This window comes from Nelumbo lutea, chromosome 7 (genome assembly GCF_056320005.1).
Source record: "Nelumbo lutea isolate HS-2025 chromosome 7, American lotus-T2T, whole genome shotgun sequence".
Classification (NCBI taxonomy): domain Eukaryota; kingdom Viridiplantae; phylum Streptophyta; class Magnoliopsida; order Proteales; family Nelumbonaceae; genus Nelumbo; species Nelumbo lutea.
In genome coordinates, this window is record NC_142690.1 from 1360374 (window position 1) to 1504033 (window position 143660).

The following is a 143660-nucleotide window of genomic DNA, read 5'->3' on the forward strand; positions in this document are numbered from 1 at the left end:
ACCACACACATTTTAAGTATTCCAAAATCATCTGCTTTTGTGTGTATGATTATGACCAGACACATTTTAAGTATTCCAAAATCATCTTATGATTAATGGGTTATGAAAGCAAACCTGGATATCTAGTTGATCTACTACAACTTGATGGTAGTCTAATAATGGTACCTATAATTTTGTCTCCCCCGTTGACAACAGAAATTTATTATACTAAGGATAAAAATGACAATAACAGGAAATGGGAGGATAGAAAGGAAAGATACAATAAAGACTACATCAGGATAATGGCATCATGGTAAAAATTTAATTCTGAAAAGCCTTCATGCAACCATCTCATTGTCCAATAGGCTAAGTAGAACAAGATGTCCATATACAAGTCAGCTATCAGACTGTTGATAATGTAAGACATAGTCTAACATGATGGTTTTGGAGTACAGACGTTGTGTCACTCTACTCTTCTTTATGGAGAAGTAAACAATATACATAATCCAAGTGATAGTGTTAGGGAATGCATAAAGAACAACAGTTACGGAAACTTGACAATTTTGCCTACATATAATTAAAAAGGGGCTAGATTCAAATCTTCAAGGAGAAACCACCAACAAGGTTCTCTTTTTTGATAAACAATAGTCTATATGCTTCATAATTCCTTCAAAATCTAGCTTAAAACAGAATTCAACATAAGTATAAAAGTCAACATTCAACAACAACCAAATGCTGCATTTATATCATCCCAAATTCCGAAGGTTTGGAAACAAGATATCACCAGAGCCAAATAGCCTCAACATGTACAAACTCAACCGATACACTTTATTCTGATTCTCCATTTTCCAGGACACAGATCCCAAAACAGCATTAAAAACCCTAATTCGAGGAAAAAAAAAAAGATACCAACCCGAACTCATAAATCCCTGCCTTAAAAATCAATAGCCCGAAAGACGAAAAAATGCAATAATTGATACACCTCCAAAAAAAAACAAGAACTCAAAGAGAAAATAACAAATAAATAGAAAAAAGTGTGTTTCTGCAAGAAAAACATAATTTTTTTTAAGTTATAATTGAAATTCAAATTCTAAACAATCCCTAACAAATTAAAAAAAAAATGATAGATCCAAAAATTGTTTTCCTCCGTTGCATATGATATAAAAAAACATGCAGCCCAAATTCAACACTAAAACAAAGATTACCGACAAAGCCCAAAAGGCAAACAACGAAATCCAACCAAAATCCAAGTTTCGAACGTAATTCCTGACAAAGATCAACAATAACACCAAAAAACCGCAAAAACCATACCTCGATAGCTGGAGACGGGGAGATCTCGACAGGGCACTGATGCTGAATCCTGTTCAAAAAGAGATGAGACTGGGGAGGGCAAATAGACGAAGACGAGACCAAACGAAGCGCTGAAACGAAGGTGATGCAGAGAAATAGAAGCGAAGCCATGGATGCCACCCCAAAGGTAAGGGAAGAAGAGAAGAGAAGGGAATAGAAAGGAGAAAAGCGGGATGAGAAAAAAAAAAAAAAAACAAAGGAGAGAAAGAAGAAAATCAGCCTCTCTTTATTCTTTAAATAAATTTCTCTTGAATTCCCCCTTATTTTTATCTGTGTTCGGTGTTTCTGTTGCGGAAGACCTTCTCACCTTCCTTTTCTTTAAATAAATCTCTTTCTCCTATCTAACTCCCTTTCTTTCTCCTTCGCTCGCCGTTCCAATTCAATCTCTCTCTCTCTCTCTCCCCCCCACCGAGACCTGCTTCTTTTTTTTCGCAAATCGCAACTCACTCATACACATACATATCCCTCAAATCCTAATGACGTAAATTGACAAAATTAGCCCTCCCTTGTCACATTCCAAGTTCGGTACAAAGGGGTAAGTTTTAAGAAAACCCCTAGTGCGTTTTTGCAAACGAAAAACTCTCCTGCATTTGAGTCTTGATGTGAGAATAGCTTTACAGGTTTGGGTTTTCAACTTTCAAGGTAAAAATGAACACGTGTGGTGCATGTGGAAAAGCGGGAACAGACAACTTTTGTTGTTGTTTTTTAACCCTTTTCTTCTCCATTCCAGATTTCCAGTAATCCAGTTACCATGTTTAATGGTTTTCTGTTCTTTTTATTTGGGTTGCGGTTAAGGGTTTTAATATTTATTACTTAAATATTAAATCCTTACCCAAGCTTTTTTTTATAATAAAATATAATTAATTGAATGGCACCTGCAAGTGGAGAGAGAAAAATAAATAAAGTTTTCAATGTTTATCTTGAGATGTAGTCAAGGCAGGTATCAACCACCATAATCATTATATAATAAATTTTTTTATTTGATAATGTTAATAATTAATAATAATAATAATAATAATAATAATAATATAGGCCACCAATATGGGAATCCGGATGTGATCTCACAAACAGGTTGAGATGTGGCTATGGGAGATCCGAATTCTCTGTGAGGAATAGATCCGAATTCTCAATATGGGGTATTGGAATGGTGGAGTGGAGGATTTTGGGCCAATCACATTACACCACGTCATCTTAACATATGGGACTTGGGACCCATGTGTACACATGGAGCTGATACAGTGTATTGTGATTTGACCCAATATTACAAAAACTGAAAAGAATTTATATTAATACAGATCTAACCTTTGAAATGGAATGGTGAAATAGTACTGATGTAAATAACCCTATGTATTTGAGATAAAAACTTGGGATGAGGATGATGATGACTTTGATGAATTCCAAATGTTAAAATGTAATACTATTCAAATACTGTCATAGCTATCCAGAGTTCCAAATAATCTTAACAAACTCCACAGATTCCATGGTGAGAGCTCACCTAATCATGCTAAGAGGCATTATTTTGTATTAATTGGACCCATCGAGTGTCTAGTCTCACGTCTCGACCCTCCAAATCAATAACAGTATTATTTGGATATGCAAATATTGGTTTCACAAAGTATAATAATAAGACAATTTTATGATATTTGTCAAGATATGCTTAATAATTAAGATAAACATAAATACATAAAATTCCCATAAATGCTTAAATAACATTAAATTTAAGGCTTAAATGATATTATAAACAAGTACGAGCACATAAAACACACAAAAACACAAATTTAGGTTGTATTTGATATCGATACTCTCAATACTCATTATGTTTTTTATTGTTTTGTTGATGCTTTTGTGACTATTATATAAAACAAATCAAACCCATAAACTATTAGTATTTAGCATATCATAGGGTTGAAAATTTGACATATCAATCAATACGCACCAATGCATTTCAATTTTCAATATTTTGACCATTGCGATCGATCCAAAACATTTTAGGTAGAAACATCAATGGAGCCAATATATCAAGTGTGAACTATTATGATATACACTTGGGGAAATATTGGTATTAGGGCTGTTTATAAAAAAATTTAAACCAATCAATCTGGTTTGATCCAATTCGAGTTGGCCAGTTTTTCTTCATCATCAGTCGGTTTTGAGTTGCAAAGATGGGTAAATCGACGGTTTGATTCGATTTTGATTTTTACGCGTGTAAACCGAAACCAAATCAAACCAAACCGAGCTATCTAACTACTTATTACTTAACTAGGTTGTCTCTATCCTAGTTACTTAATTACTAACTTTGTTTTTTACTTCTTTGATTCTTTGTACTTACTTATTTATTCTTTCTAGTCTTCTCTTTAGGATTGGCATTAATGGCAAGCATTTCAAGGCAAAGAATCCCTAGTCCCTACACCTTTACTCCTTTAGAAATATTTTTTGGAAAAAATTAAAGAAATGATCCCTACTCTCTAAAGACATTTACACCAAATAGGCAATGACAAGTAAGTGTCATTTCTTTCCTAGATTACAAGTCTTCTTCCAATTTCCAAATTTCGTTATTCTTTATCTTTGACTCTTCTTTTCTTGGTCCGCCTCCCTATTCCTTAAGGCTCATAATTGCAGTTATGACCTTTACACCAAATAGGCAATGCCAATCATGCTTCCATTTTCAATGAGCAATTGCAAGGTTTTCAATATCATGAGTGTTAAAGCTTGGGACTGGTTGAAATTGATCCAAACTGACTCAAACCGATCGGTTCAATTTTGCTTAGTATAGGATTGATTTCAGTTTCATCTTTAAATAATACAACTGGGTCGAATCAGTTAAAAAAAATACTAGTAAATTGACCCAACCCCACCCATGAACAACCCTAATTGGTATAAGGACACATTTTTCTGCCACAAAATATATGCAAATACAAAAGTTGCAGTAAAAAAAAAAAAGTAGAGTCCACAACAAAGCATGTAGGATCTGTAAAAAATGCCTTGCACATAATATAATATGTGGTAAGATCGTAAAGGAAGAGGTAGTTGCGGTTTGCACAAGCTAAAGCTAACAAGTGGTTCCCACCATAGAATCTGATGTGTGTCCCCATTGAATCAACCTAGGCACTTGAGAAATTAACTGCCTTAAAGAATATTTTGAAATTTTTCATCCCATGCACGTATATGTCATCTTATTCTATAAATATAGGTACTTTTGGGTCGGAGGAGAACAGGTATTAATCTTTTTCAAAGATAGGTTGGGGGTATTTTAAGGGTGGACAAGTGCCAAAAAAATTTTTAAATGCTCATTTAACATGCTTGCAATTTTGTTTCTACCTGACCCGAACTGCATTTTGACACCCATTCACTCATTCGACCATTCATTCTTGCTCTCCAAACTTTCCTGACCGAACCCTAATCTACTATTTTCATCTCCTCCTCACCTTGAAACCCAAGAACACCACCACCACCACCACCTTGCAGTTAGAAAACGGAAGACTAATTAAGATATGCATCTATACATTAGAATCCAACATAAATTTGATTAATACTTAAAAAAAAATACCAAATTTAAAGTTCATAAAGTTTCAATGAAAGTTTAACATTTATGCATTAGCCTCAAAAGGGAGGTTAAACTTTAAATAATAAGCAAAAAACTTATTACCTAAAAAAATAAGTAAAAGGTTAGATTTTTGAAATCCAAAACTACCATTAACTACTATTAAGGGGGTGGACTTACCATCAAATATAATTCAGTTTTAGTCATTCCACTAGTGCCATGTTGTTACAGTCTGACACAGGCTCAGCTTTGCCTATGCTTGACAGGCTTACGTTAGGGACATCACCATCATTTTTGCCTGTAAGATTTTTGGGAGAATTGATGTTATCTTCAAACAGACCACCAAAAGCTTAATGCACTCTTTGAGGAGGGGTGGTCGACCTCCTTGGGTGCCTAACCTTGGCACTCATGTACCATCATCCCCTTGTGGGGTGGCCCTGGTTAACGACTAGCATGGCTACCAGGGTTCTTCATTGGGTGCACACTTGCTCATGGGGATAGTGTTGGACCGGCACTGCGCTACCGATACTCAAGGGAGGCTTGGCATACGGGCTTGGCTCAAGCATGACCCTTCACCACGTCAGCCCCTTGCCCAAGCTGAGTGAGCTACCTCGTTGCCTCTAGCGCGTGGGTGTGTTTCAGCCCAAGCGGTAGCCTATCAACATGGCACACAGGTGCCCATCATCATCGGCATACAGGAGACCCTTCACATCGATGCCTAGTCACATCTTCGGCCCATAGTCGCCTTGCATTATGGTTGTCTCCCTTTAGCACGTAAGCGACGCCTCCCATGGACCGGTCTGAGCCAGGAGAGTGCCCCAGCCATTGGACTTGAGGTCATGATCCAGTGCTACTAACTTTGGTGGAGCCATCCCATCGAACAACTCTTAGCCTCTAAGCGCATCAAGGCTTGTCCCGGCCTACCTTGGCCTGGACGCCGCACGGGCTTCTTCCGCTATAGAACTACCCCGTGACAATGTGTCAATCATGTTAGAAACTGATCAGTGTGCTAAGTTACATGGATGTACAACTCAAACTCAGAATAATCCCTGTATTTGGCAATCTTATAGTTGAAAGTATGCAATGGATTAGACTAATTAGATGACCTAAACCGCTTAATATTATGGATTTTATGAAAGTAATTCATGATTGAGATCAACCAGAGCGTATGTAATTTAATGAAAATCCTCAATTATTCTAATGTTGTTTATGATGACCAATAAACATTTTGATGTAGTTTGTTCAATCTGCAATACTACAACTATTGAACAATTTCATTCATGTTCCTTCTTATTTATTTTGATAAAAGAAAGGAGGAACTTCATTCATGTCTAAACCGATAGAAACCCAAATTTTATGATGACCAATAAACATTTTCATGTAGTTTGTTCAATCTGCAATACTACAACTATTGAACAAGTTCATGTTCTTTTTTATTTATTTTGATGAAACAAAGGAGGAACTTCATTCATGTCTAAACCAATAGAAACCCAAATTTGTCTTAGTAGAAGACAATTGATGGAAATATAGTTCCTTTATTCAAGAAGGTTTTTAAAACTAGATTGGACAGGGAACCGTTCTGGGTCTGGTTTCCGGGTTGAATGGTCCAATCATCCTGTCCGAATGGGCAGCCTATTCTGACAAAAATAAAATTTTTAAAAACCCTATAAACGGTCAAAAACCGTTCTCGGATCAAAGGGTTCAACAGTTCGACCGTCCGATTTAGCGGTTTGCTGACCAAATCAACGGTTCTTTGCCAAATAACGATTTTGGAATAAAATGAAAGCATTCAAGTGATTGGTTCCCAGTTTTCCCAGTTTTTTAGCTCACATCAAACCCATCCAATGAAATAAATTTTATTAAATTTAACAGAGTCTGACTTAACAACAGTCCGGACTCTAAAAAGCATTAAATTTTATTAAACCATTCAATTTTAATGAACTCCTCCTTTCTTCTTCCTCTTTACCGCCACTACAACCAATCGCCGCTCTCTTCTTCGGCCCTCCTTTTGCCTAAGGTGATTGTTGAGAAGAGATCCTAATTAAAACAAGCTGATGGAATCCTGATGAAATGTTTCTTCACTTCAAACACTCCTAGTCATGATGCTTCATTGTTGTTTTGCCCATATGGCTAAGGAATTGGGTTCTTTTGAATTCTATCTCTCTTTCTTTTTCTCTATAATCCTCTTATTACAAAAAATATGGGTGTCAATGATATTCGAAAACCCAATTTCGAATTCGATATTCGACATAATCGAATCGAATTCGGATAATTCGAATATCTAATCGGTCGAATTCGGATATCCTATTCTTACCGAATAGTTAATTGGATTCGAATTTGGATATGATCTTATTCAATTCGATAAATATCTGAATTCGACCGATTATTTAATTCTTATATATAATATATAAAATATTTTATATAATATATATAATAATTAAGTTATATAAATAATTTATATATTTATATACTTTATATCAATAACATATTTATTAATTATCTAAAATAATTAATTAATCGAATTCACTTCGAATTGAATATTTAAATATTTAATTGGATTTGAACTCGAATATTAATTTTCAATATCCATCGGATATCAAATCAAATTCGGATATCAGATTTTCTGATCGGATTCGAATTCGATCCGTTTACACCCCTAACCAAAAACAAAATAAAAAACACTCCTGTTAGGGTTCCCCACTCTTCTTTGATCCGTCTTAGGGCCGAGTGGCAGCCTCGACCCGAGCGGAAGTGCGATGTGTCTGGAAACTCGGGATCGTAAATGGATTCGGGTACCATTCTGATCGCTTCCGGCTTATCCAAAGAAGCCAGTTCCTTAGTCTCTTCCCTTTCTTCTGACTTACGAATGAGTGTGCGATTCCGGTCTTCTTTCGACGGCTGGCAACAGCTTAACATCGGCTCTGGCTTCTGTGCTTTGTCAGCGCGGGCGATCCGTGAATCCCGCCTATCTGAATCTATTGTAGAGGAGTCCCAGCCGCCAGACTCCTTGTGTGGAAATGCTTTTCATGATCTCCAGCTCGTTCTCCACCACGCATCTAGGCGAACCCGCCGGGTGAACTCAACGTAAAGAAAGTCGGTGAGTGCTTACTAATAGCGATGGCTAACATCTGACAATACCATACCATAATCAAAAGGTACAACGGCCCGACCGACCAGACTTAACATAAATGTAGCCACTGGAGCCATTCTAAAAAGGTAGAAATTAGCACGCTCTTTGGACTTTTCAAACTCAGAGAACTGAAACATCTGAGTAGCTAAAGGAAGGGAAATCAACGGAGACCTCGTTAGTAGCGGCGAGCGAGAGCGGATTGGGGGTTTGAAGAAAAACAAACACGAACGAAGAAATTTCGAACAAAAGGATCGGAACTCGCTGATAGGAAAGGAGAGAAAAACAAAGCAATGCCAACAGCGGAGTGAATCCGCTGTTCATAACTCTAACTAACATCCTTAATTTTTCTGGCAATATTCCACCCTTTAATCAACGCTTTAAGACTTGTAGCAAGAGGTAATGCCAAGTGAATGGTGGTGCCGTCCTTAGAGAGGGTGACTTGTCTTTGGCACCTGGTGCATCGATACAGCTCATCGCATCATTTGGATGGCCTCGTCGGCTTTGGGCTCGCACCAGATGAAACATTGACGACACGGGAAATGGAAAATGCATAACCGGAGACTGCAATGGACTAAAATGTATGGGCGGTGGCGCACCACCCGTTACACTCTTCGAATTCACCAGTGTCAGCGGCACTAACAATGATTTCTACGACGTAAGCTTCATGGACGGCTTCAGTGTAGGTACGGGAGTAAGGGCGTCGGGTGAGACAGGAGCTTGCCAGCACGCTGGTTGTGTTGCCGATCTCTTAACCATAGCTGTCTGGAAGAACTACTTATAACAGAGAAGAGGGAATGAGAAGAGAAGAGAAGCAGCGGCAGTTCCGATGGTGGTGGAGATTCGGGTTGTGTGGGGGGAGCGGTTCGGTTCTGTATAGGGACGGCCATTGGTTGTAGTGGCGGTGAAGAGGAAGAGTTCATTAAAATTGAATGGTTTAATAAAATTTAATGCTTTTTAGAGTCCGGACTGCTGTTAAGTTTGAGTTTCAAACAAATAGGTGTCGTGGCAGTATTTCATTGGACGGGATATAAAATTTTATGTCACTAGGGGACAGATGATGTCTCTTCATTTTCCAGGGATAGTTGGCAGTAAGTCTGGAATTTGGAGACAAGGATTGCCAATGCCGAAATTTCCAACACATGAGGGATTGATTGCTTGGAGCAGTAAATAAGCTTTAAACTTATTGATGTCCCATTGCCGTTGAGGGGTTATACATACATTCCTCTATCTTGATGCCTAAGTCAAAATGGAAATGTGATCCATTTCAAGCCAAATTGTTGATTTAGAGGTAAACTTCATTTTTGTTCTCTTCCATGCCGAGTTTGGATTTTCTCCTCACACTCACCTTATACCACATTGCAGCTGCACACATTGGCTGTAATTTATGTTTTCATTCATGGGGAGATGTTTCTAATGCATAATTGCAAGTAATGTGAGATGGGTGTGACGATCATTATGTGAGGAAGAAATCCGGATGCCTCCAAGCCCAGGGTATTCTAGGCTTTGGGGGTAGCCTGAATAATTTCCTCTTTGAAATCCAAAAGTTCCAGCCTCAGCTAGGGGTGGCAAATGGGTGGGTTGGGTTGGATTGGGTAAGGGTTGAATACCAATCCATCCATATTGATCCACCAATCCATCATCAATCTTTTTTTAAAAGGGTCATAACCCACCCATATTGACCCATTTGACTTATCCATATTGACCTTTAATCACCCTCACCCATACTAACTCACCTACCTTTACCTATAAATACAAAAATAAGTCGGGACGGCCCGTATCTCAAAATAATAACTTTTGAGAGAATAATCTCTCTCAAGACTGCCACGTAACAAAAACGAGTAAGGTCAACCCGTATACCTGAAAATGCAAAAAATGTATATATGTATGCATGCCACTTATATTGTAGATATACCCGAAAATGTTTTTCGTGTAAAAGTTCAAAAACAATTGATTAGTACTTTTCGTGTAAAAGTACTTTTGTAAAAGTTCTTTTATGCTTTCATAAAAGTACTTTCAAAAAAATGCTTTTGTATAAAAGTGTTTTCGTAAAAAACTTTTATAAAGTGTTTTCGTGTAAAAGTGATTTTGTAAAAGTACTTTTATAAAAATGCTTTCACAAAAGTGCTTTCATGTAAAAGTACTTTTATAAAAGTGATTTCGTATAAAAGTAATTTTGTAAAAGTGATTTCATAAAAATACTTTTATAAAATTGCTTTCACAAAAGTGCTTTCACAAAACATTTTCATAAAATTGTTTTTGTAGAAGTTTTTTTATGTAAAATTGCATATGAACACGAAAGTTAATAAAATCTATTTTATTTCACTTTTAATCACAAAATGAAATATGGCATGGTGGTTTGGAATTCTAATGAGATATAGACGTGTTAGGAGGTCTGAGTTTGAGTCATTTCAATTGCTACTTTTTTGAGATTTGACGAATATAGATAGAACTGACTTTGACCCAATCCATCCCGACCCGCGTGACCCAACCCATCCTGACCCTAATGAGTACTTCAACCCAACCCACCCTGACCTTTTTTCACTAATCCTAATGGGTTACTTAACCCATATTGACCCACAAATAGATTGGGTGAGTATGGGTCAATTGGATGGGCCAAATGGGTTGGGGTTAAGATTGCGAGCCTCAACCCTCAAGAGCAATATTTGTTGTATCTTAAAAAGGATGACATAATAACTCCATAACTAAGGCAATTATAGCAATTGAAATGGGGAGGCCAAAACTAGGACTCTTTATGTACAATACACATGTAGAAGTTACAACTAGCATTTCCTTCAATGGGTTCTAAGGTCGTGCTGATTTTATTTATTTATTTTTTAACAGCAAAAAGCGAAAGTAGATAAGAATCATAAGAAAAGTGATGGCGCTTATTTAAGTATACCCTCGTTATAAATTTATTTTCCCCTATTGGGTAAATTGAATTAAGTCTCAATTTGGAAGAAGTACAATACAAATAAATGCAAAATAATATAAAATACATGATTTTGCATTCTACACATTTACATTTGTACTCCTTCCAAACTGAACCTTCGATGAAAAATAAAAAAATAGTACAAACACGATGCAAATAATAATAATAATAATAAGTATCATGAACCTCTACACTCATCCCCTTTTTAATTATCTTGAGTATTTACACCCTGCACGTTCAAAACCGATATACATCGGTTGATACACACCGATGCGTTGCAATATTTTGACTTTGAAATTGAATAGAACTCATGTGAGACAAAAATAATAAGACAGAAAGAACCAAATCAGAAAGAAATTTTGGAAAGTTTGTTATGTCCCCACGCCACACAGCATGGACACACGCATTGTACGGTAAACACTTTTTTATTGTCTATTGTATTTGGCCGGGAGGTATGGACAAATTGCCATAAATATACTGAAAATTAAGGATATTTGTGATTTCTCCATAGTGGACGGTGGACCAAAGAGAGAGAGAGAAGTAAGGTTTTAGGTGAAAACTTTTGAAATTTCAGAAAAGCTATGTTTTTTACTAACCATGATAAAAGCAAGGAACATTACTGAGAAATTAAAGGCCGGCCGCAGAGTTGGCTTAGCCAATCAAAAGCCGATAAAAAATTCTCAATTGTTCTGGTGTGACATTTTCATGGGTCAGACTCAAAGGAAGTTGTAGGCTTCTTGAATTGATGCTCTTGTTATGATTCTCTCTATATGCAACATGCAATTTACCCTAAACGTGGACCAAGATGCCAGAAAACCAACTCAAAGGATGTTATCAAAAGCAAGAGATTAGATCCGGGGTTACATGACCCAATTCTAGGGCTCCATTACTTCTGCGTCCTACCATTGGTTGGCTTAAAAATCAGCTTAAATTAACCGTGGAACCCATGCAATGATGGGTCTTGATCTCCTTCGTATCTGCCTGTTGTAAGTTTATCTGTTTATGAGCTTCCAGGTATGTTCGAATGTGCTATTCATAATCATATATTGGAAATATCTCTCATATTTGTATGTTGTCATTCATGAGATCCAAACTCACAACAGACGGTATTGTGTCCCCCTCTCCCTACTTCAACTTACAATTTAAAATTATCGTCTAAGGTCCTCAGACCTCTGTTTTTCCATGTTTTTCTTCTTCACGAGCCAAACTACAGAATATGGGGCATCTCATCCTAATATCACAAAAGGTATAAGAGGTCAAACATGGGATTTTGTGTTGATTCTGTGTTTAATTTTCGTCCTTACGTGATTTTAGTGTTTTACTGTTAGATCTAACATTTTTGTTGTTAATGTTTTATCACATAGAAAATGGCAGAAAGCATAGATTGATTTTAGTGCTTATGCTGTTGAGAGCGTATTAGGTTGGATACGTTCACTAATTCACGCCCATGTCTATGTTCACGCAGGCTCCATGTCTTGATGGAATGGTTAATAGCGGTACAATGCTGACCACCTTTACATTCTTCTCTGGCTACAATTAATGGAAGCGTGAAGAATGAAGAATGAAGAATCTCATCCCTGACCAAGATTTATCTTTTCCATATCTGTCGTGACAATTTATGGCAAGCATGGCCGACAGAAACATCCCCACGTTCACTTTTCTGTGGTGATATCGCCTTTTGGATGGAGATGTGTCTCAGATGCAGATGGAATAATTAGAACCTGTCAAATCCATCGTTAAAAGTTTCTAACTTTCTATGCAAAGACTCGACAAACAACCAATTAGTGTGACTTTCGGCATCTGGCCCAATCAGGTGGCTAATTGATGGCACCAGCACTAGAAAGTTGAACAAGGATCCAGCTCAAAAAGGGGTCAAGCACTTATTTTTCAAATAAACACAACCAAATTCAGCCATGAGTGAAAAGAACATCACAAACATCTAACTTCCAGCATTCAATGTAATCACATGATACATATAAATACAATACAAGCAATACGCCAAGATTGTATAGATATTTTCCAAACATAGATCAAATACAACATGCATGGCTGCATGGGCGACTTCACAGCCGTAGCATCTTATCTCCCTTTTTGCTGCTAATATTAACTTGCAACAATTCCATCCTTTCCAATTACATAAATAGAAATCCAAGCAACCTGAAACCCCCAAATCGCTGGGTATCTGAGGTCTTTTAGCTTCTTTTCATTCTCTACTTCTAAGCTATCAAAGCAGCTCTCAAAATATAAAAAATCAGTTCCTCTACATGGAACTCCCTTGTAGCTCGAAGATTAATTACATATCACCACCTCAATATAGAGTTATAAACAATGGATACAGTCGAGAAATTATTACGTCAAAAGGGTCAACGAACTGCTCAAGCTTAAAGTTGGTGTTAATGCTTCTGATACTAATCTTCCAATGCATTGTGCCAATTACCAAGCTCCTGTTGGAGATGAGCTGATATTCAAGATACTCTAGAGAAAATGCAAGCCATGCTTTTCCCTCTTCTCTCTTTTTCTTCTAAGAATTGAAACTCTGCGACAAAGACATATGGATAACCAACGTTTGATATTATAAAAAAACAAAGTTTGAATGAATGAAATCAACAGATGTGCCTGCTGCGACAAAGACATATGGATAACCAACGTTTGATATTATAAAAAAACAAAGTTTGAATGAATGAAATCAACAGATGTGCCTGCAATGACATGGTTGACATTCCTTTGGAAGTATTTATTAATTTGTGCGAGTCCAAAATCAACATCCCACATCAGAATCATACTCTACAATAGCGAAAGTTTGAACATTGACTATGGGTTGGAAAGATCTTCACCAAGAAAAGCAGATCGTAGTAGAGATGAAAAAGAAATCCAGACTTACAACAGCACTAGTCTTCCTTCGTTCCTTATTATTGAATTAAGACTATCAATGGGTTGGGTCTACTCAACGGACTTGAACAGACCAAACCAATCACAATAGTTCTGGTTCAATGATTTTGTCTGAATTAATAAGTAGGTCAATTCCTATTCTCACCTGTTTCAAACTGATTCAGACCCAAATCCGATTATTTTATTAGTTACATATAATATTTTCTTAGTTTTCTTATAATTTTTATCGTATTATATGTTTAAAATGGCAAACATGATAGATAATATCAGTTAAAAGTGTTCAATTTTTTAGCACATAAAAACAACTTAGTTTTTTTATCAATTTTATTAAGGTTATAATATCAAATTTTTAATTTTAAGTTACTATTTGAATTAAAACACAGCTTTCAATATAATCAGTTCGGTTATTGACATTAATTCTAATTTAAACTTAAAATTTAAGTTAACCAGGACGGTTCTGGGTCCATGATTTTGTCCTAATTATTAATCGGTTTGGAATTGTTTCTACCAAGACTCAACCTAAACCCTACCCATAGATAGCCCTATGCGGAATGACTAACTTCTAGTCGAACCAATTTTAGCCACAGGAGAGAATGTCTCCATATAGTCTACACCATATAACTGAGAATAGCCCTTAGTCACCAATCGTGCTTTTAATCGTTCCACACTGCCATCAGGAAGATGCTTCACTGTATAGACCCATTTACACCCAACAGTGTGCTTACCAGGAGGAAGGGTGGTGAGTTCCCACATGTGATTATGTTGTAGAGCAGAGAGTTCTTCTTCCATGGCTTGCCTCCACCCTGGGGAGGTAAGGGCTTCCTGTACAGTCTTGGGAATGGGAACCGATGAGAGTAATGATATAAACTTGCAATGAGAAGCAGAAAGGTGAGCAGTGGAAACATAGTCTGAAATGGGATGAGAAGTACAAGTACGTTTACCTTTCCGCAAAGCAATAGGAATATCAAGATTTGAGGGAGAAGGAGCAGTAGCAGGATCTGTCGACAGGTGCTGAAGTGGAGGAGGGGCCGAAGCACTTCTACAGGTATACACTCGAGTAATTGGTGGCCTCTCTGTAGTAACAAGCATATGATGTGCATCTGCAGTAGGAATGGGAGCTACGGGAAGAGGGTCCATAACCGGTACAGGAAGAGGAACCACAGAGGGAGAAGAAGAGACCCCGACATCTGAGAAAAATGGAACTGATTCAAAGAATGTGATATCAGAGCACACAAACTATTTATGAAATTTTGGGTTATAACACTTACACATTTTCTGAGTCATCGAGTAGCCAAGAAAAATACACTTCGTAGCTCGAGCATCTAACTTGTCTACTCCAGGCCCCAAGTGTTGAACAAAACAAACACAACCAAAGACTCTTGGGGTGAGAGGAAAGGGAGACAAAGTGGGAAACAACACGGAGAAAGGGGGATTGACTTCCAAGGATTGACATGGGCATCCGATTTATCAAAAAAACAGGATGTAAGAACATCACTCCAAAAATGCTTTGGGACATGCATATTGATCATCAAGGACCGAGCAGTTTCAAGAAAATGTCTATTTTTCCGTTCAGCTACACCATTTTGTTGCAGGGTGTAGGCACAAGAAGTTTGATGAATTATTCCATGATGATCTAGGTATTGCTGAAATGGTGAGGAGATGTATTCTTTGGCATTATCGGAGCAAAGTATTTTCAAATGAACACCAAATTGAGTGCGTATTTCAGCATGAAATTTCTGAAAAATAGAGAACAATTCACTACGGTCTTTCATAAGATAGATCTATGTCATCCTTGAAAAGTCATCAACAAAGATTACAAATTACTTAAACCCATTGTATCACACAACTTTAACTAGACCCCATACATCAGAATGAACTAAAGCAAAGGGACTAGAGACACGACTATCAATTCTTGGACTAAATGAGACTCGATGATGTTTTCCCAACTAACATGGCTCACAATCTAACGATAAAAGATGACTCAACGAAGGGACTAGTAGCTTCAAAGACTTGAGAGAGGGATGACTGAGTTTGCAGTGCCATTGGAGAGGAGTAAGAGACAACTGAAAAGCCACTGGGGGGCCACCACCATCAAGGTAATACAAACCACCTGCTTCATGCCCTCCACCAGTCTTCTTCCCTGTCTTGAGATCCTGAAACACACAAGAAGAATGATAGAATGTTACAGAACAATCAAGAGACTTGGTTAATCTGCTAACAAACATAAGATTAAACGGAAACTTAGGAACATATAAAACAGATGATAAAGACATGGAGGAGAAATCAACATCACCAACACCACAAATAGGAGATGTAGAACCATTAGCAAGTGTAACTGTCTGAGATGCGGAGGAGCGAGAAAGGGAAGAAAATACATCAAGAGTCCCAGAAATATGGTCCGAGGCTCCGGAATCAATGATCCAGGGTGAGGCTTTGGAAGCCAAGCAAGCCATACCTGAATGGGCAAGTGTAGTTGTGTTTTGCTGAGATGTTTGAAGGAACTGCTCATACACTGCCCGTGGTACACTCACCATTTCCTGCCCGGAAGCACAAGCGGGTGTGGAGGGGGTTGGGACAGTTTGCTGGCTTTCAGTAATGGTGCTACTACTCTTAGATGTAGCATGGTTAGCCCAAGTGTTGAGTGGACCACGCAAATCATAACAGAAATTAACTGCGTGCCCCTCTAAGCCACAATGTGCACATTTTCTCTGAGCATTACTCCTTCCTTTTCCACGGCCTCCCCCTGACTCTCGGCCTCCAGTACGGCCACTAGCCCGGTTAAACATGTATCCACCACGGTTGCTTGGAGGGCCACTGCTGCCACCACCACTTCTACTTCCACGACCACTCCCTTTAGTCACTACCAAACCAAATCTATCAGAGAAGGAAGAATGTTCCACCGGCTCAATGGATGTCCTCTTAAGACGGGCAAAACTTCTTCAAGTGAGGGGAGAGTTGATCCCCCCAATATCTGTGCTTTGACAGGCTCATACTCAACCTTCAAGCCCACAAGAAACCTAGTCACATCAAGTTGTTCACGTTGCTGTTGTTGGATCTGGACATTTGATGTTAGAGGGTGATACACATTTAGCTCATTGCGGATGTTCCTCAAACTTGCATAGTACTCCTCTAAGCTTTGACTTCCTTGCTTCAAATTGAAGTACTCTTGGTATAACTGATATACCTTAGTTGTGTTGTCTTGTCCAAAGTACAACTTTTTAGCATGATCCCAGATCTCTTTGGTTGTATCTAGGAACATGAATTTTACATTAATCTTTGGTTACATGCTGTTCCAAAGCCATGTCATTATCTGTGCATCATCTTGTTCCCAATCACTGAACCCGAGGGAATCAAAAGGAGGTTTCTCCTACCTCACATGTTTTACTTTCCTCTTGGCCTTCAAGAACACCTCCACAGATTTTGCCCACAGTACATAGTTCTCACCATTCAACTTGATGGATGTCATTTGAACACTTAGATAATCTGGAATAAGCATGATGTTGGTTTTGTTGTCATTCCCATTTACAAATGAAGCCATCTCAATTATTTCACCTTTGAATATACACCACAATCTCACACTCCACACTCTAAAGCTGAAATCATTCAATCAACACATCAAACACTTGGACTGTACACCGCATAACCATTTACCATCAACACACCACGGTTGAAATTACTCAGTCATTTCATCGAACACTTGTTCTTCATACTGCAGAACTGATTACACACAAGGTCTAGGGGTTTACTTTTAAGCATTTAGAATCATAGATATGTCAGCCAACACAACACAATCATCACCACACCACTGCAGTCGTGGACATCAGTAGTCTACTACTCTTCTTTCAGCACACATGCAAGCAAGAAAACAAAGGAGCATGACTGATATGTGTATCAGTTTCACCCAGCATCACAACAACTAACTTTTGAAGCACAAAAATTAGCATTCACAGTCCATTTCTGAACACACGACAACAGTGTCCATACCTGTATACGTCCAGCCCTCTTCGTACACTAAATAGAGGGTCTAGTATACCACAGCACCGGCCAGAGGCATTCTCACCTCTAGGCCCTCAAAACGGCAACTCCTTTTTAGCCCTTTATCGAGTCTTCAATCAGGTCAATTGTAGGATGATGAAACCTACTGTGAAGCTGGCGGCTAACCCAGGAAGAAGACAGCAGCAAGAAAACACGAGACCTTAATGCTCTGATACCATGTGAATAAACCCTAGTTGATTCTAGGTCAAAGTAGAGAAGAAGAAAGAAGAAAGAAAAGAGAAAGAAGGAGAGAAAAAGTGTTCGGCCAGACTAGAAGAGAGAATGTGAAAAATCCCTCTCCTAGCCGACCCACTTGAATTTTATTCATAAAACTTAGAGTTACAAGAAAGACAATTTTGCCCCTCATAGAAAATGGGACACATAACTTAAACTCAGATAGAATAGACCTTTCACTTTCAAGAAGATACACTAGAATGACCAAAATACCCCTGACTCGAGCATTCTAACATACTTAAACAATCTCCCCGTGCATGGTTTGGGAGATTTAGTGAAGTGGTGAAAAAATTTGGAATGAAACAGTGTTAGGTTGATCATTCTGTATTCAGCTATGAATCAAATGATAGGAAGATTCTCTTGGTGGTATATGTAGATGACATTGTTATCATAGGCAGTGACAGACCAGGAATTGACAGGTTGAAGACTTATTTGCATGATCACTTCCAGACAAAGGATCTTGGCAAATTAAGATACTTCCTACAGATAGAGGTTGCAAGGTCCAAGAATGGTATTAATCTGTGCTAGAGGAAATATGTTCTTGATTTGCTAGAGGAAACAGGGTTGTTGGGTGTCAGACCAGTTGAAACACCTATGGAACTGGATGCTAGATTGGGTAGTGATATAGGTGAGGAGTTTGAGGATCCGAAAAGGTATAGAAGGCTGGTGGGTAAGCTTAATTACCTAACCACCACTCGACCTGATATCTCATTTGCAGTCAATGTAGTGAGTTAATTTAGGCAGAATCCGAGAATCCCACATTAGGAGGCAGTCCTAAGGATTGTGAGGTATTTGAAGGGTGTTCCAGGTCATGGTTTGTTGTATAAGAGTGGAGGAAGTCTTGAGATAGAGGGATACACGGATGCTGATTGGGCTGGGTCCATATTTGACAGAAGGTCCACTATAGGGTATGCACTTTTCTTGGTGGGAACTTAGTGACATGGAAGAGTAAGAAGCAGACAATGGTAGCAAGAAGCAGTGCAAAGGTTGAATATAGGGCTATGGCTCACACAACATGCAAACTGGTGTGGTTGAAGCATCTACTAGAGGAGATGGGATACTCGATTGACACTCCTATGAAGCTATACTGTGATAACCAAGTTGCAGTTCATATCTCCTCTAATCCAGTGTTTCACGAAAGGACAAAGCACATAGAAGTAGATTGCCACTTTGTACGGAGAAGGTGCTTAGTGGAGTGGTAAGTACAGTGCATGTGAACACAGGAAATCAATGGGTAGATCTATTTACCAAAGGGTTGAATCGGGGAAGAGTGGACTACATATGTAACAAGCTGGGACTATATGACATATACTCACCAGCTTGAGGGGGAGTGTTAGAGTCATTTGTACAAGGGTAGTACAGTCCTTTTATGTTTAGTTATATATGTATTGCTCTGCTGATGTGGCCCTCACTTAAGTGAGGGCACAATAGTAATCATTGTACATCTTAGAAGAGTATAAATAAAAGAAGGGCCAACTAGAGGTTTTGAGATTTTTCTCTCTAGTTCGGCTATGACTTTTCTCCTTCTTTTTCTTCTCTTTCTCCTTCTCCTTCTCTCTCTCTCTCTCTCTCTTTTCCTTCTCTTTCTTCTGATCTGGACATATACGAACATCTAATCTGAGTTTTATCAAGTGGTAAACCAAGAAATGATAAAATAAAAACAAAAAAAACGCATCCCATGGATCAGGAATAAAAATGGCAAGATGCTAACTTGTTGTAATGGTGAGAACACTTGAAGACAAATTATTTAATGGAAGATGTGGCTCACAATGGAAGGGAATAGAATAGGAATTCTGCAGCCTAGTCTGATGGATGAACATACTATATTTGGTTGCCACTTGTCACCCTGAGATTGGTCAAACTTGTCACAATTGAAATAAACTTAATGTTTTACCAAATACCTGTGCAACTAACAAAATCCAGTGTCTGACTCCATCCTGAATTTGTCCCCACAAGCCTGCTCGTACCGACAGCACCACATTGAACCCCCCTCCCCAATGTTGGTAGTCACGGGAGTCGAATTCACGTCTCTGTTGGGACAAACCAGCTAATGTACCGAGTGACCCTCAATTGGCAACCTAGGAAAAGTTTGATAAACCTTACCTGACTTCTCACATTGGGGAACTGAGCTCGTCATGAACCCAATGCAAGTCAAAACCAAATAATTTTGTCCCTTCTTTGTTGTTTCTTTTCTTTTTTTTTTTCATTCTGTTATTTCTGTGACCTGTCAGGTAAAACAAATTGACGTTCTGCTGACCAACCAAAGAAAAATTAAAGGGCACTCCGTCACTAAATGGGAGTGGTGCCAGTAGGGGTGGCTACGAGCCAAGCCTTTCATGAGCTATTCGAGCTCAACTCGTGAAAAGCTCGGCTCGACTCAGTTTAAACCGAGCTTCAAGCCCGATATATAGGCTAGTTTGCTAATCGAGCCGATAAATATATACATAATATTTTTTTTATATACATACATACATGTAGAGATTGTGAAATCTAGCCACAGGGCTATTTTTGTACTTTTACTTTTCTGTGTTGCATAACTATTCTTTGTAATCTTTCTTTTGTACATTAAGGGCAGATTTGTCCTTTTACCTTTTAAAATAAATATATCTTTTAGGGTGTCGACTGACACGAAGTGTCACACCCACCAATCTACTATGTTCTCTCCTCTCTCTCTCTCTCTCTAACCTTCGATCTGACTTTGGCATGGTATCAGAGCATGTCAAGATCTGATCTGCAAGTAACTTCTTCATAACCCCTTTCTTCTATGCTACCTAGAGTACTCCCTAACAGTATTTGGGAGGCTCTCAAGTGCTCTTGAATCCCTTCTCTGAGGCTACATTCGATCAGAACTCTGCACACTCTTCCTGGACTGTTGCGCCATCAGATTTCTCTTTTTTGTTGGATCTCCCTCTAGAGGCATTGGATCAAGCTGAAACTTTGCATCTAGTGTCACCCAGAGCAGATCTACTTATTCTAATTGGTTTTGTTTGAATCGGATTTGATTTAGAAGGGTTTTGAGCCACTTCTGAGTTTGGCATACCTTTACAGTTTCCTTTTTTGGACATCTTCTCATTTTGAGCATGCAACAGTTCCTTTTCATTTAATACATAGTGATGTCTAGTCGTCTCCAATTGTCTCACGGCTGGGATATAAGTACTTTGTAACCTTTATTGATGACTGCACTCGTTTCACTTGGGCTTATTTTCTTTGAAAGAAATCTGAAGTGTACATTGTATTTAAACACGTTCATACCTATGTTACTATCCAATTTAATGCTCGAATCTGTGTGTTATGATCGGATTTAGGGGGAGAGTATATTGATGGGGATTTTCAAAATTATTTAAAACAACATGGAATTCAACCCCAAAAGTCCTATCCAGGCACCCCACAACAAAACGGGGTAGCAAAAAGAAAGAATGGGCATATCTTGAGTGTAGTCAAAACACTTCTACAGGATTCCCACGTACCCTCTTGGTTTTGGTTGGAGGCGGTCAGCAATGCTGTGTATCTCATAAATCGTCTTTCGTCGTCTGTTTTGAATAACTCCTCTCTATTTCAATCTCTCTTTCACAAACACCAGATCTATCCATGCTCAGGGTTTTTGGTTGTGCTTGTTTTGTCCACCTTCTACCTCATGAACGCACAAAGTTAACTACACAAGCAACTTTGTGTGCCTTTATGGGGTACAGTTCTGAACATAAAGGGTTCCTTTGCTATGATCCTTTGGTTCGTCGCCTTAGAATCTCTCGTAATGTAGTTTTTCTTGAAAATGGATCCTTTTTTGAACATATTGTGAAATTCCCAACTCATTCTATTTCCTTGTTGTACAATTTTGATTCTACAGGTACCTCAGATATTCCATTATCACCTCTGCAACAACTTCAGACCTACTTCAGAAAGCAACAACTTTCTTCAGCCTCCATTCCCCCCTCTACTCTGCCTCCAGTTGCTGATCCGATCACTCCAGTTGCCTCAATAAGTGTTCATGACCTTCCTTTTGAACCCACTGCTCCCACTTTACACCATTCCTCTAGAATTTCTCGTCCACCTATCCGTTATGGTTTTCACCAGACCATAGCTCCTTTTTTGTTGCTTTATCTACCACAAACATTCCCAGATTTTACCAGCAGGCTGTAGTAGAACCACATTGGAAAGATGCCATAGATTTTGAGATTCGAGTCCTTCTTGAAAATGACACATGGGACCTGGTCAAAGCTCCACCTGAGGCATCTCTCATAGGAAGTTGATGGGTTTGTTCTATGAAACTAAAATCTGATGGAAGCGCAGACAGATACAAAGCTAGGCTTGTTGCACAAGGCTACAAACAGGAATATGGAATAGACTAGAAGGAAACCTTTGCTCCTGTAGCTAAAATGACCATTGTATGACTTTTGATAGTTGTATCTACAACCAAACAGTGGGCAATCCATCAAATGGATGTCAAGAATGATTTTCTCCATGGGGAGTTGAAAGAAACAGTCTACATGAAGCCCCCTTTAGGATATTATACAGACCCATAGCTTGTTGTCTAAAGAAATCTTCTTATGGCCTGAAGCAAGCTCCTAGGGCCTGGTTTGAGAATTTCAGATCCATCATCATTGATGTTGGCTTTATCCAAAATTCTTCCGATTATTCCTTGTTCACCTTAAGGCAGAAGCAGAGAGTAACGATATTACTCCTTTATGTTGACGATATACTCATTATAGGGGATGACATAGAAGGAATTGCTAGACTACAACAATTACTCAGTGAGTCTTTTAAGAAGAAGGACTTGGGGCCTTTGACATGCTTCTTGGGACTTGAAGTGAACAGAAACTCTTGGGGATACTTCGTTAATCAGCAAAAGTATGCGGTTGATCTTGTGAAATTGGCAAATCTTAGTGATTCTAAGATTGTGGACACCCCACTAGAACTGAACCTGAAACTCAACAAAGATGATGGTTCCCCTCTTGAAGATCCTACCCTTTATCGTCAGCTAGTGGGCAATTTGATCTATCTCACAATGACTCAACCGGATATATCTTATGCAGTTCAGATAGTAAGCTAGTTTGTGTCTTCCCCAAGACAACCCCATTTATCTGCAGTTCATCGAATCATTAGATATGTGTGAGGCACCCTGTCACATGGGATATTCTTATCTTCCTCATCCCCTATTAATCTTATGGCCTATGCGGATGTTGATTGGGTTGGATGCCCTAACACCCGACGGTCCACCACTGGCTGGTGTGTTTTCTTAGGCAACTCTCTTATCTCATGGAAGTGCAAGAAACAAGCTACTGTGTCTAAATCTCCCACTGAAGCTAAATACAGGGCTATGTCTTCCGTGTGTAGTGAGATCATATGGCTCCGGGCTCTTCTATTTGAAATACTGAGCCATCATTGTTTGTCCCTCTCCATGCAAACAATATTAGTGCAATTAAAATTGCTTCCAACCCTGTCTTTCACGAGCGCACCAAACACATAGAAGTTGATTGCCACTTCATCCGCGATCTTCTTCTTGAGGGTACCATATCTCTTACTCATGTCTCCTTCGGGCTCCAACTAGCAGACCTATTGACTAAAGCAATGACTCAGGCTCGGCATCTATTTCTAATGGACAAACTGATGCTTATTCCTAGGAATCAATTTGAGGGGGAGTGTAGAGACTGTGAAATCTAGTCGCAGGGCTATTTTTGTACTTTTACTTTTTTGTGTTGTATAACTATTCTTTGTACTTTCTTTTGTACATTAAGGGCAGATTTGTCCTTTTACCTTTTAATATAAATATATCTTTTAGGGTGTCGACTGTCACAAAGTGTCACACCCACCAATTTGTTGTGTTATTTCCTCTCTCTAACCTTCGATCTGACTTTGACAATACATACATACATACATACATACATATAAATATATACATATAATAAATAATTTTATTATATATAATAATATTTTTATTTTTCATGTATAATAGTAAATAATTTTTATAATTCTTAATTTTTTGTCTACAAAATTTAAAAAAATATATATTTTTATACATATAATTTTGATTTAAAAAAAAAAGGCTTATAGTCGAGCTCGAGCCGAGCTGAGCTTGAACTTGCGAGCTATGAACCAGCCAAGTCTCTAGCTCGAATCGAGCTCGAGCTCAAGCCCGATACTATTACTATGAGCCGAGCTCGAATAGCCAAGTATTCAGCTCGGCTCGAATCCACCCCTAGCCCTAGGTGCCACAAGCAATTAGCCATCTGATTACAAATAAACAAAGTTGTTTACCTGTTTCTTTCCATCTCAATATAGGTCTCAGTCCTTCAGAGGTCAACTAGAAAATAGGCTGGATAGCAGCAAGAGATCAGAAGGATAGCAGACAAATCCCACTGATCAATTGTTCTTTCTCTGTCATATACCATTTTAAAAGGTTTTGAAGGGATTCACTAGTTCTAACTGGAATGCTAGAACCTATAATAAAGAGAGATGATTTGATAAATTGGTTTTAAAACGGCTGGCTGCTATATAAGTTTGATGAAGATTTAAGTGCCTGAAATTAAAAGCCTGGTAGACTACCAATTAACAAAAGATGCTTTCACTAAGGCCATGTTTGGTTTGAAGGAAAAGGTATGGAAAGGAAAGGAAAGGGAAACATGTATAAACCCTTATCTTTTCCTTCAAACAAACACAGCCTAAGATCCTTTTTCAAACAGTGGAAACCACTAAGGGGGTGTTCAACATGGTTGGGTTTTGTTTTTGAAAACAAAAACTGCCACATCAGCAACTAGAAAGAGAGATCACATCCACAACACATCCCAACCGTGTATTAGGAACATCTCCCAGTGACAAGTACGGGAAATGTTCCCAATGCACGCTGAGATGTGCATGTGAGGCACCTGTGGGGCACAGATGTAAACTCCTAGAAAGATGATAAAGTACACTTCCTTTCATGGATAAGCAAGGAGTATCTTTAATTCTGTTGGGTGGGCAGAGACATTGAGATACACTATAGCTGGGTGAAGAGGTCTGCTAACTCACTTGCAGATGGGCTGGCCAAGCAGGGGGTGAATAGGGAGGCTATTTTCTGGGCTAATTTTTGAACTTCTGTCTTTGTATTCTGTTGTAGGGGAGTTAAGTCTTTTTACTTCCCCCGTTGTATCTAAATCTTCTTAAATTTTCACATCATTAATAAAGTTTTACTGTTACTGATAAAAAAAAAGGAGTATCTTCTTTCTCGTTACAAAGTCAGCATTGCAAAAGGAAAATCCTTTGGACAAAAGTATTTTGTCAAGCGCAATAAAATAGGATTTGGTATTTAAAAGAACTAGTTGGGATTTCATGGATTGACCTTCACAACTATGCATCGAAAAAGGACTTAAATCTCAGGTGCCACGAGATGAGTCTTCTGAAATTGAAGTAATCAGAAACCATGACAAGGCATCTTTCTCTCAAAATGCTTAGAGCTACAAAGTACTATCTCAGGTACATTTACAGGAAAATTCACATTAGACCTAAGGTATGTACTGACACAGAAATAGTCTATTGAGCTCAGTCTAATGTTGAATAACTTCTCAACTTGCAAATATATTAACATAAAAATTACAAATATGTTCCGAAGCTGTATCCTTTACATGTATATCATACCAAACTCATTTCAAATCCACCTTCCTGTTGCCAACAATTAAATGATGAAAAAAAAAATACAAACCGTTCCCCCCCCCCAAAAAAAAAAAAAACAAGTAAAAGAAAAAGAAAAGAAAAAACAAAAGGTCTTTCAGAGCCTCAAATATAAACTATGTCTTCTCCTACTTTCTTAACAAGATGAATGGTAAGGCTGCATTTGACATTCCTTATTTTAAGGACTTATCTCTTTTTGCAGTTAAAATGCCCCTATGAACACTGAGTTTTTAACTACAAAAATGAGATAAGTCCTTAAAATAAGGAATGCCAAGTGCAGCCCAAATCTTCTCATATTAGCAATCAGAAAAGAGGCCATTCTCCATTTTTTTAGAACAAATCGAGAACCTAATGACTCCAAGCAAAGCATTAGGATATAATTCTAAGGTGCCTTTATCAATATGGAATTGCAGAGCAGTGCTACCGTAAATGCAAGGGAAGCTCACCATGGCAACAGATCTGGATAGTGAAAATAGATGCAGTAACTGCTAGTGCTTGTGAATTTTAAAGCAGCATCAACAAGCAGGGTGTATGTCAACAGACTGGTTACTTCACAACAGTGCCTTTAGTATGGTGAATCATCAAAAATGAGAAACCCTATTCTCTGGCTTCAAGTTGGCACAGCTGTAGTATGGGTATGAATGAGATCTTTGTGGAGAGATGCTTGGGAAGGTTGGAAGATACAAATAAAGAAATGCAGATAAAAACTCAAACGAAGTTATACAGTACCATTGAAAGGTCGGTTGGTTATCAACAACTAGTAGATGTCACATGTGAAGACTAAACCCAATGATCCCAACCATCCTATAAAGATTTCCTATCTCCTCTTAACTCATGGATTTTTTTCCACCGATTTCACAGCTGCAGTACAGGTATGAATGAGATCTTTGTGGAGGAATCGCTTCGGAAGATTGGAAGATACAAATGAAGAAATGCAGATAAAAACTCAAACCAAGTTATACAGTACCATTGAAAGGTGATTGGTTATTAGCAACTAGTAGATGTTACATGTGAAGACTAAATCCAATGATCCCAACCATCCTATAAGGATTTCCTATCTCCTCTTAACTCCTCATGGATTTTTTTCCACTGACTTCACACACTTTGCAGTGACAAGAGAGACCAAAGACAGGGAATCCATTTGTCTCAAACATTCAAGATGATCCATTTCCATGGAAGCTTCCATCCATTAAGTTAATTTATACCCACTGACAGCAAAAAAAAGGAGTAAAACAATCAGCTTGTGGGCATGCATCAAGTTAGACAGGGTTACCATGGAAGCTTCCATTTTTAGGTAAGTAAGTACATTCATTTAAGTAAACCAAGAGAATCCAATACATTGAAGCAGAAAACCCAAAACCAAGAGAGTCCAATATTCAGAGTGGCAAATCAGATAGCCTCTGTAGACATGACAAGATTGCATAAATGCCCAATTCAACCAAATGAGCTGCATAGCCTTTGCTCCATTTTGGTTTTATGTTTTTTGAAAGAAAACAAAAGAAGAAGTTAATTTGTTTTGGTTAATTAGTATCTCTTCCATTCAATTGAGCTAAATTAGTTTGGGGTATTTATTACTAAATTAACTTTTAATTAAAAAAGCTTTTGATGAAACAAGTTCCTGAATCCGTTGTGATGATTGACGATGGACAGTATTAAAGAAAAATGCTTGATGATGGACAGTATTAAGGTATCTCTTCCAATTGACACTACAGCACTGAGAGAATGTGATGATTGGATAAATCAAGTTCCAGGACAAAGACTGAAGTCTCTCCCTCTTCTCTCATTTCTCTTGGGCAGAAGCCACCTGCTTCTTTTCCTCCTCTTTTTCTTATAATTTTATACCTTCAACCCAAAACCAATACATTAGGAGAAATGACTATTTTATACACTAAGCACAATTAGAGGCGGGTAAGAGATATTAAATAAAAAAGAAACTACCTTAGTATATAGTGCTAAGATATGTGAAAATAACCAATATCTGGTCTATAACATGTCAAATAATGGGGTATCGATGTAATTTTTTTTAATCTACTTTAATACAATTCCTTACTTTACAGTTAAAAAAATGTCAAATAATGGAAGCCAGATTAACCTTATTTCTGAAACTACATCTGTTAACTAAAACCAAAACTGTTCTTCCTTGATAAAAAGAAGAGACCTTGTATGGTAATTCATTTAGAAAAGACCAAATGGTGCACAACTTATCTATTTTTCAATCCGAGTTACATGACCCCCTAACCCTAACATCTATTTTGTCTCTGCATAAAGAATGCTTATAAAGTATGTGAACTTATATACGAAACCCTATTTGAGAGAGAACTTCTACTATCTCTCCCCTTCATTTTTATTTACAATTGTGCCCAAAAACATTTGACCTCTCCCCACCCCTTGCATTGCTAGCTCATCTGCCATGCCATTGGCAGTCCTCTGCACCCATCTAGTTTTCACTTCTACATCTCAAGTCAACCACCTGAACTTTTTATCTCATTTCTATAGGATCATAATGCTGCCTCTCTGCTCTGCAGCAACCACCCTATCACCAATTTTGAATCACCTTCAATGACCAATTTCTTCATGTTCATATTCCTTGCCCATAGCACGCCTTCCATTACAGCCATAACCTGAGCCTGTAGTGAGTCTCCTGCCCCAATTGGGCCTAAAAACAATGCAACAACAAGCCCATTCTCATTTCCAAATGCCAGAAGCTCTTATTCCACCATTCTACACTTACAACTATTTCCTGCTATTACAGTCTATCATCTAAGACCCCATTGTGAGTCTCAATCATGGTGAGAGAATAATAAAGAGGTTTGCATACTTCATTAAAAACATTATTCTTGAAGATTATATGGGAAGCTATATTTACAAACTTTATAAATCTTTGAGGCTGTTTGAGGTGCAGCTATGTTTTCCAAAGGATTAAAAGGCTTTATTGTGGAGATGGCATCTAACTGGTTTGTCTAGAAAAGGGAAGGTTATATGGGAAGTGATAGCGGCAGCAGTGATTTGGTCAATCTGAACAGAGTGAAATAAGAGATATTTTGAAAAAAAATACAATACTGAATATTTTGGGGAAGAATATACTCATGGGTGGCAGTACATACACTTTTCAAGAATATATCATACATCTCTTTTTTCTGTGGTAGTAATCTTTTTTGTATCTAGGTGATTAAAATTGGGGTGTACATAGAGAATGCTATTCCCCGCCCAGTGCCTTACTGTGCAGGGCTTTGTATAAGTTTTTTGTTATCAGTTTAATGCAATATTAAAAAAAAAAGTGAAACATTCTTCTTGAAACTAAAAAACGTCATTTTAGTTACTAACCACAGACTTTTTTATCAGTTATAGTAAATTTAATTTATTGAAGTACGTATTGGGAAGTTGTATAATCAAGAGCCAAGTACCCCATAAAGGTAGCTGGTGTAGGCTAGCTGCCTTAAGCGTAATTTTGCATAAGATAAACACCACTCTGGGGGATTTAGACCCCAATACATTTGGCTTCTGTTTACCCCTCATTTTGCTAAGCCATCAGCAAAGAAAAAAAAAATAGCTGATCTTGGAGTACAACAGCTAGCCATATGATTTCCTTCAATGTGTCTATACTATTGTTACCCTGCTTCATTACTTAGTCATCTTATAATCACATGAGAGTTCCCTTTCAACCAAAATTTCCTTGTGCATTGGCTTTTCCAGCCATAATCCATGTAGAACAGCCAATTTTTCAGAGTGAGTAGAATCATCATAACTAACAGTTCCTTAACTTGCTGGATCGGAAAAGGATTTCAAGGGGCCTTGGTATACGGAAGGTTCTGTCAATATATTCTCTTCTATGGTTTTGGTGATTTAAAGAATTGGGGGGGGGGGGGGGACAGGTCATTGCAGCAAAGTACAGCATTAGTAACAATGGTTGGGATGCCAATATCTCAAACTAAAGTTAAAGCTATTCAGTTTGGAGAGGAATATATAAGGCTTTCCCACACTTCATCAAAGGAGTTAAATATGTTAGAGCATAGTTGCTTTGGGTGTATTAGATTCATATGCCCAAAAAGGGCAAAAATTATATTTACTCCAAATAGTGTGAAAGGATGGTTATGTCCCTCACATACAAGAGAAAGACAAATAATGTACAATATAAGGTACAAACTATATACAATATATACATGGTCCCACTAGGGGAATCACCCCATATCTTTACACCCCCCTCAAACTGATGCCAAGAAATAACCATCAGTTTGTCACTGAGAAATTGATGGCAAGCACGTGTCAGAGCTTTGGTAAAGAGATCTGCCAGTTGGAGACTAGAAGACACGCGACAAAGGATGACATGGCTTGCAAGATATTGATCCCTAGAGTGAAAACCAACCTCAATATGTTTTGTTCTTTCATGGAATTCCGGATTTGAGGCAATCTTGATGGCACAAGCATTGTCTGCATAGAAAAGGATAAGATAGGAATAAGAAAGACCAATGTCATCCAGGAGAGCACAAAGCCAGACCAATTCGCTAGAAGTAGAGGACATTACGCGATACTCTGCTCTCTTGGAGGACCTAGAGACATTGTGTTATTTCATCTTCCATGATATCAAGGAGCCTCAAAGAACCATTCAACCTAAAAGCTTAAGCTGTTAGGTGAGGTCCTTGAATAGGTTGATATTCTCTAACATGCCCCCTCACACGAAAGCCCATTGGGCTTGAAGTGTGAACAAGCACAAACCCACCCATATCATGTGCTGAAACTTAATTAATTATAATGGGGGTAATGAGGATCGAACACTAGACCACTTGGTCAAAGTGGCTCCAATACCATCTCAAAGAACCATTCAACCTAAAAGCTTAAGCTGTTAGGTGAGGTCCTTGAATAGGTTGATATTCTCTAACAGAAATATCACCCTGTAGTAGAGTGTCTAGTATTAGGGCACCCAGCCCAATCAACATCAGCATAGGCCTTAGGAGTAAATGGGGAGGATGAAGAAAAAGAAGAGACCATGAGATAGTCCCCTAAACGTATTAGATAATCCGATGAACTGTTGACATATGAGGCTTCCACAGGGCAGAGACAAACTGATTGACAATCTGAACTACATATGGTATGTCAGGTCAAGTCATTATGGACTACCAACCAAATACCGGTAAGAGATAGCATCAGCAAAAGGTTCACCATCTTCCTTAGAGAGCTAATGATTAAGTTCAAGAGGTGTATCAACTTGTTTTCCATCCGTTAGGGAGGCTGGTTTCACCAAATCAAGTGCATACTTCTATTGATTAACAAAGCACCCATGATCAGAATGAGACACTTCTAGACCCAAGAAGTAAGGCAAAGGGCCAAAATCTTTCATCTTGAAAGGATGACAGAGAGTTTTTTTTTTCAGGGAAGAAATACCATCAACATTATCTCCTAGAATCAGGATATCATCCACATAAACTAACAAGAGAGTGATGCCACATGAACTTCTAAGAGTGAACAAAGAATAATTAGCAGAACTCTGAGCAAACCTTGCATTAGCAATGGTGGACATAAATTTCCCAAACCAAGCCCTAGGCACTTGTTTGAGGCCATGAGAGTTCTTTGTTCACACTTGGCAGCATATATGGATGCCGCATGGAATTTGTGTGTAACTAATGACGTGTTTACCACATGACATCATATATAGATGCCATGTAGCATTTGAAGGTATTTAATGACACATATATGACACAATGTAGCATATGCTTATATGTTATACCACGTGGCATGCACACGTGTACAACATCTTGTTGTATCCAAATGCCATTATTTACTTTTACTTTGAAAAGCATGCTTTTGAAAAATTTTCATCCAAAGGGGTTTCAAAGTAAAAATTCGAAAGTAGAAATATTACAAGTACTTTATACTCCATACTATTGAAAGCATAAAGTAGGAAGTACCGCCAAACAATGACTGTTTTGGTGTACTTGGTAAAAGCTCAATTTTTCCTTCCTATCTAAATGTATGTTTGTGTGTGTGTGCGTGTGTGTGTGTGTGGAAGGAAAGATGGCACCAAAAACAGCATGTACACATAAGAAAGCATAAAGACAAATTTGCACCAAAAAGACACCATGAAAAGAGAGGCTTTTGCTTTGTAGCAATCTGCATGGTCCTCTTCCACTTGGATGCAATTGGCATGCACATGTGTACAACATCTTGTTGTATCCAAATGCCATTATTTACTTTTACTTTGAAAAGCATGTTTTTGAAAAATTTTCATCCAAATGGGTTTCAAAGTAAAAATACGAAAGTGGAAGTACTACTATTGAAAGTATGAAGTACCGCCAACTAATGATTGTTTTGGTGTACTTGGTAAAAGCTCATTTTTTCCTTCCTATCAAAATGTATGTGCGTTTGTACATAAGTGTGTGTGTGTGTGTGTATGTGTACAATACTAGTGCAGGCAGTAAACAACAAAGCAAAGGGTGGAAGGAAAGATGGTACCAAAAACAGCATGTACACATAAGAAAGCGTAGAGACAAATTGCACCAAAAATATACCATGAAAAAAGAGGCTTTTGCTTTATGGCAATCTGCAAGGTCTTCTTCCACTTGGATGCAATTGGACTTACAAATAATCTCTTATTGGGCAGAGTCTCTTGAAACTCATAACATCATAAATGAAAAGATAATTTTTTAATAAGGAATTTTATTAAAGAATCCCTTCCACAAAAGTGGAGGATAAGTACAATATAAAAATAGCATATAGCTGACCAAGGATGGCACAACAAAGTTTCACAATGTCCAACACCTAGACTTCTGTTATTAACTCCCATCTTGGCTAAACTATCAGTCAATGCATCTTCTTTTGATTTATATAAGTCTAACATTTATGAAGACTAGTCTTTTTTTCCCAACTAAAAAATTACTATCGCAACTTACAATTGACCAGCTAACTAAGGTTATTTGGTACCATGGTCTTTATCTCATGTGGTGTGTTTAAATCTACTGGGTCCCACTGTGGTGTGGTTGAAAACACATGGTTTGAACCAAAAAAAACTCTATAGTTGTTCTGTACTGTGGTGTGGATGTTTTGTCCGTAAAATCTTAAGTAGAATATCTAGTCATTTGTTACAATACAGAATACACATTATACACTATAGTAATCATTCAATCCATTGTGGCATGGATTGATCCATGAGATTTAACTGTGGACAAGAAATTGCAATATAGCCTAGTTCAATGATCCAATCCACACTATAGTGTGGTTCTAACTGGGCTATACCCTCAAACGAAAAGCTCGCTACTGTGACATGAATTGAAACCAAGCAATTCACAATGTTTCCACAGTACATAACACCCCTTTGGTTACATGTACATGTTCAATCTAAAAAACAAAAGGTCACATCCTTTTCACTTTTCTATTGAATCAAACAATTTAACCCCCCCCCCGAAAAAAATAAAAAAAAGATAAGAAAAAAAAGTATGTATTGGTATAGCTAAATACAAAATAATGAAGAATTTTCCACTACTGCAGTAATTAATCTTTTACATTTGAGAAAATGTCCTAATACGAACACAATCCAAGATAATTAAAAGAAAATGTAAAGCAAAGTATTTACCTAACAACTCAGAAAATCTGAAGCAACTGGCATCACCAAGCCTTTCTTAGCACAGTATTGCTGCAGCTCACTAATATCAATCAGACTGTATTTGAAGTTCTGTACGTGATTTACAAAGTCTCATTAATAACTCATGACACGAGATACTCGTCCCTTTTGAAGCTGCTTCTTGAAAGGTAGGTAAGAACTCCATGATCTCAGGATTGTTTGTGTCCAAACAAAGAGAGTTCAAAATAGTAGAGGTTATTTTCATATCAAGAACTACACCCTTAGATGCCATCTGGCGAAGCAAATTAATAACTTCATCCGTCTCGCCTTTCGCACTAAATCCTTTTATTAGTGAATCATATACGACGGCATCTAGCGAAAAGCCACGATCAACCATGCTCTCACACAATCTCTTGGCCTCATCCAATTTCCCTACTTTTGAAAACCTATTTATTAATGTGGAAAAAGTTATAGCATCAGGAGACAAGCCCCTTTCAAACATGTCCACAAGAAGATCTTTCGCAGCTTGAAGATCCCCTTCTCTGAGTGTTCCATCAATCATGGTGTTAAATGATGTCAAATCTGGCTCAAATTTTGCATCCTTCATTTCTTGAAACAACTTTCGTGCATGCTCCAAACTACCCTCCTTGCACAAAGATGCCATTAATGTGTTGTAATCAAACAAAGTAGGATTTTGCCCACGAGCTTTCATTTCATAGAGAAGTCCAACTGCAGTATCATTCATCCGCAGCTTGCAGAACCCATCTATCATAATACTGTAGCTGAAGGAGTTTGGAACAAATCCCAGCTGAAGCATCTCTTGCCAGAGCTCCATAGCCTTGTCAACATTTCTAGCCTTGAAACACCCACCAATAAGCATGTTATAAGTTACCAAATTACTACAGTTCTTCCTCTCAACCATCTTCTGCTGAATTTCTATAGCCTTATCAAGATGGCCCTCCTTGCAGAGTCCCTGGATTAGCATGTTAAAGGTCATGGCATCTGGCTCAACATCATATTCACCATTGACCATCTTGTCAAGTAGCATCATTGCCTCATCAACCTTCCCACTACTGCAAAGCCCTCCAATCAATGTATTGTATGTTACCACATCAGGAATCTTCCTTCTTCCCCTCATCATCTCCACAAGTTCAAAAGCATTAGGCACCAGGCCTTCTCTGCATAACCCATTAATTATAACATTATATGTTATGGTACTTGGTTCTTCACCTTTCTCCATCATCAAGGTCACAATGTCCATCGCTTCCTTTGCCTTTCCATCCTTGCATAGCTGATCAATCAAGCCTGTATATGTAACAACATCTGGCTGGATCCCACGTTCTGTCATGGCTCTTAACATTGCTGTGGCTTCTTTCCAATTACCCATCTTACAAAAACCATGGACCAAGGAAGTATAAGTAACGACATTGGGAACAATTCCTTTCTCCAACATCTCATCCAACAGTTCCTTGCCCCGATAGACACTTCCCCTACTGCAAAGCCCACTTATAAGTGTACTATATGCAACAACATCCACATCAAGGCCCTTCTCACGCATCTCATCCAACAAACCAATTGCTTCATCTACCCTATCTTCCTTACATACACCATCCATGAGTATAGTGTACGTAATCAAATTAGGGCTACAATTCATTGCCTCCATCTCACCCCACAACTCTAAAGCATTTTCCAATTTCTTTGCTTTGCAAAGCCCGTTTATGAGGGTGTTGTAAGTAATAACATCAGGGCAGACTCCATTTCTCTTCATTTCGCCAAAAAGTTCCAAAGCCTGGCCGACCTCATGTCTTTGACAGAGTTCTTTCAGTATGAGATTCAGTGGGAATGCATTAATGTTGTAACCACGCTTCAAGACCAATCCTACGGCTCCAAAAGCGAATTTTAGTTTCTGGGTATGCAGGAAACAGTCGATTAGAGCGCACAAGGATCGATAATTAGGCAAAATTCCTGACTGTGTCGTCCGTTTATACACCATTAGAGCCAACTCATGGTTTCTAAATTTCACGAGAGCATCGATGAAGAAATTACAGGTTCCATTATAAGGCGTGAGACCTGAATCAATGGCACGGTTGAGAGTAGCGTCCGCTTCCCCAAACTGGCAACGGGGTTTTTCACAGAGGGACCTGACACGGGTATCCAGCTCATTTCTGGCATCCTGGAAGTCCAGATCATCTGTTGAAGGTAGACTTGAAATACAGAAACGGAAGAGGTCACGGCCATGGCCGACACGACAGAGGTAGCGAGCGAGTTTTGGTTTTATAGTCATTTCTGAAAGCTAACTGCTTAGTTTGAGTTCCACCATAGTGAGAGATGCCGATCCAGACTCTAGAGTTTGATCAAAAGTGAAAAGGGTCGCTTTTGAATGGAAAACCTGAAAACATACAGCTGACTCACCCAATGTTAAAAGTAGCCAGTAGGGTAAACTGCTTAAACCTCCCCAAACGTTTATGACAAATACTTAAACCACCCTGATTAAATAATGGGAAAACTTTTGTATATTTTAGGCTATTGTCATTTGGTTCCGAAACTTTAAAACATGTCAATTCATTACCTAAACTTCCAAAAATGTACTAGTTTAAATGAGATACCTCTCTGCATGTGATACCTGCGGTTGGAAGGAGTACCCAACTGCACTCTGGCCAGAGATGGTATGACACCTAACAGATCTTACCCGATGGAAGCTTCATCGTAATCGGTGACTCGTGGAAGCTTCATCGTAATCGGTGACTCGGTGGAAGCTTCATCGTAATCGGTGACTCGGTGGTCGTCGCATGTTCAACTATTTATTTGTACCCGAGGAAGGTAAATCCAATCCTACCAACTACGATTTGCCCCTCCTCCGTTAGACGACCGACGAGGGCGAGAACAATCTCTACCCATTTGTATACCTCCCCGCAGACGACAATCTCTTCATCCTTGCTAACAAAGTAACAATCGCTCCATTCTCTTGAACCCTGCGATACCGGTAAGGTTGTTCCTTGTTCGCGAGTTTCCAGTGCTGTCTTGCATCGGGAATATCTGCTCTTCTCCCCATAGAGCTATACGGCGAGAACGTTGTTGTGATCCCTACCGAGGTCCTAGTGTGCGGAGGTGCAAGGTCGGAGGCATATAAAACGACAGATCGCCTTTGGTTGAGGAAGTTTGCCTCGGTTCCTTCCAGCGGTGATGTCGTTTTCTAGTACTTTTTCTGCCGGTGTCGTAGGTGCCGGAGCTGCTGCGTACCTGCTGCGGCTGAGTTAAAGAATAGAAGGTTGCCGGAGCTGTGAAGAAATCGAATCGAGGAAGTGAAGAGAAGAGGGATGGAGGGTAATAATGGATTTAAAAAACTTGTACGAATTTTGACGCAACGTTAACGAGCACTAAGGAAAGGGGTAGAATTAGACAGTTATCAAAAAAACTTAGGAACATAATAGTTAAAGAGGAAGGGTATAATTTGTCAATTAACTAAAAATATCAATAATTTGAGAAATTTTTTCTTATATATTTTATAAAGAAAATAATATTATATTTTTAAAAGTCAAAATATTAAGCCTCAATTTAAGAGATCGTCCAAATTATATCATCAAACTTAAGAAGTTATTCCTTCTTTTTTATCATGCTAATACAATTTAAGGTGTACCAAACCAAGTACGTAACAGAAAAATCCTATCAATTGGATCGAGATAAGGTGGAAAGATAAAGTCGTGCATTAAAGGAATTTATAAATAGAGAATAATCAGAGCACCGAGGATAAGATCCTCAAGAATGGACCTTGATGCTCAAGTTAGTAATAGGATGATGAAATGGTTGGGTCAAGCTCATCTGAATTAAGGAAAATAATAAAAGAAAAAGAGAAATGGAGAATTCAAAAATCCTTCATAGTGAGAGAGAGTTGCCTTTAAAAAGATGAGTGTTTGTGTTGTAGTTGAACAGGCTCTTTGTAGGGTTATGAGGATGAGGCCGCTCACCAAAATCTTCGAGAGGCTCTACCTTTATCGACGAGGGTGTTTTCTCATTGTCCATGTGGGACTCAATTTTCTTGTGAGATCCTAGGTGATGTAAATGTTTGCTTAGGTGTGTAGCGTAGTGACATGGACCAAAGATGTCAACTACAAAAGACCTTCCATGTAATAGGTCCCATATGTCTATCAGAAGTCCAATATGTAAATGTTTGCATCCACATGGTAGCTTCAGCCAACTAGAGCACTGTCCAAACAGGTTCCATATGTCTATCAGAGGTCTACCACCATGGCACCATACTATAAAATCAAATGGATAAAATACAAGGACCTTCCATGAAATAGGTCATTGATATTTCATTTGCATAAAAGAGTTATCCTCCATTTTTTATTTAATTTAAATCACTCTCATTAAGACTTATACTTAAGGTAATCATTTTTATTATTATTCATTGAATTCATACCCTATTTGACTTTAATCCATATATAGCAAAAGATTCATTAAAGACAAAATGGAATTATATTTTGACATGACCCCTCTCTAAGCACAAAATATAATTTATAATTGTCTCTTATATAAACAACATTCACCATATCAACCTAAACAAATGTCTATTCCATGCAGGCGTTTAATGAATTTATTTTGATCTTAATATATAGGGAAAATTCCCGTTAGGTACCCTGTACTTTAAAATGCGACAATCTAGTGCCCGAACTTTCAAAATGCAGCAATTTAGTACCTACCGTCAACCACCCGTTAAGTGTCATGGAAAAAGATAAAAATGCCCTTCAAATGTTATCAATTTTTCTTTATCAACCATAAGCAACAACTATGTAAGAAATGCCCTTCCTAGTTTTTCCTTTGAAGACTAATTAGTGCTTAGATGTGTTTAACTCGAAGACCGATGACTGAATGTTTCTCGTTGCCCTAAACTATTGTTCATCCTCTTCAAGCTCTCAAACAACAACGGTGCATAGCGCTCCCCATGGCCATTATTCTTCCCTCCTTTTTTTTCTCCTCTCTTGTCTATTCTCACATATCTTTCATTCCCTCTTCACTTTCATCGTTCTCTTCCTTTTTCTTTCTTTGCTATTCATCATCGTTTCCGACAAGAAACATAAGAGTTGCAGCAGTGAAACTCCTTTGTTACTCTCATTCGGCTAACCCCTTTTGGCACAAATCCAATCGATACCCAACCCCATTCTACTTCCCATCGATCCCCCTTAGTATTCCACTATTTTCAAGCTATCGCATCCCATCTTCCCCATCCTCTGTAGCTTCAGCATTCAAACAGGAAAGATCGACGCAACAGCCATACAAATCTCACCGGTTGAAGAAACTCAATTATGTATCTCACCTTGCTCGCCTGAGCTTGTAATCTCCCACGAGGTTATATCTGCTCAGAGGCGAATGACCCGAAGCAAAAAACTGGTTGAACCTCCTATGTTTTCATGTATACATCATCCATGGAGTAGATTTGGTTGCAGTAATTGTTGTTGGAGCTCCCAACAACACACTCACGTTAACACCATGAGGCGAAATCGTAGACGAAGACTCTACTTGGAATGTTGATCCAACTGAACTGCTACCAATATTTGATTGCATTGGCATAGTAGGACCAGTTAGCGGGCGAATGCTTGGTGGTCCATGTAACCCAGCCCGTGCTCCCGGCCCTGATCCAGCAATCCCTCGTTGCTTCATGTAATAAGATGCAAAGCCAGACAACGCTATGGCTTCTCTCCCATCCATGCATTTAATTAAAAAATACTTCCACTAAACATCAACGATGAATAATTATGCTTAAAGGAGGAAAACAACTTGATACATCCTCATATTAGATTTAAGAAGGCTTTTGTCAGAACCAATATTTGGGTGAAACGTTAAATAATTGAGCCTCATGATCTAAACTATTGAGAGTTTTAGGCTCATTTTTAAGAAGGTAGGAATAATGTGTTTTATATTTTAGAGTAATTTTGACATTTTCAAAATTATGAGGTCACGTGATATATATAACGGACGGTCCATTAAGAATAAATACTAAATTGTCGCATTTTGAAAATTCCGATACTATATTATAGCGTTTTAAAGCTAAAGTACTAAATTCGCACTATCAGCAATTTTCCCTAAATTCGCTAAGTATGTAAGGTAAGTATCGGGTAGTCCGAAACACAAGTCATTAGTCGAAGTTTGGATGTGGAGTGAAGTCAAAAGACTCAAAACAATCTTACCAAAAGTTACAGCTTTTTGTTTTTTTTTATAGGATTTAGAACTCTGCCTGTGAGCTTCTTTATTCCATTTTGGCTTGGTTTCAAGTTTCAACATTCTTCTAATTCTTTCAATTCGGTACGCGATTACACGATAAAAAATTTGCAGACTAATTCTTTCAATTCGGTACGCGATTACACGATAAAAAATTTGCTCTGCAATTCGCAAAGCCCTGATATTCCGATTCCACAAAAGGTCTAAAACGATCACAAGCCGGTTCGTCGTGACCAAGTCTGTACAAATGCAAGCACTCCGAAGAAGACTACCGCGAATCCTCTCTGCCACCGTCTCATCTTCTTCATTATCTTCCCCGAGAACCCTTACAGTTTATAGGCCATCATTGCCCTTAACGAACTCGTCCAATGGTTTCTTGGCACGTGGCACTTTCGTCTCTCCATGGTCGGCCATCCAACACCGAGGAGCTAAAGTTCTCGGTTCCGATGTATGTTTTTTCCACACTTTCATTAGTTCATTCGTAGTCTACTATATCGCAATTCTTTAAATTAGAAAAGAAGAAAATGTTTATTAGTTCATTAGTTCATCCAATCTATCCAAAGTTAAATGTTTATTTTGTTTATTCGTTTTGCATTAGAAATTCAAGTTCCGATATTGCATTTCTTTAGATTAGAGAAGAAGAAAATGATGCAACTTGGATCGATTTCCTGCTTATCAATGCAATAGGATTTATATTTATAAACAACCCACTTGTATCATATTACTACTATTCAGATATTAATGCGTTAAAGTTGATGGGGGCACTAAATGATGAGAATTTAAGTTATTGGGATTCAGTCTGTAACTCAATTAACTGAATAAATCCCGTGGCAACTTGCAACCGGGAGGTATTGTGTTTCAGTTAAACTTAAACATTCCCTCGCCCCAAGAAAAAGAGAAAGGAAATAAGAAATAAGGAAGCTGTTAATTATCGAGCTGAAACATGGGATGCCATTCCCTCGTGAATCAACTAATAAATTGAATCACGGATGCATTTTAACTTTAAGTTCTTTTATCATGTGAATTCATAACTATGATTTGATTTGGTGCAGGTCAGACTTGGGAATGTCATCCAAAGAAAAGGTCGGTTGCATTATCCTTGTTAGCAGCTAATGAAGGTTGAGTTATTGCATAGATTTACTGATAACTTTGTTTTTGTTTTGCGTATGGCTGCATGCTATCTTCCTCAGGGCGTATTTACCAGGTAGTTGAATATGGTGGAGATAATTGTTTAGCAGACATTAGTTGTTTCGGTACCTGTGTCTCAATATAGTTTGCAAAAGAGTGGTGCTTAAAGCGACCGTTTGACATGCAATTTGGTTTTAGGTCCTAAAAGCACAACACACACAGCATGGAAGAGGAGGAGCAACCATACAGGTTTCTTTTCAGAATATGTTTTCCTCTTTTTGGTGAAAATAATTAACCCCTAGAGTCAAGTTTTTTGCCTAACATGTGGTAATAAACTATAAGCAATTTTTTTTTTTTTGGTACTAGATACATATTATATTTCTGTATGTTAACAGGTTATCATGGATCTGAGTTTAAATTTCCCTTTTTTATGGCATCTACTGTTGTATAGACTTCATGATGGAGTTATTGGCTATGTGATACGATACCTTACCTTTTCAAAAGACAAAAATTGGCTATGTGAAAATATTTACTACTGTTGGTTACAAAGTCTGGGCCACTCAGGAACATCTGACTTTGGTTCTTACTGATCAGAGGTGGAAATTAATTGAGCTTTTCACAAGCTATTTGAGCTCAACTCTTGAAAAGCTCGATTCAGCTTGGTTTAAATGAGCTTTGAGCCAAGCTTGAGCTTGATATATAGGCCCGTTTGCTAATCGAACCGAGCTCAAGCCCAATGAAGCTCAACTCGTATGGCTCACGAGCCTAATGCATACATATTTTATTATATGTATAATAATATTTTTATATATCTAATGTTTTTATTTTTATATGTATAATAATAAATAGTATATATAATACTTTTATTTTTTATATGTATGATAATAGATAATGTTCTGCTTTGGGAATCAGGTAAAGTTTTGGGGCACATTTGGGTGGGTGAGATACCTTTGAAAGACCAATTCCCTTCCTTGTTTTTACTTTGCCGGTTTAAGGGCAAAGTTGTGTCTAATTTTCTAGATCCTTCTCAGTCTAATTTTGGGTTTGATTGGGATCTAGGGCTTAGGAGAGGCTTAAGGGATGTAGAGGTTGAAAATGTCATGAGTCTAGTTCAGATCTTAAACCGGGTGGTATTGGATCCCTTTGAGAGGGATAAGAGACTGTGGACCCTAACTCCCTTTGGAACCTTCTCTTGTACCTCTTTCTTCAAGTCCCTATTGCCTTTATCTAGTCCATTTGCACAAAAAATTCCATTTAAGGATGTTTGGGGTGAGCTAATTGAAGGGATGGGGGATCCATCATATGGATGGCCGAACCCTGTAGGAAGGTTGGGTGGAATTTCAAAAATTTCTTTACTCCCATCTGGGAATCCTATTCCCAATTTAGAAAACTGCATTTTCAATGTTCGTTCTTGTAACCAAACTAGACTAAATCTGAAACCAAATTAAGGGAGGGATATACTTGATACGGAATCCACGCTAGAATGCTCCTCCCAACGTAGGTGTTCACGCCCAAAGAGAGTTCCAAATCCTCCCTCCACTGAATATGACATAGCTTAGGGTGAGGCAGGATCAACAGGTAGTTCTTCCCCAAGAACTAGTGATTCTTCAGCAAGAATCGAATAGGACAATGAGCATAGCTTCTAGATTGCTTCTTCTTGCAAGAAACAATATCAAGATCCAATCTTGACCCAATCCAAGAACTGGAGATCGAATAGGGTGGGGCGGCAAGAGAAGTCTAACTGTAATGTCTTCTCTCTGTATTCGGCAAATGTGTCTTTGGAGGTTTGCCCTGCTCTCTTATTTATAGCCTTAAAAAGAAAATTTCCTAATCCCATTAGGAGTTTCTTAATCCAAATCTTTTATTTGGATCTGGACTCTTTAAGTGACAAGGATAATCCCTTATCTTATCTACAGATAAAGATTAGCCTTCCTAATCAAATTAGGAGTTCCTTTGATCCAAACCTTTATTTGGATCTGAACTCTTTGAGTGGATAGGGATAATCCCTTATCTTATCTGTTAATCCAAATACCAAATCCGCCCCTATTTAATTAATCTAATTAACCCAGTTCGAAATGGGCTTTTATGCCCATTAAGCTTTCAGGCTCACTTCCACTTTAATGCTGGCTAGCTTGGCTCTCTTTGTATGGCGTGAGACATTATCATTGATCTACACATCAACCACATGGGTTCAGCTTAGCCTCTGTTACAAGGCCTGGCCGAATTCACTACTGAATACAGTGAACCCCTGAGTCCATCACTATGGGCTCTTAATGAGCCCAACGTTTACACTAAATGGTCATTGGGTCCAACCATCTTATGAAGACCTAAGGACTGTGGGCAGATGTAAGATTAGCCCATCGGGTATAATCCTCATTGGTCTTACACTTAACCTCTCAGCTCATAATGATCAAACACTGCCCGATAAGAGAGGACCTCTCCTTCGGCTGCAAGGTGCAGTGCTGCACTCTTTGCTCACATGGATCCCGGGAATTAAAACCTTTTGCAAACATTTTGAAACCATAATATATATATTTATATCTCTTATATTAATATATTTTGCAAAACAAATTTCAACGGTTGAAATCAACTGCCGACAGTTTAGGTTTCCATCAGAGAGAGTGCATCCCCGATCTTTCACTTTGTTCGACAAAGGGGATGATCCTGTCACTATGATCACCCACTGAGATGAATTCTCGGACTGTCCCAACATACCCAGGTTTTGACCCTCTCTAAGGATCTCACTGATTGGCATATCAAAGACAACCCAATCCGACACCTAGTGCAGTATCATAATCGAGTCTAGGGGTCAGGTGTAACATTCTAGTTTTACCCATCTATTTCCAAGGTCCAGGGCAATACTAGAATTTTAGTCTGGTTCAGGGTTTCAAGAAAACCCACACTGCATGTACCTCAGGTCTCACCCTGGTAGCTGAGACACCCTACCCCAACCAACTTGGTGGCACATCAGTGCCATCCTTGGTAGGATAAATCTCCCCAGATCTATTCAAATACTGTGAAGATTCTAAATTAACACGAGTCTCATATGTGTCCAGTTTAAGGGTATTACACAGAAACACACCATAATAACATGAATCAAATATGTACTTTATTCATTTACAATAAATGTCATAATGTACATGCTGATTGGAGCTAAGGGCATACACTGTCTAACACTAATTACTCCAAGGGTTGGAGCCTTTTGTTGGGAAGCCTTCATCGGAAGATATAATACTTGTGACGTACTCCATAGAAAAAGGTCTTTTTAGTGCTTGTCTCCGAATTGGTGCATTCTTTGCAAGGCTAATGGTGAAAGCTCCTACCACTTATTAGTTTCTTGCCCCTTTGCTACTAATCTTTGGGAATGGTTTCTTTCCTCTTTTGGTTGCAGGTGGACCCCTCATTCTTTGGTTGGCCAAACAAAAGAGGAAGGATAATGTGGAGATGTGTAAGGACTGCTGTTTGCTGGACTCTTTGGGAGGAAATGAACACCGGAATTTTCTTTGAAGTTGAAAGAAGTAAAGAATGCTTTATTGAAGTAGTAACAGTGAGGGTGGTACATTGGCTGAAATCCTTGGACTTGTTTGTTGATATTTCTACGAATATGTTGCTGAATAGCTGGTTGGAGGTGGCAAATTTTGCTCTTGCTCGCTTTTTAGTTTATCTTGTGTGGTCACCACTAGGAAGTGGGACTTATAAAGCTAAACTTTGGTGGAAATAGTGAGGGAAATCCAGGTCCATCAAGTGTAGGAGGGGTTTTCAGAGATGAGGATGGGAAGGTGCTTGCTTTGTGTTTAGGTTCCATTGGGTTTGGACTTTGGAGACTCTCTCAAAGCTTAGGTCTATGTAGTATTGGAGGGTATAAGGAAGTCTAAGGAATTGAATATACAAAAGTTAGTCATTGAAGGGGACTCAAAGCTGGTCTTAAGTTGGTTACAAGAAGGTAGTGGACTTTGGAAATATGCTAAAGAGAGGAGGGAGATTAAGTGGCTAACTAGAGGACTGGAAATCAAGTTTCAGTGGGTCAATAGAATAACAAATGCATTTGTTGATGCTTTGGCAAAGCAGGGGGTGGGAAGGGATCAAATGTTTTGGACTGTTTTGTAACTTTTCTTTTTTGTTATCTTCTTGGAGAGAGTTAAGCCTGTTTATCTCTCTTTGGAGACTTGGAGCGTTGTAACTAAATTTTTTTAATCTAATGAATTCCAATTATTGATAAAAAAAATGTTTATAAATCTTAATTTTTGTATGTAAAATAAAAAATAATTTTTATATTTGTAATTTTTATTTTTTATAGGAAGCTTGGCTTGCAGTCTTGTGAGCTTTTGAGCTGAGCCGAATTTGAGCTCAAGTCTCTAGCTCAAGCCTAATACTGTTTTGGCGAGTCGAGCTCGAATAGCTAGGTATTCGGCTTGGCTCGGCTCGACTTGAATCCACCCCTATTATTGATTCCTCAGAGGTTAAGATTGATGTTATCTTTTGGGCTTGGAAAGATTTGAGGTTGAGGGGATTCTCAAATTATTGGGTTAACTGGGGTTGATTCTCGTGGTCCATTGCCACTTGAGGCATAAAATTAGGGAGGCAAGGTGAAACTCTAGGCATCATAGTGAACTTCTTGTTCAGATGGATACCGAGGTCTACCGGCTTATTAGCTGAGAGGCTAGCCAGAGATAGTGTGATTGGTACCGAGGTCTAGCACTTTCTACCATGTTGTTTATCCTCATTTAATCTTTAACAAAATTGTTTCTTAGTAATAAAAAAGGTGTTGAATGTTTCACACATTACGTTTTTTTATTCAAATTGCATTAGCATTTTTGTATGATTGAAATATTAAGGATTACTTCTTTTATTTCTTTTTTTTTTGTCACAGGTGGAACTTCGTGATGTTGACACTGGAAATAAAATAACTGAAAGATTTCGTACGGATGAGGCCATTGAAAGTATGCATATTGTTTTTTGCAACTTCTTTTGTGGACTTTGAGTAAATAAGTTTTGTTCATAACTAAACATTCTGTTCTTGATCAAGTCCACAAAAGAAGGTGATATCTTATCACATTCTTTTCTGCAACTTCTTTTTTTGATCAAGTCTACAAAAATTGCAACTTCCACTAATTCCATGGCTGATGGGTTAGCCGAGCAAGGGGTGCTTAAGGATTCTTTGTTTTGGGTTTTTAGCTTTCTTTCTTGTTCTCTGTTGTGGGGGAGTAAAGATATTTTACCTCCCCTCTCTTGTACTTAAAGTTTCACAATTTTTATAATCTAATAAAGCATTCTGTTATTGATCAAAAAAAAAAAAAACAAAGAAGGTGATAAGATATCGCCCACAAAGGTTCATAGCCCAACAACTACACCTCAGTACCCTTCAACCCCTTTTAATACATACTTTTTCTTCCGCATACCTTACAAACAAAAAGAAAGCCCACTGCCAAAATCCATTAAACTTCAAAGCCCAGCACCCCCCCCCCCCCAAGATCCCAAACTAACACTGACCCTAACAACTTTCACCATTCAGCCATCCCCTTTAAAGCTCTATTTGCTCAATGGATATCTCTCTTCCAATCCCTGGAACATTTTTCTTGCATATTCTTCTTATCCTGATGTAAGTTACTTTCTATTCCAATGCTATGTAGTTACTTATCCATGCTGATATAGCCCTTGGGATGTTAAGGTTGGCAAATAAATCAATGCTAGGTTTAGGGTTGTTCACGGGGTTTGACAACTTTAGGTATTCAGCAACTGAACTAATGAGTGCATTGAAAATTCTTTACAGAAATTTGTAGAGTTGACATCTTTGGTCTTATTAGTTGGCTATGGTCATGGTGTATATCGGGAGAATAAACCTCCTTGGGTCTTAGTCCTCAAGAACAGGGCAAGTGGACATCTTCTAAACTGGTTTAAGAGAATATCAATGCAAACATGTAGAGAGGAAAAATTGGAAATTTCATTAGCTTCTTTAAGAGCTATTACATGAAACATATAACTCAACTCAACTTAACTCAAGAAAATTTTGATCCCAACTATTTAGGGTTGGCCTCATTAATCCTGTCCCTCCATTCCACCCTATCAAGAGTTGAAGAGCCATGTTTTCTGCATTACAAGAAGCATTTTTATAATAAATAATAATTTATTTCCTCGAGAAACATTGAAACTCAGTTTGAACTCATGGTAACACTAAACTAAGTCCAAAAAAACGATAACTTAAGTGAACTTTAACACAGAATTACATAGAAAATTTGGACCTTTGACCCAAATGACTAAAAGAATATCAAAATAGTAAACTACCATTGACATCCAATTGTCGAGATTTTGGAACATCTTGAGACCTTGACACTTCTCCCACCCATAGACCTTAAAATGAGGAGAAGGGCAAAATCCTCACCATCTCACTGTTTCCTGTTATTGATAGGCCCTGAGGAAACAAAAACAAATATCCTTTAAGTATCTTAAGAATGACTTCAAAACTTGACAATCTGGGTTTACTAAATGAACAGAAATGGGCATTTAGCTTTGGTCATCATGAAGACTCATGAAGTGAACAAAGCCTTGCGACCAATGAAGTTAAAAAGCAAGTTAATGCGGAAAGATTGTAAATACAGCAGTTGAAGTGAACATAGCCTTGTGTTTACTGGTTTTAGGGGGTGGGGCTTTTACTAGAAAGATGTTTGAGGATCTGGGAGGAATTGTTCAAGAGCCAGCAATGTTGAGGTTGAAATCTTGGAAGAAGATTAATTGTTCAAGAAGAATTCAGTTCTGGAATCGGAAAGAATTAATGAGGAGATAGAGACTTGTTGGAATTTAGGACGGAGTTTTTGGCAGTTAGAAGGCTCAAACATCAGAGAAAGCATTGCCCAGTTCTGGTGTCAAGTGTTTTTGCTAGACTAAAAGGAGGGTTTTTTGGGATTGGACCAAGTAAAAAAGTGTTGAAACACAAGAAAGGGTCAAAAGAGAAAGTAGAGGCTTCTGTTTTTGTTGTTCTTTTGGGTGTGTGGAGTAGACCTGTTCACGGGCTGGGCCAGGTTCGGATCGGGCTTTGCATCTTTATCAGCAGAAATTGTCTAGGCCTGAGCCCAAGCCCTTCCAGATCATCAGGCCTAGATCTTAAGCCCAAGCCCAGCCCTTATATAAAGCCCGAAACCCGGTCTGTACAAAACATGTCCTATTTATGGTGTAATTTAATAAACTTAATATATATATTTATTATATATAATTAATGTACATTTTTATTATATGTAATAGTATCAGGCCAGGTTTATTTGAGAAAGCCTGAGCTCGGCCCGAAAAATAGTTGGGCCTGGTGTTTAAAGCTGGAGCCTGAGCCCGTGGGCCTGAAGTTTTATCAAAGCCTGAAAAATAACAGGGCGGGCCGGGGCATCCCGTCGGACTACCCAGCCCATGAACAGGGCTAGTGTGGAGGGAAATTTTTCTGGGTTGCTTTGATTGTGCTGTTGACTGTTGTAAGAGGTCTGGTTGTGAAGAGCTCTGTTTTATTGGTTAGTTTTTTGCCTTTGTTTTTTCAGGTTTGGGTTTCTGGGTTCAAGGTGGGGAGTTTGTTTGAAATTCTGATTTTGTGGTTGGTGATCTTTTTGAGTTGTTGGGGTTTTGGTTGTTATCCTCTTTTATCTTTTCTCTCTCAGGTGACTTCTCGTCACCTTTCTTGTATTTCTTTTTATTTTAATAAAATTTTATTTTTATTACCAAAAAAATTTCTGTCACCTATGAGACTGCAGTATACATGTTTGTCTAGAGTAATACAAGATATCATTAGATCTGTCATGTTATCTAGTGATACACAAAAGTTTCTGTGAGCGATGTTTTGTGGCTTGTTTTCAATGAGAAGTCTTCTGGTTGGGTAGCAGAGTTAGTGAGGATGTCTTGGCAGAACCAAGGGCTGAGATAGGGTAGGAGAGTAGGAAGCTTGAGAGAAGTATTTCAGAAAGCACAAGGAGTAGAGCCATAGATGGATAGGGGGCAGGGGAAGGAAGAAATGAAATCTTCCAGAGGCACTGGGCTTTTTGTTGGTATTGCTCAGGGTGAGCTGCATGTGTCTGAGTTTGTTGATATGTTACTTTATTTTACTATTTTAGTGGTGTTCCCACAGTAGTCCTGGGCTTACTATTTGATTTGGTCTTTGGTTATTTCTGTGGTGAGCCTTTTGTTTTGTGTCTTGCTATGTTTTATGATTGAGCTGATACTATGGTTCTTTAAGTTGCCATTCCTTGGCAGCCCTTTATTGTTATTTTTTCCTTTTATTTTTTTGGGGATGCCTGTAGACCTCTTGTATATATTTCTTCTTATTTTTGTCATTGAATTTCTATTTATTATCAAAAGTAAGAAAAGTATTGGGACCCAAATCCATCAGTGCAAATTTTCAGATTCAGGCAAGTTTTGTATTTAAAAGAAAAAGAAATTCAAGAATTTGGATGTTCTGGATTGGTGGGTATTTTTTAATTATTATGCTGTAAAATCCATTTATCAATGTTCTGGAATTTTAATTTCAGCAAGTGTCTAGCAAATCACAGACTACATTAAAATTGTAGTTTGGAATGATATTGTTTTCTGAAGCATTGGTTCATAATTAACATTGGCATTGGATGAGTTCTGGGAGTGAGATTTAGGTTTTTCAATTTACTAATCACCAAAATTTTCTATTAATATAAAAAAGCCAAGTTATTGTCATATCTGGATTTTTTCAAAGATAATTTTCTTTTAATGTTCAGATGATAATCGAGTAATCACAGATTTAGTTGCATGTAATTTGGTGCAGGAGTTTTTGTTGAAGATAAGTCTTTCACATTTCTGTATGCAGAAGGTGACTCTATAATGATAATGGAGTAAGTTATTTGATGGAAATCTCTGTTACTTGTTTCCAAACATTTGTGCTATTGTTATGAATCTATTTATGTTGAGAAATTTGCAAATGGCCATGCTGTTCTAATTTTAACCAGGCCTAATACATTCGAGCAAATGGAAATTCACAAGGACATGTTTGGAAAAAATGCTGCTTATTTGAAAGGTACTTGTACTTTGAATGAAACAATTGTATCCTTACTTTTATGACATTCTGAAACCAGATTCAGTGGTATTGATTCATTTTAACTTTTTTTCTTTTTTATTTTACCAAAATACATTTCTATGCATGCGGACATTTTTTTTTTCTTTTGATTGTTGTGTAGAAGCATTCATGCAATTTTCATATTATTAATTTGAAATAAGTTTCCCCAAGATACTGTCTCGTAGCTGAAATATACTACAAAACAACAGTGTTAGAATACATGCAATAATGCATTACCTATACATGGACACTTCAAAACGGGCACCATACCCATTTCAATGTTTGGACAGATGTAAATGTATGCATTGGCAGAATAGTTCATGGGTCTCTTCTCTATGTTGAACCCTTAATATGTGACTAGAAGACCTCAAACTCTTGGAATAAAATATGGGGCAGGGTTGTGAATTTGTAACATTTGATATTTAGTACATTGTTTAATCAGTAATATAGTATTGTCAATTATGAATTACTTTAATTATTTACTGTTTTTATATTGGTTTATGCTTTCACATACATATTTTTTATTTTTTATTTATTACCAAAAGAAATACATAATTTTCTTTTGTACAAATTTTTGCTATTTACATAAGATAAAAATATATGGTTAGAAAACAAAGTACATCTGTTGTTGTGTCCTGAAATACAATGTTCTTGGGAGTTTGGACTGTCAAGTCTGACACCTTGTACCTTTATTGGATTTTAACACTTGTACTGGATCCACATAACAACGTAACATAGCATATTACTGGGTGAGATACGTCTGTACTTGCTCATGTTAATGAACAAGTAAATGAAAATCCCCAATTTTCTATTGCTTGTGAGATTTCTTTTTGGTAAATGGAATCGAGGGACTTCCACTCCATCCACCTGTTCTCTGGCCATTATTATTACTTCTAGGCTTCTAGCAAAGCAGTTGTTGTGTTTCTTTATTTCTTCTGTTGCTCTTAGTGCATGGTGAATAATGAAGAGGCTTCTCATTTCATTCACTGATCTTCTCTACTGAAAGTTTATTAATAGCAAAAGGACTTATATTACTACATCACCAAGAAGGGCAAGATCCCCACAAAATACAACATTTTACATGGTTAATGAATTGGAATCATGTACACCATTTATGTATATATGATTCTATATATCAAAAGAAGAATATAATCTGGATTTAGTTCTAACTCCTTCAAAATAAGGACCTATCAAACTAAGGCTCTTTCAATCCTCCCAATGAGGTGCACGAAGCCAAGCTTTTAGATTCAAATGTTTTGCTATTTTTCTCTTTCCACATGAACCAACATAAGGAGGCAAAAGGTGAGCAAATTCAAAAGGATGGTACCAAACCCAGTTTCTGAAAGAATGGTAGGATCTATCTAATGGACGCCATGAAGGGTGCGGAATGGGTGGGCGAATTTCAAAAAAAATTTCCTACCTTCTTCCAACTGGGAATCATATTCCCTAAGTTTAGAATACATTATTCAAGGATTCTACTTGAACCATACTCAAACCAGATCTGAACCAAAAGGAAGCAGGAAAGATTATACCTGATCCGAAGAAACAATATCTCCCAAAGTTGGTGTTCACGCCCAAAGAAGAAACCAAGATCCGCTCCTGCTGAAGATGACACAACTGTGGATGGAACGGAACCAGCAGGGTGCGTCCTACACACTGGATTCTTCGTAAGAATCCTCTGGAAACCTTGAACACCAAATCTTTTTGGTCTTTCTTGCAAGATTGTTGTCAAGAACTGATTTCTCGACTTCCTGTTGCTGTAAAGATCCAATCTTCCAACAGGGAATGGCGGCTGCTGCAGGAGGAGAAATCTAAGGACGAAGAGGGCAAAACTGTCTCTTCTCTCTAGAGTCTGTGAGAGATCAAAATCTCAATTCGCAGGACGTGTCTCTTGCTTACAAATCCCCTAGTTCAAAATCTGATATTTCTGTTAGGGTTTTCTCCTCTTTCTTCTTGATTAAGAAACCTCCCAATATTTTTTGGAGTTATCCCAATCCAAATCAGTATTTGGATAGGGGATAATCTTAATCCTATCTGCAGATTAAGTTAGTTAACTCATGATCTTGTCAGGAGGTAACCAAATTCAAATCTAATTTGAATTTGGTCTCTTAGAGTGGATAAGGTTAAAGACCCAATCCTTTTACTAACATTAATCTCAGATTCGCCCCATGAACAGGTGATCATATCAGCCCAGTTCGAAATAGGCTTTTGGCCCATTAAGTGTTCAGTGTTTAACCAGTTTCTAATCTGCTGCCCAGTTGGGCTTCTTTGTATGGCGTGGTACCCAAGCATTGATCTACACACCAGCCACATGGGTTCGGCCCAGCCTTTATTACAAGGCCCATCCGAATTCATTGAAAGACTCAATGACCCCCTTGAGCCCATCACATGGACCCTATGGGCCCAACACTTACATTAAGTGGTCCCTGGGCCAAGCCATCTTATAAAAACCCAGGGACTGTGGGCAGGTGCAAGGTTATCCCATCAGGTATTATCCTAAATGGTCTTACACTTAACCTCTCAGCCCTTAATGATCAAGCACTGCCCGACAAGAGAAGACCTCTCTCTCGGCTGCAAGGAACAGTGCCACACTCTCCACTCACATGGATCCTGGGAATTAAAACCTTTTGCAAATCTTTTGAAATCGTACATATATATATATATATATATATATATATATATACATATATTAATTTTGCAAAACAAAATTCCAACGATTGAAATCAACTGCCAGCAGTTTGGTTTCCATCAGAGAGAGTGCATTCCCGATCATTACCATTGTCCGACAAATGGGCTGATCCTGTCACTATGACCACTCACTCAGATGAATTCTCAGACTGCCTCAACATGTCCAGGTTTTGACCCCCACTAAGGATCTCACTGATTGACACATAGTGATGTGTCATAATCGAGTCTAGGGGTCAGGTGTAACTTTCCAATTTTGCCCATCTGTCTCCAAGGTCTAGGGCAATACTGGAATTCTCCTTGGTGGCACATCAGTATCAGCCTTGGCAGGATAAATCTCCCCAGACTTATCCAATGGCTGTGAACATTTAAAACTAACACAAGTTTCTATAAGTGTCCAGTTTTAGGGTCTTACACAGAATTATACCAAACAACATGAATCAAACATGCACTTTAATTTATTTCCACTAAATAACAAAAGTACATCAAATCCGATTGAAGCTAAGGGCATACAAGACTGTCTAACAGTTTCTGGCTAGGATGATATTAACATCTGTCCAGAATATAACATAAGAATGAGGTTATCCATTTCCATTTGTAATGGAACAATAATTATCTTGTTTTTTTAATTTGTTTCTCCTTTCCATTGTCATATATACAAAGGAAACTTGTTTTCTTAAATGCATATTTCCATGGAATAGCATATATTATGATTCCATTTCATAATTGATTTGCAATTTCTAGTCTCGCCCTTCTCCCTACTCTCTCTCAACTATGAGTTCGTCAGTGTCAAAACCACAGTTCAAAGTTTACCCATGGTTTAAAAATCAATTGTATTTCCTAATATCTGCACAAAGTATTTCCATTTCTATGAGTACCAACACAAAATATTATGGGGATATATTTCAACATATTCTCCCTTGCTTAATATATTTAGTATTGTTTTCAGAAAGTTTTACTATGTTATGTATATAATTGTCAGGTTTTGACTTATATGTATATAGATATTATCCAGATAATTTGTTTTAAATAATCCTTATGATTCCTGTGGCTGCTCTTTGGACCATTTGGATGAAGAGGAATAGCAGAGTTTTTGAAGGCAAAGCCTCTCCAATAGATGATCTGATACATAATACAAGGCCTTGTACATCTTCTCATGTATCCCTGCCTTTTTTTGATCTTGATGAAATCTGTTATCTTTTTCTTTCAAAAATAATATTACAACAGATAATCTCTTTTTGTAATCTCACTGATATTTTACATGTGTATCCACATTGTTTGTACAATCATCTCTTGCACTGTAGAGTTCCTTCCTGTACTGGAGAACTTTCTCAGAAAAAATACAATATGGCTCATTTCTTCATATTTTCCCTTGTGAAATATTTCTAGTCACATAGTTTTTTGTTTGGAATCACCATTCACCAACAGATCAGGTTTTTTTTTTTTTTTTGTAGAATAAAAAAGAGATATGCTTAACTAAAGTTTCTAGAAAATTCCAAATTACACACATGATAATCCATTTGATAGTCCTGATATTATAGTTGTCTACCTCCTAGGTCAGGCCCCCCAATACAGGTCATTCCTATTACCTCCTTTCCTCACAAGGGAGTCAGTAGAGGAGTTTGTAGACCTATTTATACATAATTTAATTAAACATGACTGATGTTTTAATATTTTATACTCATATAAGTATACTTATAAGAAATAAAAGAATATACATACACATAAATAAAACATAATCAAATAACATTTACAACTTAAAATATTTTTTTTCTTTGATAATTTACAACTTAGAATATCAACAACGGGTACTTATGTTTGTATATATTATATGACAATGTGTAGTGATATGATATTTCTTTAGAGCCTTAAATTTTATTATAAGTGGAGGAAGGTGCCATTTCATTGTGAAAAGTATCCTTTTTTTTATCACTTATATAGTGATATAATTATTTTAAAAATTATGTCCTTTGGCATTTCCTCATATTTGTCAGCCCAAGATTTTTCCACTGCACCTAGCAATTACCTGTTTGTTTTGCTGAAAATGTATACCACTAATAAGAAACATGTCAGAAATATTGGAATATTGTAAAAGTTTTAGAACATCATAAATATTAATCTTTGACAATATATGTTAATATTTTTTGAAATTATAGTAGAAAAGTTTGGACAACCTGTTTTGATATAAAAACTGTAAAAGAAAGAAGAAAAGAAAGAGAAGAAAAGGTTTCAGCTGAGAAAGAGAGAGAAGAGAGATAGAAGAGAATGGGAGAAGCACAGAATTAGGTCTGGCCGCCCCTTTCATTAGATTATATATTCATAAATAAAAGAGAGTACAAAGACAAGTATGCCCTTAGTAAGTCAGCTACTTGTGAGAACTTAAAAACACTCTTAACTTAAAACATAAACTAATGGGTCTAAGGCCCTATAACTCCCTAACTATGCTATGTAAATAAAAAGCATGTTATTATCAGCCCAAAACTCAACAATTATAAATGGATGCCCGAGAGCAGCCACTTTGTGTAAGGAAATGTCCAAGCTTAGGTCCATATCTGGTCCATCTCTTCAAGATCCCAAATGGCTGGGGACCTTTCTACAAAATAAAAAGGCTGGGACCAACATTGGGTAAAAGCACTTCTTTTTACATTTTCACCAAAATTGACATTTTAAGCCTTGAGTTAACCCTTTTTTGTGGATAAACTTTGATACATTTTGTTGAACAGATGATATGGCAGTTACCCTGCAATTTTATGATGGAAAGCTGATGTCGGCATCAGTTCCACATCGTGTGACATGTACCATTGCCGAAGCACAAGATCCTATGAAGGGGATAACAGCCACACCTCAGTAGGTTCAATATCTTTGTTATATATTACTTCATGCATAGACGTTTGGCATACACATTTGTATTCATATTTTTGGGTCTTAATCTGATCACAACTTTTTTTTTAAGTTCCGTCTTGTATTTACATTGACAAGAATGATGATAATATATGCAAGTCCTGTCATCCTTGTATCTGTTTGCCCAAGGATTAAAACATTTGTATTAGAGTATGCATTCCTTGTCTAATGCATATTGGATGATATGTTCAAGAGAGACTGGTGTTTCTTTTAAGCGGGCTAGGAGGTTAGAGATGTAAACCAGTCCTCAAAAATAGGTGTAAACTTGAAAAATTAGAGAGAAAAAGGAGGAAGAAAAGTAAGAGCAGCAATACAAGAGAAGAAGATGGAGAAAAGAGGAGGAAGAAAAAGAAATGTTTGAATAATCCTTCCCTTTCTTCTCTAATCCTTTTTACTAAAAATTAATGTTAAAATAATTACAAGTATGCCCTTAAGTGGGCGGCTAGCTAGGCAGTAACATAAAGAGATCAAACAAAAAGAAATAACTGGCCCATTAAGAGAGGCCCATTAACTAACAGGAAAATAGAAAAAATATTACAAGAGAAGATAATAGGACCCATTCGGTCCAGCCTCTTTACGCTCCCCCACAAGCTGAGCATAGATGTCAATCATGCCCAACTTGCTTATATAGTGTGTCATTTTCCCTCTCGGAACTCCCTTGGTCAAGATATCAACCAATTGTTCGTCTGGTGTGATGAATGGCAAACAAACTTCTCATGAGGAAACTCTTTCCCTTATAAAATGTCTATCAACCTCAATGTGTTTAGTTCTTTCATGTTGAACAGAATTATGTGCAATATTGATAGCTGCTTGGTTGTCACAGTAGAGCATCATTGGATTCTCATAGTCAACTCCTAATTCTTCTAAAAGGGATCGTAGCCACAGTAATTCTGACACACCATGTGCCATTGCCTTATATTCTACTTCAGCTGAGGATCTAGAAACTACAGACTGTTTCTTACTCCTCCATGTCACAATGTTCCCAGCGACCAGAGCACAATAACCTGAGGTGGATCTCCTATCATCAATACATCCTGCCCAATCAGCATCAGTGAAAGCTTCCAGCTTCATGTGTCCATGTTTGGCAAATAGAATACCTTTCCCTGGAGTACCTTTCAAGTAACACAAAACCCTTTCTGTAGCAGCTAAATGAGTATCTCTGGGAGAATGCATAAATTGACTAATAACACTTACTGCATAGGAAATGTCTGGCCGAGTCATGCAAAGATATAACAACTTCCCAAGTAGTCTCTGAAACACCCCCTTATCAGTTAAAAGGTCACCATCTGTAGCAGAAATCTTATGATTGGGATCAATAGGAGTGGAGATTGGTTTAGCTCCAAGTTTACCAGTCTTAGTAAGGAGGAGGTCAAGGACATATTTACGCTGAGAAATGAAGATACCATCCTTAGATCTAGCAACTTCAATGCCCAAAAAATACCGAAGATCTCTCAAATCCTTGATCTCAAATTCAGAGTTAAGAAATCTTTTGAGTTTACTAACCTCTTGAGTGTCATTACCCATGACCACAATATCATCAACATAAACTATCAAAAAGGTCACCAGAGAGCCATTTCTCTTCAAGAACAGGGTATGATCAGATTGAGTTTGTGTGTAACCAAAGGAGACAAGAGCAGCCCTGAACCTCTCAAACCAAGCTCGAGGAGACTGTTTGAGACCATAAATAGATTTTTGCAGTTTACACACCTTGCCTTGCATTTCCTTCCCATACACCCCTGGAGGCAAAGACATATAGACCTCTTCATGTAGGTCTCCATTCAAGAAGGCATTTTTAACATCAAACTAGTGTAGGGGCCAATCAAAAGTAGCGGCTAAAGATAACAAAACCCGGACTGAGGTCATCTTAGCTACAGGAGCAAATGTCTCAAGATAGTCAATACCATACATCTGAGTGTAGCCTTTAGCAACCAGCCTAGCCTTAAACCTCTCAATAGATCCATTAGAGTGATATTTAATGGTAAACACCCATTTACAACCCACTGGTTCCTTCCCTTCAGTCAAGTCAACAATATCCCAGGTATGGTTCTTATGTAAAGTATCCAGTTCAGCCATCGCATCCCTCCATTCAGGTTTAGATAAGGCTTCTAGTACGGACCTGGGTATCACATGGGAAGAAACAGAAGCAAGAAAAGAGTAGTAGGAAGGAGAGAGAAGGCTATAAGATAGGTGTTTGGAGATACAATGGGCTGTATACTTCCGCTTGCCCTTGCGGAGAGTAATAGGAAGGTTAAGGTTTGGGAAAGATGTAGATGGATCAGAGGAAGGCTGACCTGTTACCTCAGTAATGATGGGAGGAGCAAGAGTCTCTTCTGTAGGAGTGGAAATAACCTGCCCATGTCTGAATCTGTGCCTTTGGTACCACCTTTGGAGAACATCACGAGGAGGAATTATAGGAGAATGAGGTGGAGGAGGAGGAACTGGAATATTGGAGGTAGGTCCGGTGGGAGAAGTGGACACCTCATGAGAGGACTCAAGAGGAATGGGAAGAGGAACAGCTGGAGACATAGCAAAGGGTTCTTCAGATTTCTCCCCCTCAGGAGAAATACTAAAGAAAGGAGTTAACTCAGAAAATGTGACATCCCGAGATACAAAGCGGGTGCCACTAATTGGATCAAAACAACAATATCCCTTCTGTGTGGAGGCATATCCCAAAAAAACACATTTATGAGAAAAAATGTGCCACATGCACATAGCAAGTGTACCAAAAAACACGGAGGGGAAGAGAAAAAAGATCCTCATCCTGGAAGAGAAGGCTAAAGGGGGTTTTGAAGTTAAGAACCCGGGAGGGCATACGGTTGATAAAAAATGTAGCAGTAAGAACAACATCTCCCCAAAATTTTATAGGAACATGGGATGCAAACAGGAGGGATCTGACAACTTCAACCACATGTCGGTTCTTCCTTTCTGCCACTCCGTTCTGTTGTGGAGTGTAGGAACAAGAACTTTGATGAATAACCCCAAAAGTTTGAAGATAGGCGGAGAGGGTTTTCTCAAAATACTCCTTAGCATTATCAGAACGGAATATTTTGATTCAAGTGTTAAACTGGGTGATGATGAGTTCATGAAATTTTTGCACAATAGCTAGTACTTCATCACTGGATTTCATGAGATAAATCCAAGTGTAACAAGAGTAGTCATCAATAAAAGGATAAAGTACCTGTAACCCCCCATAATTGGCAAATGATATGGCTCCCTCACATCAGAGTGAACATGAGAAAGAGATCTTTTATTGCTTACCGAATAAGAATGTCTACAATGCTTCACCAGTTCACATGACTCATAATGAAGACTCGATAAAGACACTCCCTTAAACATAGCTGGAAACAAATGACTCAAAGCAGAAAAAGACAAATGACCAAACCGAAAGTGACATAACAAGACTTTGTCAATAGACTTTGACAAGACTGACTCTAAGGCAACTCCATGAGGTGGTCCAAAAGCTCTATCCGGTGTGTCCAACAAGTATATTCCGTTCGCCTCACGGCCACTCCCAATCATCCTCTAAGATTGCAGGTCCTGAAAAACACAATGAGTGGGAAAAAAGGTTATGCTACAATTCATGGATTTAGTTAAGCTGCTAACAGATAAAAGGTTTGTATTAAATTTAGGGACATGAAGGACAGGCTAAATAAAGGGTGTTAGAGGTCTTTATATCCCCTTTACCAGAAATGGGAGCAAGAGACCCATCAGCAAGGGATATTTTCTCTTTACCAGAGAGAAGGTGGTATGAGCAGAAGAGATTAGACAGGCTGGTCATATGGTCTGATGCACCGGAATCAATAATCCAAGGGATTTTATGATTACCTGAAACTGAAGCATGATTTGCAGAAGCACGAATACCTGAGTGAGCAAATGAAAATGATGATGATGTGTTGCCGGAAGAGTGAGATGAAGAAACAGTAGCTTCCAAGTGATTTAGCAACCTCCCATACTTTTCAAAAACCACCTTCATTGCTGCCAACTGCTCAATGATTGATTTTTCTTCACTCTCCTTATTTTCTCCTTCATGTACTGTAGCAACATTAGCTGTCTTAGGCTTTCCTACCTAACTGTCCTTCTTAGAACTGTTATTATTCTTAAACCTATCAGGAAGAAGCTCAGGATGAAACTTCCAACAAGTGTCCTTTGTATGCCTCAGTTTCTTGCAATATTCACATATCTGCTCCTTTTTCTCAGTAGGACCCTTTGGCTTTATTCCAGCATGTGCAAAGTATTTTGTAGGTGGACTCTATAACTGAACCTGCCACCTACTCTCCTCATTACTTATTCTTGACAGTATGGCCGGCCATAAATAAGAGGAAGAGAAGAGAAAAGAAGAGAAGAGAGGAGGGACGAAAGAAGGGTTTTGCAATGTAACAGTACTGGCGGCACCAACCTTTATTTTAATATATATAGGGCGGCAGAAATAACAAGGGAAAAGACCCTTGTGCCCCTGAGTATAATAACAAACATAACAGAAAGAAAATTCGAAATAAAAAACACTTTAATTAGCCAAACAGGCCCTAACATCAGCAACTAAAATAGGTGTAAACTTGAAAAATTAGAGAGAAAAAGGAGGAAGAAAAGTAAGAGCAGCAATACAAGAGAAGAAGATGGAGAAAAGAGGAGGAAGAAGAACAAAGGTTCGAAGGATCCTTCCCTTTCTTCTCTAATCCTTTTTACTAAAAATTAATGTTAAAATAATTACAAGTATGCCCTTAAGTGGGCGGTCAGCTAGGCAGTAACATAAAGAGATCAAACAAAAAGAAATAACAGGCCCATCAGCTAACCGGAAAATAGAAAAAAATATTACAAGAGAAGATACTAGGACCCATTCAGCCTAGTCTCCTTACAGTTAGCAAATAGTTTGGCTGATGTGTTAGCCAGACAAGGAGTAAACAGGGCTGATTTTTTTGGGCTGTGCTCTAATTCTGAGTTTTTTCGGTGTTCTGGTGCCCTATTCTAAGGGACTGAACCTTTATACCTTTTATCAAGTTAATTTAATGAAAGTTACTGTTTCCTATAAAAAAAAAAGAGTTTGGGAAAAGTTTCAATGTTGGCTTCCTTACCTGACACGACCCTCCTTTACCTGGGCTTGGGACTGGTAAGTTTAAGACAAACAAGCTTACACTTGTGGAATTGAATACTGGACTATATATATCCTAATCAAATACAGATTCCTGCCCTTCCTTTTTTCCTTAGATTAAATAATTTCTTCTTGTGACTTGGAATACATGTATAAGTAATATATGTATTTTTAAGTATTTGATGCCTTAAATTTCTATACAGTAATTTGCATTTTATTAGTTTTGATCATTACATTGCCATTGATTCAACCAGGATACAGTTATCATTATCATACTTGCCTTGTCTATTCTCATTCCCTAAGATTGATGTGCCCTTATTTAGACCAGATTGCGCATATTTTACTGTTGATTCTTGTTAAGCTTTGGGTTTACTTTAGAACATTGGTGGCAAATGGTAGGACCATAGATCAATTATGTCAGTGTGGTTGATGTTACGCTTGCTAGGTCGTTTGTGCCCTCTAGGTGTTATTAATTTCAACTGATTTTTCATTCCTTTTTGGTGAATATGAAAGGTGAAACCATAGCATTTATTAGATTGCGCTCATTGGTCCCATACCCATATTAGAGATGTTGCAGTTATTTTTCCAGCAGTTTGGCCTGGAGAGGCTGCTTCTCCTGACGGAATCCTTGTTCTATTTTTGGGTTGGTGGGTTGTTGAAGAAAGCCATGACCTTGACACTTTATCAAAGAAAGTTGGGATTCTATCCAAAATGAATTTAGAGGCATAAATTGGGATGAAATATGTAGGAATTTGTTGGTAATTATCCAATCTTCTCCTTTTCATGAGATGCTTATCTGTTGAGGAGACAAGATTGAGATTTGATTGCAGCTTCTTAGGTATCTGGAGGCCTCTACTTTTTTGAGGCTTTATTTCAAACAAATGGAATTAAAAACTGTTGCATTTACCGTATGAAATCCTGTTGTCACTAAGTTCTTGCCCTTAAGCCTTGAGATGGATTCTAGGGATTTTAATGCTGCTTCTGATGGTTTAGTCAGATCTGGATTAAATCAGAATAGAATGTATAACAAGTGATCTGGGATTTGACAGAACATAGGTTGATGGAGACTCCCAAAACGGAATCAGGTGGATGAAAGGGGAGGCTACACTACCTTGGATGTCCCTTCATCACATTAGATAGATGTGGCCCTTGGTATACAGTGAATTTCTTTTCTTGATTTGAAGGTCTGCTAATTCACTTGCTAGAGAGGTTGCTAATAGGGCTGTATTATACTGCGATCGTACCCAAGGGGGGTAGGTTGCTTGTTCTACACATGGGTGTAGCTATTGAGAGCTAATAGTCTATTGGGTGTACCTGGCTGTCCTCAGCATATCTGTTCTTGTTTCTTTAAGAGCAGAGCTATTGGCTCTAATACAAGGTTTAAAATTGGCTTCCCCATGAATGGCTGGAGAGATCTGATTATTGAAGGTGACTGTCAAGCATGGTTTTCAAGGTGGTGAGGCGAGGTTAGGCGATGAAGAGGGTGCCTTGTGATGAGGCCAAAAAAGAGAAAAAAAGAAAAAGAAAAAAGAGAAAATGTGAATGTATTCTGTATTTGTATGTTTTTTGTAGTAGGGTCCCAAATTGTTTATTTTTATTTTTATTTTTGTTGACAGTTTGGGTCCAGGGGTAATTTCATTATTTTATAATTCAGATTCTGGTCAAGGGCGGTTGGGTGCACATTGTTGGGTTTTGGTCTCTTGGGTCTTTTTGTAAGAAAACTTATTTTTTGATGGTTTGTTTGAAGTTTGTTTTGTTTGCAAGGAGTTATTTGTGAAAGGAAAACGTTCTAGGGGCTTATGTGTAAATATTTTAATTGGCTTCTCCAGCAAGCCAATGAGTCTTATAAATAGAAGGGGGTTGTTTCTGTAGGGGTCTTTTTGGTTCTTTCTTGTTTGAGCTGTAGCTCAGCCCCAGCTAGGGTTTTCAAGTATTGGGAACTTGGGTTTTGAGGAGTCAACCCATTTTGGCACTTTCCAATCCTTCTATTGCTGTGTGTCTGTGCGAGAGGCCAGCTTGATGCCATTGTTATTGTAGCGGAACTGTTCCAAAAGGAGTTCTACTTCTGGTTCAAGTCTGAAATCCCTAAAAATCGAACTTGTTGTTTTCAGCTTGGTATTTCTTGTGCTTATTGCTGTACACTTGAAGTGCTGCTGGAGTCAGAGCTTCCTAGAGTGAAGCTGCCGAGACGTCAGCTGTTGAAGCGTGGTGGTATGTTACAGTCCTAAATTTTCAAGTGTTTGGCTTGATGCATTCCAACAGTATTAAAGCTTTTGGCGTATTGATTAAGCATGCAACATAATCCTTTTACCTTTTTTAATGACTTTTCTTTTACCATCAAATAAAAAAGCTCAGCAATAGATCCTTAGACACTTTCACCTCGTTAACTCATCTGTCGAACTTGACTTTGGATATGATAAAACATTAAGAATTATGTCATACTGCACCAAAGCAGCAATTCTAGAGCTTATGGGGTGAAAGAAATGCAAAAATCTTTGAGGGAAAAAATGCCTACAGGCTTATAGATCTTATCGCAGTCAGAGTTGCTCATTAGGTATCATCGAGTGCTTAATTCAAAGGAGCAACCACGAATGAACTCCTAAGGAGATGGCAGATAGTGGCAGGGTATTCTATGAAAAGGCAGTAAATGATACAAACATGGAGTACGGATATTTTGGAAGGTTACTAGCTGTGTAGGCTGTAGGTAACCCAGGCATGTCAGGCAGAGGGGCATAATCAGAGATGATGGGGAAATACTATTATAAGATTTTCTGGACTTGAAGGATTTGGAAATTCTTTAAGGGCAGACATGCCAGCTGCATTTTAACGTTTAGAATTTGTTGTCAGTGTGCTGGAGTTGAAGTACATGGGGGGGGGGGTGACCAAGCAATTATAACTTGGCAAAAACCTGGGGTAAATGTGCAATGGTCTCTGCAGTTTCTGGTTAGGCAAGCATGAGTTTTGGGAACCAGTCTGAACTGCTTATTCAGGTGGATTCCCAGATGTAACTTCCTTGCTAGGGCTGGAGTCTTGGGAAAACTTATGTTGGGGTGAGCAATGACCTTGGGGTCATTATTAAGAATTTAGAGTAGTAGGTGGGTATAAGAGTAGTCAGCTTTAAGCTATTTATGTTTTTTGTATAATTAATATTTGTACTGTTATGCATTAACATATGATAGGCTTTTATAAGTATGGCCAAAATCACTAGCTAATCATATCCATGAATTGGAAGTGCTTTCGAAAATATAAGAAATTGTACTTGTTGGTTCGCTTTTTAAGGTTTCTGAGTTACTTATTCATGGAGATTGCATAATATGATTTTTAATAATTACCTTACTTATTTGGTCCACCCGTCCCAAAACCCCAGGTAACTGCAACCGACTTGGGTAATGACCTTTTTATTTTTAATAATTACCTTAGAAAAGTGTGTTTTATTCTTGGTACATGACTACATATATGAGTTTCTTCTTCATTTTCAAGCTCAAATGACATGGATATTTTTATGAGTTTATAACCGATTATGGCATCATCTCTTGAGTATTATTTAGATGGCATATGGTACCTGTAGAACAGATTTATTTATTTATTTATTTTCCAGTTTCTGAATATTACTTTCTTTGGGAATTGATTAATTTTAGTACATTCAGATGATTGCTACTTGCTAGTTTCCAACCATTTGCTGTTTTCCACTTGCACAACTGCTTGACCTCTTGTATATCCTTTCTTATTATGAACTTCTTACTTAAAATACAGGTACAAAAGGGCTTTGTTAGATAATGGGCTCACTGTGATGGTAAGTTGAAATATATTCTCCTGAGTGATTTCTATTCCTCTTTCATTTAATTTTAATTATGAATTTAGCCACCTAGTTGTTTCTTTTTTTCCTTGTTTTTTTTTTTTTTTTGATTTGCGATATGGTAAGGTGGGAACCTTAGAAAGAATATTAATTATAGAAAGGTCTATGGTCATTTCATTCAATGTGTCAGAAATGGAACCAACCAGTGAACCAGGAATGAGGGTGGTTCCCGTTAATCTGCATTTAATTTGCTTGAAGCCGGACATTAGAAAAAGGCAACACACACACAGATATGTAAACTATAATACCCAAATACTGCATATGGGTGCTGTGCCATGTCTGGTGCTCGAATTTTTAGTGTGAATTCAGTTTTTCACACTATCCAGCTGTTTCCTTGCCATATCTGGGAACATAGTTATATAAGTTGACCTTCCATCAAACATGAAGTTTGTACTAGTTTTCGTAGTAATAATGCCAGGTTTATAGATTCCATCTGGTTACAAAACTAGTTTGGTTAATTATAAAAAAAAAAAAAAACAGAAAAAAGAAACTAGTTTGGTTCAATTACAATAACAGCAGAGGTACCTGTCCCGGTTCAAATTTGCTTCAAAGCTCCTGATTGGTTGCTAAAACATTGGTGTCATCTGTATTCGGGGTGTATTAGAATGGCAAAATAGGATTCATGTAGGCAACCCCATATATTTGGTATAAGGCTTGGCTAAAGATGATGAAACATTATATGTGTAAATCATATATGTTTATGTATATAACAATCTATACTATATATAAAAGTGTGAATGTTGTGTGAAATTTTTTTTAGACTAAAATTACCCTCTGTTTTTTTGTTTGAGAAAATGCATAAAAGTCATTTATTATAGTTTTAATGCCACCTTTAATGGCTACTATAATGGCCATGTTTGCGTATTTAATCCATCTCTAAATACAAGGGTTCAAAATGCAACTTCAATCATTACTTTCCACCTCATTTAATCCTCTCTCATTAAGTCTTATACTTAAGGTATTAAAACCCATTTTCTCTTATTAAATCTTATACTTTTAAGTTTTTTTTTCACTAATTAAATTTATGTCAATATTTTTAACAATATAAACTCATATATTTTAAAATTGACTCAAAAACAAAACCATTCTTTGTCCAAGTGGTGGCTAAACAATTCAACCATTCAAATCAAATTGATCAACCTATGAAGTCATAGTTAGGTAATAAAATTTTTAAAATAGAAATAAATATAGAAATTTAGAAAAAATTGTAGAAAAAATTAGATACACTTATGATATTTTTATTAGTCAAATTAGAAAAATAAGTATATAAACAATAATGCTTTTTATTCATAATGAAAATGAATTACATAATTTAGAATTGACCAAAAATAAAATATAAAAATTAATAATAAAAAGTTCAACATTTGGGTCAAATGTATTAATCTTTAATGTCATAAATAAATAATAAAAATTAATAAAATATAAAAATACAAAAAAAAACATAAATTTTGCAAAAAAAAAAAGCATTTAGGCATATGTATAATATCATGTATTTATCATATTAAACAAAAGGTAAATATGGCATATCATAATTATTTTTACACACAAAAATACAAAAAAAAGAAAAATTTGAACACATCTATAATTCTATATTTACACTACTATTAAAAATATGAATAAGATTGTGGAACTTTCTTTTAACTAAAATCAAGGTTTTAAAAACTGACTCAGAAACGAAACTACTTTGGCTTTTGATTTCTGGGTCAGGGGTTCAATCGTCCAGTTAGAGTAGGTCAAATCGGTAAGATGTAAAATATAATGTAAATTTTAATTTTACCTTTAGATTAGGATTATGTTAAAGTCCATCGTATATATACATTATTATGAGAGGGGAGTATGAGACTTTGAGAAGGAGGCAGCTAGTTAAAGTTGAGAAGCTAAAAAAAAAAGAAAAGAAGAAGAGAAGGAAGCATTGCCAGAGGTGGCTGTCACCATGTTCACCAATCATTGTTGCATAACTGTTTTGCTTTGAGAAGAAGAAGCCGTTGGCGGCTATCTCCATGATCATCATCATTGCTGCCACAACCAAGGTTCAAAGTATCGATACGATACGCATTTCGGTTGTATCGTATCAGCACTTAGAAACGGCCGAGACATCTTTTGTTTTTATAAGTTTTTTTTTTCAAATTTTGTTTTTTTTGGGAAGTTTAAAATGTGTTTTTTATTACTAAAAAAAATGGGGGGTCCGAAACACCTAGAAACAGGCGTTTCAGACCACATCTTGTTCAAAAGATATGATACGATACCCTCGATATGGGGCGTATCGTATCGATACTTTGAACCATGGCTACAACACTGTTTGCCCTCTTCTTACATCTCTCCCATCTCTCTAAATCTCTCACAAATCCTAGATCATTTGCTTCATTGGTGACTTGGGGTGCATCTTAGATTTTAATATAAGACCGGTGTTTAATCTCTCACCTCTTACATTGAATTTTTTATTTCTTCATTGGAGTTGCATTTTTTTTTCTATTACAACTTAAAAATAATCATAGAAATAAGAAAACTCAAAATCAAAATAGAAAATGTAAAAACCCTAACTAATTTTGGCCATTGGGAACAATTGAACAAGATTATGAAATATGAAAGTTTTTTTTTTCTAAATTCTATTTTAAAATAAATAAAAAATTGGAATTAGTTTGAAAGCAACACGAGAACCGTTAACCGGGTCGAACATTTTAATGGTTAAACTGTCTGGGTCAACTGTTCTCTAACCATTTCAACAGCTTTTTTTAAAATAGCGTTTCAGGGCCAAAACGGAACCAGTGACTTGACCGGTTCTTGGGCCAAAATGGTTCAATTGCTCGGTTTGGTTTTCAAAGTAGTGACTAAAATACTCATTTTTTAATTTAGTCCCTATTTAATTGTAAATTGAACTACTACTTTTCGCCTCATTCCCTCTATTTAGCTCTTACATTTTTTTTAATAAACGAACAAAAGAAAAAGGATACAACAAAATGATAAAACACTACAAAAAGAAGAATTTAACCAAGCAGGTAGGCATGTCAATGATACTTGAAACTTCACAATTCGATCTGATTATCACATATTTGGATAAGGTATTTATATAATCAAATGCAATCTGCATCCGATTAATAATAAAAAACAAAAAATAAAAATGCATAAAGTTTATAGAAACTTTTGGATATATTATTACTATAATTATCATCATCTAGAATCACTACGTGCGCGCTTACTAGTAATGCTAAAATGCTCAAATGGCATATGGGGGTCAATTCTTTCTTTTCAAATTTGACACTCATATTTCTTCCATATTTGCTCTCACCTACTCTTCCTCCAGTTTCTGGTCACTTAGCTGTAGTTTCATTTATGGTGAACACTCTGGACATGAGACTTGTCATTTATTCATTTAACCCATGCATGATTTTTGTTAGCACAACAGAAAATGGTAAAAGGAAACTAGAAACTTACCATTTTATAATTTCCCTTCCATTTTTTTACATGCTTTTTTTATTTTACTTTTATGTTTAATCATTGTAACTCATGTGTCTTGACATATGGCCTTCTATAGCTTCTTTGTATTAATCTGCAATATGCTTTCCAGTACAATGTTGTAACATTTTATCTTTCAAATGTAAAATGGCTTTATGGTTATCAATACCTACATTTTTTCTTATTGAGCAAATTTGACATACTCCAGGTACCATCCTTCATCAGAACAGGAGATGAAGTAGTTATTAATACAACAGATGACTCATATATCACTAGGTGAGTTCCAATGTATTGACATTCATCATCAATGACTAAAAAAATTTTTGATGATGATACATCCTTTAAATGTTGCTGCATACTTTAAGGCATGGTAGTAGCATAATATTGATTCTATCTTGTTTGAAAATATTAAATATTTGAAAAGCAAGACATTATTTAATGAAATATGCATTTACATAGATTTATCTGCACAAGTAGCAGTGGGTCATACAGTTCTCTCTCAGCAAAATACCAGTTTTGGTATTGATTAGTCATCGTCTCATATGTTTTTATGTTTTTTTTTTTTTTTTGAAAAATTAATGATTTGCTTACTATGATACATTTATAGGACAGTTATTATTGTTGATAGGGCTATAAATAGATTGAATTTGAATCAAATCTTATCCATTGGATTCAGATCAAACTCGGATTAGATTTGGCTATAGCATTCCATTAATTAGTTAAATTAAAAATGATAAAAAAATGATATATCATTAACAAATTGAACTAGAAATTGCTTGACACGATATATTACAAATAAAATGACTTTGAAGGCTTGAACCTACGAATCTTAGTTGACATAAAACATTTAAGCTAACTCTACTAATCAAGGTTCAAAGTATTGATGCGATACACTCAATAGAAGGCGTATGATATCGTATCTTTGGGCCCCGATACACCTGTTTACAACCTCTTTATTTAAAACTAAAATTTGAAAAAGGAAAAACTAACAAAAAGTCATATCGGTTAAAGTGGTGTATCGATACTTTGAACCATGCTATTAATAATTATATATGAATTTATGTGTGTTATTGGAATGGATTGCATCAGATAGGATTGGGGTAGACACATTCTTATAAAGGGATTGGACGTGGAAGTCTATACTTTATTCTGATGCAATCCACATATTAGATCCAAATAATTTTTGTTTGTGAAAGTCTATACTTCATTCTGTTCAGTTGTAATTTTTCTTTTGGCAATTTAGAAGCACATATTGCAACTCCTTTGTTTTCCTGAAATGAGTTGTGCTGCAACTTTTGTTTCTTCCTGAAAATATAATGCGCGCGCAGTTGTGCTGCAACACACGCATGCGGTATGGGTCTTTTCCTGAAATGAGTTGTTATCCTTTGTTTCTTCAGGGCTAAGGAATAGTGTGATGTGCTGCTGCAATGTGATTATGGTATATGGAGAAATTGGAACCAATTGCAACTCCTCTTCATCACAACCTTCCATGGATATCCTGATAAAGAGCACTGGTTCAAATCTCAAATACAGCAACATTATTTATTTAGGTACGTAAAACGTTAAACGTCCATTGTTGTAGCTGGACTTAATTTTTAAGGTGAATAGATAGGAAGAAAAAGTTGCGGCTTAACATTGAGACATTCTCGGTTATTTGTTGTCATTATTCAACAGACGCCCTATTTTGGTACAAATTGTGTCTTGACGAGTAGTAAAGGAAGATTAACATATTAAAATTGCCTTTTCTTCTTCGGGGTTGTTTCCAATATGTATGGTTCTTTTTTTCTTTTCTTTTTGTCTCTTTTTTTTTTCACCTTCCCTTGGTCCTCTTGTTCTGCCTATTATTTGTTTTGTACATTATGGCTCGTTCGCTTTTCGGTAAATTATTTACTCGGATAAATACAATTATCTGGATAAATACACTTACCCATCCATGTTCTTTTATTTCCCAAGTAAAAAAGGAAATAACCATTTTAGTTATAAAAATTCATTATTAAAAGGGGTATTTTTGTCCCATTCAAGTGTTGGCAACTTATTTACCTAGGAGATGGGTATCCAGCAAAATAAGCTTTTCCTGGAAAAAAGAACATGAGATTTTTTGGTCAATAGGAACCAAAATCTCATTGACCAAATTTCCCCCCTCTCAAAATCAAAAAAAAAAAAAAGAAAAGAAAGAGCGCCCCCTATATGTTTTTCAATGCAAAGCGGCACTGGCCCTTAACCCTATAATTGTTTTGACAGAAAATAAGAAACGGAAAACTGGGGTTAGGATAATAGCGATGCACAGGCCCATTGGTGTACATATCAGAACCAGCCTTAGTGGGAGGGATGCCAACCGACCCACCTAGGCTACACAAGCACAACTGGCCATCTATGGGCCAGACGCTTCCTCAATGCAGTTGATGTTAACATCCACCAGTTTGAATGAATTAGTCATCTTTTGAGCTTAGTCAAAATGTTGATCAGTTGGGAGATAACCATCTAATTGATTTATCATTTTGTAAGAGCTAGAAAAGGAAACCCCCATTTTTGTTTATTGAACAGCCAAATGTTTTTGTAGACGTGATTCAATTGATCTTATTATGGGCTTCTGTCTATCCGAGGTTGGTCGTTAGTTTAACTAGATGATATGGATATCAGATGGCCAACTACTCATGGACCGTGGCGGATAGTGTGGAATACAAAAATGAACATAGTTTGTTCTCTGTGGAGTTATTCCCTGGATTTCTTTTATAGGGGCGCTATTGAAAAGTATGTCCCCTGGAGCTTGACAAAAGAAATATACTTACTGAATTAATAGCAGGAAAAACACAGATGCCTTTATTTAAAGATCAGAGACAACAAGGAACCTCAGTTTTATAATAATATATAGTAATACCAGAACTGAAGATACACGCATAATATGGGAAACAGTACTATAACCTTAGAAATACTAGAAATGAGGCTTTAACTCCCTGGCGATTCGTTTTATTATGGGAAGGGAAACAGAGGCAGAACTCAAGGAACAGTAGAATTGACTCCTAACTCAAGTAGCTTCAGTTTCATGAAGAGGAGAAACATTGGACACCTCTGGTTTCTTAAACTTTTCAACCAACCCTGCAAAAAACAAAAGACCAGAAAGGAGAAGTCCATAAAAAAAAGAATCAGGAAAGATCTTTGATGAAATCCTAGGAATTTGGTGAATAAAATTGAAGTAGAAAAAGTTAATGTAATTACTTAGAGCAATCTACTGTGGATGAAACTTTGAAAGGCAAGCTGATTCCACAGTTTCCTGGCAGAGCCTGAGCTAATTGTGGGTTTGGGTTTATTCTCTGAGATGCCGACTTAATGCAGGCGCAAGCAGCTCTCTTGTCAGCAGGGGTTGTTGCAGCGGATGCAAGCTGGGAAGCTCCAGCACAGCAAGCACTGGGTGGCATCCCAGAGCCGTTAACCAGGTAATTCACACAAGGCCTCAAGTACTTAATGACATCGCTGCACGTAATAGCAGCCTCTGAAGCTTGTGCAAAGAGGAGAAGCATCAGAACAGCCATTGCTGTGACTGCAATTCCTGAGGGCTTCATGGTGAGGGAGAGGGAGACTGAAGAAACTCTGACTTGAGGTGTGTTGCAGATTTGCCATGGTTCTGGTTTTATAGTAGATTTGGAGGGAAGCTCATCGGTGCAAGAAAAGTGGAAAATTTCTTTTAAAAAAAGTAAGATTAGTTTCATTGAGTACAAGAAAGAGAAAACAAATAAAATTTATGTATTTTAATAGTTGTTTCTTATCAACAATGTTTTAAAAACCGACTTGGAATCGGAACCGTTCTAGCCACCAGTTTTGGGTCAATGGTTCGACCATCCAGTTCAAACAGGTGGTCCGTTCTGACAAAAAAATTAAAAACTTACAATAAAAATGGTCAAAATATGTTGAACGAATCGATGGTTCAACCACCCAGGTCAATGAATTATTAACCAATTTAACAATTTTTGGCCAAACAATCCGACCGTCTGAATCAACAACAATTCAAAAACATTGATTATCAATTCTAGGGTTCAAATTAACAAAAAAGAATGGTTTACACTAGTCAAAATTCGGTGGGAAAGATCAACTAGAGATTTAATTCAACCAAAGTCAGAATAATTAAAATTAAAATTAAGCCCATGACAGCCGATCTGGTTCTGAAGACCATCTGTCTAGCACAAAGCTTAGATTACTTACGATTTGATTTAACAAAACTTGAGTGAGTAAACGATTCGTGCATTAAATTTGGGTTGTTAAATGTCGGACATATATTCAAGAAAGGTCTAACTGGGTCATAAATGGGACCCATAAATTGACTCATCAACCAGATAGGAATAAGATAATATTATAATAGGTGAATTGAACAGGTAAATGGGTTGGCTTTGCTGACGAGGCAACGACCTTCGTCTCATCAAACTGGACAAAACGTATAATACACAGGGTGGGATGGGATCAAGTTAAAACCCATCCATAACCAATCCGACTTGCTACTGAGGTGACACAAAGCCAAATCAAACTGCATCACCCTATTGTCTTCACAATAAAAATGATTGTGTTCGGCACCACTGATGTTTCTATCTAAAATGCTTTGGGTTGATTAATATAAATTTGAGAGAGATATTTTCTTCTTGATCAATACAAATTGTCTACATTAGACATTTCAACATTTACAATGATTAGTCATCCTAATACATACATTTTTCTATTTGCTCCATGGGGTTATACACCCGGAGGAGTGAGTTCATCCTCCAAACCCATAATATGCAGGCGGACTTTTTTGTAGTTGAAACGATTCTTATATGTGATGTGAATATATTTTTCACCAATTTGTATTGATCAACTTAAAACTTTCAGATAGAAGTAACAATGTTACCAAATACAACCTATTTTAGTCTTAGGCCAAAGTTTGAGAGATGCCTACAATTTGCATCTTAACCCTATGACCAGGCCTAAACATATTTCAGGCCCAGGGTGTGTGCCAAGCTAGGCCCAGGTGTCGCCTATGTTCTTTAAAATAGATGCTAAGCCTGGTGTGGGTAGTCTGGCCCATGATCACATCATGGATCAATCTACTTTGACCGGATAATAGAACTGATGCCCCAGAAACCGGTGGCCAAATTGGATCGAATTTTAAAACGAGTAAATTTTTTAAATTATTAACTAATTAACTAAATATATCCTTACTGTTTGAAAATTGACTGAGGCTACCCCTATTATTTTTGACAATTGATTAATTTTACCTTTACCATTAACATCTGTTATTATTTTGTCAAAACCTATATACACGTGAGACCACGTGGTGTTTAAAATTGTTTTAAAACCCAATATTACCCCTCCAGAACCAAAAAAACACTATTCATCATCTCTTCCAACTCTTAGCACAACGACAATGAACCAACATTGACCCCCTCCACCTCTGGCCATGTCCCTTCCCCAATCTCTCTCTCTCTTCTTCCCTCTCTCTTTCCCCTTCTTCTTCTTCTTCTTCTTCTCTATTCATCGTTTTCTTGACGGTGAACAGAGAACTACAACTAGCGAAGGCTCACTCATCCGAACTAAATGCCTGGAGATTGAGCACTATCGTCAGCGCAAACGACGACAGCCACTACAATTTTCAAACAGCAAAAGTTTGGTGAGGAGGAGGTGAAGAAGGTTGAAGGAGCTAGTTCCCTCGAATCTAACGAGAAATCGAAAAAATCCCCTATCGTTGCTACAAAGACGTAGAAGAAGAGATCAACTGACAGATCCAGTGACTTCTCCAACGGAAAGGATCTCTCCAAAAATTCTTCTAGTTGTTGCAACCGTCGAAGCCAGATGAAGCCCGGTTTTGCTTGAGGGGGAGAGAGGTTGGATGTGGAGGGGTCCGCTACTATTGCAAATTGCAGTAGCGACGATGATGAAACTGGGGCGAGAGGAGAAAGAACAAAGGGAATGGGGAGAGAGAGCTAGAGAGAGAATGAAGGGGACAAAGAGAGAAAGAGAGGGAGGGAGAGAGGTCAAATGTGGAGAGGTCCGTCGTTGTTGCAAGTTGCAACAACGGCGGTGATGAGACAAGGGAGAGAGAGAGAGAGTTGCAGAGAGGTTCAGACTCATGGCTTAATCTCTGACTCCTTCAGTGTTTCCAACGATGAAATTACCATTGCTATTATCGCCGCCGTTGCAACTTCTAATAGTGGCGGTGGTCTCTTCCTCCGCCCCCTTCTCCTCTTTGTTCATGGCTTAATCTCTGACTCCTTCAGTGTTTCCAACGATGAAATCACCATTGCTATTATCGCCGCCGTTGCAACTTCTAATAGTGGCGGTGGTCTCTTCCTCCGCCCCCTTCTCCTCTTTGTTCTCCCTCTCCACCTCCCCTCTTCGCATATAAAGAATTTTTCGGAAAACCAGCCCAATTAAGATAACCCTCTTACACGGATTACAAAAAATAGAAGAATAAAACAGTCTTTTTTATCTTATTGTTAACAGAATATTAAAAGGTACTAACGGTAATTTAAATATTAATCAATTATAAAAAAACAATAAAAGTAACGTTAATCAATTAAGATAACCCTCTTAAACGATAATGGTAGTTTAAGAAATTTACCCTTAAAACATTTATGCAATAGATATTAAAACGTAAGGGTAACGTTAGTCAATTCGCACAACAGATTGTACGGCCGAGATCTTCTATTTGATTTTTTTTTGGTAATATATCTTTATTTGATTGATGTGCGGATGAAATCAGAGAGACTAGTAGTGGGGGGAGTGGGAGAGTATTGGATAAGCATAGATGGTATTATTATCAGAGCAAATCTGTGCGCATTGCGCACCTAGTTCACCCGAGACCGAGAGGCTAGCCCGTGACGCCGAGTAGAGTAGTAGGACTCGCGCTTCAACTTGGAGTTCCGGTTCTTCTTCCTCCTCTTCTCTCGCTCGTTCTTTATTTTTTTCCGGAGGGAAAAGAAAGGAAAAGGTTTTTAGGGGTTTCATCAAGGTTTCTGCTGATAAGTGGTGGATGGAGATTTCAGAGAAGAAGGAAGACACCAAGGGTTCCAACGCTCAGCCACCCCTTGATGCATCAGCGCCTGCTGATAAAGAAGCAGAGGAGCGAGAAAGGCAAGAGCGCGAGCTCAAAGCCGGTTTGCATCCTTTAAAGGTCTCTCTCTTTCTCTCTCTCATATTGCTATTGTTGTAATTTATGCAATTCCTATTTTCCATTCGAATCAGGGGCTCTATAAGATGTTTGTCTTCTTGATATTTTATTTTTAGTTTTATTTACTTATTTTTTGTTTGAAATGGATTTTAAGTTTGTGGGGAATTTTTGAATTCTGAAATTTTTATAACCTTTGCATCAGTACCATGTTATGAATGATGTATCGGCGTTGGCATTTGTCTTATTTTTACGTTTTATTTCTAGGTGAATGATGTCAAAAAAAATGTAAATTGGTTTTCGGTTACTTGGCCTTGCATTTATCAAGGCATTCGTGGGCAGTATCTCTTTAAGTCCATTAGATTGGTTCTCCTACGTGGATTAGTTCGAGGAAAAATTCTGCTACAGTGCTACTAGGTGAAGCGGAGGAACTTTAAGAAAATTGTAATTTATTTCAGTCAGTTTCAACGAGAATTAGCATCAAATTTGATAGTACTTTATGAGAAGAAGGGCGAGATTCAGCTAGGACAATTATCACAAAAAATCATATTGATGTTTTGGAAAGACAAATTTCATCTGGACATTGAGAGTTCTTCCCAAATTTATAGTTTCTTCGTGGGCAGGATCTTTTCATGCATTTTGCTATTGACTTGATTTGGGTTCTGATTATTTTAAAGCAGCTTCCGTTAATTGTTGGAAAATAGGTAATTAAGGTGTAACTATTAACTAACAAGGGCATGGCACTAGGACAGTTCCAAACCTTGCTCTTTCAGCTTTCTAGTATGGAGTTCTGCTACCAATCTTCTCTGATGTGGTTTGGAACACAAGTATCGATCGTACAAACTATAAAGTAGTGTCACAGATCTCAATATATGAGAGGGACTTGGAAGAAGGATAGAGGTTAATTTGGGAAGAAGGTCAGCTACCCAGTCATTGCCTTCATATCTATTCACTCCTCTATTCTACCGTATCCTCTTTTCTTTAATAAATTTTACATGTGTGTATTTTTTGTACTGGTAATAGCTTTCATTGGGAAATTGTGATTAAGTTGTATAGTGCATTTTATCATTTCTATTTTGCATAATAATTTGTTCCATACCTTTCTTTGTTGTGTATGATTTTTTGGTAAATTATCTCTACTTTTTCTCAATGTTTTGAAATTTCAGTACAAATTTGTATTTTGGTACACACGCCGAACACCTGGAGTTCGGTCACAAACGTCATATGAAGACAATATAAAGAAAATCGTGGAATTCAGTACGGTAAGTTCCTTGTTGAAGCACAGTAGAAGTATGATGTGATTACTGTAGTTAAATGTTTTTAAACATTTGAAAAGGTTTTAAAATGTGGAGGTATGAAGTCTCTAGGATCTTCTGAATTAAGAAGTAACACCTCATCATCTAAAAAAAAGGGCTTAAAATGAGAAAAACTGTAAACTATGCAAAAGATAACTATATCTTTATACAAGAATGTATAGATTAATTACTTGTCATATGAACAAAGAATACAAAATAACACCAACTCTTTTTTATTTGATAAAATAGCAAGGGCATTCTTATAATCCTTGTAGACTATTATAAATCGCTTAATGTTTACTATTAAAAAATAATAACAATGAAAGAGACCTCAATTTTGGAATTTGACCTTGACCTGTTCTTGTCAAATGAAAATCCTATTTTATACAAGGCACCTCAAGGTGTGATCCATGTGTATTATCTTTATAGGTATGAACCTCACAGTTGAGCTTAGGGCAAAAGTTCGAGTTTAAACTCCAGGGTGTTTTCCTTAAGCCTCATATTGAGGCAAACCCTAAGGTGGGTTTGACATGTCCTTTAAAATGTTGCTGTCAACCCTTAGTTTAAAAGTCATTCTTTCTCTTTGATCACCATGTGACTAATTTATCGCAAATTCAAATTGTATGCTTTTAAAAATTCTTTTGCTGATAGTAAAAATATCATGTTTAGGTTGAAGGTTTTTGGGTTTGTTACTGCCATCTGGCCCGTCCTTCTTCTTTGCCAAGTCCAACTGACTTGCATCTATTCAAGGAAGGTATTCGTCCTTTGTGGGAGGTAAGAATTTGAGACCCAACAATACCATTTTATTGTTCTTTTCAATGAGAACTTTTCTTTATTCATCAACTCTTCAACTCAAAGATATCAAAACAATTCTTAATCAACACCTCTATATGTGTTGATTGAACTCTATGTTTTGATATTGCACTACTTTCTACCAAAAAGAAATATCGCACTACTTGAACATCTCTTTGTGCTCAGGATACTGCCAACTGCAATGGTGGAAAATGGATAATACGATTCAAAAAGGCTGTGTCAGGTCGCTTCTGGGAGGATCTGGTAAGATGGTATTTCCTATTTTTTTAAAGCATTTAAGCTTTTAAGATTCAATTGAAACTCTGTATCATATTAGTTTATTGAAGATGGTATTTCCTATTTTGTATGTTAAAATTGCAGTTCAAGCACAATAGTAGTTTAACAAATTCCAATTCCTGGAAATAGTGATTCAACCTGGGTTGGGCTGGGTTATGAATTTGTTAAATTTTCAATGGGTCCGAGCCCAAACTTGAGATTATAACCATGTTGTTCTCTTTTTTTCCCAATATCCACTATTCTTTCCGTAAGGTTATCAAATTGATGGTAATCAGTCTCTTGGGATGCTTGATGAAGGTTCTAGCCTTGGTTGGTGATCAACTTGATTATGGGGACAACATATGCGGTGCAGTATTAAGCGTTCGTTTCAATGAGGACATATTGAGTGTCTGGAATCGCAATGCATCTGATCATCAGGTCAGTGGTGCTGATTATAATGACTATCATTATAGCTTGTGAAGATTGCTTTCGCTGTACTGTAATCCAACAAGCAGTGGAGTTTGATTCTAAAATCATGTGTCTATTCATCAGGCTGTGATGGCTTTAAGGGATGCAATCAAAAGACAGTTGAAGCTTCCCCATAGCTATGTAATGGAATATAAGGCCCATGATGCATCTTTGCGTGATAACTCGTCATACAGAAACACATGGTTGAGAGGATAGGGGTAAATCCAGTTCTTGTAATTACAGGATGGAGAGTTTCTTCAGAGGTCTTAAAAGCTTAAATGCCTTGTTAATGGGTTTCTTCATACCATCTACACTTTGTATTGAGTTCATCAAGTGATACAGTTTTTATTCTTCAAACACAGTTGCTTGATTCAGTTCTGAGACTTTACAGGTACAAGGTGGTAAATTGTAGTCCTTAATCTACTAAGATCTTTTTAAGAGCAATTACAGTCTTGTATGAATGTGATCAAGGCAAAATTAGGTGACATGTTAAAGCGTTTTTGGCCTGTCAAGGCGAATCGTGCAAGGAATGTCTCACCCATTTTATTAGAAGTGTTATCTTATTAAATTTCAGAGATACGAAAGATAATCGGTTACTGGCTTACTGCCATGTTGCATGTATGAGTGGCAGCTGGTCTCGAATCTTGACCTACTTGATTCCCCCCGGGGTTCCCCAAGGTCTAGTTTTGAACTTTTGAACACTCTTCTTTGTTGGATGATTGGGTGGTGATAAAGCATAGACTACTGAAAAACAAAAACTTGTTTTACCCAAGGTTCAAAATATCATACGTCTAATTCGCCGGTAGCTTTTCTTCTTTTCTTTTAATTTTTTTCAAATCTGGTTCTGAGGGGTCGGTTTATACTCCCTGAATCGGTTGAAACCCCAATCCACCCTTAGGGGCATATTGATAATTGAGTAAATTATAAAGACCCCCCTATAGTCTGTGACAAAGACCCCCATAACTTTGTTTTGCCATAAAGACTCTTTTTTGTACTATGACTATGAAACAAAGACCCCCTTCCGTTGGTCTTTCGTCCAAAAAATGAAAATCTGCCGTTCTAATAATTTTTAATTCCCATACTACCCTTGTAATAATTATTCGGGAATACCCCTCGGCTTCTTCTCTCCCTCAGGAACCACAAGTTGATTTCCATCGACCCTTTTGGCTTTGCCCAAGAGGCTAATCAGTGGGAGTTTTGAAGTTTTTGAAGTATTAATCTTCAGGGCTTGAATAAACGCAGACTTACCGAAGTTCAACTTGTCTGAGCCAATCATTCCGGTGAAGTTGTTTACGGAGATGTTCGAGAACTCAAGTGCAGGAAAATCAGATGGGAAGCTTCCGTTGATGACGTTGTTGGAAATGTCGAGGTACTGCAGCGAGCGAAGATTGGCATGGGTTCCACGCTCCCTGAAATGTTGCAACCTGAGAGGTCGAGATATTGAACTGATGACAACGACGAAACCGAACTGGTTTTTGATGTGGGGGCGAAGACCAACATTTCCTCCAAGACAATTCATGGCGAGATTGACTTCGACGAGGCTCGACATCGACCAGAACCAACCTAGAACAAACCCTTGTAATTTATTGTAGGATAGATCCATATACTGTAACTTGGATAGATTTCAAAGATAATTCCATGAAACGATTCCGCTCAGATTTCTTTCCGGAAGCTTTACTTCCCTAATTGGAGGATTCGAGCAGTTCCCATCTCCAGATTCGAAAAGCGACAAGTCAAATCCAGCGACGGAGTGAAAGGCTCGGGAGATCAACTCCCGGCCTATAGTATTACAACTAGTACTAGGTGCTCTGCCCACCTTTAACGCGTTAGATATACAGAGAAAATGGGGACTCTGGTATCTAACACATCAACTATCTAAACACGATCAGCAAGATCTTGTGCATGCCAACTGTTCGATTGAGTTCGGTCTAGATTCAGATTAACAATCGAAGATCAGTTAGCGCATGTGTGGCTTTTGATTGTACAAACAAAAACAAACAGAATAATTCTCATCTTCTTCACTAAAATACGTACGTCGCACGTATTAGGTCAGGAATAATAATGTTGACCATCCATTTTCATACTTTACACAATCAAGTTTGCGTTTTGAACTGGTACTATATATCTACTACTCCTCGTCCAAGCAACTCAATATATATGTTCAGGAATAAATCAGATCTGTTCCTATGACGAAGAACAATCTATAAGAATAAGCAACCGTCGTAGCTACCATCACTAGTGGCCAATTCCCGGACTTGGGCGGGATTTCTTTATCCCTTCCATCAAGTAGTTAACGTACTCTGCAAATCGGTTCCCCTTATCTCCAGAATTCTTGATTGCCTCGAGAAATAGATTGCTAATAAGCTGAAATGTATCTCCTTCTTCTTCCATGCATTCGTGCTGTTTTGGATCGCTTAATGGTCGGGCTTGTGTGGTGGAAAAGAGCAAGGCGATCGAGCCCAACAAGAGAATAATTGAGAGAAGGAAGCAGCCAAGGTGGGATGATCTTGATTTTCTAGCCATGAATATATCTTGTATGTGTGGTATCATAATTAACCAGCTTCAATTACCCTCTTCTTGCTAATGCTAGCTAGGAGGAGGCTATATATGCTACAAAACTGAGCAGTATTAATAGCTAGCAGTAATTTATAGCTAGGGAGGAGGCTATATATGCTACAAAACCGAGCAGTTCCCATCTCCAGATTCGAAAAGTGGAGTCAAATCCGGCGACGGAGTTAAAGAATCGGGAGATTAACCGGTCTATAGTATTACAACTATATTCCAGAAAGCAATAAGAGACGGAACGAGCACAACCTTGCAGAAAACTCCATTACAGAACCCAACCTTATGTTTCCCGGAATCTTTTCAGGTTTCAACCTCCATGTACTTGCAGCGAAAGAGAACGAGTTTCGATGATCTGAGCTTGTGACCAGGGATTCAGTGAGAAGAAACAATCCTCTTGGATGGACCATTTGGCAGAATTGAGTAGGGAAACACCCCGAATTAGCCGCAGCAACAAGTTATGGCGGCTATGGCCGAGAGGAACGGAAAACAGGGGAAAGCGGGAAGAAGAAAGAGAGGAGAGAAAGGGGAAGGGGAAGAGGAGAGATGGGGGAGAGAGAGAAATATGAAGGAATCTGAGGTAGAGGGGTCTGTCTAACGGTCATAGTATAAGGGGGTCTTTGTCACAAAAAAAGTACAAGGGGGGTCTTTGTCACAGACCCCATAGTACAAGGGGGATTTTTATAATTTACCCTTGATAGTTTTTTTTTTTTTTTTCAAATCTGGTTTAGAGGGGTCGGTATGGACCGGTTGAAACCCCGATACACCCTCTACAGGGGCATATTGATAGTTATTTATTTATTTATTTATTCAAATCTGATTCAGAGGGATCATTAAGGTCCATCCGCCCCCTGAACTGGTTGAAACCCCAATACACCTGTAGAGATGTATCATAAATTCCTAATTTGTATCAGCTGACATATGTATCGATACTTTGAACCTTGGTTTTACCCCTAATTATTATTACTAGAGATTTGTTTTAGAAGATAGATACACTTCTTACCATGCTAACGAGGGAGGATATCTCTTTTCTTTTCAATTATGTCAATTATACTAGATACAATATCTTGATATATATATATATATATATATATATATATATTATAGGATGTCAATATTACAAATTTACAATATTTTCCTTTTTCCCTTCCTATCTTTGGGAAAGAAGAGTTGAGTTGTGCGAATAAACAAGAAGAAAAGGCCATATTTGAAACTGGCATCCTTCACATTCACATTGGCCAACAATTACATTCTGATGTAATTGGAAAGAGCTCCTCTCAAGAAGAATTAAGGATATATGTATATATATTTTTTATTTTTAATCAGTTGAAAGTGAAATGGTTTCAATTGCGTCTTGGTATTGGTATAAGATGCTCTCTCTTATTTGCTGGTGGATTATTTTTCCCCTACGCTTGTAACTGTGTTTGGATTTTGGATCTCCTAAAATGGAGATACGCAGAGAGTGAAATTCTTGATGACAAGCAATCTGATGCGTGTGCAAATTAGCTATTGCAAATATACTGCCGCTAACAAACGACCACTAACAAGTTTGATTGCAACCTTTTCCAACTCCAGAGAGTAAAGCATGCAAAACCGCAAACATCCAATAAATGAGAAGTACAAATCTGAGACGTGTTAAAGCTCATGCATTATTTAAAATCAACCAAGAATTATCAGAACCCTATTTGGTCAACATGTTTTTTCACGAGGAAGATAATGCTGTTTAATCAATATATGATACATATACCCGTATCCCATGCATGAAACTAGCCTTGATGCTCAGTCTCGATCTGCGCTAATTGCGGCTATACAGCTGATTGAAGTCCAATGATACCTGCCACATGACATGTGTTACTCTGGTTTCTATTATTATGTGCAAGAAGGAAATAAGAAAATAGAGCCAAAAACCAGATCATAAATGTAGGCAGGCAAGAGCCCAGTTGCACATATTGCAGGCATTCAGCAACTCACCATCTGATGCCCACTTATAAGCTTTCCTTCAACATCTGACTGCATTTTCTGATTTTTCGCATCATACATTTTCACTCTTTTGTTTGACAATTAGATAAAAAACTATCTAACATGCACCTGATTATCCAGATGCCTGGCCCCCAGTCTGGGTCCATTAGCTTTGGACCAGATCATAGTCAGGTCCTGTTTACTTGTTTGGAACCACCAGTGTCATACATGGGCTTGGACCTCACAAGACCCAAAAACGGCACACATGATAATGTCCATGCTTGGGCCCTGTCCTGGACCCAACAAGTTGACACTTCAGATGAGTTCAGTGACCAGGAGGCGTTTAGGTGGGCGCCATAAGATGGTGGGTCCCCTCACTATTATATACATGCATGGTGTTCAACTTCTTGTTGGTGTCACCATGTTCAAGGACCTATATTCTCCAAAGCGAGAGAGCAAGCAGAGAGCCAATGAACCAAGAAACCAATCATGATTCTATAATAATCATAGGGTAGAGACAAAATTACCACATCCAATTCTTCCACCTGCATTCCCGGTTGTCTTGCTAAGTTCATGTCCACCTGTAACATTGACAAAACTCAATAAGTGCCACAATAAAAAGAAACTGTAAGTTTTAAACGTGGGGCTGAGACCAATGAGCATTTTCTACACCTAAAGAGTTCTACGAAGTCCAGAATATGGTTGGAGCAAAATGAGATAGCAGAGTAGATGACCCCATATAGTTGGGTAAGGCATGGGAGATGATGATGATGATGATGAAAATGAGATAGCAGAGTAACAGGGCAATCAATCCTCGACCAAAATGATTTGTATGCAGATGAACCAAGTATTTCATCGAAGTCTTGGCTCAGTTTGGTACCAAACACCATTCTTTCTTCTTTTCTTTTAATTTTTATTTTTATTTTTGGTGGGAGGATATGGACTCATGAACCCCACGATGCCAGGGGATCCAAGCAACCCAAAAGGTGATCCAGATGCTAGCATGACATAGGATCCTTGGCATGGAAAAGACCGATAGCTCCTGGTGCCCATGCAACATAACAGGCTAATTGAAGGCGAGCCAGATTTAGAACTACCAATGGCTGCTTGACTACTATCACTGATCATCATTGAAAGAACTGGAGGTCGATAGATTGATGACAAAGAGGTAAAGTATTGCTGAATGAACCAACATGCCCACAAAAGGATGCTAACCTGTAAAGTTTTGACAACACCACCATCTTCTGATTGTTATTCTGGTTACATTCCGTTCTCAAGGATGAAAATTCACAGAACCTTTTTCCTATAGTCAGAAATGGGAATGCCACTAATAACAGATATATTGATGGAAACCACTGCCACCTTACATATCAGATGACAGAATTTCATTTTGAGTACCATCAGTGTCATCTTCTTTTGAGGTCCTTTCACATTTTCCAGAGCTGACCAAGATCCTGCTTTTTTCCAGGTTGAGCAAACATCTTATGACTAACTTGTAGGAGGGTGCATGGAATCTCTATGTCTACTACAAGGTTGTGTTCATTGTACAAGCAATCTTAGTTTCATATTCATCCTACCTACAGCAGAAATGTGGAATACAAGCCTCCTCTTCCCTGTTAAGATGGTTGGTTCTTCTGCATTTTAAATCTCTAGATTGGGATGAAATCTTTTGTACTAGATATTAAACCAGCCACTAAAAACTCCAATACAAGCCCTTCCATATTACTAATGGGAGACCCTCAAGGAACTGATGCTGAGTAGCCTTGAAGACAGCTTTCCAGCAAGACAAAATCCAATTCATGGAAACTCTACTGCTAACATTCCAACTTTTCCAAAGGTTATCATCTTTTCCTTGTTCAAAATCTTTGGAGTCAGGCCATGGGATAAATAGAATATATAAAGAAAGATGTCCAGGGTAATGCTCTTACCCATTAGGTACTGTTTTTCTTTCTCTTTAGACAATCAAGAATGTAAAAGCAAGAATCTCCTAGAGTGGGTATCAGCTAGTATCTTCAAAAGTGGTCTATCTCTTCTAAAATGCTTTTCTACTCAAGTCAACAGGCTAGGCATGACTATTTAGTAAAGCCTATAGTATATGTCAAATGGTCTCAAAAGAAGACTCGGTGGTCCTATACAAACAATATGCATAGTAGACCCCCTCCCTCACAAGTGAGACATAAGAGAAGATACTATGAAAGTCCTGAAAAAGTGCAAATGAAGTGTTCTTACAGCCCATAGCATCAAAAATCAAAGCTAATTAAGGAGTCTCTTTTCCTCTGGCTTAACAATTCCCTACAAGCATCAAAGTATAGGCCTATTCCTTGTATGCAGACATTCATCTCATCTTAGTTATCATGGGAACGTTTTTATTTTCCAGTACTATAGAATTTAAATGCGTTGAAGACCCTTAACATAATGGTGGCTCCATGTTACTCAGAAAGCAACCTGGAATCTCATCTGTCCCCATTAAAAAAAAAAGAAAAAAAAAAGAAAAAGAAAAAACAAAACTTCTACTGGAAAATGATGAATCTTACATGGCACATGGGCTAACTCATAAACTTTTCCAAGGAATTCATTTTGGGAAGGAAAAAATTACTCTTAAGAATTTATAATACTTGAATACAATAGTTGCCAAGAAGATAATGTAGGAAACTATGAACAAAGTAGAAGAGAGACACATAAAAAGTTCACAGACCCTGCTTTTCTTGATATAGGATTACACTCCATATATAGGCATCTCTGATGGAAAATGAGGTTGCTAGCATTTAAGAATAAAATACTGCCTTCTCCAATATATTCAGTTTTAGAAATAATCACCAAAGTTTAGTGAAATGAGACAGGAAACCTTATGAAGAACTCTGCACCCAAAAGCTACTCATCAACCATCATGTTATTACTCCAATGAATGCATGTGCATTGTCACTATGCATCATGATTAGTAACAAACTGATCATTAAGTTTTTACCTTCTCAGTTTGTAAATCTGCCTAGAGGAAGAGATTCAAGTCTTTCCAGCATCTAGCTCCATGTTTTAAAACCTAGTAATAACATCTCTAATTAAGAAGAAAATGAAAAAAAAATATCCGTTATAGTGCCTTGTGGTACTACCTTTCTACTTAAATTTCATGACCTACAAGCAAATGGAAACCAAGGTTTGAATTTATTCAGCCACTACTGACTTGGAAAAGAAAAACACCTTATTCAGATACTTAACCTCTCCAACTTCAAATACTCTTTGCCAGAAGTTCTGGGAAACAAACTGAGCTATTTGTACCAGAACCTTTCAAAGAAATAGTAGTTTCCAATGGCATACCTTTGCCAAGATCATCAGGATCAGCATGTACAACAACTGCCCTTCCGAGTATTGAGTGCTGCCCAGTTAGGGGAATCTACATTTCAGAGAGAGTGAAATGAACTCTCCAAACCTCAAATGAAATTGCTAAGACACTCCATAATGCAAGAATTTGAAATAGCAACATAGGGTAGGTAAAGGGTAGAATATAAAACCTGCATATCCTTAATGGAAATTTCAGCAACTCCTAGAAGCAAAGTAAGCTACAGTTAGATGAACAAACAACTCAGACCAACATCTTTAATAAGAAATAAGAAGAAGAAAACAAAATAGACAACACAAACCATCTGGGCCTGCCACTATGTTTCCCAGGTCACCCGCATGCCTCTCTTCATCAGAAGGAGCTCCATGATCCTTCTTTAGTGGATTGAAGTGAGGTCCTGCAATAAGGGGATAAAAAAGAAAACACCAAAACCTATATTTTACTAACCAAACCACAAGAACAGAACTGGCAAAGAAATGGGTGAAAATCAACATTCTAGCTTGATTAAATACAGTGACTACCACAAAAAAAAAATGACCATTTTAGGGGGTGATCACCACTATGTTTGATTTTGTTTTGCCAAAGAAAAAAAAAATCAGACTGAAAACATAAAACCAAAATTGAAGATAAATAAACAGAGAAGGAGCTCAACAATCCTTCTTTACCGGGTTCAAATGAGGCCCTGCAATATAAAATCCGAGCTTAATTAACAGACAAACTTCATCATCCTTGTTTATTGGATAAAAAAATGAGGGCCTTGAATATGGGAAGAAGACGAAAAAAAACAAGAAACCAAGTTTACTAATCAAACCACAAGAATAGAACCAGCAAAGAAATAGGTAAGCATCAACGATTTAATGTTGATGAAAAAAACTTTAATCAATTAAACCAAAAGCATAAGATCAAGTAAAGAAAAGGGTATCCATCAAAAATTCAAAATTCGAGCTTAATCAGCATAGAAACACATAGAAAGACCCACCGGTAGAATTGCAGCCATTGGTGGTATCGCCGAGAGAATGAATATGGAATCCATGGAAACCGGGCGAGAGGCCTGTGATTTTTCCTTTGACATGGGTAACCCCTATAAATTAAAAGCCACTACAAGCTCAGGAAAAAATAAAAATAAAAATAACAGAGACAGAGACAGAGAGGTGGGTGGGGGAAGGGATGGAGGGAAGTAGAGACCGTTGGGTTCTTGGACAAACTGAATAGAGCCTCTGACGTTGTTGGTGCCGGTGATGATAGCAATCGCTTTAACAGCGCCTTTTGCAGCCATTTTCTCAGTCAATTGAGAGTTGAAACGTAGTCTCCGGCTCTTGCTTGTTCTTCAGTTCTATAATCGTATAAAATGGATTCGACAAGAGAAGGGGTGTGTCGTTGGTTTCTTATAAGTTAGCAGCAGCTCGTGAGGATCACTCAGTCAGTCGGCACTCAGCACCACTGGTTCTGCGTCCTACCTGGCGCATTCTAGTGAGACCTTGCAGCCAACATAAAAAAATAAATAGCCTATCAAGTTGATGCTTCAGTTCCAGTGTCCCAAGTCCAATCTCAGCTAAGAAATTGGCGCCAAAAAGAATCAACATCATCACTCGTCAGATGATCAAGGCAACTAACTATTGGACGATAAAAAAGATTCCTTTTATAGAACTTAGGACCCACCAAAATGGTGGACCCTGATACTCTGAGAGAAGACCGTGGCTCTTATACTGAGAAAAGCCAGCCAGTGTAACATTTCTTGTTATTTAGGCTCCGTTCGTTTTTCGGTTATACAACATTGGGAATGCCTGTCTGCCTGAGACTCAGAATATCAATTATTCGGGTTCGAATAACGAACGCTTGTTGAAGCCGGATAAGCGTCATCTCCCCCACCTCTCTTTAGTCTATACCCGGGTAAAGAGTATACACTGGAAACTTGCTTATCCAGACAAATGGACAAGTTTAAACTTGCTTGACAAACCGTTATTACCCAAGAAAAAAAAAATGAACGCCGCCTTATTTGACATCTTTTAGACAGATATAATCGAATAGTGGGCGGTCTCTGAATAAATTGATTGGTCCTGCATTTGGTTTTGGTCCACATGGGAGAAATTAACAAAGATTTAATATTATTTTGTGCGATCAGAATTTAGGATGGCTTAACTTGTTCATACTTCAATTGGGCTATTGTTTGGCACCATTAACCTGAAGGATCCAAATGCAAAATATATATTTGATTGCCCGGTCCAGCAGCAGCAGCAACACCTTAGAATCGAGATAGGACCACTATCACACTGACACCATCACAAGTCATAGGCCTAGCTTATTAGATCCAAGAGATCTATGAATTTTACTTGTCCAACTGACCGAATGAAGTCATCCATGAGATCCCAGACCTTATATTATAAACACCTTAAAAATGCTGCAGACATCACCCATGACTTCAGCACCAGTATGAAAATAACCACACAGGCATGTGACGGCGAAGCATTTAGATTACCAACATGCAAATATGAAATCATTAACCACGATTAATCGATACTTCAAACTATCAGTATCCAGTCTTCAAAATAAATTCTGTAATCTGTCGTCTACAGTCCATACAAACACACCCAAATAGTCGAAAACCCCAAAAAATAGAATCCAGTCCAGTTCACAAATTGAGTTTAGAACTACAAATATTGATTGATGGAATTAAACTGTTTTAAATCTATGAAATCACTTTAATCCACGTCAATTGCCAACAAATCATGGCTAAGAAATTGCTTATCCCTCCAAAAAAATCACCGCAAATAGTTTTTGACAGCTCCGAAGAATTATTAAACCTACACTTGAATGGCACTAATAAAAACTACATTAAATCATTAATTGCCAAGGCTGCCAGGTTGCCAAAAACAGCCTCCACTAAAGTACATAGAGAAACTTATTATCATAGTTGAAGCTTCACTCCTATTAAGTATGAACTCCTAAGTTGAAACTCTACAATCCAACAGATTTCTCCAGTTTTTGGATTTGGTTCAGGAATATCCATGTCATCTGCAAAAGCATCCAATTAACATCAAAACAGAAATAGAAGTTGATATCCAAAACAATATCGACTTGGAATTCTAAAGACAAAAAAAAGGGGGAAAGGGAAAAAAAAAAAAAAACATGTTAGATATATTACCATGACATGCGGAGCAATCCTAACACAATAGACAGGGAACCCTGTGTAGAATTTGAAAGGGCCTCCTGATTTCAGAGTTTTCATGGTACAGTCCAAAGAACCAGTGTATGGATATTTTCCGTTGGCATCAGGTTGCATTTTTTGTATTTGGGTTTTGACATAGTCAAATGGTAAACTGCAGGCTGAAGCAAAGAATCCAGAAACAGCACTTGCTCCTGCAAGATGTCAAAAATACGAGTACCACTAAACCAGAGCTTGAAGAAAAAGTAAAATTTGCCTGAGAAATCAGAATCCAATAAACAAGTTTACAATGAAAATATGAGGGCCAGTGTTTAATAAAGTCAGAGTTATGGCTATTACAAGGAAAATCAAATTACTTCAAATCATACAAGTATATAAAAGAAAAATGCATCAGTATGCCAGATCAGGTTGGCAAAAAATTCTTTTGCATGGGCAATGATTAGGTGTCACCTAACCGACAAAAATTAAGATACATCCATTAAATTTCTGACAGATATTGAGCTACAAAATTGTTGCATGTAAATGGTAAAAGGGAGGCTTTATATTTAGAAAAATAAAAATATCAATAACTTGTACACCTATCTAGCATTAGTGTGGTTGTACTTGTTATAGTGGTATATGTCATTACCAAGTGAGTCAATTGTCTAAAGTGCCTCTTCACAGATTCACTATAATTCTACGTATTAAAGGTGCATGTAGGCATGAATTTAACATACAAATGTGAGCATACATTTAATCACTTTGTAAGTACTTTGTAAGGTAACTTGTGTGACACTTTGGACTTTTAATCACTTAGAAAAGACAGGACATTTGAAAACTAGGGGTTCTTGCCTAGGCAACTCGGCACTCCCCTGTCGCCTAGAATTGCCTAGAGATCTAAACAACTATGCTCCAAGCTTAATCGATCAGGTTGGCCTAAATTAGACTTGTGCCCACATGGGAGATGAAAGACAACAGAGGAAATTCATTCCATAATTATCATAGAATCTTGCTCGAAAAGTTGGAGCAGCATGTTATTTAGGCAGGTCTACTACGGCATCTACACCATCTGGTGGACCAGGTCTAGCAATGAAATTCAGTCACATTTGAGACTAAACCTGAAACCTTGTTTTCAGGAGGATAACTCAAATGAAAATTTCAAGAATGTTCTTTTTTCCAAATACAGAACCAATGCCAGGACTAACATGTCTAAATCTGCATAAAATTCAAATGCATAGTTATCAAAGCAGCATGGAAATACCAAGCAACAAAGAACCACCTTGTTACCTAGGCACCATTAGGTGGTGGAATTTTGACAATTAAGACCTATAATTTATTGTGTAGATCCATGTTGATATGTTCCATATTGTCAATTTCTTATTACTTAAGTGAGAAATACCAAAAGAAAGCCAATAATAATAAGTTTTGCATACAGAAAGAACATGAAATCATCACTTTCATAAGGCAACATCTTAGGTGTATACGAAGTCCATAAATTAATTATAATTTTTACAGAAGTACAATACCTGAACTTTTCCCCCCCAAAAAAAATCATATGACAACATCACTTTTAATCAAAAATCTCTATTTTCCATTTAAAATCTAGTCGATTCCATAAATCAAAGTAGTAATGCTTATTAAAACATGAGTTGAGAAATGCCCTTTGAGTGGCATTTGAAAAGATACAAATGCCCTTTGAGTGTCATCTAATTTTCTTTATCAACCATCCAAACGTTGAAAAAAAATGAACAATCCAAAAGCCTTCCATCTTCTATTCAAGAAAGTTGGGGTCACCAGAACACCCACAAAGACATGACCCCAACTTTCTTGAATAGAAGAGAAAAGGATTTGGGACTGTTCATTTTTTTGTCAATGTTTGGATGGTTAATAAAGAAAATTAGATGACACTCAAAGGGCATTTGTGTCTTTTCAAATGCCACTTAATGGATGGTTAATGGCAGGTATTGGAATGGTACGTTTTGAGAGTTCAGGTACTGAATTGTCGCATTTTAAAATTTGGGGACCAAAGTGGCACTAAGCCGAAAGTACAGGTTACTAATTGGGAATTTCCCCATCAAGTAATGAACATGCTAATATATATAATGATGCTATGTATCAGAGAGCACAACAAAACAACACAAATCTGTATTCAAGGACAGCATGATCTAAAAGGCATCTATGAAAAAAATCTTGTAACTTGGGCAGGAAGCATCACCTTGGTAACTATCATTAGATGAATGACACCCAAAATAGGGAATGCATTTTGTGTTTGGATCTACACCATACATTTCTTACAACAATACTTATTCCTTTTATTGGAGTCTTAGTGCAAAGAGAGATGAGAGCATGGTGGGAAATTCCAGACTGGAAAGCTTGGGTGTTTGTCAAACCAAAAAGTTCATCAGTTGCCGGTTCAACACAAATAATAATAATAATAATAATAATAACAACAACAACAACAACAACAACAACAACAACAACAACAACAACAACAACAACAACAACAATAACAATAAACAGGAAATAAAAAAAAAAAATTACCAAATTAAAAAAAAGGTTTTAATTTACTATGCCAATTATTTATAGTGCAAAAAACTGCATTAGTTTTCCTCTTTAAGTTAAGGCCACTGAAACCTAAATCTAATACAAACAACTTTTTTGAGTTACACTTAAATATTTTATTGGCTTAGAACAAAAGAATATTCATTTATAATTATAGTGCAAAAATCTCTTTGCATTAATTTTCCTTTCCTAAGCCCACTAAATCCTACATCTAATACAAACAACCGTTTGCATTAAACTTCAATATTTTATTGTTTAGAACCAAAAATGTGTTCATTTATATTCTTTCTCCCTATTACAAGGCCTCAAACTTAGCTTCTAGAATCATGTTGTTGAAAATCCAAATAAATATAACCATAAAACAAAGGGAATACAGAAATACAACCTCAAAAGGAATTAGCCAAGTCACAGATTAATTTTTCATTAGATATCAAAAGAAAAAATATTAATTTTCCATTTAGATCAAGGTTTAAGAATGTGAAATATCTTACCTACAACTGTAGCAGCTTCACCGAAACCAAGGGAATCCTTGAAAAACTCAACACTTTGATCATAAGAGGCAAGCATGCCCATATTCAGTGCCATTGCTCTAACTACAGTAGGACCTGCACCTTTCCAAAGTGCTAGAACCCCTTCATCAGAAACAATACGGTAAAGTGCATGAAATGCATTTGTATAATTCCGTCGTTGTGCAGCAGGTAAAGTGGCATCAGCCTGCATACGAATGAGTGCTAAATCTGCTGGACTTCCAACACAAGCTCCAATTGCTCCAGCTGTCAGACCACAGATTGCTTTCTGGTATAATGGCAACGGCTTGCCATCATTGGCAGCAACTGCTTTGTTTGTCAAGGCCCTGTTACATAAAGGATGACATTTCCAAAGAGGATGAGAAAAAGATGACTGTCATTTTCAGGATAGAATGCAATAATTCCATAGCCAAATAAATGTATATCTCTTCTCATCATCTCATGAAGAGAATAAAAAAATAAATATTTTAACAAGTTTTATCAGCTCAAATCAGAACACATGAGCATAACATATAAAATAAATTCAAATTGAAAGTGAAAGCAAACAGATGTGTCGTGCAAAAGTGTTTCAAGCACCCAGCAATTGAAGTGAAACTATCAATCTGTTTGTCCATCTCCTAGTTACATCATGTGAGACTTTGGGAGTTCAAAGGCAGCAACCTTGACTCAAATTTTTTGGGATGTACATATGAGGTGATTGGTTTGTGATTTTGGTTGCAATTCATTCTATTTTGGGTTAGGTATTGATGTATGTTGTTGCTTCTTTAATGGAAATTCTGCAATCTCAGATCTTGTCTACAATAACTAGAGTTTCAAGTATTTAAAAGGTATTTAATATTGTTCTTTTAAAAGTTAATAGACCATTACAAGTGGACAAGCACACATAAAAGGTAATTTGGAAGCTCAAAAGAGTAAGACCATTACAAAAGAGTAAGTACATATTATTGTATAAAAAAAGGTAACCAATAAGAACAAACTAATACAAGGCATGCACCTGGACCAAGGCACAAGGTGATCCAAGCCCATGCACACCAGGCAAACACATTTCAAAAGGGACATAACTTGGTTTCAACTTTCAAGTAAGGCAAATGCCTTAAAATATGCCTTCTCTGTCTGCCTAGGTAAACCATTTAAAACACTGTCCCCAACAGCTAATCTACAAAGGTAGAAAGCACCTGAGCCATCTCTAACAACTCCTACACCAGAAGGGCCAGATTATCCAAGCTGCAGCCATCAAAATTAAGTTTTAATGGTGAGAGGCCTCCACTCCCTTACAGCTCTATGATCTCCTCCTTAGTTCTTCTAAGAAAATTCTGTTATTCTTTTTTCCCAAATGGAATGCACCACAATACAGCTGCCCTTGCACTCCCCCAGGCCAGAGAACTTACACTTTTCTTGGGTTGAAAAATGTTGTAGAGAATTAAAATTTTAAATCAACAGGAAGTGACCATCCACAACCAAAAAGAGAGAAGATATAATCCCAAACACTAGAAGTAAACATGCAGGATCTGCAGCCATAGTTCAAAGTGTCAATACATATTTTACAATACAAATCAGTTTTCAGGGTCACTAAGACAGTAAATACTGAGAGTTAGGACCTTTTAATAGGTTTAAACATTAATATCCATCCTAATGTATCTATTTGTGAATTTACCAAAATGAAAAAAAAAAACAAAAAAAAATAGAGTATTGTATGTTGAAAACTCTGGACACATGATTTTTGCGTATCCAGAGTGTCAATACTTTGAACCATGGCTGCAACTTGGTCATGCTGAGGTTTGAGCGTTTGCCAAATTTTGCATGGGCCCAGGCCTGATGCTGTGTAAATTTTTCACCTCAAGTAACCAATTTGCACCCCTGGTAGGGGAAACTTAAGGAATTCATTCTACTGACATATACTGGGCCAACTGGTTCAGGAGACTCAGAACTAAGATAAAGTATCTTGCTTCAAGGCTTAAGATACTTATCCTAGTTTAAGCAAAATATGTAGCATTAGAAGAAGGTTAGCAGGTGATCATTGGCTAGTTCAAAGTTTCATCTAATAGCTTGGAAAGATCTTTGCGGACCAAAGGTATTAGGAGTAGATATCAGATCCTTTAAATAAATGAATAAGCCCCTCTTATCCAAGTGGTTTGGCAGTTTGGGGTAAAAAAGAATGCGTATTTTTGGTTCTTGATCAGTTGCATATATGGCTTAGCAGGCCTTCGTTGGGAATCTAATCCAGTGAATCAGTCATACAGCACTGGACACTGGAGTAATGCAAATGCAAGAAGGTTGCTTTTTCAAGAATTTTCAAGTATATATGCCCTGGCAGAAAACATTAAGCAACAGTTAAGGAGTGTTAAGAGTAGATAACAAACCAACAACATATCTGGACACCGTGTCTAAGAGGGCCTATCAATGATTGGGACATGGAAACACAGGCAAGAATGTTTCAATTACTGGAGCAAATGAAACCCCAATTATTGGATGAGGATAGATTCTGGTGGAGTGAAGACAGGTCAGGTCAGTTTTCATTGAAGTCAATGTTCAGCAACTTAGCTCTCACAGAAGGTGAAGTAGTCCCTTGAAGCTGGTTGTGGAGTTCTAAGATCCCCTCCAAGGTTTTGCTTTTCATGTTGACGCTCATCAAAGAAAGGATCCCAACCATTGATGTCTTGAGATCTAAAGGAATGGTGCTAGTCAATTTCTGCAACTTGTGCGGTTAGGGTGAGGAAAATACTTAGTATCTGCTCATTCATTGCAGCTTCTCTAGGCAAATCGGAAACTACATTCTTCAGTTGTTCAGATTGCAATGGCTGGTTCCTCTAAATGTTAGCACCTTGGTTTCAGCATGGAAAGCTGGTGCATTTGGCAAGACAGGAAGTCTTCTACGGAAAGTGGTTCCCCCGGCTGTTGTGTGTTGGAGTGTGGAAAAAAAAGAATGACAGAATGTTGGAAAACAAGGCATCTTCTACAAGCAGCTTATGTGGGAAGGTTGAGAGGATGATAGCAAGATGGGCTCTAGTATGTAGTGATTTCCAGGGTTTTAAAGCAAAATCCTTTTAAATCATTAGAGGGGCATCCAGCATCATTTGGAATGACATTTTCACAATGTAAAAGCTTTTTTGTGGTAAGCTAGTTTACTCTGATGATGCAATTGTTATGGGGTGGAATCCATCCTCTCTTTCCTTATTTTAATGAGATCAATTTTATATTTCAAAAACAAATCATATAAGAGAAGACAGAGGTCTACCTTGAAGGCTTACCATCTCATTCAGATTGATACAAAGACGAGATAACATTCTGGCACTTTGTACCTTTGACCTGTTGACTTCATTTCTACCTTCCTCTTGACATCATGGGTAGAAGGTTTTGTAATCTTACTTTATAAAGTACTCTGATAGCCATTACTGATCAAACAGGTGGCTGATATCTAGCTAAGGGAAGGGTCAACGGAAGAGAGTTGTAGCAGAGCAACTCTCTCAGTCTCTCCAGGATAGCTTCAGGTTCTACCTAGTATCTACTATTATAATACTTTTTTGTTGGGTTGACCTCAGCATAATGGAAGTTTGTATCTTACTTCCTAATTTATCAGGTGGATTGATGATTGTGCTTGCTGCATATTTAAAAAAAAAATGCATTCATCCTTGATCTGGTTACTAGGGCTGCTCATAAAAAACTGAAAAACCGGAAAACCAAATCGAACCAAAGAAACTGGACCAAAAATTCCAGTTAACCAATTGATTCAGTTTGGTTTTGGTAACCAAGATGAAAACCAGTGGTTAATCAAACCAACCAGTATATGCATATAATATTATATATTCATATATAATATCTCATATTGATAAAATTTAAGTTCCAAGAATTTGATATTCCCGCCCAAACGCCCCTAGCTCCAACTCTCAAGGTCCCACCTAACCCAATTAATTCAGTCATGCCACATTTCATTCCCATTATCTTCTATATGTTAATACGTAATTAATAAAATATAAGCCCAAACACCCCTAGCTCCAACTCCCAATGTCCCACCTAACCCAAGCTGTCAAATGTCATTTGGACATTTCTCCTTTCCCTCTTCCCCAACCAAAAGCACAGAGCGTCTTAACTCCTCACTCTCAAGTTTTAGAATGAAGTAGAAAATCTCACTTGGTTCCATCTTCCACCTCCATCTCAATTCCTCCCCTCTAATCCCATCTGACCTCTCATTCTTTGCCTCTCTATACTCAAGGATTCTACATCATTGTCTCACAACACGGCTGCACCAGCCATCACATTGCTGCCTCACTACCGCTGGATGATGGCACTGATCTACCACAGCAGTTCAACACCACCAATGATCCAGAAGGACTAACATCACCTTTCACTTTTTCACTCTGCCTTCCCTTTTTTTTAATTCTTGGAAATCCATTTTTTACCGTATTGTCTATTATGTTGTTGTATATTCTTGGATGTTTATGGAGATGACAAACTGAAAAACCGAAATGTGGTTAACCGGTCGTCCAGTTAACTGGTTGCTTCAGTTCGATTTTGGTTTGGCTTTTCAAAAAACCAAATGGTTCACTTTGGTTAACCTAACCGTGAGCACCCCCCTACTGGTTGCCAATTGGAAAAAATAATTATGCAAGAAAATTGTAGTTTTTCCCAGGAAAATGCACCATATCATGGCGTCTGTGTGCATCTGTATTACACAATTAATGTACACAACTAACCTGAATGATCCAAGTCGTGCTGTTGTGTACGTAGCTTGCCTTAGCAATCCAGCTGATAGACCCTGCTCAAAAAAAGATGTAACTTAGGGAAAAAAATAGGGGGCATAGAAGGAAAAATAGATAAATTATTTTCCTTTTAGAATCACGAAGAAATCATCTTATCCAAAAAAACAGTTGTCAAAATCTTATGATTTACGCCATTGTTTGCAATTCAAATTGCTAAATCCAAGGTTTCTGATTTAAAGATTACCATTTAATCTTATGATTTATGATTTTTATAATATTTGATGTTAATCTTGATATTATGATTTATCCGTTTATTATTCAAATATTATGATCTATCAGATTCATGTGTTTGAACCAAATTCCACAGAGATCTGATTTAAAGATTACCATTTAATCTTATGATTTATGATTTTTATAATATTTGACGTAAATCTTGATATTATGATTTATCTGTTTATTATTCAAATATTATGATTCATCAGATTCATGTTTTTTAACCAAATTCCACAGAGAGAAACCCACTTGTACCTTATTTCAAAGGGATGTTTATAAAATATTTAACACCTTAAAGACTTCTGTTGGTTATTTAAAACCTTTATTACTTCAATTTTCATCCATATGTGGGTTAATCAACAATTATGTATGGCATTACGGCAGTATGGGTTAACTCACATTGAAGGTGAACTTGATTCTTGATTATATCATCTACCATTTATAGCATTCAAGTGGTAAACTTGGAAGTAGCACTACTTACCATATTCCCTATATATATAGGAAAGTGATCATTTATATCAACAATTTGTTTGAGAATTGCATAAAAATTAAGAACATGAATCCACTTTCCAACAAAAAGGCAAGACCAAAGTAGAACTAATTCACTAACTTGGACTGAAACGTTCATTTTAAAAGATTCTGCATTTAACAAATTTGTTATTGTGGTTAAGGACTTGAAAAGTATCACTAGATATATGATTCCGAGAAGTTCTTGACTTCTATGTGATTGCTTTTATTAATTCAAATAAACAGAAAGTATCTAATACCCAATATGTGCATCCTCTCCGATTCAAAATTTCGGCTATTACTTACCATATCTATCTACAACAGATGCAATATCCTCTATAGATGCTGAATGTGGATGCTAATATTGCAACATAACCTCCGACACATTCCTTTTGAATTTTCTACATATTTTGTCCAAACTTCACTTTTGGAAGTTGGAATGAATAAAATCAAGTACAAAAACAAAAAACAGTTCAGGTAATCATATATTTCTATATGAGCTTGCACAAAGTATAAAATAATTTTTGATCTACTTAGATCTACCAATTTTAACTTTATGGTTCTGAATCAGGTAGAAACATTGGTTTCGACTGAGATGTTATGAGATGCCGATGTTAGATCAGATACCCTCATTCCTTTAATAGCAATATTCCTTTTTTAACATGAAATCAATTAAGAAGATCAGAAACCAACTAAAATTTTTTATCAGTCCAAACAAGCAAACCTTGTAAAAGGCGCCAATACCCTCATTCTTGATCATGTTCCTGGTCACTTGGGCTGCTGATCCCTGACCCAGTTGAATCCTCACCTGAAAAACATGAAATATAAGCTAGGCATTCCATAAATGACCAAAAGCATAAATCATTTCATTTATTTGGGGTAATAACAAACTAAAAAACACCCATTTACTCAAAAAAATTAGCATCCCCTCCCAAAAATACAGAGGAAAAAAACAACTTACAATCGAAAGGGTAAAACATGCAAGCATACATCACGAGAAAAGAACTCAATTAGTTATCAAATAAGAGAAAAACTCATCGAAACCCCTAGGTACATCTAGAATAACCCCAGATCCTCTAATAAATCCGACTTTAAAAGCGAAATAACAAAAGAAAGGTAAGAAAACCCGCACACTAAAAAAGGCTCCATTAATTCGAAACCGATCAAATAAGAGTTAAACCCAGAAAACCCTCATTAGCTCATCTACTTAAACACCAGATCCCTCATTGAAAACAACTTCAATACCAAACGAATCAGATAAAAAAAAAAAACACTGATCATGACTAGCAATAGCTATAATGATACCTTTATCATGTCCACTGGTTGGATAACACAGGTTGCAAGCATTCCAGATGCTCCTCCATTAACAAATGGCTTGACGGTAGGCCAGACACCACCGGTCTTGGGCTTCTCTCCCATTCTTCGATCTAGGGCGTGAGAAGAAAGAGGGAGAGAGAAAAGCTTCGGTGGAGATGAAGGGGATCGAGTCTGAATCTCCTTTCGAACATAAAAGAGTAGTTCGGAGCTTAGTAGTTTGCCCTATGCCTATGAAATGGCAAAAACACCCTTTATTTTCCTTATTTTTACTATCACTATTTCAAAGCCCAAATATGAAATACGTTTTACAACCATACACTATTTCAGTCCAACAACCTACCTAATGGCCCCTCTCTATATTTCTTTGCTAAAAAGTCATACAATATATTTTTGATGTCATTACATAAATAAGGGGGTGTCCACACCACATTTTGTTGGAGGGACCAATCTATAATTGTTTTGAACTACACATAGATTATATGGGATGGACTATTCTATATCCACGGTATCATTTGTAGGTATAGTCTTTTTTTATTTCATGTATCTCATATACATTTTTTGGGAGATATACATAGTCGATCATAAATATCTAATTTTTGCATTTTATATGATAAATAAATTAAAAAAAATGTATGAATATGTAGGCAAAATTTGTATTTTTTTAAATAATTAAAAAAATATTATTTTTAAATATTTAAAAAATAAAAATGTTATTTTAAATATTATTTTATTGATAAATATATTAAAAAATATGATTTAAATAATGAAAAAATAGTTGAAAAGAAGAATCGTCAGACTTATGCTAGAATTATTATTAAAATTTATTATTTTATTGATAAATATTAAAAATTAAAAATTATTAAGAGATTAAATAAAATAAGAGTAATTTGACCAATGTAATGTAAGTGCATTACACTAAAACCTTTCCACAAAATGTTCACACCATAATGTGGATCATACACGAGAAAATACTATGGACGATAAATTAGGGTGTAGTCTGTCCTTATCCACACTATTTTGTGGACGGGGACCATCTACACATAGCAAAATACCATATCTTGCTGTGGACAAGGACCAAAATGGTCCCGTTCACGATATTCACACACTACCCGAACGCCACTTAAAACTAAATTATGCTCATCACTTTCCAAAATGTCTTTTATAACAAGTCCCTAAGTTGTATTGCAATGCAATTTTATTTCAAATACTACAAATATATGGGAGTGTAAATGAAAAAATGCAAATTTTGGTTTAATTTTGTTTTGGGTTTTACTTTAGGGTAAAATATAAAAACCTCCCTTGAAGTTTTTGACAATCATAAGAATCTCCCCTGAAGTTTCACTTTAGCAAAAGCCTCCCCTAGATTTATAAGGAATTCATCAAAAACCTATCGTCAATGACAAAGACAAAAAAATGCTAAGCGGGTGAATCAAATTTTCAAAATACCTATTTTACCCTTTTTATAAATTAAGTTTGCATCTATTTTTACTAAAATACCATAGTCGACATGTTATCCTCTTTTTCTCTCCCGTAAAAGGGCTTTCAGAAAGCTTTGCACCGTACTTCACTCATCATTTCCTTTGGTTTGAGGATACCAAAGATGGAGGGTCAGACGGCAAGGCATACCGGTGAGGGAAATAGAGAACCGCTTTCTGCAAAAGCCATTCCTTTGAATTTGGAAGCTAGCAATTATATCTTTAAGCCCTCCTCGTATAAGAGTCAATGACATCAGGAGCTACCATCTTTACTGGTGTTACTAGTGCTAGCGAACAGTCAGGGTTGCTGCTTCCATCACATCTGAGATTTTATGTCCTCGTTTCAGCCAACTCCTCCATGAGCTCGACGTGGCTAGGCCCAGGTTTGTTCTTGACCTCACTGGTCTCGAGTCCTCTCCTGAGGCCCGGCTATTGGAAGCACTGTCTGTCATGCTTGACCCCCCCCCCAATGTGTTGGCCTGTTCATGGTTTCGATGGGAGATTTCGCTTGGAACCGGAGGCTGCACTTTGGGACCAGCCCAGATGTTTGATTATAGTCCGACCCACTAACTGTCCTTGTTCGATCGGAACCATGTCCCCACCAAAAAATCTGTTGCCCTGGGCTACTGACCTTGGAGATTACTTTGTTGGGCCAGGGCTGAATAAGCTGATTGAGGAAGTGACCCATAATGACCAACAAGGTCTACCTCTAGCACCTACTTCAGCCATTGATGCCATGCTGAGAGTGAAAATCACAGAGAGCCATTTGAAGGATGATTCGCATTGTCCGGTTTGTAAGGAGTTTAAGATTGGTGAGGAAGTTAGGGAGATGACGTGTAAGCATATTTACCATTGCGACTACTTTGTTCCTTGGTTGCAAATTCACAATTCTTGCCCAGTTTGCTAGCACGAACTGCAAGCTTCGTTTGACAATGATCTTCGTGTTGATGATGTGTTGTGGATTCTCAAAGGGAGGAGGTTAGTAACCACCACCGGCATGAGAACCACCAGCAAAAGAAAGAGTTTCAAGTTTCAACCGAGGTAAAATTGTATTACTTCTTTATCTCATTCACTTACGGTGGTTGTTCTTACAAATCAAAATTGTAGGCAAGTCCAAAAGAGCTGCCATATTGAGTGCTTTGAACAACTGACCTTGATTGGCCGCACCACCACCATACATAGCGAACGTGACAGTATTACCTTTGGAGTACTTCTGCACCAACAATTCCATGCCCACCAAAGAAGCCAGGGTCCTTGTAGAAATGCATGGAGCCTCCCTTTCCATTAGAGCAACCAGCTTGACGGTCCATCAGTCCAGCAAAGGACTCAAGAAGGGTCTCACCCTCATCGAGGAGAACATAGTGATCTTGGTCGGCATTGATGATGCAGTCCTTCTTCGTGATGGCAGCTTCCATGCCAATAGAGACAACTTCTTGGCTGCCATAGAGATGATAGAAACCGCGGATGAGCTTAGCCTTGTAGAGCGAGTCAACAGCGATCTCCATACGGCGCATGACGGCCATGTCTCTGAAAAAATCGAGGAGTTATTTTTGGGTGGTTTCAACGATGCAGGAGAGTGCATCGATCTGGTGGCTGGTGAAGGGGGCACTTGTTTCGATGGTGATGATTGAAGTTTCATCGACAAATGAGGAGAACGAGCGGTCATGTAGCGATATCAATAAAAATAGACTAATTTGTAGAAGAATAAAATAGGTATTTTAAAATTTTGATTCACCGGTTTAACGTTTTCTGTCTTTGTCATTGACGGAAGGAAGTTTTTGTCAAATTATTTAAAATATAGGGGAGATTTTTGCTAAAGTGAAACTCTAGGGGAGATTTTTATGATTGTTGGAAACTTCAGGGGAGATTTTTGTATTTTACCCTTTACTTTATTATGTTTCATGTCTTATTTTACTTCGTTTGTATAGCAACCAAACAAAATAAGATAATTTTTGAAACAAAATAAATCATAACTTGCACCAAAATCATTTGCACTACCATGATTTTGCATCACTTTGTAAGTATATAGTGTTTATAAAGACCCTCAGAGAACATTAAACACTGTATTGATACAACGTGGATTCATGTGAATGGCTTACAGTCAACTTTCCTTCTGCGATGAACCCGCGATGCACCACAGGCCTGCGATGAACCCACAGCATGCATCGCAGAACAACGATAAACCCTTCGTTCATCGCATGCTCTCAACAAGTCCACTCACATCTCGAGCCAATGGAAACTTGGGTTGAACCTGCGGCGAGACCTGCGATTAACCCATGGCCCGTTAAGGAACGCGGCAAGACGCCACGTAGGGCTAAAAAGACGTCGCCTGCCAAGTGGTGACATCACTAGCGCCACATCAACTAAGCAACGCACACGAGAGGTGGTAGCACACATGAGTAATGAGAACTCTTGAGTGAAAGGAAAGTCGATCCTCAAAAAGATCCTCACAAGACACGTGGCGAATACTCAGTGGTGCACTTAATGATTAACAGCCAGCACAATATCCCCTTTCCTGATAGGAGGCAAGCACATTTATCTCCTACCTTTTACGATCTCAGGATCTCCTCCATAAATAGAGATCCTCCTCCTATTGAAAATCATTCGGCACTCAAGCACTCTTTGTCTTGGACTCCCGACTCTACCACTCAAGCCTAACACCCTAGCCCAAGACCTAGTCTCGCTCTAATTCTCGGTCTTTCTCTATCCTTCAAAGAGACCATCGCCCAATCTAGCCTTACCCCACCTACACACTACAAATAAATTTGCATTGCAACCAAACACAACCTAAGTTTTTTGCTTTGTGATGGCTTATCTATAGCTGTCCAACGTTGCGAATGTTTGTTTAGCAAGATGTGAATACATCGATAATAAAATACATGGGGCTTGCATTATTTATAGTGGGATGGATGAATTTATTATTGGTGTAGAACATTATGATTGGTTATACAGTCCATCCAATAGCCATCACGTTCAACTAATCATTGCTCAGTTAATATGAAGTTGGTAATTCTAGCTCTCCGGGAATGATAATATATAAATACAAGAGATGTTTTTGATGTATGTTGATGTGTTGTGGAATTGGTACCATAAACATATTTACTCTCTCATTTTTATCTTTTTTTTTTTCTTTTTACGAGGGTAAGGGCTTATAACATCCTCTATCCCATTGGTGTCTATTTTTTTCTTTTTTCTTTTTACTTTTTTGATAGGAAAAATTCTCGATTAGTATCCTATACTTTTGATCTAATGCCACTTTAGTCCCCAAACTTTAAAATGCAACAATTCAATACCTAAACCTTCAAAACGTGTCAATCTAGTACCTACCATTAACCAATTGTTAAATACATTTGAAAAAGGTATAAATGTCCTTTTAGTATCAATGACACACTCAAAGGACATTTATACCTTTTTCAAATGCCACTTAACAGCGAATAACAATTGATTAACGGTAAATACTGAATTGATACATTTTAAAAGTTTAGATATTAAATTATCACATTTTAAAATTCAGAACCAAAGTGGCACTAAGTGCTATTAATCGGGAAATTTCCCTTTTTTGATATTTGATGGTACACTCGAATCCTTACATCCCTTCCCAAGGTTGGTGGTGTCGAATATACATCTCCACCGAAACAAACCATTTATTAAATGATTTATTAACCTCATTGCATCATTTATTAACCTCTTTATGTATTAAATGAATATCCAAAAACCTTTATGGGCTTGGATGTATGATTCAGCAATTACCCATTTCATACTATTAACCATGCTAGGCCGGTTGTTTACCAACTAGTCAGTTGACATCTTACAACATGTGAACCAAAGGAACGGAAAGAAAATCAAAGCCAGGATATTTAAAATTGTTAATTAGAAAAACAAAGCAGGACAAATTGGCCATTTTAGAGAGATGGAAACGTTAAGTGCGAGAAGAAATTCGGTGAGACTTGAGGGCCCCACGTAGCATGAATGGAGAAGCTTCAAAGTAATGCATACTGGACCAAGAAAGGCAGAGAGGGTTAGAATATACGTGAGTGGGTCCGGCCCCAATCCCCCAAATCCCAATAGCTTTTCATTTATCATTTCCAGTTTGCTTCCCCAAATTAACATATTATTAGTTGTAATTAAAGTGATTTGAGTCCGAATAAATGGCAATTAAACAATTTACGCACATCACAGGTGATAGGTTCGTAGGTTTGTGCCAATTTCTCCTCAGTTCTCACACATGTAATATTTTATATTTTTGAATTTTTTTTTTCAAAAATATGTAAATAAGTGTGGATGCAAATATGTAGAGTGTAAAATGGATAAAATTAGGTTAGTTTTGTATTGACAAATTTACCTTTTTACCAAACAGATTTTTAATTATAATAGATGCAAACATGAATTCCAATAAAACATATATTTTTTTTATCAATAGTCCACTTGAATACAAATTTACTTCTTTTTTATTGATATACTTTAATATGTATTGATCTGTCATTTATCAATGTATAAATATAATGTTATCAAACACAAGCAAAAATGAAGCAGAGTACAAATTTACCTGAACCAGGATTTAACACCATTTACATTGTTTCCAAACACAGCCTTAAGGCCTAGGCAGACCCGTGGATCCCTAGTCTTCTCGGTTGATTTACCCCTTTCCCGGCTATGGAGGTACAGAGGATTTGCGGGTAGCAGAATTTATTGACTCAGTAACAAGAGTATGGAATGAACAAAAACTCTCCACACTTAATTGAATTTAATTAAGAAAAGTAGGGAACCATTGAACTCTTATGGGGGAGAAAAGCAACGATAAACATAAACTGGTTTGGATTAAAACCACAAACGGGGATTTCAAAGTTAGTTCCATGTACAAGGAACTAACTTACAGAGCAGCTTCAACTTCGTCATCTTTTGAGAACATTCTGTGGGAAAAAATTGTGAGCCACCAAGAGTTCAACTCTCTGCTTAGCCGGTGGCACTAGGAGGCTGACCGGCGAATAGGAGTGTTTGAGCCGGTGGTTAGGCCTGCTAGACATTAAAAAAAAAAAAAAAAAAAACATGTTTCTCGTTTCACACATGACTGTTTGCAATCAGGCATTATATTAAAACAAGAAAGGCACAAAGAGCAAGACAAGCTTATATTTACAACACCACATAATTGGGATTAAGGCTTTGTTTGAATTCATTTAAGCATTATCAAAGGTCAAATGACCCCTAGTTGAATTGATCCCAAAGTATCCCTTCCATAGTGGAGATGCGGGATCATGCCTACTGATGAGGGCACATTTGGCCTCCACTGACATCATGATACATGGCATCTTGGAACAATTGGGTGACACCTCAGAACCACCTAGGTGACAATTTGCCTTAGCCAAAATGATGGAGTCCCAGCTGGTGATCTAGCGACTTGCCTCTGTCGTCGACCTGTTTGTCCTGGCGACTTGCCTCTAGTGCCGATTTGGCGACCTACCTCTATTGCCGACCTGGCGACCTGCCTCCACTGCTAACCTAGTGACCTGCCACCTCCATCGTCCTAGTGGAAACCTACCTGGCGACCTCGTCCACAACTCGGGGTGACTAGCACCACCTCATCCAGGGCCGACCTATGGTACCTCGTTAGTACTAGCCGAAGCGGCCTCAACGTGAGGAGCGACCTCCCTCGAGGGCTCGCCGACCTGATTGAGGTCCAGGTGGCGACCTGCGAGACGTGCTCACAAACAAATTTTGCATGCATCCCATCACTCTCGGGTCTCTCAGAAGTCAACTGTCACACCGAATGTTCTGGAGGAAACCAAGTAAGGCGCAAAGATTGGCCTACATTCATGACTACCTTCGAGGACTTCAGAGCAGTTAGGCATGTCTTCCCGGAGATCCCAAACACGTTGTGTGATGCCAACGCCAAACAATGCCTATATAAAGGCCTTACCTCCAACATCAGAAGGGACATGCACAAATTAGTTCTCGCAGCTCTCCTGCATTCGCTGACATAAGCATCGGAGTGCCCACCCCGGGTAAAGCAACCTGGGCACTCTAATACTATTTCCTTACATCCAGGCATCAGAGCCACCTCTCCAGCTCGTCACCAGTCAGATAGGCATTAGAGACACATCTCCAACTCATCACCAGTTAGCTAGGCATCAAAGCCATCTCTCCAACCAGGCATCAGAGCCACCTCTCTAGCTCATCACCATTCAGCTAGGCATCAAGACCCACCTCTCCAACTTGTCACCATCCAGCTAGGCGTCATAGCCACCTTCTAACTCATCACCATTCAGCTAGGTGTCCAAGCCACCATCCAATTAGGAACCATTTAGCTAGGCGTCCAAGCCACATTCCAAGTAGGGATTATTCAGTTAGGCATCGGAGTCACCAGCTAGCTGGGAGCTACCAAAACGTGCATCATCAATTGGTGCCATCTGTGGTAAATGTTACAAAATGCTATGTTCTCTCCCAATTCTTTAAGCCTCAAGTAATAACATCTTCAAGCAGCAACAACAACGCTTGATTGAAAGAACCCCTAAGGGGGCAGAAGCAAAATGATTAGCGCAAACATATTCTCGTAGTCTTGCTTGGATAGAACCTCCCTAATTGTGAGGCCACCCCCATATGTCGAGCCCTACGAGCTTTATGCGATAGTTGACGGCTAACAGAATGTGAGGCCACCTCACAGTTTGAGCCCTCCATGGTTCTCGTGGGAGTTGATAGCCAACAAACTGTGAGGTCACACCGCAGATCGAGCCTTCATGAATTACGTGGGAGTTGATGGCCAGCAGGTTGTGAAGCCGCCCTCGCAGGTTACTCTTGCCGAGGTGACGAGGTGTCTATAGGCCGAGGTGCTGAGAGAAAAACTTGATTGTCAAATTCCGCCAACCTGGAGACATGCCTCCGACCTGGTGACCTACCTCCGCCGACCTGGAGACCTGCCTCCGACCTGGTGACCTACCTCCGCCGACCTGAAGACCTGCCTCCAACCTGGTGACCTACCTCCGCCAACCTGGCAACACACGTAATCAGCCCGGACAAGCCTTGTCAGCCCTGTTCGCGAGGTCGCCCCTATAGGTCGAGCCCTCCAAGGCTCCCGTGGGAGTTGGCGACCAATAGACTGCAGTCGCCCTTATAGGTTGAGCCTTTCAAGGCTCCCATGCGAGCTGGAAACCTGTAGTTAGTAAAGTTACCCTTGCAAGTTGAGCTCCTTGTGGCTTATCGTAGGAGTAAACAAACAACACCTTAGAGGACTAACACAGTGCAGCCGTGACACCGACCCGCTATTTAAGTTCCAACATCGATGCACAAATCACAAGGGGAGGCCAAACCGCATTCATCATCAAGGACCCCTAAGTCGACCTCAAAATATGTTGGTAACAGGCCAAAGGACCTACGACAAAGCACAAATCTACTCTCTTCGCTGAGCTGATCTCAACTCGGGAGTGGGGGGCAATTGATGAGGGCAGATTTGGGATTTGGCCCCCCACTGACATCATGACACATGGCATCTCGAAACAACTAGGTGACGCCCAGAACCACCTAGGTGACAACTTGCCTTGGCCAGAATGATGGAGTCCTAGTTGACGACCTAGCGACCTGTCTTTGTCACCAACTTGGCGACCTAACCCCGCCGCCGACCTGGTGACCTACCTCCTCCACCACCTGGTGGAAACCTAGATGGCGACCTTGTCCACAACTCGAGGTGGCTAATAGCACCTCGTCCAGGGCTGACTTGTGGTACCTTGTCAGTACCGGCCAAAACAACCTCAACGTGAGGAGCAACCTTCCTCGAGGGCTTGCCGACCTGATTGAGGTCTAGGTGGCAACTTGCGAGACATGCTTGCCAACAAATTTTGCATGCATCCCATTAGTCCCAAGTCTCTTGGAAGTCATCTCTCACACTGAATGTTCTGGAGGAAACTGAGTAAGGCGCAAAGATTGGCCTACGTGCACGACTACCTCCGAGGACTTTGGAGCAGTTGGGCACATCTTCCCGGAGATCCCGGACGCATTGCGTAATGCCCACGCCAAACAATGCCTATATAAAGGCCTTACCTCCAACATTAGAAGGGACATGCACAATTTAGTTCTCGCAGCTCTCTAGCTCTCTTACTTTCATCTTTCTCACAAAATCTCCGCATTCGCTGACTTAAGCAGCGAAGTGCCCACCCCGGGTAAAGCAACCCGGGCACTCTAACACTGTTTCCTTACAGCCAGGCATCGAAGTCAGCTCTCCAACTCGTCACTAGTCAGCTAGGCATCAGAGACACCTCTCCAGCTCATCACCAGTCAGCTAGGCATATGAGCCACCTCTCTACCTCGTCACCATTCAGCTAGGCATCAAGAGCCACCTCTCCAACTCGTCACCATTCAGTTAGGCGTTATAGCTACCTCCTAGCTCGTCACCATTCAGCTAGGCGTCCAAGCCCCCATCCAGGTAGGAACCATTTAGCTAGGCATCCAAGCCACATTCTAGGTAGGGATTATTCAGCTAGGCATCTAAGTCACCAGCTAGCCAAGAGCTGCCAAAATGCACATCATCACCTACATGAGCATGTTTTCCACGGTATGGTCAGTGGGCCTTGTGTGTATCCTCTTTTGCACTCATTTTTGAATCACTGTATGATACAAAAAAAAAGTTAAGGCTCTGTTTAGATAGATTTTTATAAAACAATTTCATATTTTTGGAAGTACAAAAGTAAAAAAAAAAAAAAAAAACATGATGTAGTGTTTGTTTCATATACTTTATACTTTTGAAAGTATGAAAAATACCAAAACCATGAAGTCAGTTTTTCATAATTTGTGTTTCTCGCAAAATAGTGTTTTGTTTTGTGCAAACGTCTCCGATAAAACTCTCAACCCTACCTTTGCTCGCCATAGTTGGAATTGGACCGCTATCGTCGGTCTTAGACCACCAAACCACCGGAAAACGTCACCAGAAGCATGAACATACATGCTTTTACCAAACAGAAGATGGTACTTCTACTTTCGAAATCCTACCTTTCAAAATTTTTACCCAAATAATTTTCAAAGCAAAAATACCAAAATAAAAGTATTTTATGTATTTTATACTTAGATATTTTAAAAAATATACGACCTATTTTTCTTTTTATTCTTGAAGAGTGTTGAGAGGGCTGGAGGGGATGGATGTGATTAACCTAACTCAAATTTTCATTAAAAAAAGGCTGAGTAAGAAGAGGCGGATCAATTTTGCCATGTGATAAGTAGTAAATAAATTCATTGGAAACAAAGTAATAAGTTGTTCAATTCATCAACTTCAGCGGGTATGAAATGGGCCCTGAGCCATGAACACTTTGGCATGTATGTTCATCATTCCTTGACTCAAAAACTATAAAACTCCTGTCTATCTTCTATTTTCAAGCCAGTGAGTAACAAAAACAGTAGGATGCTCACGGTTCACTCATTGAAAGCAAGTTTATTAAATCAACAATTTATTGGTTAGACAAATGGGCTCCATAATTTGGAAATGGTAGTAAGGATATGTTTGGTTTGGACTCTCCTCTAAACAATACTACTTGAAGAATGACTTTTGAGCCCCAGAAGAAATGGTTCCTTTTGAATCAATTATTAAAATGAGCTTTGACTCCAAAAATTAATCAACCTTAATTCATTCCGATTTTACCGGATTTGGATACCTCCTGTCGTATTTTTAAATCACCCCTATCTGATCCAGAAAGATCTGAATATCCAATAGAATAATCTGAATCAAATTTAAATCAGGGGTTAGAGAATCCAACGGGTTCAAATTCAAATCGAATCATACCCTAATTCAATTCACATTCAATCTATTTGCATCCCTAATCTCAAATGAAGTCTAACATGCAGCTTCACTCTTACATTTATAAATAATCCTCTTTTCTTGTTAGGCAAATAGGCCCACAAACTATTATTTGCATCTCCAAACTAGAAATCACGAGTTTGTTTGGGGTCCAAAAGATGAAGAAGAATGAAAAAATCCATGCATTTTTTATTGGCTACTTATACTTGCTGTCCTTCATGTGTTATTTTTAGTGTGTATGTGTGTGATAGCCACTATTTCAAACAGAAGAAACCTATTCCTAGTTGATTTAATTATAATAACACCAGGTCAGAAGTGAGCTTGTACAGGTCACCTTTGGCGTTGAGTGTAAGTGAAGGCCACGGATGACCAACCTGGTTTGCTGGTTTACTTCGCTCCTACTATGGTGGGATCAAAGTGTCCTACCATCTCTTGATTTTCACATATGAACACAGATCGTTTGTCCTCAGAAAAAAAAAAAAAGAGGGTCCTCACAACATTTGCAACCACACATTTTTGTGAGGATATATTCTCGATGCACCGCTGTAAAATGTCGTGATGACATTTTTGTGAGGATGAAATCTGGATTCATCTGATAACACTGAATTTTAAATCTTAAACGGCTTATTCCTAACCCTAAAATCTAAAATTAACATGTCTTTGAACACATGTTTTCGGGAGATTATATTTACGCCCCACAAGCGCTGCACATGCACATCTTACCGTATATTGAAAATATCTCCCGTATTTATAATTCCAATACACAGGTGGGAGGTATTGCCTGGTTTGGCCATAGAAAATACAAAATGGCCAATCCTGCAAGGCAAATATGTCATTTTCATTGAGAGAGGTTTTGCATTTTCTTGCTATCCTTTCCGTGTGGAGTGTGGTTGAAACATGCACAAAATGAAAAATTATAAAGACTGCAAAATTAAAAGAAAAACGAAAATTATTTCCCACTAAAGGTTTCCAAAGTAAAATAGAGAACCTCAGAAGGGTTTGTAAGTAATTTTGGTGTGCAACATTTATGACGCTTGGTCTGCTCCACGAGAACCTCAGCTAACCCCATCAGACTGCCTACCACAGATTGAATAGGAACTTCAATTACCAAAATAACCTCATAACTATAATGGAATGGCAATCACATGTCGGAAGTTCTATGAAAACAATGGTTTTTAAAATCAACCCGGAGACCGAATCAGTCAGGGGTCTGATTATCGGGTTGAACGGTCAGTCCATTCTGACAAAAAAAATGGTCAAACCATTCGAACGGTTCAAACAACTAACCGCCTGATTCAGTGGATTAATCGCCCAGTTCAGCGATTTACTGACAAAAATCAACATTTTTTTTGAGAAAATCCAATTTTGAGGGGAAACGGAACCAGTCACCTAACCGGTTCTTGGTTTTTTCAGTCCAATCGTCTGGTCTAGTCCGATTTTAAATATAGTGATGAAAACTGCCCCTTCTTTTTTTTCCTTGTTGAGAAGCCCTATGAAAATTGCCTTTTAGCTCCTCATGTTGGTGTTTATAGGCATTTGTAGCCTTACACTATTTAATTAAAGGGGTATCCTCACATATGAATGTTTTTGTTTTTACTTGTTAAGAATGATATACATTTTCTCAACGGGAAAATCTATCATACCGAAAAGACATAATACTGGACGATTTTTTACAAATCAAAACACCGGCTTTAAAACTTTCCACTATCATAGTCGAACTATTTCTCCAAACAAAATAAATATAGATTGCATTTGCTATTTTCAAGTTTTTATGGATTACAATGCTAAAACATACTTGTCTTTTCGGACAAGTATGTTTTATCTTGTGATTGGGAGTTTAGGACTGTGCCCGAGAAGAAAAGAATGCGCCCAAATCACTCACATTGATTTGTGCAAGTCACTTGTTAGGGTTGATGGAGTGTTTCACACAATGGTTGAATTTGTGAACATACGATGGAAATACTGCCATGAACCCCAAGACTTATGTTGAAAACAAATGATTTCCCTTTTTGAAAAAAAATAACAATAATTTGGATGACTGTTGCAAGACATGTCAATCCCCAACCCTTTAATTGAGATGGTGGCTTAGTATCTCTCTCGATATGGAGGCATGGGATCAAACCCGCATCACTACAAGCTCTCCATGATAGATAGGATTAATGAACCTCTCACACGTAGAGAGCGAGAGAGAGAATTATTCTTATTTCTTATTTTTTGAATTACTACTTCTCCCCTCACTCACTTCTCTCATTAAATAGTATATTTAAGGTATTAAGTATTAATTCATTAAATCCTATATATTTGGGGGTTTTTTCACCAATTAATTAGATTTATATCCAATGTTTTTACAATACAAAACTCATGTTTTTTAAAACTTATCCAAAACAAAACCATTATTCTATCTAAGTTGCAAATATGAAATTCAACATCTAGGGTTAAATGGGTAAACCCATGATATCAGAGTTACATATTAAATATTTTCAAATAAAATGAATACAAAAAAAATAATAGAAAAATAGGCACATCTCTAATATTATATTAATCATATTAAAGAAAAATAAGTATGATAAACACTAATATGTGGAAATGAAATACAAAATTTAAAATCACAAAAAAAAAAAGAAATTGCTTTCCTATTTAGTGAAGAATCAACAATTCAGTCTTATTTTAGGTCAAATGTGTCACCCTTGATATCATAATTAAATAATAAAAATAAAAAATGATAAACAAAAACATACAGAAATTTTGTAAGAAACATATGGGCACATCTTTGATATTATATATATTAAACAAAAATAAGTATGATTAGTAAGAATTATTTATATGCATAACAATATAAAAGATTTTAGAAAAATCTGGACACACTATTACTATCATGATCATCATTTAAAATGGTCATAAAAGCATGTACAGATTTGCTAGTGAATATAAAAAACCAACTTCTAAATCAGGATTAGGAAAAAAAGAGGCAAAAAAAAAACTAATATAATAAACCCAGATTATAGAAGGGCCAGGAAAAGAAGAGGCAAAAAACTAGCATAACAAACCCACATTATACAATGGGCCAGTGTTGCCCAAAAGTAGGGGTGCCAAACTTTCAATCCATCGGCTTTGGATTGGATCCAAAACCGATCAAATCTTATTAAATTGGATTTGGACGATCCATTTTAAATTTATAATGATTGGATTGACCAATCCAAAATAAATTTCTTCATATTCTTATTGGTCTGAATTAGACTTGAACCAAGTTTCCGATAATCCGATCATGAGGCCAAACCCTTGTGGCCTTGCCCAATTTGAAACCAATCAAAACTAAAGTCGACATAAAATAACTTTTATGAAAGTACTTGTGTGAAAGCACTTTTATAAAAGCACTTTTGTGGAAATACTTTAATGAAAACACTTTTACAAAAGCACTTTTATGAAAAAACTTTTTACGAAAACATTTTTATAAAAAAAACACTTATATGGAAATACTTTTAGAAAAACACTTTTGTAAAAGTACTTTTATCAATGTACTTTTGTAAAAGCACTTTTACAAAAATACTTTTTCAATACCAGAAGGATATATTTTTATAATTTTTAGATTTTCTTCATTTTTATAATTTTTGATATTTTATTCGGTTTAGATTAGATCCAATCCAATCCATTTACATTTTAATGGATTGGATTGGATTTAATTTATATTGGATTTTAACTGGATTAAATTCAATCCATTTATTAATAGACTCACATTGGACTGGGTCGGAGATTGGGCCAAATCCAGTCCAATTGACACCTCTAGCCAAAAGTTTAAAACCTGAAAATTCAGCTCACCAGCCCAGACTGTTCCAAACTGCTTGAAGCCCGATGCCATCGGCCCATCAGTAGTGCCTTAGAATATAAAAGTGACAATATGTGACATCTCCATTATCTGTACCAAACCGTTGTTTTAATTTTGTCACTTCGTGATTTAAGAAGTCTCTGGTCATACACGCTGTGACAACATGCCTTTTGAATCCTTTTATTTCTTAAATTCTTTATGTACGAATTATTAATTATTAATATATATTTTAGGTCAAAACATATAATATATGAATAAAGGAACTATGGAAAAATATGGGATATTTATATATTTTGATAGTTTAAAAAATGTTTATATTAAATAAGTTGATATCTATAATGAAAAAGAAAGCTTAAATTCTGATATAGACATATTTTAATATTCTATGCATATATTTGAATATAAAATATGCCAGATTTTCTATTCTACATATGGCTAGGGATGGAGAGGAAGAGATCTGGCGATTGGATTTTTCGAGGTAAAGAGAGAAAGGTGGTTTATTCGATCATCATTTAAGTAGACCTCTTCATGGGATGGGTCGGGATGGGTCGGGCTTAGGCCGGGCTTTTACTCTTTATTAATAAAAACGTTAGACCTGAGCTCAAGCCTGACCTGACCAACGGGCCTACAATTTGGGCCTGAGCCCAGCCCTGATAAAAATCCCAAAGCCCAAGTCCGAGCTCAAGCCCAAAGCCCGACCTAATAAAAGAAATTCGAATTTTTCCCTATTCAAATAAACATTATCTATTTTAATTTAAATGTTTTTTCCCTATTTAAATGAACAATAGGCCTACAAGTGAATCAACGACTTCTTAAATAAAAAAATTTATTCAAATGGACATCACATAGGGTTTTTACTTAGGTTTAACTATAGGTCGGGCCGGGGCGGGCTCGGGCCGAGCTATTTTGGCAAAGCCCAAGCCCGGCTCTAATTTTATGTGGGCCGGGCTTTTTGGCCCGAGGTTAAGTCTGCGGGCCAAAAAACCTATTCAAACCCATCCAGGGGCTAGGCCGGGCCAGGCCAGCCCGTCGGGCCACCCGGCCCATGAACAAGTATTAAGCCTTATCTCAATTATAAATTCCGTTTTTTCATTTCATTCTGTTTAATGTCATATTCATTGTTAAATTATAAATGCTTGAATAATTAATTCCTTAATACTTCAGGCTACGTTATATTTTGCTTATTCTAAATCTTTCAGCAGATCCTTCAACTTGTAATAAATCACTACTTCTTACGGGTGGTCGATCAATATTCTACACTAATCTTGATTTAGCTTTTATTATATAATAAACTTTGCTAAATCAAATCATGCATTCCACTCCAGAGTGGCCTACATGTGATCTGACCTCTCACCAGTCTTGCAATTCAATGATATTAAATCATTATTGGAGGGTTTATGATGGATACAGCCAGACTGCTTATTATGGAACCTATGCCCCTAGAAATGGTAGACCCCTCAGCACATTTTTGTCAAACATAGAGATCAAAGGTTCAAAATTACATATCAGATGGTTTGGATTAAGGATAAGAGTATTTTTCTTGTCAACCCAAGGAGAAGCCAACCACAACCCTTATTACCCTCTATCTCACATACTTTGACTAAAAGCAAACACATGCCACAAGTTGTAAAAATTAAACAAACTTTTCATTCTTTTCGCGACCTGAATTGAATCATGGGTACATTGGGATGCCTAGACCAAGTAGCTGGTAGAAAAATATATATATATATATATATATATATATATATATATATATATATATATATATATATATATATATATATATATATATATATGACTAAGTATAATTTAATTGGTCTCAAATCTTGACGAGATCTAATTTTTTTGAAGATTCGAGTTTGAAAAAAAAAATCAAATTGGACCAATTTTATTATAACTACATAAACTCACAAACAGTCTTAGCTCCAATGCCGAATTTCTTAGGTGTCTCAGAGTTCATGTTGATTGAACACCTCACCATAAAATGTATAGAAAATGTAAGGTGCAAGTTACAATCATGCAGATCTATCGAGCTGTTAATCTTATTCATTCTATTTCTCGCAACCTATGGTCAGTCGGCATCCCTCCAAAATACGAGGGGTGGGATCTAATTCGCAGATCTACAATTAATTTGAGGGTATTGGATTTATAGGATTTGTCTTGTTTTGCTTAGAAGTAAAACAAATAAATAAGAACCAAAGCACTGAAGTCGGAAGGGGAATACAGGTTTCACTTTCAAAGTATTCAAAAAGTCACCTATTTAGAAAAAAAATTTATTATAATGCCGGAAAGATATGATACTGAAAAAATTTATAATCAACCAACATCATAAAATTCATAAAATTAAGAATTAAAAATCAATCAGATTGATTTTTAGCAAAAAAAAAATCATGAAAGATTATAATTAGTCAAAGCCTTTCGAATATCATGTATTTCTATCATCATAGATTTTCCCTTAAAAGAAGGTAAGAATATGAGAGTGGATAGTTCCCATTTTCCAAAGGGGACAGCCTAGCCATTTTCATAAAAAATAGCAGCAGCAGCAGCTTCCACTTGCTTCTATTTATTCTCCTCCACATGTGCCTGCCTTGTCCCCTTCTATCACGTCACATGCTGTATGATCGTATTATTGAACTGATGAATAAATGAACATACTAACCAGATAACTGCTCTACTGACACAAAATAAACCCATCCCATCGCAACTAGTTATTTGGGTTCTTTACAATTATTGGGTTGGAATTGCTTAAGACCACCCAAAATGAAACAACCCGAGCGAACCGGGTTAAGCCCATGCATTGGTTCGTATTTTGCAAAACGATTAGAGGTAAAAATTTAATCGAGCCTTAATCTAACCATCTAGGCTTAAATTCAATTAAGCTCAATTCAAGTTAGTACCCATTTGGCTTGTGGAAATAGAAGTTTGGACTCAGAATTAGAATGGGCTATTTTGATTTCAATGGTTTGGTTGGGTGGAATTGAAATCCCCGTTCCTACTAGAATGACATTCTTCAATTTGAGGGAATATATTCACTGTTCCTCTTTGGGAATGAAATCCTATTTTTGTCTTAACCAAATAAATTATGGGAATCTCGATCTCAAAGGATTTCAATTCCAATTCCTACTACAAATCAAACGGACTCTTAAATGCTAATCAAATTTGAGTCTTAGGTTAAATTCAGTAATTATACAAAAAAAGAACTCAAACTTAGATATACATATATAATTATATTAGTTGAACTCAAGGTTCAAAGTATCAATAAGGCGTATCAGCCAGTATTAATCATTTTTTTTAATGTTTACTTTTTTTCCCGATTTTGGTTCAGAGGAGCCAGTTTAAGTCTCGATTACCTTCTGAACCAGGCCCTAACCCGATACAACTCCTGTAGGGGCATATTAAGAAGGGCCCAATATGATACGTATCGGTTGACACAGATCAATACATAACGATTTTTTGAACCTTGGTTGAATTGAGCTAAGTCATACTAAAGTTAAACTTGACTCAGTTCAATTGCACCCTAAGGTTGGTTAGTTTTCAATTGGTTCTGATTTGTATGAATTCGGATATGGTCCTCACACCGTCTGTACATTCTTTTGCGGTCATGCATTGGGGAGTGACATCTTCATATTTGTATATTTTTATTCATGGAGATATTCTCAATGCACAGTTGCAAGGGATGTGAGGACCAAATCCAATTCGGCTTGTATCCCCCTGACATGGTTGTGTTCCCTTCTTTTTTTTCTTTCAAACAAAACACAGCTTAAGTGGTTTCACCACGAACCGGGTTGAACCCGACAAAACCTTTCCTTCGGTTCAACTTCTGAAAATGAAGCCACAACCGCCCTTGATTGTTACCGAAAATCGTTCATGTTGATTCTTCTTCTTCTTGTGTGGATTACCAGGTGGAGCTTAGCTGTACCACTGCTCTAAGGTCCCGCTTTCACGTGATCCCTTACCTGTTTTGACAAAAATACCCCCAATTTTCCCTCCTAATTATAGAGATGCATGTCGAAACGTCCTTGGTAATTTTTGGAGTAAGATATTGCAATCTGGTTGGGGAACGACGCCGAACAGATAAGCATTGTTCATGGCCAACGAAGTGGCGTCCGACAGTTTTTGGTCGATTACCTCTAATACCCAGTAAATGTACACATATTACAAGATTTTCCGGAAGTTAAGGCCAAAACTGAGAAAAGAACGAAAAGGGTAATTTGGTCATTCAGAAGCGCTAGAAAAAAGCGACAATCAACCGATCTGTGGGGCCGATGATAGTTGACGCCAAGGGAGGTGGCGGGGCCTCTCCGTCGGATTTAAAGATTTATGAAATGTGATTAAAGCCATAGGGACAAAGCCATAGGGCTACCGATTTTTTTTCCACCGCCTCGTCTCTCTTCGGTGCTATAACATAACGGTGATAAGAGAGAGAGAGAGAAAGAAAGGGATTTCGTTATTATTTGGGGAGATTGAGGGATTGATACAGCGAGAGAGAAAGAGAGAGAGGGAAGAGAAAGGGGAAAAATGAGAGAGATCATCAGCATTCACATTGGACAAGCGGGGATTCAGGTCGGGAATTCTTGCTGGGAATTGTATTGCCTCGAGCATGAAATTCAACCCGATGGGATGATGCCTAGGTAAGCGAATTGTGTTCTTTTCGAAATTCGAACTTTCTGTTGTTATTTGAAGAGTTTTGTACGTGAATTAGGTTGGTTTTTTTCTTTTTTTTTTTATTTTGCTGATTTTATTTACTTATTAATGGTGCTTACGCATGTAAAACGTGTTTTCCAAAATTTTGCACCTGGATTTCATTCATTTGGCCCTTTTTTTGTATAATTGTTGAATTTTATAGTCTTACTTGTTTGAATACATTCAGATCATGGATATATGATATTATCTTGATTGATCGATTCAGATCGTGGATGTATTTTGATTGATCGATCAAAAAAGTAGACAATCAACCCGATCAAATTATACATAGTCTAGCTTTATTGATCTGTTCTTTTATTTTGAAAGTTGTTCCATTTTTTTGTTTGTTATTATGTTGAATTATTGTTTATGAATGGGTTTATTGATTTTCTTTTTAGCTAGGAAAATTTTCTATATGCATTTGGAGCGTAATTGCTTGATCTATATTCATTTTGTTACTTAGATATTTCTAGAATTGTTTTCTCATATTTTTGTACTATTTGATTCGTTGTTTATATGAATTTTGTGGTCCTCATCCATGAAATAAACCGAATGTGATTTTCTCGTCCTGATCTGACTGAAACGTGCATTTTATGTGTTTAAGAGCGATAGATCATTAGGACATTATTACCTGTTTTCATTCTTATAAGGGTATTTTTGTCTTTCTATTTTTCTTGCAAATTTCGGTATTTTCATTTTACTGATTTGTGTTTTTCTTTGAAAGTATTAAGAACCATGGTTCTTGCCCTACTGCAATTTTGTCCTAGTTCTTCTTCGCAGTTTTTATTTTCAAGTTCGTCCTGCAGAATTTCCATTTTTTTTTCTGCGAATTCTATGCTTTTGTTGCGTCCACAACAAAAAACAAAATTATGATTTTATTATTCGTGAATTTGTTATCTTCTATTGCCAGTGGAGATGGTTCTAGTGTGTACTGTCTGGGATCAATTCAGTAATTTTAAGAATTCTAATGTTTTGGGACCAATTCTGTGGTAGATCTTGAATTTGGAAATGTTATATAGGCATCAGGTGGAGTTCATCCACAGCCCACAGGGGAAGTAGCCATTCAAATTCCATTGGATTCAGTGCAGTTTTACAGTTGAAAATCTTACAAGTTTCTGTCTTTGCAGTGACACTTCAGTAGGTGTTGCACATGATGCTTTTAATACCTTCTTCAGTGAGACCGGTGCTGGAAAGCATGTGCCTAGAGCTATATTTGTTGATCTGGAACCCACAGTCATTGATGAAGTTAGGACTGGGGCCTACAGACAACTTTTTCATCCAGAGCAACTTATTTCTGGCAAGGAAGATGCTGCTAATAACTTTGCAAGAGGGCATTATACTGGTAAATTACCATTCTCCAAGTGTTACAATTGCGCCCCTTTTACCATGTTAATTTCAATGACTTAAAGTGGTTTAGATTATCTTTTGCAGTGGGGAAAGAGATCGTAGATCTTTGCCTCGACAGGGTAAGGAAACTAGCCGACAACTGCACCGGTTTGCAAGGTTTTTTGGTATTTAATGCTGTTGGTGGTGGCACTGGTTCTGGTTTGGGCTCTTTGCTCTTGGAACGTTTATCAGTGGATTATGGGAAGAAATCAAAGCTTGGATTCACCATATATCCTTCACCTCAGGTACTCATCATACCACTGAATAAAGCCATCTTATTGATGATTATATGTGTCTAGAAGCCTCTTGATATTTGCTTTATCTATCCATGTTTAACACAGATTCGGTTCTATCACCTGTAACTGCAGGTTTCTACAGCAGTTGTGGAGCCCTACAATAGTGTGCTTTCCACTCATTCCCTTCTTGAACACACAGATGTGGCTGTTCTTTTGGACAATGAGGCTATTTATGACATCTGCCGCAGAGCCTTGGATATTGAGAGGCCAACCTACACCAACTTGAACCGCTTGATATCTCAGATAATTTCTTCTTTAACTACTTCCTTGAGGTTTGACGGAGCCATCAACGTTGACATTACAGAGTTCCAGACGAACCTTGTACCATATCCAAGGATCCATTTTATGCTTTCATCATATGCCCCTGTTATCTCAGCTGAGAAAGCATACCATGAGCAGCTTTCAGTTCCTGAGATCACAAATGCAGTCTTTGAACCATCAAGCATGATGGCCAAGTGTGACCCAAGGCATGGGAAATACATGGCCTGCTGTTTGATGTATCGGGGAGATGTCGTTCCCAAGGATGTCAATGCTGCAGTTGCAACCATCAAGACCAAGAGGACTGTTCAATTTGTTGACTGGTGAGTGAGCATTTACACACACACACACATGCACCAAGGTAATGTCTGTGTGCGACATATGGCACACCTTATAATGGAAGGGCAGACCTCAAAAGGGCCTTCACCTTCCAGTCCACCAAAGAACTAATACGGTTGATGACAGTGCCATCCAATCTATTGTATTCTATCCTGTGCTTAATGGTAGTTTGTTTATCCATAAGGGAAAAAAAAAGGATTGTTCTACATAAAAGATCCCTTTGGTATGAACAACCACATGATAGGTTCTAAACCTTGGTGTGTGTCTTGTAGTCAGAGTGGATAGAGGAATTTTGTAACTATTGCCAACTGTTAGATAGTTATTATCATCTTTCATATCCTCTGTATCTTGACTAGAGATATTGGCTTCGGGTGAAATTTCAGGTGTCCAACCGGCTTCAAGTGTGGGATCAACTATCAGCCTCCAACAGTGGTCCCTGGGGGTGATCTGGCCAGGGTACAGCGTGCTGTGTGCATGATCAGCAACAATACCGCAGTGGCGGAGGTGTTTTCACGGATTGACCACAAATTTGATCTCATGTATGCCAAGCGGGCATTTGTTCATTGGTACGTTGGTGAAGGTATGGAAGAAGGGGAGTTCTCAGAAGCCCGTGAGGATTTGGCTGCTCTTGAGAAAGATTACGAGGAAGTTGGGGCAGAGGGTGTCGATGACGAAGAGGAAGGTGAAGATTATTAAAACGGTTTTCTTTTTCAAAGCATTCAACCACAACCTATCTGGTCTTCTATTTTTCTTGTTTATCTCTCTCTGTATTATCTTTTCATGCTTATAAATCTTTTTGAATGTCTTGATCTGTGGTTCTAATGGTTTGGGGCTGCAGTGATTTCTGCGAATCCATTTGTCAATTGCATCATTTCCCTTCAATTTTGTGGCCTTCTTTTTTTTTTTTTCTTATTTTTTCAATGGGTTGTTTATCTTATTATGGAAGCATCCTTGTATGGATAAATAGAATGTTTAGATCTTAGAGGACTGAAAATTTCTTGTGTAGATGCTCTACTACACCCATATTTTCATTGATGTCCCCCATTTAGTTACACATCAAAGAGAATCATCGTCTACCGAAAAAAAAAATCAAATAGATCATGCATCTTTTGACTGTTATCCCAATCAGGTTCAAAGCATCGCATTATCGCATTGGTATTGCAAAATGCAATCTTTATCAGCAAATTGATCTTAAGATGCGTAATGGGAATTGAGAACGTTTAGGAAATGCATGGACACGGTGTCTCTTAAGGCATTTTTTTTAATGATATTGGAAGGGTATCAAACTTGAAAAACTTTAACCCAACTGTTTATAAATTCTACTAATAACACGGGCTGACAGGCAATTTTTATGGACCGCCAACAGCCCCATTGCTGAATTGGTCGCATGGCATGGCATCGACAATTAAAATATGCACCATATGCTTGGGGAATAAATGCAAATCTCATTAGCATTTAAATTAACATTAATTTTTTTTAATTATATGTTTAAATCTTTTAGTTTATTTGGAGTATTGAATTGTTAGCTGAACCCATTGTTACTCATCAACATCAAATTGGCATCGATTGTTACAGATCAAAATCGAACTATTAAACACTACAGACTGGTATAATTTGGCATGGGTGGAAGAGCCTAAATAATATAGTAATTATAGTACTCCACATGTCCCATGTGTTGTCCCTTAACTCATGAGAAAAGGATAAAAAATAAAAGAGGAAAAAGAAAATCTGTCATTGTTTTTACAAAGCCCAGATTTAATTGCCTTCTGCAGTGATCTGGTCTTGCGGGACGGAGATGCAGTATAGTTTGTCACCTGTGGTGTTCAGTGAGCAACCAGGCTAAATAAATTTAGGCAAATCTAGCTCACACTGTCTAGGTTGATACAAATAATATATGATTTAGGGTTCGACTATAATACTGGAAAGAGTGATATCCGAAAAACTTGTGCCAATCGATCGGTAAAATTCACTGATGGAATTTGATCAGTAAAAACTCTCTTTGAATGCCATGTCTTTCCGGCATCATAAAATTTTCACTGCAGCTCATCTGACGAGAAATCGGCTTCATGACCTTCCGAACCCGGGTGAAGGCTAGAATTGATCGATTCCCATTGAAACCTTACCAACTGAATCAGTTGGAACCTTCACTGGCAACTGCTGGCCTGAAAGAAGAGGGTTCAAATATTTTTCTCCCCCCGCCCCCCAGAAGAAGAATCCATCCCCCGTTGTCAGGTATAATATCAAAATAATTCTCCAAATAATTTTTTGCCTAGAGATTTTGTAAAATAAAGAGAAAGTTACAGGTGATGAGCGCTGGGTCCCCCCACCACCACAAAAAAAAAAAAAACCTACAGGTTTTTAATTCTTTGAACAAGCTTCTACGTCATTCTTTCAACTGCTACCTGACATTTGAAACTCATAGCAAGACGTGGCTCATGTCCTTCAATAGACTTTGTTTATGTTCAGATTCTTGGTTTATGTTTTGTTTATTCTGTGTGCTGTAGGTGTAGGCTGATGAAAAAGCTAAGGTTTCCTGAGGGTGGTGGATTCACTGGATTGGGTTGGCCGGTTGGGTACTGAATTGTGGGTTCTGGAAAACAGATGAGACTAGAGTGGTTGCAGCTTTGGGTGCTCCGACTTGACAACTGAATTTGCTTAATTATAACTACAACCAGCTAATGATTCTATGAAAAACATTTTGTAACTTAATATAATGAAAGGTGTCAACAACTGCAGAACTAGTAACAATTAATTGATTGGCGTGGTTGGAACTTTGAAAGCTCCACCACAGCTAGGGCTGTCAAGAGTCAGAAAATTCAATCCGACCCGAAACCTGATATAATCCGAATCTGATCCAAGACCCCAGATAAAAGGTTCAAAGTATTGTTATTTGATACGTATCGTTTAAGACACTTTCAATACGCTCCTATAATACGTGTATTGGAGGTCTGACTAGTTCAGGGGATGGAGGGGGTCCTAGATCGCTCCTTTGAATCAATTTGAAAAAAATAAAAAATAAGTATCAAAATGCCCGATACACCCCTACCAACGTATCAGACATATCAATATTTCAAATTTTACCCAGATACAATTTGAATTATGGGATTAGATAGGATTGGAATTTAAATTTTAAATAATTAGGTTGTATTCGAAGGATCTGAATCTGAATCGATTACAGCCCTAACCCCCAAATTAAAGATTTAATCAAATGAGTAGTTAATACTTGTCCATAAAAAGTCGATATAAGGTGGGGTTTGAATTGATGTAGACAGGCAAATTTTCCAAATTCAGAGATTAGGTAGAGCCTATGTCAAAGAAGGAAGCTCAGTACTTTTGTTGTATCGTAGTAAAGAGGGAATTTTACCAATAAACAGTGGCGGAGAAAGATGGAAAAGGGCTACTTTGTTGATGCTAGTTCACTGTGAAAAGACACAGTGAGGTGGAGAAACACATGGATGCATTTCAGCTTATCTCTTTGGTAAAGCAAGATTCTCTTTTTGTTTTTTCTTTGTTTATATGGGATAAAGACTCTATGGGGATTGGACACTCTTATTATCTTTTCTCTTTCTTTTGTTTCTGTTTATTTGTTTGTGCGGTAACGCGGCTCTGGTCCCACAAAGGTTTTAGTGGATTGATGGGGTTAGAAATAAAGCTGCAACTTGGGTGGGTTTGTGGGTTCGGGCCTGATGGCTGATTCTGTCTCAATTGGTTCGCCCAATTCCTCAAGTCGGATGCCCGATTAGGGATTCATGTAGGGCCCATTGGCACAATACCCAAAGAGCTTGCATTCCAACAATATAAGTTGGAAGCTGTATTTCCTCAAGGGGAAAGATACCCAGACCATCTACCTAAACTACATTGACATACGCCCTTGGCTGATGAGAGTCTTTAACCCCAATCTCATTTTAGTATAATAAAATAGGATGATAGAGATATTGGTGAATATGGGGTTACTGTAATTTAGGAGAAGAAGCTCTGAGTCGCGTCTGAAGATACTGTCTTTAGAACGTTATTTGCTCCCACTCAGTTTTACTGAGTTTGCTGTTGGGTTACAGGCAAATTCGTTCCCAAGATACAACAGAGCCTTAGGCGAGAATCTGCAACCAACAAAGTTGAAGAGTCCAAAGAAACCTTTTGTGAGACTGTAGCAGACTGGACTGAGAGAAAGAGAGATAGTGAATTTCGAAATTGTGTTTTTGGAGTCAGATTCATGCTCCTTAAATAACTTGTGAATAGGTATGAGAAAAAGGTAGGTGCTGGTTTAGAGAAGGCACCTTGAATAGTCACAATTAAATTGTGACTATTTAAAAAGTTGTTAACAGTTTGTGACTATTAACTTTGAATTGTGCCTCTTGATCACACCCGATCGAATCGTGACTGTTGATCTCATCAATGGTGATCAACGGTCATCAACGTACCAAAACTAGAGCTGCCCATCGCAAGCCACGCGGGTGTGAGCAAAGTGCACCTCACACACGCGTGCGCGCATGTTGCACGGTATCGAATCCCCATACTCTCCTCTACTAATTCTAAGGAGTGTAAATCAGCACCTATTGAAATATTAAAAACAAAATTTATAATTTTCCAATGTGGGACAAGTTCAAAATTAGGTTTTTTGTAATAGAAAAACTGATTTTTTCAAACAAGTGTACATGTGCAATTTCTCATGTAATTGACCAATCAAACCCATTGGATTTAATCTCTTATGAGATTAAAATCCAACAATCTCCTTGTTGTTTGGCTTCTCTAATGGCATAAATTTGCAGGGTTCTATGGTGAAATACCACCATCTTTTATTCTTTTTCCTCCATTTGAAAATTACAAATGCAAGCAACCTTTTTTGACTTGTAAGGGCGCTATGGTGAAAGACCACCATCTTTTATTCTTTTTCCTCCATTTGAAAATTACAAATGCAAGCAACCTTTTATGACAGTGGAAGATGACAGAAATTCTTTAATACCACAAGACAATAGAGCTGGCCATTGGATGCCTCGTAGAGATCACCACCTATCTCATGAGTTATGACGCATTCCATTGACCAACTGGGACACACAGAATGGTTTCAAATTTCAATAATGGAACTTCAAATTCAACGACCACTGCACAATCAGACGGCTAACCTAATTACAAACAATGTTAAAGAGACCTTGATGCAAGAGATCAATGTTATCCTACAACAGGTTTCTTTGATTCTTTCAAGGTTTTTATGGGCGCTTTTTTATTTTAATTCCAAGAAAAGTTCCTCAACTAATAAACGGGGCCATCTCAAAACTGTTGTGGGAATGTAAGAAATTTAATCCAAAGAACAAATTAAAAAACGTCTATATCCCGTTCTTGCATCTTCTGTAACCAATCTCAGAAGAGAAACAAAGGAGAGGAAAAGAGGAGATGTTGACCAACCATTAAAAGGAGCAAGACAACTGACAGAGAGGAGGAAGATCCCACAAAGTATCACTAAGATCATGAACTGTCTCTTGCACCCCATTCATCGGATAGAACGACGACATCTGCTTTTCAACTTTCAACCTTTCAAATTCTGCCACCTCTGATTCCGATGCCTCCGGCAAGCCAACATTCATTGGAAAATCAAACCCATCTTGGGTGAAGGAGAACTGATCAAAAGAGGAGCCAGTTGCCCATGAGAGATCGGATTTTGATGAATCCAATTCGTGTTCTTCACCACTACAGTTGCTCAAATCTGGTCTATATGCATCATTACAAATCTGGGTCTCATGTATCTTTCCAAAGGAGGGAGAATTTCCACCTCTGTCACCATTACCAGTACTGCCACCTGTGCTGGTATAAGTTGTGGCTGTGGAGGTTCCTTCGGTGGAGGGATTATGAAGAGGTGGTTGTTTGACGACAGCTTTTTTATTGTTGAGGAGATTCCGAATGCGTGAAGCGAGAGGGGAATTGGAGGAGACATGGGTGATGAAGTTGGTTCGAGTATTGGATCCACGAAGCAGGCAGGCGGCCTCATCATATGCTCGGGCAGCTTCTTCTGCAGTCTCAAACGTTCCAAGCCACATCCTGATCTTCTGTGTTGTGTCCTTGATCTCTGCAACCCATCTCCCAGAGGGCCTCTGTCTCACACCAACAAACTTGTTGTTGGGATTAGTTCTACTTCTCCCCTTAATTCTGCTTCCTTTGCCAACTGAAACCTCCCCATGCTCATGTTTCCGTTGTTGGACGTGGAGCTCCATTGGAGATCTGTTCAAGATAGAAGTTGATTGTGACAAGAGAGAAATGGGTCTGATTTAATTAACAAGCAAGACGAGGAATGAGTCTCTCTAGTTATTATAAGTGTGGTTATCTGGTCCTCATCCACCCACATCCCTCTGGCTGCCCAAGGGAATTTATGACTTTCCTTTAGGTAGTTCAGTTGAGGTAGGTGTTTTCGTGTGTGTGCTTGTTATTTTATGCAACCTTTGTCTTTTAATTATCCCACCTTATTCTATTATTCTCTTGTTTAATATATAGTTTCTGATGACGAATCACTGTTTGTGTCAAACTCAAACATGAACCATGTCCTTTGATTAATTTGTTTCTATTTCTATACAAAAATGTCGTTTTTGCCTTTGCCCTTCACGGTAGTTCATGAGTCATGACTAACAAAAGAATAACAATGACGACTTCTGACCCTGTGCCTTATCCAGATCAACGCACTTAACCTTATTTTGCTGTAAACCAACAATTTTCTCTAAATGACATCAAGAACAAAGGGTTCTAATTCATTAAACCAAAAGCTCCCTAGTCCCACCCCATCAAAAGTCACAGCCATAGAGATTCCAATACATCAGAGAAAGCTACAAGTAACCAAACTGTGCTAATTAAATGGGAAGTTCGATCACAGTTTTTAAGGTGATGAGATTGGTTTTGATCTTTGAGAAGCATTAGAATTAGGATGCAATTGAACTAGTCATCAAAGTTAGGGTCATTCCGTAATCTTCCTCAAAAGCAAAAAGGTGTTAGCGTGTCAATTCTGTTTTTTCATAATGTCTACATGTATAGCTTTCACACAGGGCATCAAAGGAGTCCTGGATCCTTATATGAGAGTCCAAAGGCAGAATATCCCATTGTGCACGCCGCGTTGGATAACCTTCTCTCACGCCATCATACTCATTTATTTACTATTTCTCTCTTATTCAATCGGGTTTTCTCTAACCCTTCTTCGTTTCCTTTTGCGGTGAGAGTTGAGACGAGGGGGAGCGCCTGGGGAGGTTCTTCCTGGATCTTTCATAGAACATAAATCCATAGACTTCAATAAATAAATAAATAAATTGGGTTAAAAAGTCACATTCACTAGACCCAGAGGGTGGTTTCAAAAGAAAAAAAAAAAAAAACATTTTGACAATTGGAGGGCTAAAGGGCTTAAAAGCTGTATGAATTGGCAAGATACATCTCTTGGTTGTAGGCGAAGGTTTGAATATGACCTTGAAAATGGTTCTCTCTCTCTCACACACACAAAGAAAGTCTTCTAGGCAATGAATATATCGAGTCAAACAGGTCTAAATTCTGGATAAACGGAACCTTGTTTCTCCTCCCCCTCCTGAGGTTTCCGGTTGAAAAGAAATGTCTCTTTTGCAAGTCCTTGGATTCACATATGTTAGCGCATGCATGACCAGAACGGGACATGGGTGCATTTGCTTTTGGTTCTTAACGAACCAAAAGCAATTTTGTTGTGATGCTGTCGAGTGGCTCATAATATCAACTAAGCATCATGCCCACAAATCGAATATTGACCCATTTTTCACATCGGTATAGAAAGAATATAGGAAAGGCAGTTTCATCATTCATGAGACCCATCACGAAACACATGAATACAATTGAGGAAGATGCAACACAGCAGCAACAGGAAAGTATAGATAAAATTCAAAAAAAAAAAAAAAAAAAAACATTGATTTATGGCATTTTTTTATACCAAAAAATTCAGATGGAATAGGCATGATATCAAAAAATAAAAGTATAACAAAGACATCCTTTGATAGTTTGTTTACATGAAGTAATACGCAATTAGCTATAAGTACATTACAACACAATTTTACCAATAAATATACAAATTCCTAAAAATTAAGAACCAATATTTAAAAAAATTGCACTTCACATATAAAATAATAGATTTATACAAAAATGTTTAGCTAGTGTAGATTACACATAAGTGCATAACATTAAATTAAATAATAATAGGATGAAAACACATTCATTTTCAAGTATACGAAGGACTTGCTGAAAGATGGATTGCCAAGTGTTTGTTCTTGTCTAAAATAGAAGATATATTGCACATAAATCGCAGGTTATGGCATTACTCTCTTGCACAACACTAAAATATAAGCATTTGGGTTCAGTTGACAAATACAAATATACACAAATATGTATAGTGCAAAACCTTGCGTTTTGTATTATTTGCGATGGGCATATTTGCATTTGTACACCTTCCGATTTCCAAACTGGGCGTGTTGCTAGACAGAAAACTCAAAAGAAAGCTAGAAATGGGGACCATTAGAATTAACGCCAACAACAATGACAATTAATGCAACGAAGACCAAAGTCGTTAATTTATAAAACGAACTCTCTAAGAAATGAAAATTTGAATGGATTTCCTTTAGCTCATGAATAACTTCTATAATATTATCCTAAACATACCGATCATATTTAATTTAATCCACAACAAAGAAAATACAAGAACACCCCAAAAAGTTACAACACAACCTGTGGTCCTGTTCAAGTGTAGAAGGCAAAATTAAACAGGGACTCCTGTAAGGCCGAGACCAGACCACTTTAGCAACCACCGCTAGAAACGGAGCCTGTCATACTCATTACATTACAATCCCAAGTTCCCAACTCCCTGGAAGTAATGAAATATGATTGCAGCTCAATCATCTTATAGTTTTAGCGCTACAGCCAAGAAATAATAGTAGAGAGTTGGTCATGGTGTGGTCTCACTTCTCCGTCTTGAATTAATAATCCCCTAATCCCCTGCTGTATCATGAATTATCAAATGCCAAACAGTTACGCAGAGGGCAAATTTTGCATGCAATCTGAATTCTGTATTGAACAATGAATGCCATAACGGACCCTGCCTCACAAAAAACAAAAACGTTAAAGAAAGTTTCAAATCACTGAATTCCATAAATAACCAATGCTTTCATCTTGCAAGCCTTGCGAGTTGCGACATAGAATTTCTTTTATTACATCAAACAGATCAACTCACTCCCGTCTTTCCACGCTATAATAAAATAAGCTACATCTTGTCCTTGCATTAACATCAGCAAGGAATAATTGCATGAAGATAATACTGACAAAGGAGAACGTTTTCAAGGGAGACAATATAATAAATTGCAAATTGAAAGGAATAATATATAATTTAACTTCATAACTGTGTCCAGATTCCCACTTTCAGAAAGGACAGGGAAGAAAATATAAGAGAACAGAAGACGAAAAGAAAACTAAGTACCAAAACTGATACAAGAATTGCCTAATTGGCAATCCCCAACCTTGTGCACTGAACCGACTAAGAAGAACCTCTCAAACCCACTACTGACCACTATCTTATAATTTTTCCTTTCTTTTTTTTTTTTGGACATAAAACAGGACTATGAATGATTGTTGTAATATACACATTCTACAGCAAAACTTCTCTATTCACCCACACAAACCTTCACCCTCAATCAACACAATGACGCCGCATTGCCCGAAAAATCCACATCAATGAAATGATGGGGATATATTATGGAAAAAGAATGGGTAATAAACATATAATTGACACAAACTGACCAGGCATACAAGCATCTCCAAGTGAGGCAATGACAAGTCCACCACAGGCCCAAAAGACTAAGATGGGAGGATAGATTGCAACGCAAGCTGTTGCTGCGGCTGCAAGGATGACCAGGTCGATGCCAAGGTAGAGGGTGGTAATGTTTGCTGAAGCTGTCTCAACAGATTAATCATCCGGCTGGCAGTTTGCTCCGTTGCGAGATCCTTCCCTGCACATATAACCTACAATAGCCAATAAAATAAATCTATCATTTGTAACACTTCTGAGACCAAACATACAAGGTATGGCTAGGAAAAATGTAAGAAAAGGAACGAATAACCCAACCATAAATAGCAAGACTGGAGGAGGCAGTTGCCCCAGTTGGTATGTAGCATTAGTACATATATCAAGTACTGAATAGCAAAACTAGTACAAAATATTTAATTAGGCACTGTCTCGTCCAAATTCCTTTCCCTCTTAACAATCCAAATCAAATCATAAAATTGCCCAACTAGTGTATATATAGATTTTGGCCCAGTTAATTACTTGGATAGGAATACTTGTTGCCAGAAGGTTGAAGGACAGTTAAGGTCACCCCACATTTTTAGCCATAATTATCGCCATATCAACTATAACCAAATTCAAAAATAAGATTAAGCTAGAACAATTGAGAGGCATAACTTTTCCTGTATCATCCATAATTCACTTGAAATTATGAATATATTGTTCACCTGTCCTCATATCTCCCATTGTTCACATAGGAATTAGATTTTAATGTTAACACTGTTAGGAAACATGACGAAACAAATATCATTGCAATCACAAAATTTAACATTTCAGTTGCTAAGTAACATTGACAATTTGTAAAGGTGAAAATCCAGCAGTTCACAACTACCTCTAATATATCACTTAGAAACACATCAATGCCTATGATGCACCAAGCCTACAGTTGTACATACAGGCAGAAGCAGAGGAATGGGGTTACAACAACCGAACAGGAAAACATAAAACCAAAGAAATTACCTCGGCAAAGACTGCAACAATTTTAGGAAGATGTTGGTTGTTAGGACCCAAAAGCTCCCTATCAGACCTGCAAGGAAATAAATATATGGAACATAATCAATACCCAATGAAGTATAATAAATAAAACAAACCATGCAACAAGGTAAAATAGCATAGGAATATGGGAGAAATTTCAGTCCCATATGGCAAAACCTATAAGAGACCAAGAAATTACCTTTCCACCATTGAACAAAGCTGATCATGCACAATTTTTGCTTCAATGAGATCCCCCTTTATTGGCAAACAGCTTAACCAGGCAGGAACAACCTATTAAAAATAACATAACTAAGTTTAAGATGGCCCTTGCCAGCTAAATAAAGAACAAATTATACTGAAGTTCTTTTTGATAAATATAAATTATACTATAAGTTAACAAATTATACAGAAAAATACTTCAGTTAACAATTATGTTTTGATGCCCTAAATTATTTGCATAAAAAATAAACATTTCTAGAGTTACCCCTCATTTAACTAGACGAATAACATGCCTGGGCCGACATATCAACAATGTATAATACATAATCAGATGAGCCACTACAAATTTATATTAAAAACAATACTAAAATCATATGAATATAATTATTACTCATTGTTAACATTTTCCTCAAAAAACTCTCCAACTTAGTTCCAACAACTATTCCACTATAGCAAATCCAGAAAACAAAATTAAAGTCCTTATCTTTGAAACATGTCAAAAATTAAATAAAATATTAAACAAATAATGTCCTAAGGAATTATGAAAGCATACAAGTAGGTAATGTAAAATATAAATTCTGAAGGCAAATTAGTTGTCCAAAAACCCACACCCAAGAAGGTTTAAATAATAACATGATCAAACCTAAAACACAGAAGAATAAGTGTGTCATATGGAAGTACCTGAGCTGCATCAATGCTGTCACGATGGAACTGGCATATTTTCCCAAGAGCTGAAACGGCATTGTCATATGCCATTAAATTATCAGAATGTAGTGCATTAGGATGCCTTATCACAACATTTAACCTTGAAAGAGCCTCTGCAAAAGCCAATAAAATTATGTATACAAAGTAATGGGCATGATTCATTGAATAGCTGCAAGAAGAAAAATAAAGGTACCTCCAACAAGAGGTCTAAATACAGAACCACCGAACTCCGCACAAACACCAATTCCATAAACAGCAGCCTGTAAGTGTATAAAAAAGAAAGCCCTGAATGAGATCTATAGGACTTAACATGTAGGAAAATGCTAAAGACCCTAGTCAAAGTAATAACCTGTCTAACATCTGGATTCTCATCATTGCAGGCTTCTAAGAGGAAAGGAAGGTAAGTATCATAATACCTGTTCCACCATCAAGAAGAATAAACTCAATGTGATGCAACCAGCCACAAAAAAATAAACGATTATGCATTCTTAACTTAAATATTTACAAGGGGTATTGCTTACTTAAGAGCAGCTTCTCGGCATTGCTCTGCAACATCAACAAAAATGCAAATGGCAATCCTTCTTTCTTCAGCTGTTTTATCCTTGCCCTATTGATGATGAAAACTTTGTAAGCGAAACCAAAACACTATAAATGTTGTATAAAGCCACTAAAATTAATGAGTATTTTAAACCTTTCAATGAATTCATTGAGGATAAAATGTTCAAAAAATTCAAAACACAAAAAAAACCCTCAAAAATCAAATTAATGAAAATTGAACTATAAATTGAATTCCTTGTGAATATCCAAAGATAACAAAATTAAAAAGAAAAAAGCAATAAATTCACTCAAATAGTACCATAGACACTGCAATAGTGAAAGCCTCATGACAGAGCTGCCATTTTAAGTAGTAACATAGAAAAATGAATCATTGAATCCATAGCTAATAACAAAGACAAGTTCAAGCTAATCCAGTGTCAACGATTAGCACTTCAATTGTGAATAGTTGCATGTTTACAGGAAGCAATTAATCAAAGGTACATAATGAAATCCACTTACAGGGTTATTATAGTACAATTAGTGACACTTATGCATCAAAGAAAAGCAATACCAAAACATCATCAAGGGAAACATAAAAAGTGCAGTAATTTTTCAATTTTTTACTTGGCAAAAGAAACTGTTATAGCAATGCATGCATAAATAAACATGTAAAAAAACTTTCATTCTCCATTATATAAAAAGTATAGTTCCACTTATAATATTATGAACCATTAAGTAAGCCTACGAAAGGAATTAAGTGCATTTTCTAAATGTGAACTTACCCACATAGGAGTTATATATGTCGACAGCTCATCAAAAAATGGTAAGAATGATGCCTTGAATGTTTTAATCAAAGTACCCAAGCAATCGCCAACCTGGATTCAGGAAAAGAACAGAAGGCAAACTGAGTAAAAACAAAATGAACGACAAAGCAATGAAAGAGATTTAGATTCCTTAATGTAACATGGAAATTGCACAATGCAAATTAAAAAATGGAAACATAAAGAAGAAAGGGATTTTAAAAACAGACTTGATCAAATACTTCCTCCTCTTGCTCATTTTCTTCTTTTAGCAACTCGCCCTCCTCTGCATCAAAGTCCTCTGCCTTGGCTCTCTCTGCTCTTTCTCTTTTTCTAGTTGAGCTTGCTGTAATAACCTGTTTTATCTCATCCACGATGCTTCTCACCTGGCCTTCATCCAGGAGAGGTCCTGAAACCTGAAATGAAGCATAAGTGCTCGCAAGATTCATCATCAACTTCTCCATAAGAAAAGAAGAAAGCAAAACATGCAGCCTCAACCACATCAGAAGCACAAGTCAAACCTGTATACATTCATTCAAAGCGTCCAACATGCTTGCAACAATTTCTGTCTCAGGCTCCTGCTATCCAGGAGTAGTTAGAACTCAACAATAACAAGACAGACAACATCAAATTGGCTTTAGTTGGATCAAGGCAGTAGATTATCAACACATAAGAACCTATTAAAAAAATTGAATGACCTTATGTAAAGCTTCCACCAAGGCAGGTATTATAAAATCAGACAACTGTTTGATATATGACTCATTGCGTCCTTGTGCTAGCCCCTTTTCTACAGCCAACTTAGCCGATCGTAATAACTCCGGCATGGCTGGAAACAGAAAAAAAGATAGATCATGTCAAGAATCTTGTCAAAATATAGAACACATAATACGTGAATAAATAGAAACTGAAGGCTTAGCTAGTACCTGAAACAGCAGCCTTCCTAACTTCTTCGTGGAAATAAAATTTAAGAAGTGGAACCAAAGTAGGAGCTACCTGTACTATTACAACCACAATTCATTACCAATGTTATTTTCATTGCAAAGGCTAACAAGGGAAACCAAATAGACAATTGGTTGGATCTAACCTGATCAATCCATGGATAGAAACCCTCTTTTAGCTCATCAGCATAGCAACAAAGCATGTTACAGGCTGTGGCTTTCTCCTCTAGGACACTAGTCTTGATCCCTATCCTCTTGTCACCAAGGGTGATGGTCTCGATGCTGCAACAGAATTATACACTCAGCAAACAAAAGCAGGTATCATTTTTTTAACCAGCAACAAAAGCAGAATATGGGACTCTCACAAGACCCAAAAAACATACCACACTTAACAAGTTACCACACACAACTCAGTAGGCTGTTCATCAAAAGTTAGATTTCATCAAAATGCAACTTAAATATCATATTCAATTATTTGTGTAAACATTGACCATGGCATGCCACCTGAACCATAAAATTTTAATTTTCAGGAAACAAACCATCTTAACAACAAAAAAAGCCTATGATGTAGGCACAACCTTAGTGTCTATTAAATCTCACCAACCAAGTTGTCCTTCATTACTTCAATTACCGGAAATAGCATATACAAAGAAAAAAAAAAAAAACAAGCATGAAGACACAAAAACAGATAACACAACATCCAGAAAACAATCACCACAAGAAAGTGAACCAAGAGCAGTTGAAATTTATGAGGAGCTAACATGTTCTCCAGTAGCTTCACAATAGAGCCATGTACAATGGAGCCAACATTAGATAACAGCTGATCTTGAAAGACTCGTTGCTTTTGAGGTTGACATGTGATTTGTTGTTGCCTTGACAGGCATGCTCTAAATTATTGACACATGTTTCTCCCTCCCTTCTCTCATTTACTTTCTCTTCTCTCCCACTTCTCTTTACTCTAGCATTCAAAAATCACAAGAATGCCACATATAAGACAAACCTCCATCCTATATAATTGATTCTATAATATTTGAAAATTACAGAAATGCCACATATAAGACAAATGCATCTTCTTTACCTTGCCAATTATTTACGATTATGCCATCCTATAAATAAAATGCCATCCCTCTTATTTTCTCTCTTGTATTCTCTATCTCAGTTTTTATTTATTCATTTATTTATTTTAATATTATCTAAACATTATTTTATTTAATAAAATTAAATAAATTATTCATTTTAATAAAATAAAGGAGATGTGACATTGAGAGAAATATTTTAATAAACATTTATTTATTTATTTTACTAAATTATTTATTTATTTGGAAATAATTTACTAATGTTATTCTCTCCCCCTGAGATAGCCTATACCATTCCCATCCCAATAAACTTTTATTTATTTATTTATTTTATTCAATTTAATAAATTATTATATAAACAATAATTTATTTAAGAAAAACTAGGGCTGAACCAAAGGGTTGGGTACTCTTGATGGAGCTAAATTGACAGATCATAATTATAATGGTTATGGTTCCATTCAGCTATTAAGGTGTCCAAAATCGACTTAATGGCATACAATAAAAAGCCATTCACTTCAGCAAATATCAGATGACCATTAAACCTATATCACAGAAAGCAATACACCGTTCTATAATAAAATATTAATATTTAGTTTAAAGGGAAACCTTTCATCATCAGACTCATCAATATCTTCATCCGAATCAGCAGAAGTGATGGTTACATCAGGTTTAAGTTGAGCAGATTGAATCAATGGGGGCATGACAACACTCATGTAAGGGAGGAAATCCTGCCCCAGGCACTTGCAGAGTCTAGCCCATGCCTGCAACATAGTTAACCATTTATTGTTCAATAGTGCCATCAGTTGGAAAGCATTTGTATAGTTAACACAGATTATCATATAGACAGTTGATACAATAAAACCACACCTGCAGCATATAACTTGTTGTTGGATCATCTGTCTCCATATGAGATCCCTGAAGTGTCATAAGGACATCCATAACCTTGCAAGACATAGCAAACCACATATGAGACCAGACCAATTGAATCAATTGAATGCTCTCTTATATTTTCAATCAATATTCAACACCAGACCAATTGAATTAGTAAAGGTCCAGTACATATTGGCAACCACAGTTGTAACTCAGAAACTGTCAAGGAAACGGTTGATTATATGACATCACTTAAAATTGTCACATTCATCTAAAGGTATATTAGTACTGAATCAAATGAATGTTTCTTATCTTTTCAGTAGGGGTACCGAACCGGCATTACCGGTTTTTGGAAAAACCGATAACCGAAAAGGAACCAAAGCCAATCAGTTAACCAGTTGACCGGTTTGATTCGTCAGTTTTACAGTTTTTAAATTTTTACAATATATATTATAAAAATATATATACTTATATATATAATGCATGTTTATTAATTCATACTATATAAAATAATATAATATATAATATACATAAATATATACATAATATATAGAAATATATGTATACCGGTTGGTTCGGTTAACCGCCACTTTCTATATTGGTTAACCGAAACCGAACCAACCAGAACGGTTAACCAAATTTTTTATTTGGTTCCAGACAGTTTTTTAGGTCAGTTTGATTTTTTTTTTTTTTTTGCTCACCCCTACTTTTCAGACCAACTGAATTAGTAAATGTTTAACTCCTGAACCCATGGTCCAGTGCATATTATTGACAACCATGGTTGTAACAAGGCAAATATCAAATGAAAGAATAAAAGGATAAGGGTTATTTAGGCACAGATTGGAAAGAGTACAAATACAAATAATGTACAGTACAAATACATGGAAAATAATACAAAATATAAGGTTTTGAACTCTATGTATTTGTATTTGTACTCCTTCCAACATGAGCCTTAAATGCTATCGTTACTACAAAACAAAAGCAAACAAGGAAGACTTCCATACTTATGTGTTCCATAGCCAATTTAGTAACACTTGCAAAACTAATAACTTTTTAGACATTCCACATTTGCAACTACAAAAGCAGACAAACATGAGAGAGATTGTATCCTAATCATCACCTGCTTAGCATCATCCCTAAACTTCTCTTTTCCAACAGCCATTCCTACCAAACTAATGCACTCCATGGATTTGGCACGAAGCATTCGGTTAGATTTATCAGTGGCATTCATCAATATAGCTTTCAGATAAGGCATAACAGCATCATAATATTTTTGGAAGTGCTCCTACAGAAATGCAAACCATGTCAGATCAAATAATTTCAAACAATAATATGTAGTCAACCATTACAGAAGGTTTCAAGTACCTGTGATGAATCAGCAACTGATGCCAAAGCTGTCAGTGCTCCCTCTTGCACCATTTGCTTACCATTCTGAAAAAGAGGCATAGAAATAAATAGCTAATCCCTAACCTATAGAAATCAAAGAATAGGAAACTTGGGCTTATGGCCCAAGCCCAATTTTCCCAACCCAAGCCCAGCCCACACTGTAAATTGATTAACTCAGGTTGGGATCGGGCCCAGGCCGGGCCTGGGTTGTTCAATGAACCCACTCTAAAATTATACATATATATGTATTTATGCAAATATGTACACATATATATGTATGTATGTAAATAGGTAAATATGTATACAAATGTATATATATATATATATATATATATATATATATATATATATATATATATGTGTAAATATGTATGCGTAATTAACATACATATACATATGTGTATAGTTGGGCTGGGTTCGGGCTACCTAAGGGCTAGGCCCAGGCCCGGCCCAAAAAATAGAAAAGCCCGATTTCTTGGGCCCAAGCCCAGTCCATGTAAAATTTCAGGATGGGCCGGTTCAGGCTTGGGTTGGGCCCGCCGAAGTTGCACCCCTAGAAAGTTTATACACAACATATAAATGTATGCAATACATCTACCAATATAAATGTATCCAGCTACAGAGTTTTATTATACATTTATGCAAGAAAGTATTTCTATGTGGATGATTATATTGACAATTATATACCTGTAGAAGCACAAGCAATTTGCTCACAATCCCATCTAAGTAAGGCGTTAAGATATCTGGTGTACAATTTTCACTGAAGTTCAGGACCGCTGAAGCAGCATGTGCCTATAGAAATACAAACAATAAAGAAAATGTCAACAAAGGTTTTAATTTTTAAAGAACAAAAGGAATGAAATAACTAAAGATTGCATGAACCACTGAAGCAGAAGAAAAGATCTTTGAGAAATAAAATAATATATCAAAAATATGATAATGGAAATTCCAGAGTTTATTTAACAAAATACATATCAGGCCAGTGTTTTGAAAGGCAAACAAGACAAAACAACTGATCAATTATGACTTCCAACAGTTACTCCAGAAGTTCAGGACCTTCAGGTCAACTCTTAAACATCAAATGGTTGCCTTAGCTAGAACATTTGCCATACAAAAGGAAACTGCTTGAAAATAGCTAGGGGATAATACTTTGATTGGATAATGATAGAGTTCTAGCATCACCACTTCCATTTACCTAATTAAAAAATATATATATCATTTTCTGGTCGTCAACCAATACATTTATGCATAATCCTTTTTTTCTACAGTTGAAAACACTGCTAGAAGTATTACTTATTGAAAATTGGAAAAAAAAAAAAGCAAAGCAACAAAAATGTTTAAACAAGAAAAAGAGAGAAAGAACACATCTTAAAACAGAAAAAAAAATAATGAATTTTATCACTAGGCCAACTAATAACATCAGTTGACTAGGCCAACCACTCACACCCACATTTCAGCACTAAACTGTGAAGCTCAATAACAAAACTTTGACTTGAGATACAACTCAAAAACGTTAATAGGTATTTGACGCAGAGTTGCAGGATGTGATGATGCCTAATGTTGGTATCAGCTATATGGGGTCATGGGAGGGGTGGACTGGATTACCATACTTGTCGACCCAAAATTTTACTATTGAACCAAGCAATGGCCCCTGGCTATGGATTCCTTGATATATACCAGAAATAGTTATTGCAACATAAGAAAACTAAAGGCTACATATGGATTAGGAGAATTCCGTGGTAGAAATGGAATCCACCCCTAGAACTATCTTCAGCTACCACTTTATTGCAATGAATGAATGAACAACATAAGCAAATAGGGGGTTCTCGGAGGTTGTGGGTCCGAGGGAGTGGTCAGGGGTCTGGGAGCGGAGCCCCCAACCCAGCCGTTAGACTCGAAAAAAAGCAAAAAGCGCAGAATTTTAAAAAGGCGTGCGCCTTTTGAAAGAGGTGTGCCTAGGACCTAGGCGAGGCGCATACCCCAAAATGCGCCTGCCTGAGGCGTGCCTTTTAAATCGCTGGGTGAAATTCACTTCCATTTCCAATGATTGATCCAAAAAAATGCTTATATAGTCTACCTACCATAATCCTAAAACCATATTGGTAAGAGAACCTCAATTAATCTAGTGACCAAAATATGCAACACTGAGATAAACCACCTTAAGGTTACATCTAATGGCAAAAAAAATCCAGTTTAAACTTGTAGAAGTACAGCTGCTATCCACCCTTAATGATAATACCACAATAAGCAACTGGTACTAACATCCAACATTATAGCTACCTATACCCTGTTTTCTAATGTTGATTCTATTTTCTCACCAGCAAATGCATTTGGGGTTCCAGTTGGGATTTAGTATAAAGTGCATCATGGAGTTAATTAAATTCAGAAGGGAAAAGAAAAACAAACAATTAAGAAAAGAAGACCATTTGATGCTTAAAAACCCCATTGTAGCAAATTCTAAGACCCACAGAAGTAGTAGGATAATATATCTTCCAACCTCCTGGCTGAAACAATATTAGATAGAAATTAGATACCAGAAACTGGTTATGGATCTACAAGTTGCGTATTTGCTAGATCTATTGCTGGATCCCCGATGGAGATACACTGTGTCCTTGTCTTAACTAAAGCATGTCATAGTCCTTACCACAATCACACAATACAAGTTGTATAACTGTTCACGAGAATAATAGAGATTATTAGAACAGATACAGCTTAAAACCTATTGCAATTTTTATTGGATGCTATAGTTGGTTGTAATAATGCATAGTTAGAAAATGAAAAGACAAACATTATCACCCAGTAAGAAGTATTCGAGAATAGAAGTAGAAATACCATGCTTACTTGCACGAAAACCCACTTAAATGATTGGCTCTAATTGTTAGCAAACCGTCAGTGTGGAGAGGGGGGAAATAATTTCTGTAAATGCGTTGTGACAGACCCTAGATCGGATATCATACAAACCTAAGCCATCAACTAACCTGCACCCGGGGATTCTGGAAATCATCCATAGCAGCTGCTAAAGCAGGTAACACCCGTTGATGGTATTGAACTTGTAACTCCGGGCCCAAATCCGTAGATAATTGTCCGATTGCATTAATAGCTGCCCACCGCACGCGAGGATGCGGATCGTGGAACGAGTTCAAAACCATATTTACCACTTGTTCAAGATTCTTTAGCATTACCTGTATCAAGACAGGAAGTACAAATGAAAAAAAATATACATAACATTGAGCAAGAAAGGATCAGAAACAGTTCTTAGTTAGATATTGCTTTTGAAATTAAGCTGAAACCAATTAACCAACCACTCTCCCCACATAAAAAACAGAAATATGATAAAAATAACGAACGAGGAAATATAAGCTTAAAAAGTACTCAAGAATTAAGAGTCAAGTATCAAAATTTGTACGTAACAGTACCATTGATCAATTGGTCAAGAAAAAAAAACAGTACCTTTGAGCATCCCTCTGCAATCTGAGCAAGCGCAATAAGTGCTGCATGATGCTTCTGCCACTCCGGAGCTGCAAGGAATACCGGCAGCAGTTCTGAAGCAACTGGAACAATTGTATTACCACCCAAAGAAATAGAAAGCCGATCCAAACACTCCTGGGCAACACTATAGTTGCTAGTCTCCCCAGCATCTTCATCCTCGCTCTCAGCATTGTGCCATGCAGGATCATCCTCAATATCCAGAAGCATCTTCATCAAGATCCCAAACAATCTATGAATAAATTGCGGCAACTTCCGCATCATCCCCGGCGCTCTCTCCCTCGCCTCAGCAAGCGTGATTACGAACTCAATCGCTAGATGTCGCGTCCCCTCCTCCAGAGACTCTGCTTCCGCTATCTGCAGCATCGAACCAACCACATCCACTAGCTGCCTCCTCAAGAACTTTGGCTCTGTCCCAGCCAACTCGATCAAAAGCTCAAGTGCTTCTTGCGCCGTCGACTCTTGACCGCAATTCAATGCCTCTGTCAGTGTCTGCATCATCGCAGGTAACAAATCTTGAAAGCGATCCCGGTCCGATGCACTAGACAAGCACTGAATAAAATTAATCGCCGCACCGAGCGCGGCGATCCGTACATCGGAGCTCGAAGATGAAGCCAAGCACCGCAAGAACACCGAATGAAGAGTGTTAACGTGAGGAATTAAGGTTTCCCCGATGTACTGTGACAACTGAGCAAACATCAAGAGAGCGGATTCTTGAAGCCGAGGCGAATCAGAAGTGACGCACTGGAACATAAATGGGAGAAGCTCAGGCCACGCGCCATCGGGCAGAATCCCCGACGCGAGCTCTGATACCGTGTCGCAGAGCTTCTTCGATATTGTCTTGGCATCCTCCCGTTGAACGCAGACGAGAAGATGAGATTTGAGCTGCGCTTGGGTCGTCGGCGACAGTCGAGGCCAGATATACGAGTCATCGCGAGTGAGCTGCTTTCGGAGAAGAATCGCTGCCATCGCTCGGAGCTCGGCATGAGGAGATGACTGGAGAAGGTGGGCGAGTTTAAGAGACAGCGCGTCAGGGTGGTTCTGCTTGCAGAGATTGAAAATTGTTTCTGCCTGGGAGCGTTGTTCATTGACAGATGACATGAGATGAGATATTAGGGTTTCGAAGGGAGCCAAGTCGTGGCCGAGGATGGCAGCCAGTTGGGCTTGTTGGAACTGAGTTGAATCAGAGTCCATGGCAGCCACTGTCGAGTTAAGGTTTGCGTTTGCAGAATGAAACGAGAGAGAGAATGAAGAGAATCGATGGAGGCGCTCTTGCTCTCTCTCCCTATCTCTATCTCTCTCTGCCCGGTAACGAGAGAGAAGGGTTTTTCTAGGTTTTGATTAAAGTGGTGATTTGGAGGATAATCATGGAATTAGGTTTTCATTAACGTGGTGATGGAGGTTAATTACGGTAACGCATGACAATTGGAATATATTAGCTGTTGGTTAAATAACTTGAAAATGTTAGCTTCATGATTTTTTTTTTTCGTTTTGGAGGGAAACAAAGAGGAACCACCCGGGTTCAGTGGAGGGTGAAATGGCGATTATACATTTCCTTTTCCTTTTCACGGCTTACAAATGCATCTTACACCACAAATCTGAATCAAGCCTCTGGACCCACTATATCAAACTGTTACCATGTCCCGAATGCATGGCATGTGATGCGCCTGCAAGCTATACGAGAAAAAAAGGCGTGGAACCTAAGCGTTGCTCTGGATGGAATATGCCCCTGATGGGAACACGTGAGAGTCCTGCCATTTGCACGTGATGGTTATTTAGGTAAAGGATGGATTACATGATGCGGCAGTTAAAGTATTGATGGGCTGTAAACCGTTGGATGGTTGACCGTGATGATGCAATGATATGATTGGTCGTAGTATGTTCTCTACGTTGAAATGGCTCCGGAGTCCGGAGTCCGGAGTGTTCTTATTCGGGTACGATACGAGAAGAACTTTAATCCTAAAAAAGTGGGGAAAAAATAAGTTTCGTGGTAAAGTGAGCCACCTTTTACACCTGGTTGGTTAGGGTGTTGAGCTGGATACATTATTGGACCAATGAAGGATTTTCTTTCCAATCTGAGCTGCCTTGAAGATAAATTCCTTTTAGGGAAAATTTACATTTAGCCACCCAATACTTTGGGGTGATCACATTTAATCCCCGAATTTTGTTTTGTTGCAAATGGCCCTCTGAGCTTCTAGGTTTCCGTAATTTCCCATACCTGTTATTGTTAGGGATTTTTGCACTGCAGTCCACCTCAGAACTCTGATTTGAACTGCAGACTTACAATAATTTAAATTTATAATTAGCTCCACCTATAACAAC

The 143660-nt window shown here is 37.6% G+C and overlaps 10 protein-coding genes, 1 long non-coding RNA gene and 1 pseudogene across 22 annotated transcripts in view; 5 read left to right on the plus strand and 7 right to left on the minus strand.

Annotated features, from left to right (window-relative positions):
• APRL5 (APR-like 5) overlaps window positions 1-1772 on the minus strand; it is a 10092-nt gene extending 8320 nt beyond the window's left edge. The window contains exon 1 of the mRNA XM_088953998.1: window positions 1291-1772. Coding sequence (XP_088810124.1) covers window positions 1291-1440 — 150 coding nt within the window. The 5' untranslated portion in view covers window positions 1441-1772. The remainder of the gene's footprint in view (window positions 1-1290) is intronic.
• A 10264-nt stretch (window positions 1773-12036) lies between these two features.
• LOC148844534 (uncharacterized) lies at window positions 12037-13030 on the plus strand. Its single transcript, XR_016101674.1, has 2 exons — window positions 12037-12175; window positions 12395-13030. It is a non-coding gene; the product is annotated as an uncharacterized LOC148844534 (long non-coding RNA).
• Window positions 12848-36713, minus strand: LOC148844535 (Tetratricopeptide repeat (TPR)-like superfamily protein). Of its 6 annotated transcripts, XM_088952747.1 has the most exons (4): window positions 35904-36713; window positions 33293-35683; window positions 15087-15971; window positions 14760-15005 (listed from the first exon to the last, which is right to left on the minus strand). In XM_088952747.1, the coding sequence occupies exon 2, from the start codon at window positions 35562-35564 to the stop codon at window positions 33369-33371; it is 2196 nt and encodes a 731-aa protein (XP_088808873.1). In that variant the 5' UTR covers window positions 35565-35683; window positions 35904-36713; the 3' UTR covers window positions 14760-15005; window positions 15087-15971; window positions 33293-33368. The 6 variants fall into 6 exon arrangements, with proteins under 6 accessions (XP_088808868.1, XP_088808872.1, XP_088808869.1 ...); XM_088952742.1 differs by lacking the exons at window positions 14760-15005; window positions 15087-15971 and adding an exon at window positions 12848-13465; XM_088952746.1 differs by lacking the exons at window positions 14760-15005; window positions 15087-15971 and adding an exon at window positions 12848-13465 and having other exon boundaries at window positions 33293-35669; window positions 35904-36685.
• Window positions 36714-39291: 2578 nt separating this feature from the next.
• On the plus strand, window positions 39292-69423 carry LOC148844536 (elongation factor P (EF-P) family protein). 6 transcript variants are annotated; one of them, XM_088956340.1, is made up of 12 exons: window positions 39292-39382; window positions 39611-39944; window positions 40549-40579; window positions 40687-40700; window positions 40823-40873; window positions 45495-45564; window positions 49389-49455; window positions 49570-49637; window positions 55085-55208; window positions 64102-64141; window positions 67866-67933; window positions 69055-69423. In XM_088956340.1, exons 2-12 carry the CDS (start codon window positions 39744-39746, stop codon window positions 69065-69067), a joined length of 747 nt encoding a protein of 248 aa, XP_088812466.1. In that variant the 5' UTR covers window positions 39292-39382; window positions 39611-39743; the 3' UTR covers window positions 69068-69423. The 6 variants fall into 6 exon arrangements, with proteins under 6 accessions (XP_088812466.1, XP_088812470.1, XP_088812465.1 ...); XM_088956344.1 differs by having other exon boundaries at window positions 40554-40579; XM_088956339.1 differs by lacking the exon at window positions 39292-39382 and having other exon boundaries at window positions 39401-39944.
• Window positions 69424-70450: 1027 nt separating this feature from the next.
• Window positions 70451-71276, minus strand: LOC148844537 (non-specific lipid-transfer protein 8-like). Its single transcript, XM_088954547.1, has 2 exons — window positions 70874-71276; window positions 70451-70753 (listed from the first exon to the last, which is right to left on the minus strand). The coding sequence occupies exons 1-2, from the start codon at window positions 71215-71217 to the stop codon at window positions 70744-70746; spliced, it is 354 nt and encodes a 117-aa protein (XP_088810673.1). The 5' UTR covers window positions 71218-71276; the 3' UTR covers window positions 70451-70743.
• Window positions 71277-74295: 3019 nt separating this feature from the next.
• On the plus strand, window positions 74296-78061 carry LOC148844538 (eukaryotic translation initiation factor NCBP-like). Its single transcript, XM_088954548.1, has 6 exons — window positions 74296-74792; window positions 75953-76048; window positions 76751-76855; window positions 77060-77137; window positions 77468-77587; window positions 77702-78061. The coding sequence occupies exons 1-6, from the start codon at window positions 74652-74654 to the stop codon at window positions 77831-77833; spliced, it is 672 nt and encodes a 223-aa protein (XP_088810674.1). The 5' UTR covers window positions 74296-74651; the 3' UTR covers window positions 77834-78061.
• A 3751-nt stretch (window positions 78062-81812) lies between these two features.
• On the minus strand, window positions 81813-87147 carry CSD3 (copper/zinc superoxide dismutase 3). Its single transcript, XM_088954549.1, has 7 exons — window positions 86658-87147; window positions 86452-86553; window positions 85774-85869; window positions 85645-85676; window positions 85451-85526; window positions 82666-82719; window positions 81813-82013 (listed from the first exon to the last, which is right to left on the minus strand). The coding sequence occupies exons 1-7, from the start codon at window positions 86746-86748 to the stop codon at window positions 81985-81987; spliced, it is 480 nt and encodes a 159-aa protein (XP_088810675.1). The 5' UTR covers window positions 86749-87147; the 3' UTR covers window positions 81813-81984.
• A 961-nt stretch (window positions 87148-88108) lies between these two features.
• On the minus strand, window positions 88109-98855 carry LOC148844540 (Mitochondrial substrate carrier family protein). The gene is made up of 6 exons (XM_088954551.1): window positions 98486-98855; window positions 97905-97988; window positions 96395-96456; window positions 91668-92029; window positions 88615-88829; window positions 88109-88484 (listed from the first exon to the last, which is right to left on the minus strand). Exons 1-6 carry the CDS (start codon window positions 98597-98599, stop codon window positions 88428-88430), a joined length of 894 nt encoding a protein of 297 aa, XP_088810677.1. The 5' UTR covers window positions 98600-98855; the 3' UTR covers window positions 88109-88427.
• Window positions 98856-100097: 1242 nt separating this feature from the next.
• LOC148844541 (E3 ubiquitin-protein ligase AIP2-like) lies at window positions 100098-101603 on the plus strand (annotated as a pseudogene).
• A 16041-nt stretch (window positions 101604-117644) lies between these two features.
• On the plus strand, window positions 117645-121411 carry TUA5 (tubulin alpha-5). The gene is made up of 5 exons (XM_088954552.1): window positions 117645-118198; window positions 119378-119592; window positions 119682-119881; window positions 120005-120513; window positions 120913-121411. The coding sequence occupies exons 1-5, from the start codon at window positions 118086-118088 to the stop codon at window positions 121223-121225; spliced, it is 1350 nt and encodes a 449-aa protein (XP_088810678.1). The 5' UTR covers window positions 117645-118085; the 3' UTR covers window positions 121226-121411.
• A 4392-nt stretch (window positions 121412-125803) lies between these two features.
• On the minus strand, window positions 125804-127020 carry LOC148844543 (ethylene-responsive transcription factor ERN1). Its single transcript, XM_088955253.1, has one exon. The coding sequence runs from the start codon at window positions 126730-126732 to the stop codon at window positions 125932-125934; it is 801 nt and encodes a 266-aa protein (XP_088811379.1). The 5' UTR covers window positions 126733-127020; the 3' UTR covers window positions 125804-125931.
• Window positions 127021-129100: 2080 nt separating this feature from the next.
• On the minus strand, window positions 129101-142893 carry LOC148844544 (uncharacterized). Of its 2 annotated transcripts, XR_016102169.1 has the most exons (21): window positions 141303-142646; window positions 140831-141034; window positions 138540-138644; window positions 137832-137897; window positions 137587-137751; window positions 136464-136538; window positions 136203-136357; window positions 134667-134802; window positions 134506-134575; window positions 134281-134408; window positions 134104-134160; window positions 133813-133998; window positions 133565-133657; window positions 132767-132852; window positions 132595-132661; window positions 132439-132505; window positions 132222-132358; window positions 131521-131612; window positions 131307-131373; window positions 130304-130525; window positions 129101-129605 (listed from the first exon to the last, which is right to left on the minus strand). XR_016102169.1 is itself a non-coding variant. In XM_088954489.1 (20 exons), exons 1-20 carry the CDS (start codon window positions 142530-142532, stop codon window positions 130361-130363), a joined length of 3351 nt encoding a protein of 1116 aa, XP_088810615.1. In that variant the 5' UTR covers window positions 142533-142893; the 3' UTR covers window positions 129862-130360. The 2 variants fall into 2 exon arrangements, 1 of the variants encoding a protein (XP_088810615.1); XM_088954489.1 differs by lacking the exon at window positions 129101-129605 and having other exon boundaries at window positions 129862-130525; window positions 141303-142893.
• Between the last annotated feature and the right edge of the window lie 767 nt (window positions 142894-143660).

What these genes read in the sequence shown, in the direction of transcription:
- CSD3 (XM_088954549.1), bottom strand. Translation starts at nt 86,748, where the DNA reads ATGGCTGCAAAAGGCGCTGTTAAAGCGATTGCTATCATCACCGGCACC. An exon ending in CAATGGCTGCAATTCTACCG is followed by an intron (nt 85,870 to 86,451) that starts GTGGGTCTTTCT and finishes CCCTTATTGCAG; the next exon opens with GACCTCACTTCAATCCACTA. An exon ending in AGGTGGAAGAATTGGATGTG is followed by an intron (nt 82,014 to 82,665) that starts GTAATTTTGTCT and finishes GTCATGTGGCAG; the next exon opens with GTATCATTGGACTTCAATCA.
- LOC148844536 (XM_088956340.1), top strand. Translation starts at nt 39,744, where the DNA reads ATGCAAGCACTCCGAAGAAGACTACCGCGAATCCTCTCTGCCACCGTC. An exon ending in GAGGAGGAGCAACCATACAG is followed by an intron (nt 40,874 to 45,494) that starts GTTTCTTTTCAG and finishes TTTTTGTCACAG; the next exon opens with GTGGAACTTCGTGATGTTGA. An exon ending in TACGGATGAGGCCATTGAAA is followed by an intron (nt 45,565 to 49,388) that starts GTATGCATATTG and finishes AATTTGGTGCAG; the next exon opens with GAGTTTTTGTTGAAGATAAG.
- LOC148844535 (XM_088952742.1), bottom strand. Translation starts at nt 35,564, where the DNA reads ATGACTATAAAACCAAAACTCGCTCGCTACCTCTGTCGTGTCGGCCAT.
- LOC148844537 (XM_088954547.1), bottom strand. Translation starts at nt 71,217, where the DNA reads ATGAAGCCCTCAGGAATTGCAGTCACAGCAATGGCTGTTCTGATGCTT.
- TUA5 (XM_088954552.1), top strand. Translation starts at nt 118,086, where the DNA reads ATGAGAGAGATCATCAGCATTCACATTGGACAAGCGGGGATTCAGGTC. An exon ending in CCATATATCCTTCACCTCAG is followed by an intron (nt 119,882 to 120,004) that starts GTACTCATCATA and finishes CTGTAACTGCAG; the next exon opens with GTTTCTACAGCAGTTGTGGA. An exon ending in ACTGTTCAATTTGTTGACTG is followed by an intron (nt 120,514 to 120,912) that starts GTGAGTGAGCAT and finishes GTGAAATTTCAG; the next exon opens with GTGTCCAACCGGCTTCAAGT.
- LOC148844543 (XM_088955253.1), bottom strand. Translation starts at nt 126,732, where the DNA reads ATGGAGCTCCACGTCCAACAACGGAAACATGAGCATGGGGAGGTTTCA.
- LOC148844538 (XM_088954548.1), top strand. Translation starts at nt 74,652, where the DNA reads ATGGAGATTTCAGAGAAGAAGGAAGACACCAAGGGTTCCAACGCTCAG. An exon ending in GTATTCGTCCTTTGTGGGAG is followed by an intron (nt 76,856 to 77,059) that starts GTAAGAATTTGA and finishes CTTTGTGCTCAG; the next exon opens with GATACTGCCAACTGCAATGG. An exon ending in GCAATGCATCTGATCATCAG is followed by an intron (nt 77,588 to 77,701) that starts GTCAGTGGTGCT and finishes TCTATTCATCAG; the next exon opens with GCTGTGATGGCTTTAAGGGA.
- LOC148844540 (XM_088954551.1), bottom strand. Translation starts at nt 98,599, where the DNA reads ATGGGAGAGAAGCCCAAGACCGGTGGTGTCTGGCCTACCGTCAAGCCA. An exon ending in AACCAGTGGACATGATAAAG is followed by an intron (nt 97,989 to 98,485) that starts GTATCATTATAG and finishes CATGTTTTTCAG; the next exon opens with GTGAGGATTCAACTGGGTCA. An exon ending in GCACGACTTGGATCATTCAG is followed by an intron (nt 92,030 to 96,394) that starts GTTAGTTGTGTA and finishes TTTATGTAACAG; the next exon opens with GGCCTTGACAAACAAAGCAG.
- LOC148844544 (XM_088954489.1), bottom strand. Translation starts at nt 142,532, where the DNA reads ATGGACTCTGATTCAACTCAGTTCCAACAAGCCCAACTGGCTGCCATC. An exon ending in TTAGGGATGATGCTAAGCAG is followed by an intron (nt 136,539 to 137,586) that starts GTGATGATTAGG and finishes ATGTCTTGCAAG; the next exon opens with GTTATGGATGTCCTTATGAC. An exon ending in TGCCGAGAAGCTGCTCTTAA is followed by an intron (nt 132,662 to 132,766) that starts GTAAGCAATACC and finishes ATGGTGGAACAG; the next exon opens with GTATTATGATACTTACCTTC.